Below are 144,179 nucleotides of genomic sequence, written 5' to 3'. Positions count from 1 at the left end.
AAAATTACGCTTTCTAGTTTAACCTCCAGCGCCACTAGATAGGTGGCTTCGTAGTCCAAGTAGACAAAGCTGATGCCCAAGGTTCGCTCTACCATTGGTAAAAGCTAATATTTTATTATGAAATTTGTCTCTTTATCAGAGTATAATTCTACTCCATCTATGATGCGCCAGACTTGGGCGGTTCGGCGAACTTCGTCCGTGGAGATTTTGTATGGCACACCAGCGACACGCATCGACCGAAACTGTCTTTAGTCGTATTTCAAGCGCAAGCAGACGGGGGTCATACGTAAATTACGCCGTATATGGCATTAATGAATTAATTAATACCATGTTGAGTTGCTTAATGACATTTTTAATTAATTAATACCATATTTAATTACTTAATGACATGTTTAATTACTTAATACCATGTTTAATTACTTAATGACATGTTTAATTACTTAATACCATGTTTAATTACTTAATGACATGTTTAATTACTTAATATCATGTTTAATTAATGTCATTATTAATTAATGCCATATTTAATTAATGCCATGTTTAATTAATGTCATTATTACTTAATTAATGCCATGTTTATTTAATGTCATTATTAATTAATTGATGCCATGTTTAATTGATGTCATTATTAATTAATGCCATGTTTAATTAATGTCATTATTAATTAATGCCATGTTTAATTAATGTAATGAATAATTATTGCGATATTTAATTAATTAATGCCATGTTTAATTACTTAATACCATGTTTAATTAATTAATGCCATATTTAATTAATGTCATTATTAATTAATGCCATATTTAATTAATGCCATGTTTAATTAATGTCATTATTACTTAATTAATGCCATGTTTATTTAATGTCATTATTAATTAATTGATGCCATGTTTAATTGATGTCATTATTAATTAATGCCATGTTTAATTAATGTCATTATTAATTAATGCCATGTTTAATTAATGTCATTATTAATTAAAGCCATTTTAAATAAATTAATCCAAGCTGACCACAAAAGGTTTGCTTCATTTTTATTATTTTACGATCAATATATACTTAAATATAAAGTCGATTTGATAAATTTAGAGAACTCCAAGAACGAGTTTAGGCAACGGAGGAAAAACAATTAGTGGGACTAAAATGTATCCACTCCACCAACGCATTCTTTAAGGAACAGCCCAACACTTTTTTGGATTATCTCCGCAACAAACTAAACAGGAAGGGATGGGACAATACGCTACTGGAGCGCCAGAGTCAAGTAAATAAAAAAATCCCATTTTGAAAAAAATAAGTTTTTAGTGTTATATCTATAATAATTACAATAGTAATCCAATAATTAAAAAATACTGAAAAAAGAAGGTCGAAGCAACAATAAAGGGAATATAACCTGCAAAGCAATCTTTATGGAAGACTCCTTCAATCTTTCAAATTTCCCGGTGCAGTGGGGCCAAACATTTGTAAGGGCATAGGCAAGAGCGGCCAGAGCTGCAAACGTTGGTGTTCCACACCAAATACCTGATGTTATATGCCCTTTAAATATAAGTAGAAATACTCGAGTATTCTAATTTATAATTTATTTTCAAAATCACTTATTTCGACTTGCTTGACTTTCGCTCTCAGGTAGGGAATATTGGAACTCTTTTGGTGAAGCAAAAAGTATTATAGGTTATATTCCCTTTAAAAGTCTCAATACCGAATGTTGCAAAAAGTGAGTGGAGGGAATCGGAGCGCGCCAAGTGGACAAATTCAGGAAAAGGTAAACTAGAAGACCGGAATAACTTATTTTAAGTTATTTGTTTTTATTTAAATAAACTTTCCTATAAATTTTTAACTAAACAAACAAGCCAAACACTTTCACAAAGACCAAATGGCGCTTCTTCATTTTCTGAAGCATCACCCGTCAGGTCCATTTTCAAAATATAGCTAAGATAGACTACGTGAAGATAGTATATTTCAAAATATAGTAAGTCCATAACTAATCTATATACAAAATCAACGAGATATAGTTAATTAACTATTTATAATGGTTTTTATAAAACTATAACCGTTTAATGAATAGGATTTTTATCACTAATCGACTATTTATCCAGACAACTAGGTTGGCAGGTTTGCCAGAGATTCCTTTATTGAGCCTCCCTGGTTCATGAAAAATTGGGCCAAGCCTTCTTCCTCTCTAAGACTCTATACACAATAGTAAAGGGTCTATTGTGAACCACAATTTTTATAAATTTTAAATCGTATCTTCAACCTAAAAAACATTCTTACAAATATTTCTTCGTTCTTATTCACGTCTCAAAAAGTCGTCAAGTTGCCCAGAAAGAAAGAAATATTTCTATTCCTGCTAGAAATATTTCTATTTTTTCCAGAAATCTTTCTATTCTTTCCAGAAATTTCTTGTCAGAAATCTTTCTATTCTTTCCAGAAATCTTTCTATTCTTTCCAGAAATTTCTTGTCAGAAATCTTTCTATTCTTTCCAGAAATCTTTCTCTATTCTTGCCAGAAATCTTTCTATTCTTTCCAGAAGTTTTTCTATTATTTCCAGAAACCTTTCTAGACTTAACAGAAATCTTTCTATTCTTGCCAGAAATATTTCTATTCTTGCCAGAAATCTCTCTATTCTTGTCAGAAATCTTTCTATTCTTGCCAGAAATATTTCTATTCTTGCCAGAAATCTCTCTATTCTTGTCAGAAATCTTTCTATTCTTGCCAGAAATCTCTCTATTCTTGCCAGAAATCTCTCTATTCTTGCCAGAAATCTCTCTATTCTTGTCAGAAATCTTTCTATTCTTGCCAGAAATATTTCTATTCTTGCCAGAAATCTTTCTATTCTTTCCAGGAATCTTTCTCTATTCTTGCCAGAAATCTTTCTATTCTTTCCAGAAATAGATCTATTCTTGCCAGAAATCTTTCTATTCTTTCCAGAAATAGATCTATTCTTTCCAGAAATAGATCTATTCTTTCCAGAAATAGATCTATTCTTTCAAGAAATAGATCTATTCTTGCCAGAAATCTTTCTATTCTTTCCAGAAATAGATCTATTCTTGCCAGAAATCTTTCTATTCTTTCCAGAAATAGATCTATTCTTTCCAGAAATAGATCTATTCTTTCCAGAAATAGATCTATTCTTTCCAGAAATAGATCTATTCTTTCCAGAAATAGATCTATTCTTTCCAGAAATAGATCTATTCTTTCCAGAAATAGATCTATTCTTGCCAGAAATAGATCTATTCTTTCAAGAAATAGATCTATTCTTGCCAGAAATCTTTCTATTCTTTCCAGAAATAGATCTATTCTTGCCAGAAATCTTTCTATTCTTTCCAGAAATAGATCTATTCAGAAATCTTTCTATTCTTTCCAGAAATAGATCTATTCTTGCCAGAAATCTTTCTATTATTTCCAGAAATAGATCTATTCTTGCCAGAAATCTTTCTATTCTTTCCAGAAGTTTTTCTATTATTTCCAGAAACCTTTCTAGACTTAACAGAAATCTTTCTATTCTTGCCAGAAATATTTCTATTCTTGCCAGAAATCTCTCTATTCTTGTCAGAAATCTTTCTATTCTTGCCAGAAATATTTCTATTCTTGCCAGAAATCTCTCTATTCTTGTCAGAAATCTTTCTATTCTTGCCAGAAATATTTCTATTCTTGCCAGAAATCTCTCTATTCTTGCCAGAAATCTTTCTATTCTTTCCAGAAATAGATCTATTCTTTCCAGAAATAGATCTATTCTTTCCAGAAATAGATCTATTCTTTCCAGAAATAGATCTATTCTTTCCAGAAATAGATCTATTCTTTCCAGAAATAGATCTATTCTTTCCAGAAATAGATCTATTCTTTCCAGAAATAGTTCTATTCTTTCCAGAAATAGATCTATTCTTTCCAGAAATAGATCTATTCTTTCCAGAAATAGATCTATTCTTTCCAGAAATAGATCTATTCTTTCCAGAAATAGATCTATTCTTTCCAGAAATAGATCTATTCTTTCCAGAAATAGATCTATTCTTTCCAGAAATAGATCTATTCTTTCCAGAAATAGATCTATTATTTCCAGAAATAGATCTATTCTTTCCAGAAATAGATCTATTCTTTCCAGAAATAGATCTATTCTTTCCAGAAATAGATCTATTCTTTCCAGAAATAGATCTATTCTTTCCAGAAATAGATCTATTCTTTCCAGAAATAGATCTATTCTTTCCAGAAATAGATCTATTCTTTCCAGAAATAGATCTATTCTTTCCAGAAATAGATCTATTCTTTCCAGAAATAGATCTATTCTTTCCAGAAATAGATCTATTCTTTCCAGAAATAGATCTATTCTTTCCAGAAATAGATCTATTCTTTCCAGAAATAGATCTATTCTTTCCAGAAATAGATCTATTCTTTCCAGAAATAGATCTATTCTTTCCAGAAATAGATCTATTCTTTCCAGAAATAGATCTATTCTTTCCAGAAATAGATCTATTCTTTCCAGAAATAGATCTATTCTTTCCAGAAATAGATCTATTCTTTCCAGAAATAGATCTATTCTTTCCAGAAATAGATCTATTCTTGCCAGAAATCTTTCTATTCTTGCCAGAAATCTTTCTATTCTTTCCAGAAATAGATCTATTCTTTCCAGAAATAGATCTATTCTTTCCAGAAATAGATCTATTCTTTCCAGAAATAGATCTATTCTTTCCAGAAATAGATCTATTCTTGCCAGAAATCTTTCTATTCTTTCCAGAAATAGATCTATTCTTTCCAGAAATAGATCTATTCTTTCCAGAAATAGATCTATTCTTTCCAGAAATAGATCTATTCTTTCCAGAAATAGATCTATTCTTTCCAGAAATAGATCTATTCTTTCCAGAAATAGATCTATTCTTGCCAGAAATAGATCTATTCTTGCCAGAAATCTTTCTATTCTTTCCAGAAATCTTTCTATTCTTTCCAGAAATAGATCTATTCTTTCCAGAAATAGATCTATTCTTTCCAGAAATAGATCTATTCTTTCCAGAAATAGATCTATTCTTTCCAGAAATAGATCTATTCTTTCCAGAAATAGATCTATTCTTTCCAGAAATAGATCTATTCTTTCCAGAAATAGATCTATTCTTGCCAGAAATAGATCTATTCTTTCCAGAAATAGATCTATTCTTTCCAGAAATAGATCTATTCTTTCCAGAAATAGATCTATTCTTGCCAGAAATCTTTCTATTCTTTCCAGAAATAGATCTATTCTTTCCAGAAATAGATCTATTCTTTCCAGAAATAGATCTATTCTTTCCAGAAATAGATCTATTCTTTCCAGAAATAGATCTATTCTTTCCAGAAATAGATCTATTCTTGCCAGAAATCTTTCTATTCTTTCCAGAAATAGATCTATTCTTTCCAGAAATAGATCTATTCTTTCCAGAAATAGATCTATTCTTTCCAGAAATAGATCTATTCTTTCCAGAAATAGATCTATTCTTGCCAGAAATCTTTCTATTCTTTCCAGAAATAGATCTATTCTTTCCAGAAATAGATCTATTCTTTCCAGAAATAGATCTATTCTTTCCAGAAATAGATCTATTCTTTCCAGAAATAGATCTATTCTTTCCAGAAATAGATCTATTCTTTCCAGAAATAGATCTATTCTTTCCAGAAATAGATCTATTCTTTCCAGAAATAGATCTATTCTTTCCAGAAATAGATCTATTCTTGCCAGAAATCTTTCTATTCTTTCCAGAAATAGATCTATTCTTTCCAGAAATAGATCTATTCTTTCCAGAAATAGATCTATTCTTTCCAGAAATAGATCTATTCTTTCCAGAAATAGATCTATTCTTTCCAGAAATAGATCTATTCTTGCCAGAAATCTTTCTATTCTTTCCAGAAATAGATCTATTCTTTCCAGAAATAGATCTATTCTTTCCAGAAATAGATCTATTCTTTCCAGAAATAGATCTATTCTTTCCAGAAATAGATCTATTCTTTCCAGAAATAGATCTATTCTTTCCAGAAATAGATCTATTCTTTCCAGAAATAGATCTATTCTTGCCAGAAATCTTTCTATTCTTTCCAGAAATAGATCTATTCTTTCCAGAAATAGATCTATTCTTTCCAGAAATAGATCTATTCTTTCCAGAAATAGATCTATTCTTTCCAGAAATAGATCTATTCTTTCCAGAAATAGATCTATTCTTTCCAGAAATAGATCTATTCTTGCCAGAAATCTTTCTATTCTTTCCAGAAATAGATCTATTCTTTCCAGAAATAGATCTATTCTTTCCAGAAATAGATCTATTCTTTCCAGAAATAGATCTATTCTTTCCAGAAATAGATCTATTCTTTCCAGAAATAGATCTATTCTTTCCAGAAATAGATCTATTCTTTCCAGAAATAGATCTATTCTTTCCAGAAATAGATCTATTCTTGCCAGAAATAGATCTATTCTTTCCAGAAATAGATCTATTCTTTCCAGAAATAGATCTATTCTTTCCAGAAATAGATCTATTCTTGCCAGAAATCTTTCTATTCTTTCCAGAAATAGATCTATTCTTTCCAGAAATAGATCTATTCTTTCCAGAAATAGATCTATTCTTTCCAGAAATAGATCTATTCTTGCCAGAAATCTTTCTATTCTTTCCAGAAATAGATCTATTCTTTCCAGAAATAGATCTATTCTTTCCAGAAATAGATCTATTCTTTCCAGAAATAGATCTATTCTTGCCAGAAATCTTTCTATTCTTTCCAGAAATAGATCTATTCTTGCCAGAAATCTTTCTATTCTTTCCACAAATAGATCTATTCTTTCCAGAAATAGATCTATTCTTTCCAGAAATAGATCTATTCTTTCCAGAAATAGATCTATTCTTTCCAGAAATAGATCTATTCTTTCCAGAAATAGATCTATTCTTTCCAGAAATAGATCTATTCTTTCCAGAAATAGATCTATTCTTGCCAGAAATCTTTCTATTCTTTCCAGAAATAGATCTATTCTTTCCAGAAATAGATCTATTCTTTCCAGAAATAGATCTATTCTTTCCAGAAATAGATCTATTCTTTCCAGAAATAGATCTATTCTTTCCAGAAATAGATCTATTCTTTCCAGAAATAGATCTATTCTTTCCAGAAATAGATCTATTCTTTCCAGAAATAGATCTATTCTTGCCAGAAATCTTTCTATTCTTTCCAGAAATAGATCTATTCTTTCCAGAAATAGATCTATTCTTTCCAGAAATAGATCTATTCTTTCCAGAAATAGATCTATTCTTTCCAGAAATAGATCTATTCTTTCCAGAAATAGATCTATTCTTTCCAGAAATAGATCTATTCTTTCCAGAAATAGATCTATTCTTGCCAGAAATAGATCTATTCTTTCCAGAAATAGATCTATTCTTTCCAGAAATAGATCTATTCTTTCCAGAAATAGATCTATTCTTGCCAGAAATCTTTCTATTCTTTCCAGAAATAGATCTATTCTTTCCAGAAATAGATCTATTCTTTCCAGAAATAGATCTATTCTTCCCAGAAATCTTTCTATTCTTTCCAGAAATAGATCTATTCTTTCCAGAAATAGATCTATTCTTTCCAGAAATAGATCTATTCTTTCCAGAAATAGATCTATTCTTTCCAGAAATAGATCTATTCTTGCCAGAAATCTTTCTATTCTTTCCAGAAATAGATCTATTCTTGCCAGAAATCTTTCTATTCTTTCCACAAATAGATCTATTCTTTCCAGAAATAGATCTATTCTTTCCAGAAATAGATCTATTCTTTCCAGAAATAGATCTATTCTTTCCAGAAATAGATCTATTCTTTCCAGAAATAGATCTATTCTTTCCAGAAATAGATCTATTCTTTCCAGAAATAGATCTATTCTTGCCAGAAATCTTTCTATTCTTTCCAGAAATAGATCTATTCTTTCCAGAAATAGATCTATTCTTTCCAGAAATAGATCTATTCTTTCCAGAAATAGATCTATTCTTTCCAGAAATAGATCTATTCTTTCCAGAAATAGATCTATTCTTTCCAGAAATAGATCTATTCTTTCCAGAAATAGATCTATTCTTTCCAGAAATAGATCTATTCTTTCCAGAAATAGATCTATTCTTTCCAGAAATAGATCTATTCTTTCCAGAAATAGATCTATTCTTGCCAGAAATCTTTCTATTCTTTCCAGAAATAGATCTATTCTTGCCAGAAATCTTTCTATTATTTCCAGAAATAGATCTATTCTTGCCAGAAATCTTTCTATTCTTTCCAGAAATAGATCTATTCTTTCCAGAAATCTTTCTATTCTTTCCAGAAATAGATCTATTCTTTCCAGAAATAGATCTATTCTTTCCAGAAATAGATCTATTCTTTCCAGAAATAGATCTATTCTTGCCAGAAATCTTTCTATTCTTTCCAGAAATAGATCTATTCTTTCCAGAAATAGATCTATTCTTTCCAGAAATAGATCTATTCTTTCCAGAAATAGATCTATTCTTTCCAGAAATAGATCTATTCTTTCCAGAAATAGATCTATTCTTGCCAGAAATCTTTCTATTCTTTCCAGAAATCTTTCTATTCTTGCCAGAAATCTTTCTATTCTTACCAGAATTTTTTTTATTCTTGCCAGCAATCTAATCAAATTGGGCTAACCAAGAGGACGGAAAAACGTCATTAATGAAAGTCCCCCAAAACGGAGCTAACGAAGTCTTCATGTTGAATTGTAATTGTGTAGCTAAAGAATGAACTCGGCAGTCTTGTCTTTCTTTGTCTGATACGTTTGGTGGCAGCTGGTTGGGTCGCGATCCCCAGCCAGGATGATAAATCCGGTAATTGGACGGGGTCACTGCCGACTCGACCTCTCGGTCCCGTCACACTCGACTGATGTTTGCCAGAGCAGAAGAGATAGATAATTCGGCGCTCATCACACCAGCGTGTCTGCAGCGGCCGATTACTAGAGTGAAAATACCACCAACGTTTATAATGACCCGTCGACCGCCTCCCCCCTATTCAACCCCCCAAGCTATAAAATTAATCTATGGTCAAAACAAAGGGTTCGATAATACCGTAACCATCGTTTCAGCGTTCATCTCGGCAATCAATTTCCATTTGGCGGGGTTAAGCGAAGGTCACGATCATCTATCGGCTTTATAAATGGCGCCATTGTAATTATACATTTTTTATTTGATGGGTTAATGCGGAGTTTTTTGAACGGTTTACCAGTAGAAATTAAAATAAGAAAATTTCTTATTAAATTATTCTTAACAAAATCAGAATTGGCCTTTAGCAATTTGAAAATGTAACGCTACGTACAGTACTTTGGAAAGTTGTACAATTTCTAAATTTTTAGGAGGTGAATTTTCCAGAACGTATACTTAACGAAGTCTACAATTTTCATTTTTAGAAGGAAAATGTCAGAAAGTAAATTTCAAAATTAAAAGTTTTGGTAGGCAATATTTCCGAAGATAAGTTTTTTAAAATACCTTTTTTTTAAATGGATGCGGCGAAAATTTTAGTTCCCCAAATGTTTATCCTTGTGACACAGGAGTATCATAGTATGGTTAACAATCCCCACTTTCATCTTAGTCAAATGGCCGATAATCTAATAACACTTTCACAAAACGTCTAAATTTGTTTTGATTTCCAATTGCATGAATAATATAGATAATTTGTTTTTATCTTAATATATAATTAATTTACTTCTACAAGCAAAAGTGTATAGGTACTTGTTTATATTTTAGCAAAATCTTATGGAATATTAAAACGCTGTAATAAATAATACTTACTTTGGCATCCTAAAAATTACTATCATAAATAATAATAATTGCGTATTAATTATGACCAAGCCCGGTTTTCGTTAATATATGAGCATCAAACACAAAGAATGAAAGAATCTACACACAGCCTGTTTTAAGAACTTTAAGACACATACATCAAAAGTGTCCCGTATTTGGATATCTTAAATATTTCTATTATAATCATATTTATACTGTATGGTTTTTGCGTACCAACACCTTCCAGGAAATCAAATCACCATTGGTTATTTACAATAAGAAAAATTATCGTAAGCTAAAGTGAATAAAAAATAAATAACCTTTGTTCCCAAAATACTTCTAAGGTGTTGAGTTGATGAAAAAGATATCTTTAATCCTGCTTTTCAAAGGAAATTGACGAAATATCATTGAATCAAATACACGTAAGTTAAGTATAAGAATACACCCAAATAATTTAGAAATAAAATTGCAAAAACCTAGTAAACACCATTCGCTTTGGATATGTTTTCTAAGTTGTAAAATATAAGTATCACACCAGCTACGGTAATTAATAATTAATTAATTATTTCAGACAAACAATATGATTATATTACCTGATTGAAATATATAAATATTAATTTAACCAATATTAGCTGTAGAGTGTTTTGTCAGGGAACTCAATGGATGACTTAGGCCTAAGGTGGTGCCTAGCTGATTATTATTATTATTATTATTATTATTATTATTATTATTATTATTATATTTTCCTCAAGTCAAATCCGCCACCGACCAAAAATGGACGACGTAGACTCGACAAATTAACGCAACAGAAAATGGATTTAATGAACAAAATTTAACTAGTTGATCAATTTTTCACTTATTTATATGGTTACACAAGCAAAATGAGATACCTAAGCTATTGATTTGAGTGAAGGCTTAAAGATATCGGTTTCGAAAGCTGGCTGTATAAGCACCCACAAAAAATTAAAAAGGGTATCCATATGGAAATTAAAAGTAACGTTATGAATTTCTGTTATAATCTAGCACAAATATTTACGCATTCTACTATCCTAAGTAAAAAACCGTAAAGTGAAAAATTTCCAAAATTTCCAGTATTGTCGCTTATAGGGTTTTGTAACGGAACAGGCGAATACAGTCCAGCAACGTATCGTATTTCCTATCAAACGATCATAAATATGGGGCTTAATTCCTATTGAAAGGGGTGAACGACGTGAGTCCTGGCTTACATTGTCTAGGAAGCGACTGGATAACACGACTCTACTTAGAAATATACTTGTGTTTTCTACTTAATAAAGCGGACCACCCAAACCGTCAAAGGATTCTTTCCATCCACAGCCAGCGCCGTAGTCTCGGCCAGCATTTAAAAGAGTAGTACAAAAGCTTAGTTCTTTTATTTCGGGCGTATCCAACGGCTCGCTTCGATCGATTGCACCAAGGATGAAAGCGAAACCAGCGCAATCGCCTTTTCCTTTTTAAGATAGAGTGGGGTCAAAAGGTCATTTTTGTTTAGGGTAGTTAAAATACGATCATAAAATAAAACTTGTAATATTTAAATAGCCCTTTAAAGGTTAAATATACGGAATTACATTTGAGAGCTGGTTCTAGTGATATACGAATCAAAAGAAAGGTAGACCTCTTTTGTTCGTAAAATACTATATTATTTATTAAAGATATTATTTAAATTTTACGGCAATGGTTTTTCAAATAGTTCGCTACTGTATACTCCAATTGAATTCCAATATGAAATTGAATAACAGCTGCTTTTTTAGTAGTTTATGGTTTTGAATATATCATATTGGAAACCAATGCCGAAAAATATTATTAAATCCATACTGCCCTAAGTCTAAAGTTATAAACTTGCGGTACTGATCATATAGAACTTTACCTAAGAATAACAATGTTATCGGAATTTCTTACGATAGATGCTTCTATAAATTAAAAAAATAAAAATAAAAATAAAAAAAATATAATATGTTGCTCTTACGTCACAAAACACGTTTGTTTAGTATATTCTTCGCAATAAATAAAGAAATAAATATATATATATATATATATATATATATATATATATATATGTTTAGGAATATAAAGAATACATTATCGGATCTACATATTGATAAAAACTAAAAGAAAAGTAGAATTTCAAACAAAAATCCAAAGATATTAAATAAAAAAATACAACAGACATTCAACCACTATAACTCGAAACTCAACACGGGTTTCTAGAAATCAAAACATATGTTTAATCGATATCTGATTGAGGCGTTGTACAACTTTACGTACTTACTTCTAAAGGTCAAACGGTGTCAAAGACCCTACCTCCGCGAGGATAATGACAAAGCAGGCGGGTATATTGAGAGCAACTCTTTATCCGTCCGTGTAGAGAGCGTAATATGCTCCATAAACTGAGCTAAAAGGAGTTTTGACCCGAACACAACAATAAATATAAACTGAAGAATGTTGTGAAGGGCGAAAAACAAGAGCAAAGACAAACAGAAGGCAAACGAAGAAGCGTAAGGGCTTCTCTTTATAAACAAAAGAAAATATATTCTGACCAATTTTATAGGTTTGTAAGTAGCGTGTCTAAAAGTGGTGCTACAGCTCAATGCGGATGTAGACAAGCTTCTCCTCGCCTTTTTTTCACCCGAAAATATATCGCTAAAGATGAGTTGTCAATTTTTTAATCGAAGTATAAATAAACTGTAAGGCTCACTTCTAAGTAGCCTCGTTTAAATGCTGTATGGAAATAACAAACTTTATTAAGATTATTTAATTGTTGTAATTGCGGGGATGTTTGGACCTTATTTCACACAAAGTACCCGAAGCCTATCTTAACTATAAATATTTTCTTATTGATCAGAATTAGATGGATTGCGATTTGGTAAATTGGTATTTGTATAACTGAAATTACCTGTATTGCGATTAGGTAAATTGGATTTTGTACAAAAGGATTTAGATGGATTGTGATTCGGTAAATTCTGATTTGTATAAATGAAATTATTTGTATTGCGATTCAATAAACTAGGATTTGTTTAAATGAAATTAGTTGTATTGCGATTAGGTAAATTGGATTATGTACGAAAGGATTTAGATGGATTGGCCTTCGGAAATTGGGATTTGTATAAATTGAATTAATCGTATTGCGATTCCTTAAACTAGTATTTGTATAAATTAAATTAGTTGTGTTGCGGTTCGGTAAATTGGATTTTGTACAAAAGGAATTAGGTGGATTGGTATTCGGAAAGTTGGGATTCTCATAAATGGAATAAATTGTATTCCGATTTAGTAAATTGGGATTCTCATAAATGGAATGGATTGTACTGCGATATAGTAAATTGGGATTCTGATGAATGGAAATAATTGTATTGCGATTCGATAAATTAGGATTCTGATGAATGGAAATAATTGTATTGCAATTCGATAAATTAGGATTCTGATGAATGGAAATAATTGTATTGCAATTCGATAAATTAGGATTCTGATGAATGGAAATAATTGTATTGCGATTCGATAAATTAGGATTCTGATGAATGGAAATAATTGTATTGCGATTCGATAAATTAGGATTCGGCCAAATGAAATTAGGGGGATTGCGATTAAGAAAAATGTAATTCTATTCTTTTGTAGTTCTCATCCGAATTCGACCATTTTGATTATCAACCAAACCGTAAAGTGCCCCAACAATGTTAATTAAAATATTAAGAATCAGGATCAAAATACCGTTTCTAAAATCACGCGTTATTTCGGTCTTAGAGAAGATTGATTATGTTTACTAAAATTTAAGTTAAATAATTTCTACAAAAAATTACGATTAGATAACCTTAAAGGGGTAATAAATGCGGATACCATCTTACTTCGAAAGAGGATTACATAAGCGACTTCCCTGGTTATTTCTAAAACGGTAGAAAAAAATCCAAAAATTTAGAGGTTATTTATTTCCAATTGGATGGTTATGTACGAGTCCAAAGTCTTTGTAGACAAGCACCAACTGTATCTTAAGGGAAAAACTCCTTAACTGGAATATAAAACAAAACCCATTTTAAAAGAAGGGAAAAAAGTTATCTCGTTGCTATAGATACGACATTATTGAAGTAGACAAGGAAAGGGCGTGTATCTTCACGCTTATCTGATTATTTATAAGCGTAATGTAATTCAAGAAATAATGTATTTATTGCGCTTGTTCAACCATGTAGCACCCATTCGCCAAATTCTACCTGTTTTTGGAAAATACAATTGGAACAATACTTTCTGTCCAAACAGAAGAAACTGTGGAAAGGAACAAAGGTGATAATAACTCGTGAAAAACCAAAGAACCCATCGGGTTTTCCCAATGCTCTTCACTTACAGAGTCTGGGCAGTAATGGCCACCCATTACCAACCAACCAACAATCTAGTTTCATAAAGTTAGTGTTGGAAGCCTGTAAGCTATAGGGTAGCGTCTACAGAATGCAGAGGACCACGAAATTTATTCCTCACAAAGGTAAGATACACAGTGTTATCATGACAATGTAAAAATTGTGTTTTATGTACAAAAATTGTTCCAAATCTCCGACAACATTGAGTTTGATCATCAGGCTTCTTAAGGCACTAATAGAAGTAGTTAACATTAAAAACGTTTCCAAAAAAAAACCTAAACAAATATAATTTTTAATTTATTTTGATAACTATTTTTGGAATATCAAAATAGAATAATTTTAAGTAATGGATGTAACTTAGATATGCAACTATATTTAGACAGGAGTTCTTTGGCGCTTTGTTGGTGAAATCTTATTTTCTTGATCTCGCGAAGATAGAAGAATTGAAGGGAGGAGGGAGGAATTTTTAAAACGGCGGGTCGCTATACCGAGCTTTGGTCGAGGCATCAAAGTGAGCTCGGGCTCTCCTCAATTATGGGCGTTGGCCTCACAGCCAGTAAACGATCTCATCTCGAGCTCGAGGCGCAATATGATCGGCCAGATCTTACCTTCGCGGTATCTTAATTAGGATAGAGTGATGAAACAAGATGACTAAAGCCTTTCCGCAATTGCTCAAGTATATATATAATCTTATATACACATTCTTGGGTACCTGAATTGAGGAGCCCTACGTATATTTTTAACACCACCCTCGCATACAAAGAATGTTTTTATTTAAAGGGGAACGGTCAAACTTTAACAAGTTAGATAGCCCTATAGCCCATTAAAAACTAAAATTTATGGCGAAAACCGCGTCAAAAAATATTGAGTGGTTAATTTTTAATAAAATAAAGAAATTTCTGGAAATCGAAAAGCGCGCGTCCGCCGCGACACCTGGTGAGAAGTCGGTGAGACAGAAAAACAAAGTAAAAGCGCGCGCAGCTGAAAACGCAAAAATATGTTTTGCACGCGCGGCGCGTTCCAGTTATAAGAGACCTATGCCTTAATTGCGCGATTTTAAAAGTTAGGATAGTTCGCAAATCTCTCATACGGGGTTAGGGGCGCTGGCGGCAGCCCTAAGATGGAGGCGAAAATTCAAACCCAAACACCTGGCGTTATTTTTCGTTTCAACTTTTTGGGCCAAAAGCTATTTTTTCAAGACAAAAAAAAGGTACGTGTTAGTATATTGAACGTCTTGTTAATTTTTTGATACGGAGATAAGGCCATATTTGGAAAAGCTTGGCCGTTCCCCTTTAAACTCAGGGAGATTAACTATGTTGAGAAGATTCGCCTCAAACGACTAACCGAGCCGCCGACACCCTCGTGGCCCACGTTCCCTCCGGTTTGTATCCACTCTTTCAGTGTATCTGCATTTTTTGTCGCACTTTTGCGAAATGTTAATGTCCCAAATTTATCAGGTGTTTTTGTAGCTAAGGCTTTACTTTTATTTAGAGTAAAATTCCTGTTACTAAAATAAGAGTTAACAACTTATTTTATATTTTGTGCAGTGACGAATTAACCAATTGCTTGAGTAAGCTTAAGCCTAGAGGCCCTGAACTTGCCAAAAGGTAGCGGGCCCGAGACGAGGCTAGATGAAGAAAGGACAGGCCGGATTGACCAATAGGCCGAATAGGCCCGGGCCTAGGGCACCAAGCCTACAAGGGGCACCAAGAGGGTTCGAAAAAAATAAAAGTACAAAACTTTCATCGTTTGCTTTTCACAAAATATTTTCCGGAGTAATTTTAATAAATGCGTCCACCCTTATGAACCAAAAACGTTCTCTGACGGACTGCCGTCTAGCCCCTGACGTCTGACGACATACTAAATCTGGCAGCAAAATGAATTTTCCTTCCATTTCTCAATTATAAATTGAGGAAGCGCCTAGCTCGCTTCGCTCGCTATTGAAAGGGGGGCACCAAAATTAACTTGGGCCTAGGGCCCCGTAAAGTCTTAATCCGGCCCTGAGAAAGGTCAAAGCGTGCCCCTAATAAAGCATAAGGGCCTGGGTGGTAGTTAATCCGTCAGTGATTTTCTGGTTTCTAAATACTACATACTTTTTATTTTTAACAGATTGAAAACGCACTTTTGAAGTGACAAGCCATTGCTTTGAATAATAGCTTCAAATCGGGGAAAACATACAGAACCAGTGTTTTATTTTAATTCTGGCTTTACACTTTGTTCGGATTGTATGTTTACGCGTAACGGCTACTCTTCATTAGTGTTCACGCTGTGAGGAACAAGTATACGTCCAAAACCAACATCCTCCATCCGTCCAAGCAAGCACCAATAAAATAAATAAACGACCACCGAACGTCGACTTAAACGACCAATTTTCCAAGTGCAATTACCAGTATACAACGCTTATGACCAAAAGTATATAATAGACAGGTTTTGTACTTACCATACAAAACATAAATTCCTACACGTCAATTTTACCTACCTCTTAAATATTTTATCATAAGTAACGTAATAACAATAAGTATGACAATTATCGAGATTTACAACCAAACTGATTTTCATAGTTATTGCGTAATCAAGATGTTTTCTCAGCACAGAGCCCTCTAGTGTCTAAAATATGCGAGACTTCCGCTAAGCCGAAGTATCTGGTTTCCGTTAGATAGGCGGAATATTAGGCTAAAATGATAAAAATTAAAAAAGTTTTTCTCTCATGATTCGCACGCGCGCTACTAAACAAAACCAAAGCCCCTCACGACTCCAGAACGTGCTCTCCGATATTAGGCTTAAATTTTTATTAAAACGTAGTCATCCAAAACGGTAAAGGCCTGCGAATTTTCGCGCACGCGCCCATGCGCCATGTCTTCCATTCTATTTAAGTCACGTGACGCGACGCGATTTACCAGCGAAATTTCACGCGCGAAGGCTTTGTGTGCATCCACCTAGTCGCGAGTCCCAGTCACAGCTTGAAGAGAGTATCAGTGCCGAAAAAAGGTTCGGTTAGAAAATTAGCATTAAAGCAATAGGAAGTGTCATACTTATAGTTATTATGTTACTTATGATATTACTAATAACTTTTTTTAATAAATCATTATCCTTAGATAAACGTGTTTTTGTAAAACAACGGGTGCCTGCGATAGCACATTTTTCAATCGAATAATATTAACAAGATAGGTAGATGAATACTTAGACTCTCTAAATGATGCGTTATATTTTTTTTCAAGCTTATGATTCCTCCAATTGGAAACTGTCATGGAACCGGCCGTTTCACTTTTTGGGGTCAATTAAATGTTAAGGCACCTTCTTGAAAACGTGTATGGCAAACTTCTCTCGTGAAAGATAAATGATTTACTTTTGCTATGACTTACGAGATGATCTACATTCTACCCCTTTAGACTGATTTGTACCAATATGATAACTTGGAAAATATAATACCGTATGCTATTAATCAAATACTTAGGACGCATGGCGAGAGTGACGTCGTAATGGGCAGCGTGACCTCGACAGTGCCACGAAATAAAAATAAAAAGCCTAAAATCTCAGTCATGGCGTGATGGAAAATTGCATTAATAAGAACGAAGGACTTTTCTAACCTCGCGTTACGATACAAAGCGAAGAGAGTTGTAAAGTTAACATTGTTTAAACCACCCGTGTGGTCCGCGGTAGACGAATATAGGGGGTCAGGTCACGTAATTGACGATATAACGTAATAATAATATCCCATAGAATTAGAAAGATAGATGAAAAACGAGATTCCGTCACGTGTCAAAATATAGTAGATCCACCAAATATGTAATAACTGACATCTGAACTTACGACCTTTTTTCTTCTTGTTTGATTCCGCTACTGTAATAATGACGAAATTAAGATCTAGAGAATGGAGAGGAACTTCCAAAAATATAATTCGTAGGCACGACGAAGATAAAATATCTTTAAGATGATCGTACAAAAAAATCACAACTAGATGGAGTTGATCATCAATATTGGGTTCATTCGTATAAAATGAATAGAGAAATACTTCGATGTATAATTTGGTGGATGTAGTAATAAGCTACTAAGATGAAAATTTCAGTGCGGCGTTTGTAAAATTTTTGGGATCGAACAAAGAGCCATTGAACTTTGACCTCTTCAATTTAGATTTTTATAATACCTATACACATTTGGCGGGATAAAATAATTTCACTGGTGTAAAGCCATTACAGATCGATTTTCCAAATTTTTCAAGATTTTGAATGATCTAACAGTAGAAATATATTTTTTTTAGATTTGTATTTACATAAAGCATCGTCAGTAAGAAGAATCATTACGTTTAAAAGCATTTTAATTTTCCGAAATCGTTTACTCAAATGTAAACAAGTGGACGGAGGAGACTTCATCGAGTCGTTTCTTGGACTTAACATGCAGTACCACGTTCGTTTGCAGTATATTATACAATGGATAATTAAAAATGTGTAAATTTAAATTCAATGTTGACTTTAAATATACTGAAATTTATAGTTAAATCGCCCTTGATTTAATTGTTACTAAGATTAGAGCTATTTATTAGGTAAGTAATTTTTTTTTAAATAAACAAAATAATAAACAGCACTTTAGGAAAATGAAATTTATAGAAGTAGTTATATCAAAATGCAAAATTACTTAAATCGTAAAAATCTTAAATCTAAAAATCGTTAAAAATTTAGAAATTAGACAAAATCTCATTAACCGCAGAAGAAAAATGAAATAATAAAACCTAGATATCCATTTAAAAATTGTTTATTTTTAAATACCATTACAAAACGATCAACTGATTTATCAAACATTGTTGAAATAAATTAAAATAAAATAAAATAAATGAATACAATATTTTAAATTTATTACATTTTTATTATTGTAAACAGGTGTACTTTAATAGAAGTGAAGAGAAGCACATTGTGAAAAACTAAATGAAAAGAGACTTAAAACGGTTTTAAAATTCACAATTTATTTATTTAAAAAATCCAACGTTTCGGAGAAACTGTTCCTCCTTCTTCAGACTTGTAAAAATCTCTGAAGAAGGAGGAACAGTTCCTCCGAAACGTTGGATTTTTTAAATAAATAAATTGTGAATTTTAAAACCGTTTTAAGTCTCTTTTCATTTATGTGTACTTTGAAATAAGGATATTCTTTGCTCCGAATTCTAGCAGTAAGAAAATGAAATTTAATCATCATTCAGTCGTCTTATAACGCGTTCGACCACACAATTACGCCGCACGTAAAAAAAAAGTTCGCCATCAGGCGCAATCTAGTTTTCTAATAAATCTATCACGTAAGCACAATAGAGGCAATTCTGACGTTTCGGGCGAGAGAACTCTAGCTCGACCTTTCACGATGCTATTAATATTGGTACCTATAGCCCGAACGAGGCAATTTAAGCTAGACATCTTCGAAAAACATATGGTAGACCTTATAACATTCGTTATTTTAATATGGTCGTATATTAACTCGCGTATTTGGGCGAATTTCCAAAAGCCACGTGACGTCGAAGCAAATTAGACTATAGTTTATCGTTCGTTATCTTGGAAGATATGATTTAAGATTCTAGCATGATGGACTAAGTATTTACGAGGAAATGAAGGCATTTAAAAAGTAAACGGCATTTTAAAAGATTATTTACTACGTAGTTGGAAGTAGAAACAACTGTTAAGACAAAGGAATGGCTTAAATGTTTACCTTCCCCCACATCAATAAAGATGTCAAAATTTTAAAAGAGATTTAAAACAAAAATATTATCTTCGGCGTAGTGGGAGAATGTTTACCACTTTAGAAGGATATGTAGTTGCTGTGATCGCCGTGTTTGGTTGACTGAGCGTATTAGTGTTCTTTATAGACCCAGTGGTTAATCCAAAGTGGTTGGCTTTCTTTTTTTTCAAAAAAGGACCACCTTGACCTGGTTTGACCCTGAGCGCGTTATGCAAAATCACGCTCTTGTTTCTTATTTTTGAACAACAACGCGTGATAGGTTCCTATGTTGTAAATATTTGGCCATTAAGAAAACAAGTTCGGGAGAATGATCTCGGTGGTAAGCATTCCTCATGGTCATAGGCGGACTATAGATCTTTAGCGGAATAAAATATTACCATCGCCGGGGAGATTTTTTTGTTTGGTTAATTCAAAATATTCCAAGCACCACCCGCATTACTAATATAATTTATGGCAATTCGTTACGCTATACGAGATAATTCTTCAATCTTGTCCACAAAATTTAATGAAAAGCGTTAAATGATCTTGAAGAGTAAATGGGATTCTTTGATTTATTTTATCTTCATTCAATGACGACCATTACCAGGGCCCGTGCAGCCTGGGGATCTTGTTCTGAGCGCTCCTCTCCAACATGTGTACCCTAAAACGTATAACGTATAACGGCTCACTTAGGGCCCGAAATTATTGTTTCACCGGGGGGCCCTGGTAGAGGTCGGGGACGGTTAATCATTATCCGTGATTAAATTGATTTTTTTCGGGGAAAAATGTAAACAAAGAAATTTACCGGTTAATATTTCGGAAAATGATTAAAAAACATGTATTATTCGGAAAATTTGAGCTTTTTATCGAAAAAACGTCGTTTTTCCGATTAATTTTACAAATTTATCAAAAAATTAATCGAATAATACAGAAATATAAATTACTTGGTCAAAACTTTTTACGAATAATTTTGAGAGCTTTATCTATTGAATAAAAGTTAACCATCCCCGACCTCTAGGCCCTGGCCCGTTATCGAAGGCTCTGTGGACTCATCCACTATATCATGGACTCTTGTTACAATGTTTTATGTATTGCCATTACAATGAATCTTTTGAAATATATTAGAATACCTTTAAAAATTATAAATATTTTATACATATCAGCAGATTTTCTTAATAACATTTTAACTTACTAGATCTTTAAAAATATCTATCTAATACACTATAAGCAGGAAACTATATAGGTATACACTTGGAATGTCTAAGGAAGATTTTTACGGCCGTGATGAAGCTCGTAGAAACGGGCGTGTCTTAAAGCGGGAAAACTCACGAGAAAAACTCTCGCGCCTCGCTACCCTAATTCGACGAAAACTCGTCATTAAGCCTAGTCATGGTTATTATATTATTAGCTTACCTGATTATCTCTTTTATAAACATACAAATACCTGAAATTAGGTATCACTATACTTCTTTCGCGAAGAACGTTATAATTACTTCAAAATATTAAGTACGATAACAAATTGAGGTTTTTAAATCCATTATTTTATAAGCCTTTTTTCGTGGGAAGATCGCCTATTTGTTACCATGACGACGCATTCTTTTCGCGTCAAACCTCCAGCCAATGAATGTTACGTCTTACACTTGACGTATATAGTTAAGCCCCGCCTTTTTCTCGACGCGCTTTCGTGTATCACCGTCCCAATGGAAATTTAGAAATTCCAAGTGTATACCTCTATAGTTTCATGTTATAAGCTATAAAAACCCGTAAAGTTACTATAGAACTCTAGATATTTAGCTAGAAATTAGGTTTTGTACTACAAAATGACCCAGAGTACTCTGCAAGCTATTGAACAACCAAGTTTCTATTGAGGTCTAGAATACTACAAATAAAAGATAACAGTTGCTTTATATGAACCAAGTTAATAATTACGATAGATCAGATATCACATTTTAGGCATTTACGCTCAGATTTTGTTAGATAAGTTGATTCGGGTCAAAGTGTAAACCAGATATTTCAAAACCCGAAACTAATCTGAATAGTTCCATTTATAAAGTAAATGTGGCTCTTACGTCACAGTCTCTTACTTTGACAAATCTACGAGCGCGCGATAAGGTCGCGAAGATTTTTGGATTTTCCAGCACGCGTGCAAATCGCTCGTGCGAAAAATATACTAATAAAGCTGTGTCTTGTGACGTAGGAGCAACATTTTAACAAGTTTCGGCAAGACCACGTTTTATTTTATAAAATCAACTCGGCGGAACAGAAAAATTCACCGCCAAAATTTCGATTATTCATAAAAATTTCGGTTAACTGTTTTTTTTTATGGTTATTACTCGCGGTTATAAAACGATTTAATATGCAACAAAATAACTTTTAATTCGTATAATTTTTGGTTATGGATAAAAACAAATAAAACGGTTATTTCTTATCTGAACCCCGAGCTCTAACCGACAGATTTAAGATGCCACGCAGTTTTCGATTTATACAATACCTCAATTAAATTCTTTAAGAAATTTTTTATTCAGTTTATTTTAATTTTCTTTCTAGGATATTATATGTACACTAAAAAGGAGACTACCCGAGGTGATTATCACGGATTTTGTTGAAACTCGAGGATTCGGTAGACCTTATGGTAGTATGAAAATTACCAAAGGGAAAATTTGAAATGGGCTTTAGTTTTCCCATGGAAATCAAAAATGTTTTTCACCTCGCCATTTAAAAAAGCATGATATTTTCTCGTTTACACAAATTTTGTAAAAATTTAACCAAAATTGATCAATTTTACCCAAAATAGGTCAAATTCATCTTTTTGGGTAAGTTTTGAAAATTTAATTTTTCCATTTTTTTAAGTAAGTACCCTGGGAAACCGAGAAAATCCCATGCTTTTTTAAATGGAGATTTTTTGGTTTTGAGAGATCAAAAACATTTTCGGTTGCCATGGGAAAACTAAAGCCCATTGCAACTTTTCCCTTTGGTAATTTTCATACAACTATAAGGTCCACCTAACCCCCGAGTTTCAACAAAATCCGTGATAATCACCTCGGGTAGTCTCCTTGTAAAGGTAGTTGTAAGTCAGGTAGCTGCAAGGGACTAAGGACTATCAGATGGACTGTACACCAATTACGCGTACTCAACATTGTTAAAGCTAAAAACTTTAAAGGGTGCGCGTACTCTCATAAGTACAGTGTACACTGATTACGCGTACTCAACGCTGTTAAAGCTACAGATTTTAAAGAGTGCGCGTACTCTCATAAGTACAGTGTACACCGATTACGCGTACTCAACATTGTTAAAGCTAAAAACTTTAAAGATTACCCTTTGGAAACACTATCCAAAGTTATACACTTAAGATAAAGTTGGGGAGAAAACAAGGTAATAACAATAAAGAAATAGGTATCGATGTATCGATATAGTTCCGCGGTTTAAAAGACGCGTGTCGTGAAACGGATCATCGAGGAAAAATTCCGTTGAAAAACGATATTAATATATGTGGCCGATATCACGATTTATGATCGAGGAAATAAGCTTCAAAAATAAACTCTCGGTCGACACAGGCAATTAAGAGATTTATGGCGGGAATATACGCCACACAAAAGACCATCGAGCATTACAGTTGACCGCGAAATCACGCCATTTCGTTTTTATGGGCATTAGTATCATCATCGCTGTGGTATCCCAGATAGCAGCCATCAATACTGATAGAGATGCCAGAGGTAAATAGAGCGAACTAAAAAATATAAAGCTTTTGTTGAAAATGCAATCAGCCAACGCTATAAACTTTAATCTTGAAATTTGTTGTAAAAGTGGAGATTAATTGATTTTATAGGTTTTTAACTTAGTGACTGCGACACTCTACGAAACTACTACGATATTTCGTAATCGTATAATTTTCGGTTAGTGGTCTTGGTATTTACACCGAGAACGAATCTAGACAACGGAGAACAGTCAAACGTATCTTTGGTTTATCGTAGCGATATCTACTAGCAAAGATAGTATAGAGCTTGAACCCTAGATTCGAAATAACTGCCTCGCTCGTAGTCAATAGCGTTTACCCACTTCCTGCCGGTTCTCCGAACAAATTAGCTACATAGTTACCATGGTAACCAACTATAGATAAGACTACGGCCAACTTTGATGACGCGCTGTTCACGCAGCATCAAAGTTGGCCGTCATAGGACTATGGCAGCTAAGAGCAACAAACTCACAAGGAGAACGCAACCCGTCCAAAGTCGTGCATTTTCATGTGTACAGTTTTCATTGGTTAGACGCTTTAGCACCTGCTGCCGTCGGAAGGGGAAAATTTGGAAATTGTCTTCCCCCGCCCGTAAAACGTTCAGTGTAAACGTTCGTTCAATGAAATTTGTACTCAACACTGCGTTAGAGGGTTTAAAATCTAGCTGCGTTCTCCTTGTGTTTGTTGCTCCTAGATGGTAGCGACCGATGGAGGCCAATTTTTCAGAGGTCACGTGCCGGAAGTAGGTAAGCGCTTCGTTAAAAACCGTCAACCAGAAAGCTCTCAGAATTAGAATATAGGATACGGATTTCTATATTATCTTTGATCTCAGGCTCCACCTACTTCAAAATTTGTAGCTACATCTATTGAATTACAAAGAAAGCTTATAAACTAGGTTTTTCAAAACAATATGGCTGCCTAAAAATGTATTAGATTTATTACGTCATCGCTCGCCTTTTACCCTAGCGGACACCCGCATTTACGACGGTAGCTTGGACGAAATAGCCTATAATTTTAGAAAAATGTACCATTAATTAGCGAATAACATCGACTCATATCTCCGCTCAAAAATGTACCTCTATAATTTGGTGACATGACGTCACCAATGATTTTACCATGGAGAAAATCCTCAAAAATGCATTCGAAGTTTGAGTACTCTAAAAAGTGTGCAAGTCGATGTTATTCCAACGAAGGAAATTATTACGATAGATCAGATATCAGATTATAAGCACTTACGTTCAGATATTATTGTATCCAGAACTTTTCTGAATTCATTGTAAACCGACAGATTTCAGATTTCGATGTTATACATCCCCCTATTAAATTCTTTTCGAAATTTTAATTACTGTTTATTTTAATTTGCTATCCACAAGGTTATATATATATTTATAGTTAACGAATATGTTAGATAACTGTTGATCTAACCGAATCTGGTCAGATGAAGTATACCAGAAGGTTACTTGGAATAATGAATCAAATTCAATTTGAAATCAGAGGGGAACAAAAGATCTCACTGAATATTTTCAGATATCTGAAAAATACCACATTAATAACCAGATTAATAGGCCTTTCCATAAAACGTGGGGTGGCGGAGTGGTTAGCACTTTCGCCTCGCAGCAAGAGGAGCCGGGTTCGATCCCAGCTTGTGGCACTGGGTGAAAACTCGGAACAACTCCTTCTGCGTTGAGTTTGCAAGTTCTCTCCCCACTGGTTTAAGGGGTTTTCCCCCGAGTTCTTCGGTTTCCCCTTCCATAAAAACTTGTTGAGGTTAACGGTAATAGTTAGTGTAGGGAGCTGTTGGCTCGATCGCGTGGCATGCAGGGCTTGCCACCACCCTCCTACGCATTGTAACCCGGCCACCTGAATTAAAGGCTTCAAAAGTCGCTTGATGACTTAGGCCTAAGGTGGTGCCTTGGGTATTAGCCTAGCTGATTATTATTATTATTATTATTATTATTAAATAAGCTACGCTGGCTGAACTTATTTTTATGTAGCTTATTCGTCACGAAATACGTAGAAGCTCAGTTCGGTTTATACTTAAAAACCTCGTTGAATGTACCCTTATGTCCAGGGCTTTTCATAGTAAAACGTCATCGTTACGTCACCCGTGACGCAGCACCAACATCAAAACAAGAAGGCCAATGTTACTTTATAGAAAGGCCTATTGGCCACTGGAAGCAGTACCCTAAAAAATGCGGCGACTATGAAACTTAAAGGGGAAAGGTCGAGCTTTAACCAGTTAGATAGCCCTATAGTCCATTCAAAACTAAAATTTATGGCGAAAATCGCATCAAAAAATATTCAGTGGTTAATTTTTAATAAAATAAAGAAATTTCGGGAAATCGAAAAGCGCGCGTCCTCCGCGACACCTGGTGAGAAGTCGGTGAGACAGAAAAACAACGTAAAAGCGCGCGCTGCTGAAGACGCGAAAAATTTGTTTCGCACGCGCGGCGCGTTACAGTTATAAGAGACCTAAGCCTAAATGGCGCGATTTTAAAAGTTAGGATAGTTCGCAAATCGCTCATACGGGGTTAGGGGCGCTGGCGGCAGCCCCTAAGATGGCGGAGAAAATTCAAACCCAAACACCTGGCGTTATTTTTCGTTTCAACTTTTTGGGTCAAAAGCTGTTTTTTTAAGACAAGAAAAGGTACGTGTAAGCATATTGAACGTCTTGTTAATCTTTTGATACGGAAATAAGGCCATATTTGGAAAAGCTTGGCAGTTCCCCTTTAAAGCTACGATTGAAGAAAAGTCATTCCTTGGAAGGCTCTATATCTTTTGAAACCCCCTGTACACTATCGCCCGCGAAAGAGAGCTCCGGGACTCGGATGCAGTCGGAGTACCTATAAGACTGAAATTTATTAAGGCCATATAAACCTAAAAGGAATTAAATTAGCCAGGAATTCGAGCAAATCACGCAAACAATAACAGAGACTGTTGGACCGTATCATTCCCTCTCGTAAATTACGGATTTTAAACGCGAGTTTAAATTCGGAATGATTATTTAAGAATCGTTTTTCAAATATTTCAACGGAATGTTTTAAGCGGAAAATTTATCCGGATAAACGTCTCGTAAAAGACATTTCTACACGCTAATTTTTCACTTAAGTTTTATCGTAGAGTGGTATCGATTGGTGTTTTTACGGTAAATTTTAGTAAAATCGCGCGATGTTTAAGACAGACACAAACATCTAAGGCAATAAAATTTAAATCGTTTTTTTTCGTGACAAGCAGAGCGAGTCTGAAGCACTCATTGTTTCGTATCGGGGAAGGCTTTAAATTTAATTTTGATTGGATTTACTAGCCATTCACAAAGTAATATGTTAAATCGATTTTAACGAGTAACGAGTAACAAATACTTACGATCCTTGTCAATTATAACAGCACCATTAACGTGATTAATATTATTAAATTACATTTTAATTCAAGCATTATTCTTTACATTTTGACCTCAAAACTGCGTACTGCGATAATTGTGTTACATAAAAGTTTTTGAAATTTGGTATGAATAGGTGTTTTCCGGTGACCTGATCACATAGGTCAATGTCCTTCGTTTGATTTAAGCTAGTCATGGCTACAGCTGTTTCTTCTCCTTGTCGTCACTTTCCGATATATTGTTTTCCTTCGCTTACCTGTTGGGGTTCATGACATTTCACCCCTTGAATTCAAATTCTCGATATGGTTCAGAACGACTTGAAGAATGTTAACTACACAGACCTAAACAAAATGATTGCATCTTGATTAAATGGTATTTACTTTGAAAGGTTGTCCTGGTGCTAGATTTAATTTCACTTCAAAGTTAAAATTTATGCTTCATATGAAAATTAAAACAAAATAATGGTGGTCCCCGCCAATTGAATTAATTAATTGATTATAGTTAATTATGAACATATTCTGTGAAACACTAACAAATTCAAAGTAATAGTGAAAATGTGTAAAAATACGGTTTATTGGGATCGTGGTTAATTGGGATTAACTAATTCTAGAATAAACTAGATCTTGGTTTACATTTTTTTGGAAAATCAACTTTTTAAAAAAAGATTTAGTTGAGATTCCATTTTTTAAATATTTTGCTTGTTAGGCCAATACGTTGTTTGATTGTAGTATTTATATTATTTCTAAAATCGCAAGCTTCGCGAATATACACTGCTCTAGATAATTTTGAACTTTATATTGGCAGTCAAACTAACAAAACATAGGATAACTACCCGTTGACATGAAAATTCCCACAAACTCAACGTTTTTGAAAACAAAATAACGTTTCTCCCACAGAACAAAAATCTAGCAATGTTGCTCGGTTAAAATGAAATTTGCCCCACAGAGTCTTAAAATTTTCCTTTTTGACACAAATTTTCCCCAGTTTTTCGAAACCCTAAGAACTTGGTTAAAAATTTTCTTTTTGTCCTTCAGAAAGTGATAGCGCCTTCTACGTAACTAATATTGAACTTTACGCCCCCAATTCATCCTGATGTTTCAGTTAGTTTCATTGCTTAATTTTAAGTTATAATTGGAAAACATCTAAATGTTCTTGTCGAAGTGAAGAGAAGTGAAGAGAAGCACATTGTGAAATACTAAATGAAAAGAGACTTAAAACGGTTTTAAAATTCACAATTTATAGCGCCTTCTACGTAACTAATATTGAACTTTACGCCCCCAATTCATCCTGATGTTTCAGTTAGTTTCATTGCTTAATTTTAAGTTATAATGGCACCCGTGGCACCGGGAATATTTAATTCCCATAAATGAAGTAGGCAGTTTTTAAGAAAGCAGTTAAAAACCACAATCAAGGCAGTTTGACTTATCAGAGGCAATATTTTTTGTACATAATCAAGCAATAATGTTACCATTTTGTAAAATTTTACGACAGTAATTGGAAAACATCTAAATGTTCTTGTCGAAGTGAAGAGAAGTGAAGAGAAGCACATTGTGAAATACTAAATGAAAAGAGACTTAAAACGGTTTTAAAATTCACAATTTATTTATTTAAAAATCCAACGTTTCGGAGGAACTGTTCCTCCTTCTTCAGGGATTTTTACAAGTCTGACAGTATAATGGTAAAACTTTCTTGTCCATTTAAAAAAAAATATGTTTGTAAACATATTTATGGAATAGCTGCTACAAGGGAGGTTGAAAAGTTTTCATTTGAGTCGAAACCAATTTTAATCGGTAGAAAACGTAAACGAGGATAACCGAAGCAATTAAAAAATACTTTAATCCTTCAATAAAATTAAATAATAAAATAAAATAACAATAAAAATAAAATTAATAAAAAACTGGTGAATTCCGTTTTTTTAAATTACTGATTAATTTTTTAACTGTGCACGCAACTTCCAATTTCATTTCATTTTCTTTCAGAAATCCTACGGTATATTCCCGTTGGATAGAATCCTATTGGGTCAAATTCCCAATGGATCGAATCAAAAAATATACTTTCCCAATTGATCGAATTCTAATTTTGCAATCCCATTGGGTCGAATCCCATTTATTCGAAAAAGTTTATAGAATATTTTTAGGTTTGATTAGATTTCGTTTCATGCTTTCACTTGTGAGCAAACAAAATGTCGGTCGAATGGAACAGGCGGTTGAATGAGAATAGACCCAATGGGACAAAAGCACAACCTACTACCTATTTTCATTTATGTATGTACTGCCGATTTAATTTTTTTGCCACCTGATTATATATTAGGGATAATAAAAATCGCACTTGTATCAGACGAGTCGCCCAAAAGAAGACTAACAAGATGGCACAGGCCATAATATTAGCCTCATCCACATATATCTTTCCAAGGGAACAATTTAAAAAAAATATAAGTTAAATGTGGCGGGGTTGGTAAAAGATCTTTTTAAAACTAATATAAATTCGAAACCGTTAAGACTGAAACAATATCTTTATTCAAATTAGATATTTTTTTGTTTGAAATTGCCGTTTATCACACCAGACACTTGGTTTTCTATCAGTATATTAATTTACAATGCCATATTTCAAAGAGGAACCAAGTACCACGACAAAATTTTGCCTCGGCTGCACTGTAAATTGCCGTGTATATCACCAGACACTAGGTTTTCTATCAGTATATTAATTTACAATGCCATATCTCAAAGTATATCCAAGTAACTAAGTAATGTTTAGTGGGGTACCTATTACCTATTTGAGGGATGAAAACCCCCCTTCGATCATTTAAACGGCACGGCACTGCAGGGTTCGATAGAGGGAGCTAATACCGATGGAACGACTACCCAATGAAATATCTATCAAGTGACGTTGAAGAGAATTTAATGTTTAACGGGGTAAAATTTGGAGCTAACACTTACACCCCAACCATCACCGCCAACAACAGCATCGAAAACAAGAGCCTCTTTCTCCTCTTTAACTAGAGGAAATAAAACTAAAAAGTCAGGTGAATCGAAATCATTACGCTTAATATTTTCTTCAAATGAAATCAATTATTTTAAATATTGTGATTATTTATAGTAGCTTCATATTAAAATCACCCTACATCAAATCTCTCCAGATTTCGCAAATTTTTGGTATGATTTCCCTTTCTCTTTTTGAATTTTTAGGGGAAAAAGTTTTTATAGATCTGGAAAATTTCCCTAGACTTGGCCCGAAATCTCTCTTTTAGTCCGGTGCCCGTTTTCCTTATTTTTAAGGATTTTATTTAATTATAAGAAAAGGATTTATTGGTACATATGGCTACGGGGCCTTCACACCATAATCATCATCCAAAGATTTGTGCATTTACAAGAAGGAAAAGAATATAACGCGGAAACAAGAACATTGCAGACAATTTAACTAAAAGATAATCACCAAAATAACAAGAGTATACAACAAAATAATATAACCCGGAAACAATAACATTAGGTGGTTTTTTTTGCCTGTTCTGGGTTTTTTGAGCAGGTTAAAAAGTGTAGCCATATGACGTCATTTTACTTCAATTCTGTCTTGATGAAAAAAACGATTTGGAGTAAGAAGGGACTAGTTAAAGGTTAAAGGTTATTTATAAAAAGCTTGCCAGTCATATTTTCGTGAAACGAAATTTAAGCAGACGACAAAGCTAGATTACTCCCTCTACACCTCCTTTTGAGGAGGAGTAAAAAGTGTAGCCTTAGAGCTCTGGAACAAGCGAATAAAATTCGGGACAGGGTAAATCTTACCCCGAGAACAGGCGAAAAAAACGTCTTAGGGTAAAAAGTTTACACATTTTGTCCCCGGACAAGCGAAAAAAACCACCTATTGTGAATAATTTAACAAAACGATACACACCAAAATAACACGAGTATACAACAACATAATATAATAATAATATATATATATATAATGTAACCCGTCAAAAGTCGTGCATTTCCATGTGTACAGTTTTCATTGGTTAGACGCTTTAGCGCCTGCTGCCGTCGGAAGAGGAAAATTCGGAAGTGGTCTTCCCCCTTTCCGTAAAACGCTCAGCATAAAGGCTCGTCCAATGAGATTGATACACAACACTGCGTTAGCGTGTTTAAAGGCTAGCTGCGTTCTTTTTGTGTTTGTTACTCCTAGGTCCCACGAAGGATCGGCTTTAAAAAACTCCGCACGTTCAGCAATAAAAGTACCCCAAGAACAGCGCCAAGAGTCCGTAACAAGGGCGGAACACCGTGCCTTGAGTGAAAGAATGGTGCAATGCAAAAACGCCACCGGCTGAGCGGGAAGAGTAAGATCCACGACATTGGCGCACTGATCCACCATTTCGTTTACAGGGATGCGCACATGGGCCGGACACCGCAGAAGTTTAATACTCCCGGGGTAACCGTAACAAAGGCTCCTAAGAGCGTGATGTCTAGCGAAGGCAAAAGGTTCCACCGTATTAATACTGTGGCCCGAGTCCACAAGGATCTGTTGCGCCACATCTCACTCAGGAATGCAAAAACTGGCTCCAACAGAAGTAGAATCATCTCGAACCGAGCCGTCGGTATAGATGATCACGGCGGCCCACGCGATCTTATGGAGTTTTAAAAAGAAGAGCTGACATCGGACACCTCATGCCTGTTGGAGGGTAGCCAATGGCAACCCACCTCTGCAGCCACAGGAAATCAAGGAAGAGTAGATGGCAGACTGGAAAGCCTTGGTGCTGAATCATGAAGCCAGACGAGGTTGAAATCAACGAGTTAGCACCAGTACTTTAGAACCAAAGGGGCTTTACACACCAGCCAAGACTGGCCAAAGTGACCAAGAATATTAACCGAACAAGATTTTTCGGACCTGTAGTTGTCAAGAGAGTCAGCAGCTGCCAGGTTGACAGCAGGTTCCAACGATGCGAAAAAGGCATTTTTTCCGCTTCAGTTTCCATGACCACCTAGGATAGCACGGAGTTTTCTGCACGGGTCAGACGTTGTAGGTGTGGTAGCCACCGTGGAGTTGTATACTATGCAGGTGTAGTCAATTTGGGAGCGAATGAACGGTAGATAAAGCACTTTCAGTGCGCCGCCAGGAGGTGGATGAGACGGCACGCAGCAAGTTTAGCCTTTGCGTCGAGGAGCGATACAGTACATTGGTTTTGGCGGCCCAATTTCGTTTGTGGTCCACGTAACCCTTAGGTTAACAAAACGGTACACCTTATCCAAAGGGGAATTGTTGAGTGAGAAGTAGAAATTGTCGTAAAAGGCCTCGTCTCGTTTACGAGAGAAGACCAAGTATTTGCAGCAGAAGGATATGTGGCCAAGAGCCGTCTGTAGGTGCTCCTGTAGGGTAAAACTATGGGAGCCTGACGCCCAGAATGCCAAATCATCGGCATGCTCACCGTGTGAGACTTCCACAGGATAGGAAGCTGGGATATTGAACAGGGTGGGTCTGAGGGAGCTACACTGCAAATAAATTGTTCACCTTAAGATCACTATTGTACACATTGGTAGCACATAGATGTGATCTGTATATGTTCTACAAAGTGATCCCATGTGTGCTTTCACGATCTCTGAGCGTTCACTCTTTTGAAAATATCGCTTCTAAGTGATCTCGTTTCTCCTATCAGTGATCTTAAAGTGATCAGGGTGCCCTTAAAGAACGCATAACACATTTAGAACACTTGTATCAATGGTTTGGTACACTAAATTATCACTTTGAGGACACCACGTTGTAAAATTTGCTACACCACATAATCTCTTTTCGAACACTTTAAATTTATAGTGCCAATTGGTACACCAAGCGTAACATCTAATTGTTTATATATATCCTCTTAGCAGACGCTAAAGCTTGAGCGTCGCTGCGCCACCTAGTCTAATTTCGGTAGCGAATTGAAATTTCATACTTTTGTTTTATCCCCATTAGCTACTGAAAACTTTCGTTATGCCCCCTTTCAGCGGCCATCCACGACATGAAGAGGATACAAATACGTAATGAAGTCAAAGCTACGATAACAGGGGGCTTAACAGACATTTGATACACGGTGATCCCACTTAGCAGAAGCTAAGCAAAAGCTTCTGCGTCGCTGGGGCCACCTAGATTCGTTTCAGTATGGCTAACACACTTGTTTTCAAACACGGACAGTAGGCGCCGTCTCTTATTCCTGTTTTTCTACGCACGGCGTCTTTAGGCCCCGTGCATGAAAAGAGAAGATACAAGTAAATTTAAAATCGTCTGCTTAAATTTTAATTTATCCAAGGACTATAGTGTAAACTTATAAAGCAGACGAAAATGAGAGCCACATGTGGTATTTTTCCTCATTGCGGATAGCTTTAATGCTGCCAGATATCTAATCTACGCCAGGGGCCTATTGCCTTACATATTTATTTCCTACCCATATCGGTAAAACCAAGATTTTTAACGCACGGGGTCTAATCTATTTTTTTAGATATATCTGTAGCAGCAGAAAAATATATGCCGTTCAATATTAGAGCACTAAATGATCACCTGCGCAACAAAATTGGCTCATCTGGTCACTTAAAGAAATAAGGAAACACTACTGTTTAAGTGTTCTACTGTGTTTCCGGTGTGTTCTTTAACTGTACAAGTGAGCCAATTTTGTTGCACAGGTGATCTTTTAGTGCTCTATTTTGAACTGTTTTTGAAACACTTTCAGAATGCCAAAAAACACTACAAGATCACCCAGGAACACTAAAAACACACCAAAAAACACTTAAATAGTAGTGTTCTCTTATGTGTTTCCTAAGTGTGCTTTAAGTGAGCAAGTGAGCCAATTTTGTTGCGCTGGTGATCTTTTAGTGATCCACCTGTACACACTTTTGAATTGCTTAAAGAACGTATTATTCACGCTTGTAGATCACTATAGTACACTAGTTACACACACACGAAGTACTATGTTCCAAATGTGATCTCTTGGTGTATAGTGATCCGATTTTGTTGCGCACTTTTAGCGTGCTTTTAGTGATTTACTAGTGAACGTTTTTTTGCAGTGTACCCTTCGGGGCACTCCATGTGACCACAAACTGCGCCGAAAAAGCTGATCCAACACGTACTACCGCCGTCACTCTATTGGCAAGGGTGGCACACAATGCATACCACCACTAGGGGGAACGGGGCTGGACGGCTCGCCCCACGGCCCTTCGTGGAATGTGTTCTCCGGCGACCTGCTGAAGGAGATATGTAACGGAGGCCACTGAGACCGCGAAGGCTGGATAAGCCATCTGGACCCATACTTTCCGACGGAAGCCAACCCAGTTTGCTTGAGGATAGGGGCAGTGGGTCACTGCCCTAGCTTGAACGTCTAATGGTACATCGGTCTCCAAGAGAAAAGGGAAATGGTCTTTAGAGCCAGCACTCAGCTGACGCCAAGACAAAGCAGGCGCCAAATCCGAAGTGACGAACGTCAGATCCAATGCGCTTTCAATGGTAGACCGAGCCTGAAGAGTGATTTCACCCGTATTGAGCAGTACCAACCCGTCCGCATTTTCTAACCAGTTTACGAGAAGCAATCCCTGAGCTTTTTCCTCCTGGCAGCCTCAAAGAGTATGATGGGCATTGAAGTCCCCCAAAACAAGGCAGAAACGACCCGCAACTCGCAGAAGCTGGTCAAGAAACCACCTTTTCGCCAAACGATGAGGATCGTACACATAGACGACAGTCACGCGGCGGTCATTGTGCGAAAAAGAAATCATGCCGACTTTTGGCCCAATGCCCCGGGGATGGACGGTCAGCGTATAGGGTTGAGACGACAGTCCACCAAAGTGGCGATTGCACCACCACTAACAAGCGTTTGGTCAGGGCGGTCGACAAGAAAAACCTCGTAAAACCGAAGTCTATGATGGAGAAGATCGTGGGGCTGATTCCAAGGGAGTTGTAGCGTGATGACCGATGGTTTATGAATCCGGACTAGATTGGTTAATTCTCCAATGTGAGTGGTGATTTCACTGGAGAAGAGAGAAATTACGTACCACCATCAGGGCCTTTAGAGTGGGTGACGGACCGCTTAGCGATGGTGATGGACCAAGGGACCGCTCGAACACGTGGGATAAACATCTAAAGAAGGTGGCGTAAATATTGATATGAGTGAAATTCCTCCCCTTTTTAAGAAATAAAAGTTATACAAACTTCGTGAGGGGTATTATCTTATATAATTAAATTTCATCGAATGAAAATCGCAGTGTTCGATGTTTTTGCCTCTGGGTATATCACCGTTCTTCCTGTACTTGGGGTTGTTGATCAAGTTGACGGTTGACTACATGCTCGATATGTCGTTCTGGCACTGCGTTAGATACCAATGGTGGTTAATGGTATGGCCAATCATCAAAAACGTTGGCGTTCTTCCTGGCATAAAGAGAAGTGCCGTGAAAATGCTTGAAGAAACACTGCCCCTGTAGCACATGAAGTCGTTTTAGGGTCGGCGTAGGGTCGGGGTAGGGTCGGGGTATGGTCGAAAAGTCGCTTAATAGTTGACGACCAAATGCCGACCTAAAAACGTCCGAACGTTTTTCGACACTAAAACCGTAAATCCTTTTTTGGGACTATTTAAGGTCGGTATGCCGACCATTATCCGACTTAAAATAGACTTTACATTTAATTATTACCCCTGTAGCACAAAGAGTTGATTTAAGGTCGCGCTTTGCCAATAATTCTCTCAAAACTGTGAAACTTTGGCGATTTTATAAAACAAATTGAAATATTTTTAAAATAACTTCCTTTCTGTATTATTTTTTTTCGAAAAAGATTATATATTCAATCTGAGAATGTTTCCGTATTAAAAATCTCTCAGCTCAAGTAGGTTACATTCGTATAGCTAAATATGTTAGGCTAAGATATTATTTATTCGTTACTTTTCTAAGCCCCAAGAAACTCTAGAACTCTGTACTCTAGATTCAAGAACTTTCCGATTGACGGAAATAAACTCATTGTTTCACTCCCGTTCATGGGACTTCACCAACTACATACATTGATATAGCTATAATAATAAAACTATATTTACGATTTTATTTGGTCATTTTCAGTCACTTAAAATATCAAAAAGTATGTCGTTTAGACGTAATTATACAGTACATTCTAAGTCGGGATGACGTCGTTTCGGAGTCGGTTCTTTGGTCTATTAAAAGGCGGTAAAGAGTCGACGTTTTATACGCGGCCGACCCTTTTACCCCTAGGACATTTCGACCCGAAATACAAAGTTTGGCCGACCGTCCGCCGACTTTAGTGTTTAGTACCTTTTGCCGACGTCGGCCCGATTCTAATTTGCTACAGGAGTGATCGCGAGTAACGGTGCAATGGTCATTGGCTGCTGTAACCATTGAGCCTTTAGTTTTTGTGACAATGAGAGGATGTGATGCCAAAATGGGAGATAGTTTGCCTTGGTTTTGGTTTTGGCAAGTACGCGATCACTGGTAGAGAATGGTTGGTTGATTGAAGCAGTCTTACCCACATGTTCCTTCATGCGAGCTTTGGATGGCGTGTCATTTACGCGTACTTTCGATAAGGTCGATTCTGCGTTCGATTCCAAACTTAGTTGTGGTAATTTATTCTAGAAGTCGCGACCGAAAGTATAGAGGCGGGTACGACCTAACTCGACAGTTCAGCAAAAATTGGTGAATGTAGTCGGGCCAATCTGATTGTTCGAAGGAAGAGGTCTGATGAGACTGCTTTACAGTTCTGTTGAGTCATTCCACGAGGCCATTTTCCTGTGGCCATAGGGGAGAGAAATGATGGTGTTGAAATCCTAGTTCGGACGCCAAGTCGACAAAGGCAAATCCATTGAATGGTCGATTATTATCACTCCATACTGTATTTTGGTATTCCGAAGGTGCAAAACAGTCGCTTCAAAATTGGAATGGCTTTATCACCAGAGGTAGATAGGACGATTTCGACTATCGGAAATCAAGAAGAATCGTCTACTAGGACTAGAAAGTATTCATTGGTTGGTAGGGGACCAGCGAAATCGACGGATCATTGGTACCATGGAGAAGTGGGCAAAGGAGAAGATGTCAGCGGATTCCGTTCCCTCGAAGGGCCGGTGGTTTGGCCAAGGCTTGATAGCATTTGCGGTAAACCTATGTATTATATAATTTCCATTAAATAATATGAAATTCATATTTACCTAATAACCAATTTGACGATTGCAACCTAATTATTAAGTAAAATTTATCAACTCTCAATGCTTTAGCTTTGTCTTCCAGAGCTGTAATGGTTTATTTTAGGCCTCCAAACGACGCCAACTCCTGCTGCCGGTATATTGAAGGACTGGTAGTATAAAGATAATAGTGCCTGATCAAAGTTGTCTGTTTCAAGAGTAACTACTCCCAACACCCGCTACCTCTGACGACGATGCTTCGAACCCGTTTGAGTTAGTCTGAAGTTCGTCAAAAATATCAATTTTGATGGAAGAGATGGCCAGGGTCGTTTTAGCCCATCAGTAGGTCTTAATCTTAAAAACCTCTCATTTATCGAGTTTTCGGACCTTCGTAAGCCCTAAAATATGGAATCGTAGGCCCAAATGTATCCTAAAATTTTCGTAGACCCTAGGCACTTTGCCTAGTCTGCCTTATGGTTAAGGGGGCCCAGGAGATGGCCATTTTCAAGGTCGAGATGGCCATTTCGAAGGACAAGATGGCCATTTTCAAGGTCGAGATGGACATTTTGAAGGTCGAGATGGCCAATTTGATGAAGAAATAATAATACTTACAAAAAACTCCTTATTTGTAAGTATTTTAATTTCTTCAAATTTCTTTAGGGTTTAGCTTTTTTGTCCCTTTTTACCTCTCCGAGGGGACAAAGTCCCCTAGGAGGGGTTATACAACGACCGTGTCTGTCTGTGGGTGGGTCTGTGGGTGGGTCTGTGGGTGGGTCTGTGGGTGTGTCTGTCTGTCAGGACTGCGAACGCGTTCGCATTTTCGGTGCAAAGTGTAATCACTGCGTACGCAGTTTCTCAAAGGGTTGGCAAAACCACCGTGTGACGGTGAGCGTTAACGGATGCATTTGCGGTTTGGTTTGGATGGTGTTTTTTCGCTCACCGTCGTGACGGTTTGGTGTATTACGTTTTTGTAATGTTTATGCGTAGGTTGTGAGTGTTGAATTTGTTGTGTTTGTGTTCTGATGGATGTGCATGTTGAGTCTGTTGTGTTTATATGGGCGTTTTCTCTCCAACTTCTTCTTAATGACTTTGGGACGGACCGAGTGCTGAGTGTAATGCTACCTCTCAACGTCCAATGGCAGGGTTTCCACCAGTTGTACACGGTATTCGTCTTAGTATCAATTTGCGATCGCATCGGGCGGGATTTGAACCCGAGACCTCCTGATTGACAGGCGGACGTTCTACCACAGAACCACCGACACTTGTTACGCCTTATTGAAAATTAGACCTTCAGCTTTATCGGAAGCGTATTTAATAGAGTACGAAATTTTGGTTTAATTGAAATAGAATTGAAATTGAAATTATTGCATCGAAGAAATTCTAATTTAGCGTTTCTCTATTGATTAAAAACAAATGCGCCACCCAGGTTTCGAACCCAGACCATTCGGCTTGGCAGTCGAGCGCTCTACCACAGAACCACCGATAGCTGCTTAGATTCACTGAAATTAAGACAGGCATCGTAAGCATAATAGGTAATAAAGTCTTTTTTTATTAATGAATTTATGAAGGCCTAATCTGGTATTTTTTAAAGGTTAAATCTTGTTTTAGCGCAGTCAGCCGAGATTAGAGGGTTAAAGGGTAGACCCTGTGGGTGGTCCACTTTCTTAACGACCTATATATAGTTCTGTTAATTCAAAGGAGATAATTTAACGTTAATTGCTTTAAAAGCTGGCGGTTAGTCAAGTGGCTCTCTGTGCTTTGTTGATGGTAAGGTTTTTGCTTCTTGTAAATACATTTGGTGTGGATATTTGGATATCTACGATTTCTAACGCAGTCAATGATTTCTTGGGTGTGCGAGTCATTATATGATATTGGAAATTGGACGGCATTGGTCTTTTTCATGTGGTATGCGTCACAACGTCAACAGGAAGTGAACGAGTCGTCCACTACCAGATATCTACGGTATCTTCATCAAGGGCGAGTGTTGAAATAAAATGAGCGTTAAAGATGCGGCAAGTATTTCGTAAGCGAGTAATTCCAAAAAGCCTCTGTAGATATTTCATTAAAATTTGCTTCGTATTATATTTAACTGATAAACTTGTTCTGTAAAAGGGTTTAATTCAATTGTGCATTGTTATAGTACGTCTAACTTACTGTTGTAACTACTTAACTTATGATATTCTGAATAAATTAAAATTGGTCGTTTCGTCTCAATTATTTTAATTATAATTAAAATTTTATACCGGGCGGGATAGAAATGGGTTAATATTTTTAACAAATAACTCTAAATTGCGGAGATATATCTTTAAGGGTTATCTCGAGAAATTAATACCGCTAGGGACAATTCTTCCGAGGAGAGGTATATTTTGGCTTACCAACTTGTTATTATGGATTTTATCATACATAACGTTACATTACCGCAAATATAAATTAAAACAAAAACGTTTTACCAAAGCATTTTAAAGGCAAATTTAAGGGGAAGGGACTAACGTTAGTTGGGACCTATAATTATTAATGAAATTTTAGAGATATTTTTTTGGGAATAATTTTAAAAAATAATGTATATTTGACTTTATTTCATAAATGTTTTAAAATAATTGTAGTCAATTTTTGTCACCTTTTCGTCAATTGATATACATATTTAACAAAAGGGAAGGTATATATTTTAAAACCCTTTGCTTAAATTTGATCCTTGAAACCATAAGAGTAAATTTTTAAAATATTAAATTGCAAAGAGTTCTTATGCACGTCCAGGTTTTATATTTTGGAGAAACTATTCAAACTCGGTTTGTAGCTAGCGCGTTTGCATACCAAAAACTATCCGTAAGACCACTTTTTGTTGTCTTCAAAAACTAGATAGGTAGCGTATAAGTAATAAATCTTATATTTGTTGTTATTTAGGGAGTTGCTAGCTACTGTAACCCATTTGAAGACTTTCGAGCAATTTTTGTGTAATAACAAAAATTATTATCAATTTAAATTCCATGGAAAATTTAAAGGTAAAATTATTGTATTTCCATGCTTGAACAACAAAACTGATTTCACACTTTATAGATTTAATAACAAACCTAGACTAATGAAATGCCAAGGATTTCGAAATATAATTTAAGCGAACCTGACATACACAATTTTTATAGCACTCACCTGGTGGTTGTGGTGTTATTTAAATATCGAACATTGAACTAGAAGTGGAAACGACAGGTCTGACCACAGAGGTTTCTGGAAAAATTATAATTGAATAAAAACAAAAAGTGTCTGCTTACCAATGTGACCTTCGAGTTTTGATCGTTATGTTTCTTTATATTATATTATCTAAATAGGCTAATTAAAGTAATATGAAAAGGCAATGGGATGAAGCGCATATAGAAACTTTGTCATTTAAATGATCTAAGACAATCTGATAGGCTGCGGAACTTTGAAGATAATATTTGTGGTGGAAGTAGGTTACTTCCAGAACATAATTTTCTTTCTACTCCTCCGAATTATCTATGGCCCCACTACCTTTTACAAATTCACGTGAAAAAATTATCGTTCGATATCAGATTGAAAAAACGCATTACTACGCCTTTGAACTATATCTACTGGATAATCGAGAAAATATTTCTCGTAACCTTTCAAAGAAGAATCTCGATATCAAATAGCGTGGGCTAGAGATATACTTTTAGCTAATTCAACGGCAGGTACTTGCCAGTTAGAAATAGGTGAACAGCCCGAGGGCAGATCTCGACGTAAAAGGTGGAAATTCAAGGTGGCCATCGCCGTCAGCTGTCCATCGAGACGAAAGCAACTTCCAAGAAGATTAATAAAACACGACGTAATGGTATTCATTAGTCAGGTCCGACTAATAAGTGCACTCTATAAATAACTTTAAGCAGTCAGCGAGGTGACCACCCTGATTGGCAGTGTATAAAGGGCCTACACTTTGAGTTCTTAAAAAGCGTGGCATTCGAGCGCCCATCAGCTGACAATCCTGATAAGATCGATTCGGATTTTTCGAGCTCTATCTATTAATCGTTTTAATACCCCATCGACTCGGAAGATTTATGAAATGAGAATGTCGAGGAGGTATTGAACTGATTCTTACGAAGAGACAGACACGCGCGGGTTTGTTGAATGGGGTGAATCGTGAAAGGTAAGAATCGGATATGGTGGTTGCGGTGGACTTGTTCCGAAGATCGGGTGTGGGCCAAAGAGCTTGTCTTTCGGAGTAAGGGGTGAAAATGATTACTTATACTAGATAAAGGGCCTACGTCGATTCTTTTAAATCACTGTGGTTGGCAATCACTCTGGTAACGAATGGTCCCGCTGCACGGAAGACAATGTGCCATCTTGGAGAGGTTCTTCACCTCTTATTTTGGGCACTTAAATCAATTGGTTTCTCTATAAATTATCGTGAATAGCTCATTTTAATAATAATAATTATTATTATCAGCTAGGCTAATAAGGCACCACCATAGGCCTAAGTCATCAAGCGACTTTTAAAGCCATTAATTCAAGTGGCCGGGTTACAATGCGTAGGAGGGTGGTGGCAAGCCCTTCGTGCCACGCGAACCAACAGCTCCCTACACTATAACTATTACCACATTCAATAAATTTCATATTCAATATAAATTAGTAAATGGCGATTTCTACCTTGAACATGGTGATCTCGACTTTCAAAATGCCAATATTTTAAATTCGAAATTTGGGCAGCCGTGATATAAACAACTCTATCAAATCTATTCTACCACCTTAGACAAATAAACTACTGGACCAGAATTTAGTTAGAGCACTTGGTTCTTTTAGAGCACCTCTCGTAGCTCCAGGATTCCAGATATTTAAAAGAATTCCACTCACATAATAAACACACGCGCAATCAGTTAATCTTAAACTTAATTTTGCACGTGAAAAAAACGTTATTTTGAAATCGGTCAATATAAGATGGTTTCTTTTCGATGGTTCCGGGATTTTGGAGTAGGGTAAGAAGAGTAACGCTATGACGTCGTTTTACTCCGATTCTGTGGTGGAGAATAGTTCGAGTCAGAGTAAAAACGTTATTCCAATATGGCTACCTGTGGCCTTTTTAGCAGATAAATTCTGGCAAGCAGACGACAAAATACGATTTACTCTCTTTACACCAATAGTGCGGCTGAGCAGCAGTTCTACCAACCTTGTCTTTGCACCTCCTCTTTAGAAGGAGTAAAAAGAGTAGCCCTAATACTTCGGAACAAGCGAATAGTTTCTGGGCCGGAGTAATTCTCATCCCCAGAACAGGCGAATAAAACGTTTTAGATTAAAAAGAGTACACTTTTAGTCCAAAACCACGTTATGCCTAATATTTCGTCTTACCTTTTTTTACGATTGTGCTTTGTATTTGGGTAGAAACGTTTCAAGATTCTCTCGGTAGGAGCGCTGGTGGACACGGCAAATTTATATTGCATAATGGGGTTTTAGCTTATGATTTCAGTCCAGTAGTTAATTTGTTTAATGTTTCATAAAAGTGTGTAATACAATTAAATTTAAAAGTTAGTTATTGTTGAATAGTTAAAGGTATGTTCCCATTTATCCCAATTTTACCTTCTCCCAAAGTTATCAGTTCTCCCAAAACATGGTGTCCCATTTGTCCCAATTCCATTTCTCCGAACCGGAGTTTATTTAACCCAAAAATATGTATTCCCATTTTTCCCAACGATCAAGTTTCCCAAAAAAAAATTATTCCCATTTCTCCCAACGATCAATATTCCCAAAAATATGGATTCCCCTTTCTCCCAATCATTATTTTCCAAATATATGGTAATTGCGCGGTTTTAGATCTCATCGGTACGAGTCGATATGTCGAAAAAAATACAGCGTAACATTTTGACGGCATTATATTTTTTGACGACATTGTCTAATAAAATAGGAAGGGTCCATATGTTAATTGACTTGGCGTTAGGTTAGGTTAGGTTAGGTTAGGTTTACCATATTCATATGGGCAAAATTTGATGTACTTGCATATTAAAATAAAACTTAGATTCATGTTTATACCAAGTGTAATTTTGGGACAAATGGGATTTGGGATAACTATTTTGGGACAAATGGGATTTGGGATAACTATTTTGGGACAAATGGGATTGGGACGAATAGGATTGGGGGAAATGGGATTGGGAGAAATGGGAATTGGGAGAAATGGGATTGGGATAAATTGGAATTGGGTGAACTATTTTGGGCGAAATGGGGGTAAACCTAGTTAAATAGATAGTTTTAATTTTTCGATTAATTGATATTTATCCATTGTTCTAAGTAAACATACCAAAATAACTTCACGTTATTTGGCGAAGCTGTTTCTCAAGCTATAAAGCCGGGAAAATAGCCAAGTAATTTCCCATTTAAATTCAGCTAAGCTGAGAGTGCAAGCGGGGACTGGGTACTTTAAAGATTATCTTTTTTTGGTTGTTTGAATTCCGGTAGCCGGGAGCGAAAAAAGAAATACTGATCCTACTTAATGGCCCAAAATTTCCCAGATAAAAACAAACAATTTATTTATATTTTTTTTCTCCGCAATCCTCGTTCGTTCGTCTAGCCAGAAAAAAAATATATGAAAGACGAAATATTTCACTTTTCGTTTAGTATTCAACTTAAGGATAGATATATCTATGGTTGAGCGACCAAAACATGGATGACTATCCAATATTACTAAAAAATGGTGGGATTAACTTAAAGTACTAAGGAAAAATAATGATAATCAAATCACCCCAAAAAAAGGAGTAAGAAATCAGCCGCGATCTAAATAAAAACAAAACGCATTTGAACCGAAGTGTTATCCGTGTAAGAAATTTACGAGTCCAGATTTTTTCTTAAGCATTAAAACAAGCTCGGCTCAGTCATAAGACATTTTTGTAATATAATGTAATACAATTTAATGTGATGTATTGTGATGTACTGTGATGTATTGTGATGTATTGTGATGTATTGCGATGTAATGCGATGTAATGTGATGTAATGTGATATAATGTAATTTACTGTGATTTAAGGTGATATAATGGGATGTAATGTGATATAATGTTATGTAATGTGAGCTAATGTGATATATTGTGATGCAATGTGAGGTAATGTTATATATTGTGATGTAATGTGATATATTGTGATGTAATGTGATATATTGTGATGTAATGTGATGTATTGGGATGTAATGTGATGTGAGGAATTGTAAGGTAATGTGAGGTAATGTGATATAATATGATGTAATGTGATGTATTGTTATGTAATGTGATGTGAGGTAATGTGAGGTAATGTGATGTATTGCTAATGTAATGGTAATGTGATGTAATATGATGTTAATTTATGTATTGGTAATGTGAGGTCATGTTATGTATTGGTAATGTGAGGTTATGTTATGTATTGGTAATGTGAGGTAATGTGATGTTATCTTATGTAATGGTAATGTGAGGTAATGTTATGTATTGGTAATGCGAGTTAATGTGATGTATTGGTAATGTGAGGTTATGTGATGTGATGTGATGTAATGTTATGTATTGGTATGTATTGATAATGTGATGTAATCTACGACAAATAAATGAATCGCATTGAATTGAATTGAACCCTGCAACCTGCATTAAAGGCATTAAAAGTCACTAGTCGGCTTGGCCCTATGATGGTGCCTTGAGTATTATTAACTGATTATTATTATTTATCGATTAGCTGCAGTTGTTGATTGATATATAGCCCTTAATGGATCAGCGTGTGCAATAACTGGTGGCTTTACCGGGGAGTCGGGGTCTGGATCTTGTAACCCATAAGGGCGGTGGCACACTGGAGATATTAGCTCTGATCAAATGGTCCTATCTCCACCTCCGACTTCGGTCAGGTAGGGGTTGGAAACTGAGCTTCGTTTCACGCTAACGGAGAGGGTCCGGTCAAACTGGCCACCTCGGAGGATTGGGTAGCCTGCTGTGGGGCGGCGGGCCTCCGTATGAGGGCACGATGGTCCTGTTTCCTGGCCTTTTGGAGCACACCGTGATCTCCGGTGCCAGCTGTGCCGGGTTATGTGGACCACTGTGTGCCCATCGTTCCCCTTTCGGAACTCTTGCTGAAGGGTATGGCTCTCTACTTATGCTGGTAGGGTGTCGGCTGTAGTTGCTATAGCATCCACTCTCTATCCCACAGCTGTGCGAGAAGTGGAAGCTGGTCGAGCCATTGCTGTGTCTTTTGTCGGGATGAGCGGCTTGCGTCGAGGGTGAGACCATCAGTAGTAGGGTACTACTACCCATGCTGGATTTTTCACCTGTCCGAGCTTGTGGATGCTGGCGAAGGGCATTCTAATGAGACCACTGGTTTCGTAGGCTTTTTGATTCGCTTGGAGCACCGGTATATAAATTCTGACCACACGTTGATTGATATATGTGCTCAATTGCAATTTCCAAGGAAGACTATGGTGGTTCTGATAATTCTTATAGAAACGGGATCACGAGCTCCACTAATCGTTAGAATCTGCGCCGATGTCGTGACTGGCAATACCTCATTTTTTCTTTTAAAGCATCTCAATACGTAATTTTTACATTCGACATAATAATAATGTTCATTTTATAATTTTAAATTAGTTACAATAGCCAGGTACAGCTAGTGCTTGGCATTCGATTAATTTTTATCCATGAATAAAATAAGCTCGGCGATATTTAAATAACCAATAGTTGAATAAAAATTGTAAAATGTTTAAATAATCGAAAGTGAATAAGCCTATTATTTAAATAAAACAAACAATTATTTAAATAAATACCACTTTTATTCAAATAAATGCTTGGTTGCGTAAAAAACATAATTAAATAAGTTAAAATGATATTCTTTTTACCAACGTTTTTTAAATAAATCGGAAAATTTGTGGATAATGAATAAACAATTCCGAGCACTAGGTACAGCTTAAGTCTTCATTAGACTTTTAAGACCGTTTAAGGCATGTTTTTAAAGTATGTTAAACTTAGCCAAGTTAAAAAGTAAAAAAACCAAGAACAACAACAAACCCTACTGACAATTAAAACAATATCATTGAAACTTTTCCTTACATTTAACAGAAGCTATTTTTAACGTAATAATTAAGCAAATTATCTAACAATTATTTCAAAACAGTTTGATTTTTTATATTATCTTTTTTTACTCACTTCAATAAATTTACACCTTTATCGAAAAACGAATGCAATCTACGAATGTTTTTAAATAAATAGGTAGACTAATACTGAAGGCACTTTAAATACCATTAATTTAGGTGGCCGGGTTACAACGCGTAGGAGGGTGGTGGCAGGCCCTTCATACCACGTGAGCCATCATCTCACTACACTAACTATTACCGTTAACCTTAACAAGGTTTCAATGGAAGGGGGCTTTAAAAGTGAGGAGAGAACTTGCAGACTCAACGTAGTGGCACAAGCTCGAATCGCAGTATCGAACCCAGCTCTTCTCCAGGTGTATTCACTGCACGGTGTTGATAAGTTACTTTTTTGATACAATAACGACATCAGATGAAACGATTCCATAAAACATAACATGAAATCGGCGAGTCTAAATATGAAAGCGATTGCTTTTATTCGGGAACCATATATTTTGATGAAGAAGAAGTCTTGGAAATTTACGTGCAGCAGATCGGGGCCTTGAATACGACCATGGCGTGCGAGACAGATTTCTATCAGTTTTGTCAGACTTCTTATTTATACACGCTTATTAGGAGAAAGGTTAAATATCTCTTTAGGCTACAATAAAGCGTTTAACGATTGTCTTATCAAGGTAAAAATACAATAAACAAGAAAATATCCAAATCAGTTTATTTACCTCAAAAATTGTTTAGAAATTCTCACAGTCTAGCGAAAAAAAGTTCGATATTTAATTTTTTTCTGCCGAAACTAATTCTATCATATCACAGCTCAAAATCTCGTGTAGCCCCATGAATTTTAAATGGAGCCATATTTTTGAATCACTGGCTTATAACATATCAGAAGAAAAATATGGGTCTATTGCACACATGTGAGCGGGTGTTTGGTAGCGATTCCCGCATTTAAAGTAATATTTAACAGTTGCTAAACCTATTAAATAATCAAAAGTTAAAATAAAGGCGAGATAATGCTAATTAATAAAATACCAGTTATTTATAAAATTGTTTTTTTTCGGAAACTCAAACTGCAGCGATAAACTATTTTTTGCTATGTACACTTTTATGAACTTTTAACCTTTTTTTACCTGATTTCACGAAATATGATTAACTTTTTACTGCTTTTAACCAATTAAAATGTTATTTACTTCGGTATGTGCAATATTCGAAAAACAAAAGTGGTACTTGGTGACGTTTCACAGTTCTAAAATAAAAGGGTAAGCCTCGGTTGCACTGTAAATCGTCATGCAGTACTTTAGAAACATGTCTCTTATCAGTATAGCCGGTTCAAGAATGGCCAGTTTCAATATTATATTTCAAAGGCGATCGAAATTCCATAGGCACAAGAAACATGTTAAGCCTTGAATGTATTGTAAAAATGTCTCGAAGTACATCGTAAATATAATAATTAGTTATTTATAATTTAGTTATACAGGGTGTCCACTAAAATATGGACCAGGGAGAATATCTTCAAAACAGTTTTAGGTACGAATTTGAAATTTTTAGGTCGCATAGAGTGTTTAGGGGGAAAACTACTTTGAAAATTTCGATGACCTTGAACCATGTCTTCAAGGTCATCCAAAAAGTATCCCAAGAACCGTAAGTGTTAGAAAGCTGGTTCAAATTATAAAAATGTTCCCCCGATACGTTTTAGACCTCAATAGCGTGAACCCGATCGGATTCGATCAATAGGAAGTCGAGAAAAATTTTACCAAAATCACAAAGGTCGTAAAAGAGAAAATTGCAATAAAGCGCTTACAAATCCAAAACAAGTCGTGCTACATTATCGAAATTTGTGAGACAATCTCATCATGGTGGGAGATTTTAATATTCGGAAAATTGTATGACATTAAAATTATCGCGAGAGCCATTAGGTTTAGAGCAAAAATTCCAATTATAAAGTTGTTCTTCGTCACATTTTATTTATGAATAACTTGAACAACTTTCTAATTGGAATTTTTGGTCTAAACCTAATGGTTCTCGGGATAATTTTAATATGACCTTGAAGACATGGTTCAAAGTCATGCAATTTTCCTAATATTAAAATCTCCCACGATGATGAGATTGTCTAGCAAAGGGATGATGTTGACCCAAGATAATCTGGCGTATACCATAATACCGCCGTAATATGCGTGAAATGTAGTAGCACTTCATCTATGGGATAATTTGCGCAAATTAATACATGTCGAACGTTTATATATAAACGAATTTATAGGCGTTCAAAGACGCCCAATATGAGAAGTACCTTTCATTACCTGATAAATTTATCGCTCCACTATAAAACGAACAACACCGCAAACCAACCACCCGCCGAGATCCCACCATTATTGCTTTTATTCCGGTCTTATTATTGAAAAGCAGAGATAAAAGTGCACGTAGGAGAGACACTGTACCATCGCCGTTTGGTTTTCCATTTTCCCCTACTAGTTTTGACCTTTCTCTTTAGAAATGGCCTTGCGGGGTCATCGGCGAGCGGCCTCAGAAGCGCCAAATTGTCGATCGCCCCAGGAAGTCCGCCATTGTGTTAGAGGCCAATAAACGGAAGTTGGACATTCACGGCGCGCCGTGGGGGGAATTGTGAGAACGAAATTAGGGGTCAGCAGACTCGGACACCCCAGGTAGATCACCTTTTTATTGACCGAAGCAATTTCACGCTCCCAATATTATTATCTAAATATTAAATTCCCGCTGCGATTTCTGTATTGAAGAGTTATTTTATCAATAGTTCTGGTAATTTCAAAGGAGTCCCACAGAGATGTAAATGTGCGTTTAAAAATCATTCGTAATTATTAGAAAATACGAAATAAAGCAACATAAAATATAGTTCTCGGTAAAAAAAATGTCTTTCTATTATTAAATAATTATGGAAAATATTTAGATTTTCAATCATTATTTTCAGAAATATCAGAAATCTTTAAGAAATTTTATATCTTTGAGGAATATTAGAAATCTGTGAGAAATTTTATATCTTTGAGAAATATTAGAATTCTTTGAGAAGTATTAGTAATCTTTGAGAAGTATTAGTAATCTTTGAGAAGTATTTGTAATCTAAACCTTCTGAAATATCCTTAATATCTAAAACTTCTGAAATATCCTTAATATCTAAACCTTCTGAAATATCCTTAATATCTAAACCTTCTGAAATATCCTTAATATCTAAACCTTCTTAAATATCCTTAATATCTAAACCTTCAGAAAAATTATTAATATCTAAACCTTCTGAAATATCCTTAATATCTAAACCTTCTGAAATATCCTTAATATCTAAACCTTCTGAAATATCCTTAATATCTAAACCTTCTGAAATATCCTTAATATCTAAACCTTCTGAAATATCCTTAATATCTAAACCTTCTGAAATAACCTTAATATCTAAACCTTCAGAAAAATTATTAATATCTAAACCTTCTGAAATATCCTTAATATCTAAACCTTCTGAAATATCCTTAATATATAAACCTTCTGAAATATCCTTAATATCTAAACCTTCTGAAATATCCTTAACATCTAAACATTCTGAAATATATTTAATATCTAAAACTTTTGAAATATCTTTAATATCTAAACCTTTTGAAATATACTTAATATCTAAACATTCTGAAATATATTTAATATCTAAAACTTTTGAAATATCTTTAATATCTAAACCTTCTGAAATATCCTTAACATCTAAACATTCTGAAATATATTTAATATCTAAAACTTTTGAAATATCTTTAATATCTAAACCTTCTGAAATATCCTTAACATCTTAACATTCTGAAATATATTTAATATCTAAAACTTTTGAAATATCTTTAATATCTAAACCTTCTGAAATATCCTTAACATCTAAACATTCTGAAATATATTTAATATCTAAAACTTTTGAAATATCTTTAATATCTAAACCTTCTGAAATATCCTTAATATCTAAACATTCTGAAATATCTTTAATATCTAAACCTTCTGAAATATCCTTAATATCTAAAACTTCTGAAATTTAATTAATTTCCTTAATACCCGAAATGTCCGAAATATGCAAACTATCTATCTATAAAAATCGAAGAAATTTCAGAAAATATTATTAGATCCAAAAATACAGGTAGTCAGGTATACAATGAAAATATTCGAAATATTAGTAAATGAGAAATCTGGTGTAGTGTTTTTTCCGAAGTGGCTGTTCGTTCGTATTCAACGTCGATCGCGCTTTGCCAGGATCGGATTTCGTCTCTGATTACCGCTTCCCTTTTCTCTTGAAACGCGCGCGGGGGGGAAAGCAGAGATTTGGCGCTGCCGTCGCCAGAGGTCACTGCAGTTCGGGAAAGGCGAAAACACGGGACACTCTGGTGGAGTACAACGGGGGGGGGGGGGGGAGGCCAATTAAAAGTCACGCATGGTTGACAAAAAGCGCGCGAAGATGGCTTTTCTAAGAAGAGGGGAATTTTTGCAAAAGAGAAAATGTCACGCTCGGGTTGACAAAACCAGCGAGGAGACTATCTGTGCGACACCACTCCGGAACGTATACGTATTCTCTAGTGTCTATTGAAGATATTGTCACGTGTAATATCTGGAAGTACACGGTAGGGAATATACGGTAAACGGGTGATTTTACGATTATCCTTGCAGTGACTGCTTACCTACAAGACGTAAAATTAGTAAGAAAATTAAGGGTAAATTTTAGAGCGTAAATGTTTATTGAATTGGAGAATTTTGCATAGCTATTTTCGCCATTGACAAATAAATAGTTTTTGATTACCAAATTCATAATTCGGAAATTGATCAGTTCTTCTGGGCCATTTCTCTTAATTAGCCTTTTCAGCGTCTAAAGTAAGGTACCGCTTTATTTAAATTTGCAAACAATATTAGACTAATCATGGAATGAAAACTTTTTAATATTTGTATTCTAAAAATACGGAAAATTTCCGGAAAAAAGGTCTCGGTCATCTTCCGGAAAATATTCCGACTTACAACACTAAGCTAAATCGAAAGTCAGCTAATCCAGTATAGCTTATTTGCTTAGAATATATTACTTTCGTTAACGTATTCGAAATACCTACTAGTAATTATGTTATTTATGATAATACCTATAATTCATGATTTGGATAAAACTCTATTTTAAGCTCCAACTTTCGAGGTCAAGTATTTTTCAATCAACACCTTTATGAAAACATTATAATATATTATCAATGAATTATTATTAATTAATTCATTATGATACAATAATATAATTAAATTACACTAAAATTAAATATTTTCGAATTACGAATAGCAAAGCATTTAGGTTAAGTATTCAATTAAATGAAAAATATTGATTTTATATTGAATTTCAAAATATATCTAATCATTTATTAAATTATATTAACGTCTACACACAAAATTTCACCTTAATAAACATTAATGAAAAAATATTTTTTAAATATAAAAATATATGGAATTTTAAATTAAAATTACTTAATTTTTAATCAGGTACGGTAAAGAAAGGATTTAATATAAAATTAAATTAGAAAAAATAAATTTCTGTAGAACTGCTAAAAATATCTATTTAATTATATTTAAGTGTAGTTAGTAAATTAGTCTCAAAGAGTTACATTTATAAACCTTAATGAAAACTATTAAAAAACCATAAAAATCGAATTAAATCAAAATTTAACTTATTTCATTGCGAACCACGTATGGAAAAATTAAATAAGGAATTTAATGAAACCTTAAAATTTTGTTGAACTACGAAAAAGATATTTTAATCTATTGAAATGTAAAGCGAAAAAATCTTACAATGCCACAGGAAGGTGACACGAATAACACGTCCAAGAGGCGACGTGATTATGTGAAGTCAGATTACGTAAGTAGTGGCAGCTGTTGGCGTGACTCGAACTACGAAGAGAGGTCCTGACCTTCGACACGGGAAGTCCCCGCTTAAATATATATATATAGAGCTATAAGATAATAAGCAACTTCCAGATTAGATTTTTTTCTCTTGGCTCCGTTGAGCGCACGCTCCTGTTCACTCTCAAAACTACTTTTTTTATTTTTTCTGCGACTGGCTGGCTTTCCGGCTGCCTGCCCTCGACATTTCTTATATTAAGGCCTTTTTATATTATTATTCCGTATAAAAAAATTGGAGATCGCTTCTACTTATTTTTCTATAACCTCATAGTTTTACTTGTTCACTTCCGTTTCAAAATTAAGTCGTTTCTGCAAGAAGGAAATTCTCCCGTAAGGGCTCTCGAGTTATATTGCGATTATGAAAGAGGTTAAGTAACTTCTAGGACAACGCCTATGCACAACGTGAAGTGCGGGTTATTTTTATTTCAAGATCGATTTTATTTCAGTTATATTGTAATTATTGTGACCACTCGAAAAATATTTTTGTAAAGATTGGGAAATTTCCAAAAATATTTATAAAAAATTATGGATTTTTTTGGAAAATAAAGGAGCATGTATTTCTGATATAGATGAATTTATTTTAAAATTAAATTAAAATATAGTTTTCAAGTATTTTTGTTTTTAAGGGAAATTATAAAAAATGTAACTAATTTTGCTATTTGAAGAATTTTTAATTGAGCGCATTTTGGAGTATCTAACTTTCATTATTGTTGTTGACCTTGAAAATGTTGAATGTCCAGTCGTCTGCTTAGCATTTTTTTTACTTATTTCGGTTATTTAAAATGTGTACGTTCAAAAAAACTTTACATAAGAAACATTTAGGGTGTTTATTATAAATTTATATTTTAACGATATTTCCCATTATTTAATATTGGCTTGAAATTTTAAGGCCTTTATAGCAAAAATACAAAATAAAATACGTATAAAATAAGGAAAATAATATTGTAAAATTACAGGAAAGTAATAAAACTACTGTTTACATTTCACGCTTTAATAGTCATTAGAAATAAATGAAAATTATTGGAAAGAAATTGGACAGAAAGATGTCCAGAAATTAGACACCGTCTTCACGTTATCCCTACACGTTTTATTGTATCGGGCTTAAAATCTCTTTTTCGCTCTATGTTCCTGCTTTAATAAAATTGCGTTTTTTATAAGGAAAAAAACTCGAATTTGGAGATGATGGGGGAGCTAAAAATAAAGGATATTCCCAATTATTGATACGGGTGGGTGCTTCATTCTCAATGGAATCCAGTTTTGACGTATTTATATTTTTAGGGGAAGAGGACATAATAATTATACTTTTCAAGGATAAATGAAAAATTTTGAAAAGTTATTATTGTAATAGTAGTAAAAATATGAATTAAATTATCTTAATACTACTTAAATTATAAAATAAAAAAATTAAATAAAAAATCTAAAAAAGTATTTATTTGTTTGGAATGCTAATTTTAGATTTCACCAGAGGTATAGTATATGATTTTTACCAGAAAAAGCATTTTCAGCCTAGAAATACTGTGTATACATCCGCTGTTTGAGATAAAATAGTGCAAAGTGTTATATTATATTATATTATATTATTATAAAGAGATATATTATATACTTATAGACTTGTAAAGATTTTTTTACTAATTGATTTTTATCCTTGTACATTTTAATGTTACCTTATTTAATTAAATCGCCACTTAATTTATTATGACTTGTAATTTTGTATTATTTTTTAAATAAAAGTTTTAAAAGGTAGTAAAAATCGTTATGGAAGTAAATTTATTGCTTAATGTTAATCAATAATTTGTAAAAGACACGATAAAAATTTTAATCTTATATATAAAATAATTTTACTCGACAACTAATTTTTCTCGTTGTCGAGTAAATTTATTTTATATATATATTATTTTCATTATTATTATTATATAAGTTATTTGCTAACTCTTAACAAATATGATAATTTCAACTTAATCTTAACCTTAATTAAATTCCCACTTGTGATTTGGTTTGTGTTTATAATTTTATATTACATAATTTGATTTAAAGCCTTACGAAAGTATATGAATTTATGACACGACTTTAATCAAATCAAATTAAACAATTTAATTTCAATCTTAATCTAAATTAAATTTTCCCTTGTTTAGTTTGTTTTGAATTAAAATTTTATTTCATTTTATTTCAGTCAATGTTTAAAAAGTAACCACTACGAAAAAAAATGAATTTCTGACAACTTTAATCAAAACAAATTAAGAAGTTACTTTTAAATAAAATTATCCTAAGACCAAATTGCTAAACACACAACGGAGCCCACTCCCAATAACCAGAGATGGGCACCGCTCCTCTCATTGTGAGCGCTTTTGTTAATATGAGCGAAATTGAGCGGCAAAATGTTTTTTTTTAAAAGAGTGTGAAACGAAATAGAGAGGAGCGCTTATTTTACCGCTCAAAAAAAAGCGGAAAGATAGGAGCGCTTATTTTACCGCTCAAAAAGAGCGGAAAGAGAGGAGCGCTTATTTTACCGCTCAAAAAAAAGCGGAAAGAGAGGAGCGCTTATTTTACCGCTCAAAAAAAAGCGGAAAGAGAGGAGCGCTTATTTTACCGCTCAAAAAGAGCGGAAAGAGAGGAGCGCTTATTTTACCGCTCAAAAAAAAGCGGAAAGAGAGGAGCGCTTATTTTACCGCTCAAAAAAAAGCGGAAAGATAGGAGCGCTTATTTTACCGCTCAAAAAGAGCGGAAAGAGAGGAGCGCTTATTTTACCGCTCAAAAAAAAGCGGAAAGAGAGGAGCGCTTATTTTACCGCTCAAAAAAAGCGGAGAGAGGAGCGCTTATTTTACCACTCAATAAAAGCAGAAAGAGAGGAGCGCTTATTTTACCGCTCAAAAAAAGCGGAAAGAGAGGAGCGCTTATTTAACCGCTCAAAAAAAGGTGGAAAGAGAGGAGGCTTATTTCACCGCTCAAAAATGCGTGAACGTGAGCGGATATTATGCTAGCGAGTGCGAGCGGTGGGTGAGCTGAGCGGCTCTTTGACGAAAATGCCCAACACTGGCAATAATACACGCGTAAGCAACGTCTTATATTAGTATTAGGATTTTGATAATTAACCCTATAATTTAAGAAGGGAATGAGAATCGCCCGGAAAAAGAATGCGCGCGCGGTATTATTTCGTCGAAGCCACGCGAGGGGGGCGATAAAAGGCTGTGTGTGTATTATTGCGGAGATACGGGCGAGGACGCTTAGCGGACGACACGATTTCGCGTTTAGTTTGGAAAACGATTTCATCCAGCCGTTCTTTTACGGTTTACTTATAATATTACGTCACGCCCGTCATTGATTCCGCTCCTGCCGCGAAAGAGCGCTCGTGATTCGCTTCCCCCTTTCCATTCTACCCCCGTCGCGCGCGTACCGCGTTTAATTTCTCTACCCCCCTCCATTTACGAGAAATCCCCCCCTCCTGGCGCTCATTTCGCGTTAGTGCGAGGCGCCACGCGCGGCCGATTTCGGCGTTAAAATACGGCCACTGGTATCCTTTTCTTTCCCGAGCTTCTCCTTCCGAAGATCCCGCAAAAGTCCGTCCGGGATTTTATTCTCCACGGCGGTCCCGCGATACCCCGCGGTACATTTTTCTTACCAAATATAAATTTCCCAATAAGAGATTTCGCCGTTATGATAAAAATCGCGCCAAGTGTACGGGAATTAGTTTAAAAGGGTAGGACATTCGCGCCGATCGTCGGCCTAGGAATTAAATGACTTAGGCCTTGGCTTCAATTTTCTCTCTAATCTCGGCGATCCGTCGCGCCGGAGAAAACCCGGCGTATTTTGGGGAATTCTCTCGTTCTGTCGGAGGCTAGGTCTCCGAGCGCCCTGATCGCGAATAAATCAGTTTTTGATTTTTCACTAAAACCGTGTTTCTTTCTGGACGACCTCGCCCTGAATTTCGTAATCTTGGAATTCGCGTTTCTGTATTGTTGTGTACATCGGCGAAGACTGAAGTGATATCTGGTAGGTGTCTTCGTTGATCTTTTGCTATATTTTAAAATACATCGAATGAGATAAATCAGGATCGGTTGGGCGTTACGTCAAGTGTTAAGTTGCTATATAGGCTAGTTTTTATAGATGGATTAACCTGAATAAATAAATTTATTAATTTAATAAGCGTATATTTTTTAATCAGGCATTTAAACATCGTCAATATTGATATTATTGAAACCTCAAACTCCAACATAAATTACTTCATTACGTACTTGTTATATGAGAGATTGAGCTTGGTTAATTAAACGTACAGGTCGAACGTGTGGACGGTGAAACTTGTTTTTATAATAACTATAATTAAGGCTTAATGAGGCGTTCTCCGTACACGTTTTATGCTACTTAATTTAGTTATCTATTAAGTTAGCAGAGAACATTTAATTCTGCTGATTCTTAATTTTAATTTTTTTAATTTTCACTTATAACCAAGATTAGTAAAAGATGGCTGTTACGGATAGCTCTACCATTTGGAATATGGCCGGAACATCCGGTTTGGTGACGTTTCTCTGGATGTGACTAAATTAGCCTTTTCAGTTTACACAGAGCGACGTAGCTAAATTTTCGTCTGTAAAAACTGTCGATTTGTTATATACGAAACAAATCGTCTTCTTAGCAGACGAAAATCCAGCAGCTTAAGAGCTTCTCGCGTTGGTCGCTACGAGGCTTTATATAAACTAAAAAGGTTAATTTGTTCCGATTACAGAGTTTTTCAGTTACTCAACAATATAAGCTCAATGAGGGTTTAGTGGTAGTTGATTTTAATCTGACCAGCTAGGAGCAACAAACACAGCACTGCCCACACACGGAGAACGCAACCCGTCAAAAGTCTTGCATTATCTCGCGTACAGTTTTCATTGGTTAGACGCTTTAGAGCCTGCTCCCGTCGGAAGGGGAAAATTCGGAAATTGTCTTCCCCCCGCCCGTAAAATGTTCAGCGTAAAGGTTCGTCCAATGAAATTTGTACACAACACTGCCATAGCGTGTTTAAAGGCTAGCTGCGTTCTCCTTGTGTTTGTTGCTCCTAGCTGACCAGGCTCGAGGAACATTGCAATAAACTCGTATACCAAATTAACAGGGCTGATAATATTGCACGTTTATTACTCCGCCTCACGACGTAAAACGTTAATATTAAATTGCCTACTTCTATTTACTTATTTATTATTTCATAATTATTATATATTATGAAATTATTTAATTTAAATAAACACGTTTCAGTGGGAGCTTGCAAAGGTACATGTTTCAAGCGAATAGCATTAACGGTATAAAATACTAAATTCTACAGAAATTTATTTCAGGGAGGCCAGAAATAGTTGATTCTGAAATATAATTACGACAAATACATGTACAAAAGAGTTAATTTTATGGGCGCGCGCTCTTGATATATTAGTAGATTGTGGCTCGCGCGATTGTGCACGCGCGTTGAAAATGAAAAATAAAGCGCGCGCTCAAATACTTTAACCATACAACAGAAAGTAACCAAATCACGTGACCACCGATCTTTTTCGGAATCACCTATTGAAATTTATAGTAGAGTTTGGTGGTAAAGAGTCTAAAAAAATACTTAGTCACTATATTAACCGCCCTATACTTTTGTCATTAGTGATAGGCTGAAATCACATTCGCATTGTTTAAAATTTTCCGAAAAGGTCGCTCTATTTTGAGCAAAGGTGAAACGTTAAGCGATTTCGAAACTGCACTGGGGGAATCAATCGATATTTCGCGACCTTCCAATCATCTTTCGCGACCCGCGAATTCTACTTTCCTCCGCCCATCGAATACCAATGACCGAATAGCTCCATCACATACCATCCCATCATGTCAAATAAAGGTGACCGATAAGGAGGGATTAAGGGGTATAGTGATAATAACTCCCGTTATCTAATCTGAATTTTCGCGAGTGGTTTCTAGAAATAAACAAAAGACTCACGATTCAGTACAAACATTTAAACAATCGAAATAAATGAGATTTAATGAGTGTTATAGGATGTAGTAAAGGTCTGGTTTGATGTCGTATGAGTGGGGCTCTCTCGCGGTGGGTTGCGTTGAAGCCCTCCAGGCTGCAGTTAATTATCTAACCGGAGCCTACCAGTAATTACTGGGCTTGAAATTAAAAAAAAAGTTCAGTAGCTTGTTGACTGTTGAAGTTAAGCTCTTGGAATAAAACGTGTGGCTAGAACGCGAAATATTATTGTCTTAAGTTAAGAAGCTTTCAAGATGTTAGAATTTGTGAGAAAGATGCTAATTCGTGTTGCTGATTTTCTACTCAAAAATGATGCTTCATGGAAAATAATATGTGCGGTATATTCCCGTTGGATAGAATCCTATTGGGTCGAATTCCCAATGGATCGAATAAAAAAAAATACTTTCCCAATTGATCGAATTCTAATTTTGCAATCCCATAGGGTCGAATCCCATTTATACGAAAAAGTTTATAGAATATTTTGACCTATCCAAATCGAAGTAAAAAACAATACCCGAACTGAGAGAAAATAATAATAATAAAAAATATTTTGAACATATAAATTAGGTTAGGTTAGGTTAGGTCCGGTCCGGTCAGGTTAGGTTAGGTCCGGTTAAGTTAGGTAAGATTAGTTTAGGTTAGGTTAGGTAAGGTTAGGTTAGGTTAGGTTAGTTTAGGATTCATACTTTCACTTGTGAGCAAACAAAATGTTTTTCGAATGGGACAGTCGGTCGAATGGGATTCGGCTGAATGAGAATCGACCCAATGGGACAAAAGCATAATATGGACCTTGCATACCACATTTTCTAATTCTGGATGTTTTTTTTTAATAATAATAATGTAATTTTAATATTTCAATATTTTTGGATTTCCCAATATTTCCTGAGATTTCATCTTCCGATCTTTCTCAATACTTCTGAAATTTCTGAATTTTCCTGAAATTTTTCAAAATTTCTGATATTACTCAATATTTTTTATATTTTTTAATATTTCCTGAGATTTATTTTAATATTTCTAATATTTCTCATTATTATCTGAGATTTATTTCGATATATCTGATATTTCTAATTTGTATCTGATATTTCTAATTTGTATCTGATATTTCTTAAGATATTTCTCAATATATCTAATATTTCTCAATATATCTAATATTTCTCAATATATCTAATATTTCTCAATATATCTAATATTTCTCAATATATCTAATATTTCTCAATATATCTAATATTTCTCAATATATCTAATATTTCTCAATATATCTAATATTTCTCAATATATCTAATATTTCTCAATATATCTAATATTTCTCAATATATCTAATATTTCTCAATATATCTAATATTTCTCAATATATCTAATATTTCTCAATATATCTAATATTTCTCAATATATCTAATATTTCTCAATATATCTAATATTTCTCAATATATCTAATATTTCTCAATATATCTAATATTTCTCAATATATCTAATATTTCTCAATATATCTAATATTTCTCAATATATCTAATATTTCTCAATATATCTAATATTTCTCAATATATCTAATATATCTAATATTTCCAATATATTCAATATTTCCAATATATCCAATATATCTCAAATATATCCAATATATCTCAAATATATCCAATATATCTCAAATATATCCAATATATCTCAAATATATCCAATATATCTCAAATATATCCAATATATCTCAAATATATCCAATATATCTCAAATATATCCAATATATCTCAAATATATCCAATATATCTCAAATATATCCAATATATCTCAAATATATCCAATATATCTCAAATATATCCAATATATCTCCAATATATCCAATATATCTCAAATATGTCCAATATACCTCAAATATATCCAATATTTTTCAATTTATCCAATATTTCTGATATTTCTCAAGTTATCCAATATGTCTGATATTTCTCAATTTATCCAATATTTCTGATATTTCTCAATTTATCCAATATTTTTCAATTTATTCAAAATTTCCCAATTTAGCCAATATTTCACAATTTATCCAATATTTCTCAATTCATCCAATATTTCACAATTTATCCAATATTTCTCAATACTTCTCAATCTATCCAATACTTCTGATATTTCTCAATACTTCTCAATTTATCCAATACTTCTGATATTTCTCAATTTAGCCAATATTTATCAATACTTCTGATATTTATCAATTTATCCAATACTTCTCATTACTTCTGATATTTCTCAATTTATCCAATATTTCTTAATACTTCTGATATTTCTCAATTTATCGAATATTTCTCAATATTTCTGATATTTTTCCATGTATCGCATTTAAAATTTTTGGTATTGTTCGTTCTTTGATTTAAAAAAATGGAAAAATCGATTTATTTATCAAATCATTTTTTATTTTATTGATTTTCAAACGAGTTATGTATCTATTTATAAATAAATTTGGGTGCGTGTAAACCAAAATTTAAAATAATCTTAATTAAATATAATTCCTAGTTGTAATTTAAATTTATGTAAATTGTATCGCTACAAAAATTACTTTTGTACATTTAAGTATAATAAGAGATTTAAATCAATAATGTTTTAAACCACAATATAAAAATCGTAACCCAATAGAAAATTGCTATTTAAAGAAAATATAAACATAATTAAAATAATTAAATACGGTCTAAAATAACAAAATTTCTAGTAGCGCAAACTAGTCGTGTTCCACGCTCGCTCAACGTTCCAATCTTTTCGTTAAAATTTGCATATTAAAATTTCAATCATGTTTTATTTTTAATAAAAATAAGTAAATCGATACTAAAATTAATCACCGCGATGGGGCTATATATACTATCTTTTAATAGGAAAAAAATTATCGTTATATAAATCAATTTTAAAAATATATCGATATAACCTCTCAAAATATTGGCCATCGTGACCGACCATAAAAAACCTGAGATAACTCTATTTTATTTTCGGTATTTATCCCTAAATATGATAGGAATTTGCGAAATCAACTGACAGTGCGTAGGAAGGCGGGGAAGGGGTCTAATCTGCGTAGCGTGTTTGCGTTATCAATCTACGGTAAAAATATAAATGAAATTTTTAATAAATTCATAGTGTATAGCGCATCACGATAGGTGTTTGTAACCCCGGCTGATCCCGAAACGTCAGGTCCCCTCGAAGGACTAGTTTGAAAGATGGCTTGTATCACGTAGATATGCCATGGCAAGAACTTATTTAGGTTATTGAGAACGTATACGTATCTTCCATTCGCTTGATCCTCAAACCAACTTAGGGAAATGACTATGTTGAAACGCCGTATACAGTGTTTCTTAAAAGTCATCTTTTTGGAGAAAAGTCCAGGCCAGTGGCAATTAGTGTCTAATAAAGAAAAATTGCATTTCAAAGCTTAAAAAGGTAATTGGAATTAAATGTTTTTAAGAAGTTTATTGCAAAAATGTCTTAGTTTACATAGAAATTACAATGTTAGAATTAATTATTCCAAAAAATTAACAGACAATTCTAGTGTTGTTAATTTTCCGGAAAAAGAAAATGCGAAAATTTTTTCCGCAGATCGGAAAAATTAAAAATTGAAACATAAATTACTTTTTAAGGGTTTTTAATGTTTTTAACTTTTTATCCCTATAAAATGTCTAATATCAATAAACATACTACAAAACATTAATAGTTTTGCATTATTAATCAGTATAAACTAGTCTAGAGGTTTAGTTTTACTTTCAGATTCGAAGAAATGAGGTGAAAATTCCGCTTTATTTAAATTTGCAAACAATATATTAGACTAATCATGGAATGAAAACTTTTTTATTTTTTCGGAAAAATACGGAACATTTTCCGACTTACAACACTAGACAGTTCTAATGCTAATCAGAATCTGACCATTCCTATACATATGTATTTGGCTTAAGTAGCCCAAATATCTGTGTTAAAATATTTTTTATCATTTTTTTATAATTTTCTGTGGTAAAAATATTTACTGGCCACTTTTGGCCACATTGTCCACTAAATTCACTTTTGACGGAATTGTTGTCCACCTGGCATTTTCCACCTCGGAACACTGGCCATATACTTATCTCTTAATTTAACTCGTGCATATTTAATTTAATCTGGATTTAATTTAAATAATCATAAATAACCCTATTCTTAATTACAGTGTCAAGAACGGTTTTAAAACAAGTCCCCGACGTTTCAATTTGAACGCAAATTAGATTTTCCGTCTGGCTTTGGCAATACTCGCATCTGTAAACGGTTCGAAAAGTACGATCTCAGTAACCTAAATAGGTTCTTGACCCAGGGTCAAAACAGCCTTTGAATATCTGATGTCTATAAAGAGGGCATTTTTAATAAGTTTTTCCCGTAATCTGGAACGCGCTTAATCCACACTTGAGAGGTTTATTGGCCTCCCTCGGTGGCCCCTAGATGTCAGCCGCGAACAGAGTCACCGGGTGGGCCAAAGGGTTATCTGACCTCTGAATTTCTTAATTCGACTCGAGACGACTTTATTCAGTACTACCCTTCTCCCAAAAATTCTATATGGTCCACTTTTTCAACCTTTCTTATCTTCTAAAAAACTTTTCTAATTGATCGAATAAAAATTTAATCTATGCCGAAACAGAAATCACCGCGATTTCTAATAGGTGCTTAAATAAATCGTCCTCCAAGGAAATCGCCAAGAAGTAATATTTCCGAGAGCCAGGACCCGCAAGGTATTGTTTATAATGCTTGTTGAAATAATGGAAACTTTTCACCTGTAAACAGAACGTCGTGTTTTGGCCAAGCTTTAAAATATGTCAAAAAAGCTACCTGGTTAAAAGGGAATGCTTGTGGCTGGTAAAACAATTCCATTATTTTAACAAGCACTATATAAACAGTGACTTGCAGGTCCTGGCTCTCGGAAATATTAAGTTCTTCGTTTTAGTTAATTACAATTGGGTTAAAGTTGGTTCGGGTCTTATTCATTTATTTTCCAATCACTTATATTTTATATTGAAATATAATTTTTGATATATTTTAAAATTATTAATTATTCAAATGTGATAATTTATCCATACAGCTAAATTGCATGGTTTTCCGGAAGGATTTCGAATAGCATTTTTTGACATTATGAAATTCTACTTTTTAAAAATTTAAATAATGAGACACAAGGGTTATTCGTTCTAACGAAGTTTATTCGATAGATATGCAATTGTAACCATGGCTTTATCGATAATTTGGACCGTGTTTTAAAAGATTTCGCTTCACGGTTGCAAAGATTTTAGGGTATTTTTTCTCTTTTTTAATATATTTTAAAATTTTAATCCTTGTAAATCCTATAAATGGGTAACTTTTGTCCTTTAATTATCCTAGAATTTGAAAATTATATAAATTGATAAATTACTTCTATAATTTAAAAATCCGAAAAATTGGTAGTGGTTATCATATAATTTAAAAATCGTAAAAATAGGATATTAATTATCTTTGAAGAAAAATCTTATAAATCGGTAATTTGTTACTTAAGATTATCATATATTTTGAAAATTGTAAAAATAGGGTATAATTATCCTATGCTTTATATCTTAAAATTATCATATAATTTAAAAATCTTAAAAATAGGATATAATTATCTTATGATTTATATCTTAAAATTATCATATAATTTAAAAATCCTAAAAATAGGATATAAATATCCTATGATTTATGTCTTAAAATTACCATATCATTTGAAAATCGTAAAAATATAATTTTATTATCCTATTATTTATGTCTTAAGATTATAATACAATTTATAAATAATACAAATAGAAAATTTTTGTCCTTTAACTTTACTATAATTTATAAAAGTGCTATAAATTGGTAATTTACGTCCGTTATTTATCCTATAAATGTCGTATTTTTATCCTATAAATGTCGTATTTTTATCCTATAAATGTCGTATTTTTATCCTATAAATGTCGTATTTTTATCCTATAAATGTCGTATTTTTATCCTATAAATGTCGTATTTTTATCCTATAAATGTCGTATTTTTATCCTATAAATATCGTATTTTTATCCTATAAATCCTATTTATTTTTGGAAACTAATAGCTGGGAATCGTAATCAGGCCTCCTCGATTATCGCTTTAAATTGCCTGGTAAAGTCGAAAGGTCTCCATAAACCATAAAGAAGATATGCGAACTAGACTCGTAATGCTAACGATATCGTGGCTACGGATTCGTAAAAAAAAGTGCGTCGTAGAACGGATCTGGTGGTATGCAGGCCGGGTCATATCCGCTTCGAGAAAGCTCTTCGCTCTCTTTGAACCCTCGGCTGAAGGGTCGTGCCACCAAGCCGCTTATCAAAAGGGAATCCTCCACTGAGACTATCTACGCATAAATTCTGCCAAATGGAAAAGAGCACGCTTATGACATTTTCACAAAATCCTTCCACTCTCTCCTCTAACTTACTGCTTACGAGAAACGTCGAAAAGTCTACGTCGAGAAAAAAAAAACCTAAATTATTATGCAGTGTTGACATTTAAAACCCCAGCCGCTGCTCGCGACTTTCTAACGCGTAGCATAGAATAAAACGTATATTCAATAAATTACATCGTAAATTAAAATATGCCCAATATTTATTTAGCATCGATTTCATAGTTTAGCAGGGTATTGGCATTGCGCTAAAATTATTCTTCAATTTATTTGTTTATGATATAATTATTCAATAAGGATCTGGAAAATATAAAATTAAAAAAAAATATTTTAAGGCTACTTACTTTCGCGCTATTTTCAAGCTGAACTCTTTTAATCTTGTATTTTAACTTATAAAATTAATATTTAAGGGTAGAACAGCCTCTTGTTTAGTGACTAAAATTATTTTGACAAATTTAAAAGTAATTAAGTTATTACGTTTTAATTCGGACACCCGGAGCTAAACAAGTTGGGCAAGCGCCCAAACTACCCATTAGTTAGGACCTTATATCTCGTTAACTATTAATATTATAATTATCAAAATTATTTTAAGCACTAGAGGAAGGTTCAGTCTAATAAGAAAAATATAATTCAATTATGTATTTGTTAAAACAGAAACGTTCAGCTTGAACGAAAAAGAGGCTTTTACTGTATTCTTCCCCCTTAAAAGGTTTCATTCTTTGGTCCATGGTTTAAAGATTTAGAAAATTTATATTTATAATAATGAGAAACTAATAGTTTGTCATTATTGTAAATTTTATTATAAAATATATTTTATAATCCTGTAAAATCGGTAGATTCGTCGCGCAACATGGGGGGCGCAAATTAGGTAAAGTTAATCAAGAATATTTTGGTATTCAAAGAAGAAATTTCACAGAATGGGACATATTTAAAGATTTAAGATTTGAATTCCGTTTTGTAAAGTACCTCAAATGTTAATTTTACAAACTTTGCTAGAACGATGACCTCAGTAGTTCTTTTTTTCCGGTTTGAAAAAACTTTAAGAAATGAATCTGATATTGCCATATGCTCGAAATATTTTAGCAATATTCGTATAAAAGTGAATCTCATCCATTCAATCCTAACAAAAGTGCTAATGGAAATAGACTAATATTAAAACGTCAAGGGATAAGATACTTTTACGCAGACAAAAACTATATTTTTAAAATATGCAAAACAACTACAATTTTTAAATTATTAAAAAATATATTTGGTTTTTCGCGTGTTTAAATAGGCGGTAGCATAAATTGTCTTCTGGGTAAAATTTATTTTGGGTAATATTTGAGCGCCATCAAACTGTAAAAAATAATAGTCACCAGGCTTTAAAATTGCAGGAAAGTTTATTGTTCGCCAACGACTTCCACTATCTTTAAAAATTATATTTTTTAAGATTTTATTAAATACAATTATTAATAAAATTTGGTGGTAATTTAAATTTGTTTTTAATATATTTGTACTGGTTTTAACAGATGAAAACAATGAAATAAAATTAATTATATTATTATATTATATTATAATATAATTTCAAAAGCATCATAGGTTTAGTTATCAAACTTACTTTTATATAATCTCAACGACCTCCCTTGTGAAACTTCATGTAACGACGATTTGGACATAAGTATTATATTCTGATAGTTATGTTAACCCAACTCTAACTAAAAAATTGGAAATAGCGAAAATAGACTAGAAGTTTAAAACACGTTTTTAACCTAGGCTTAGTGAATTGGCCCCTAAGGTTCGTAGGTAACCTTTCCTGTATAACTTATGAATGACCACGGCCAACTTCGATAGCGAAAGTGCCTGGTCTAAGTTGGCCATAGCATGACGTATTTCCTGTAACATTTTAACAAGTTCGTAAAGATCCAAACAATTTATATCAGTGCCAATAAGCTGTGTTTGGTTATAACAAGGGTGTTGGTCCATTTGATCGAAAAATATGTGATCGACAGTCGATCATTATACGTTGCAATTGATCGAAATTACATTTGATCGAATCCCATTTGTCATTTGTTTCATAAGATAGAACCTTCAAATGATCGAATACTATTTGATCGAATTCAAAAGTATTTATAGTACCAGTTGGTATGTTTTTATTTTACCGAATGTCAATATGAAGTGCAGAAGGAATAATGATGGAATAATTCATTGCTTTAACTGTATGAAGCCACAAAGATGAAGAGATTTTTACTTTATGATGGAATTTTTTATGACATCGACGATAACGGCCCGTTGTTTTTTATATATATAAATAGGGTCAGGTTAGGTTAGGTTAGGTTGATGTACGCGCGTCGTAGGGGCGTATGCACCGTTGCCTTTTCGATTTACTCCCAAAAACTAGTAGTTTTACCCTACAGTAGCTTTCGATCAAATTTCGTTCGATCAAATGCCATTCGATCAAATGAAATTCGATCAAATGGAAATTCGATCAAATGGGACCCGTTCGATCATTTGGGAATCGATCAAATAGACTCAAACCATAATAAGTGAGTAAACATTTCTACTCATCCAAACTAAATTCGCGCCATCTAGTGTAAATAAAGACGTTAATATTGGATCTCTGAAGCATGGCCTACGTTATTATAAAGGCCCGTGCATACCTCCCAACGACTTTATTTATTTGCTTCTGAATCAAGAAATATGGCTCTCGAATCCATAGAAATAGAAATGAGACTAGAAGCAGGATTAGATTGTGGCGAGATGTACGAGTTAGAAGGCTGCCATGAGAGTGGAATCGCCAGTAATCTTTGTGGGAGCACGCCATCTATTTAAAAAAAAAATTAAAGTTTAATTTTTGCTAATAGATGACGCACTCCTGAGTGGATTAGTAGTGATTCCACTCTCATAGCAGCCTTCTTGCTTGACGGTTTTCCATGAGATTACAGGATAGCGCAGTGGTTCTAGTCTTATTAGCGTAGCTGATTATTTTTATTTTTTATTTATTTATTTCAATTTTTATTCTCTGATCTGGACCTAATGAGGGTTTTTCAAAATGTTAGGCTTAAGGGGGAATAATATAGTAAAAGCCTCTTTTTCGTTCAAGCTGAACGTTTCAGTTTTAACAATTACATCATTGAATTATATTTTTCTTATTAGGCTGAACCTTCCTCTAGTGCTTAAAATAATTTTGATAATTCTAATATTAATAGTTAACGAGGTATAAGGTCCTAACTAAAGGGTAGTTTGGGCGCTTGCCCATCTTGTTTAGCTCCGGGGTCCGAATTAAAACGTAATAACTTAACTACTTTTAAATTTAGAATTGTAAAAATTATTTTAAGCACTAAACAAGAGGCTGTTCTACACTTAAATATTAATTTTATAAGTTAAAATACAAGATAAAAAAAGTTCAGCTTGAAATAGCGCGAAAGTAGATAATGGCCACTGTAGTCTTCCCCCTTAACCTTTCCCCTTGAGACGAAACAACAATTGAAATAGAAACCCTTTAAATTAATAAATTTAATTAAAGCAACGCCATATTTTTTGTGGGTCTTGAGTTTTGACAGTTGTAAACCTCGCCGTTTCCTAGACAACTCGAATTGTCGAAACTATAAAGTAAATTTGTTCTTAACCAACTTGTTATAATGGGAAAACAAAATCACGTGACTACCATATCACAGCCAACTTCGATTCGGTAACTCGTGTTCATAGTTGGCCGTGCGACGTTAAAGAAAAATTTATTCCTTCCAAATACGGCAGACAGCTAATTAACTTACACTTTTCTATTACTAAGTGTTTTAAGTAATAATAATAAATAGATAATCGATCAAAATTTAAACCACCATTAGCAAAATAAAATGAATAGTTCGTATTTCTTAGGATAGATGGCGCTGCAGTTCTCCACAAAGTCACGTGACTACCATCTTTTCAGCTCCTCTGGACTTTATAGTTTCGCCTTTATTATAACGTAGGCAACGCCTCAATGCTTCCTCGTAACGGTTCGATTTGCGAATCGGTTTATTGGATAAACTGCAGACGTTATCTTTTAAACGATTTTAATACTTTCAATACGTTTACGGAACATTCTCAAGATCCGCTTAAAACGTTTTACAGCCATACGCTTAACTTCGCTTATAAATATTCCCTAACTTTGGCAGAAGGGAAAGTCTAAAATATAAATCGAGCTCGCATTATCTGTTACGAAAGCGCCTGAAAAGGTGATTTCCTTTTTCGCCTTGACATTATTTGCCCTCCCCCTCTGTCTCCCCCCGCAATCTCTTAGTGAGTTAACACTTACTTATAAAAAGCGCAGGAGGGGGAATACTTGACCTTTATTTACTGGAGGTCGAGGTAGAGGTCTCTGATTTCGTTACACTTTGATATTTAGGTTAGAATTAGGGTAGTCGCTTGTTCTATAATCGTATTGTCGACGGGGAGTTCTAGATAATGTCACGTTTCTGGCATACGCTTAGGTCGCGTTCGAAAGGGTCTCCAGCTTTTCCACATTTTTTATTTTTCGGCTACGGAATATAAAATATTTCTATATCATAAGTAACTTATTCACTATAAGTATGACACTATAATATAAATTATTTTCATATGCTGTTGATTTTTTTTAAATTGGAAATATCGGTTTATTTGATATAAATCGAGAGTTTATTGATTTTAATTGGATTTTTTTAGTTATAATTGGATTTTATTTTGATTTTTGTTGGATTTTCATTGAATTTATTTAGTTATAGTTGGATTTTATTTTTATTTTATTGGATTTTATCGATTTAATTCGGATTTTTATTTTTTATTGGAATTTTATTTATTTTATAATTTAATTGGATTTTTTTTAATTATCTTAATTGAATTTTTTGGCTTTAATTTTATTTTTATTTTATTGAGTTGTTATCGTTTTATGTTCTTGAAAAATTGATTTTGAAGACGAGTGCAGTGATAATTTAAAATAAAATTTAAATTGATCTTAATTAAATTTAATTATTTATTAAAAACTAAATTAAATTTAGTTTGCTCTGAATTACAATTCCTAGAGACTTTACCTTTGTACATATTCATAAAAATACACATATATATATATATATATTTATAATTATAATCAAGTTGATTTAAATCATACAACTTTGTTATTTACTACAGACTTTCTTCCCAGTGGCGACCAAAAAATATCGTAGTAGCTCCACCTGGTTGAGTCGTCTTGAAATATGCTGTTGTGTAAAAACTTGTTTCCAGGCTTAGCGAAATTGAATACTTTATCAAAATAACTCTTACTTTTGGCTTAAAATTAATGAGTTATTTGAATTAGAACATTAAAAAGATTATTTTTAACAACCGCTTCGTCTTTATAGACAAGTTTGGTTATCAACATCAACCAAAATTATCGTATTGGCTGAATTTCAATTTGGCAGACTGATAGTAAACAATAAACCCCCCAAAGATCACTAAATTTCTGGATTTTGTATTTGCTACTCCTTCTACTAATTTGTCGGGGGTGAAAAAAGGTATTAGTCATCAAGAAATATTCTTAGATTTCTGTTAAAAATCTGATAATAATTTAGGAATCAGAAAAAAAATTATCATTGTAATCATAGTAATCAGTAGAAGGCATCAGTTGAAAATAAATGTACCTATTTATTATTTAGTAGTTAGGGGCACAAACGTACCCTTGGGGGAAAATCATGTACCAGGCTTGAAGTATCACACTTAGAACTACTACTATATAAAAGTGGATCGGGGAAATCAACTTTCAATTGCTTTAAAATATTGATTTAAATGACGCTCTACTATTCGGTGAATTTATGAAAATATTCAAAAACGAAGGTAGCAATCTCAGCTAATCGCGAACCAAATTACAAACGTTAATTTAATTAAATTTAGTTCTGATTAATTTAAAATGTATTTAATGATAAGAACCTAAAGTGGTTTAATTTAGGGATGCACCGATATATCGGCGTATTTTTCTAATATCGGCTTAAGCGAAGCCGATATTGGCCGATACCGGTATTAGAAAAATATTTTCAGGAAAAACTTTTTAAAATAAGACAATTCGCTATAAACTAACTAAATATGGTAATATTTAATTTAAAATGTATTATTGTCTAACAACTCAGATAAAATAAGTAAAAAAACACTTTAATCCTGGAGTAACAAACACAGCACCCCACACAAAAGACACAAGGAGTACGCAACCTGTCAAAAGTCGTGCATTTTCTCGCGTACAATTTTCATTGGTTAGACGACTTAGCGCCTGCTGCCATCGGAAGGGGAAAATAGGGAAATTGTCTTCCCCCCGCCCGTAAAACGTTCAGCGTAAAGGCTCGTCCAATGAAATTTGTATACAACACAGCGTTAGCGTGTTTAAAGGCTAACTGCGTTCAACTTGTGGCTTGTGTTTGTTGCTCCTAGCTTCAATTTACTTTCGATTATGGTAGGAATGAAAAATAGTCTGAGTAAACAATTCGGCTTGCAGCTGACAGGACAATTATTGAGTTTAAAATGAAATAGATGGGAGAACATATACAAAAGAAAATTTTTGTTTGTAAAAGACCCTTAATACAAACAACCGGGAAAATTGCTTCGGTGTCTTCGTGGCCCGGATGGCCTTTTATCGATGACCCCGGCTTGACCCCTCGAGTCATGGCGCTTAAATTATTGCTTAAAACATTAAATGGAACACCTTTGTACGCGTTTCTGCCCCCTTTACGTGCCCCCCGCATACTCCGAGAATAAGGAATCTTCGTAATACAATCGTAGACTAACACAAAAGGATTCCATTTAGTTACGTTTACAGAAGGTCGTTCGCGAGCTCGCTTCGTGCAACCGGTGGCACCTCGTGACGCCATGATCTGATAAAGTCCGAAACTGATGGGAGAAATGAGCGAGGGGGGAGACGCGACACTGCAGCCCCCCTGTGGCTCGATTACCTAATGGTTAAACGCTGGGAGAGAAAAATACACTCTGAGAGTTTGAAATATGGCCAGTGAATATACGGGAAAAGCGTGAGGTTTCTTCCGCGTAATGGAGGCGAAATTCTGGTAGCAATTGTAGATGGCTCGTTCTATCTCCGGACGAGATAAGAAAGGAATTACCGAGCGGGAACATCTTAAAAATAAGAGCAAGTACGCCGTCGTTTTAATTCGTGTTACGCTTTATCAGACGGCTCGTAAAATTAAAGGTGTCTCTACGATTACTTTTTCAACACCATGGAGACACCTAACACAGGGTTCGTAAATTACCTGGAAAACCGCGAAAAGTCAGAGAATTTAAAAATGTTTACTAAAGGTCGAGGAATTTTAAAAAGATTCCAAAAGGTCAGGGAATTTGAAAATATTTCCAAAACGTCAGGGAATTGGAAAATGTTTCCTAAAGGTCAGGGTAAAGTCAGGGAATTGGAAAATGTTTCCTAAAGGTCAGGGTAAAGTCAGGGAATTTGAAAATGATTCCTAAAGGTCAGGGAAAAGTCAGGAAATTGGAAAATGTTTCCAAAAGGTCAGGGTAAAGTCAGGGAATTTGAAAATGTTTCCAAAAGGTCAGGGAAAAGTCAGGGAATTTCAAAAATGTTTCCAAAAGGTCAGGGAAAAGTCAGGGAATTTGAAAATGATTCCTAAAGGTCAGGGAATTAGAAAATGTTTCCTAAAGGTCAGGGAAAAGTCAGGGAATTTTAAAATGATTCCAAAATTAACGTCAGAGAAAAGTCAAGGAATTTGAAAATGGTCCAAATAAGTAAGGGAATTGTAAGGGAATTTTAAAATGACCCTAAAAAAATCAGTCAAATAAATTTTTGAAAGATGTATTAAAAATACATAATAAATATTTTTTAAAATTTTACCTCAAACCATTCATTTATTCTACAAAAATGGTCAGGGAAAATTTGGCAAATTCGTCAGCGAAAACCTGGAAATGTCAAGGTATTTAATTCTGGAAATTTTGTACGTACCCTGTAACAAATAACTGGTGGGATTTTTATCACCAAATCCCTCTTTCACCCCTCTTTTACCCCAAACGTTTGCATAACCATTTCAAAATCGCAAGAAAAAGTGATTTCAACGCTGGTATGATGGCCAAGAAAGTATTTATTTAAACTTATTTTTATTTTTAGCGTTGCTTCCACTTTATCCCTCGCACTGCCAATATGCTCCTACCCTTAAGAGTCAATCAAATCGAACAGGTATCTCATTGGTTCCCTAAAACTGACGTCTTCCCACGCGATTGAAGGACTCGCTGATGACGTTTTTCGTTTCGCGACGGAGAAAACTAAACCATTGTCAAATAAATAAATATATAAATGGTTTCGCTATAAAACCTATTTGACCGCGGACCAGCCAACAGTAGAAGTCACTTAGCTATTAAATTTGAATACGATTTATCTCTGATTTCGTTCAAACTCGGCTGGTAAGTAGACTTTCGTGTAATTTAAAAATGCCTAAAAGGGTGGACAATAATGAGCTTTTGTTTTGCCATGGCAACCGAAAATGTTTTTGACAACTTAAAACCTGATTTTCTCTACGGAAATTAACCGATATTTAAACAAACTTACAGATATTTAAACAAACTTACCCATATTTAAACAAACTTACCATAATTTAAACAAATTTACCCATATTTAAACAAATTTACCATAATTTAAACAAATTTACCATAATTTAAACAAATTTACCACAATTTAAACAAATTTACCACAATTTAAACAAACTTACCCATATTTACACAGGTTCTGAATTCTGTTTCTAATTAATTAATTACCCCTTTAAATTTTGGAGAAATATTCAAATATAAAAATCTTCGATTTTCCCATGTTAATTTCCGTAGAGAAAATTAGGTTTTAAGTTGTCGAATGCCATGACAAAACGAAAACCAATTCTTGTCCATACTTTTAGGGATTTTCAAGTTAGTCGTAGGTCTACTTACCACGCGAGTTTGAACTAAATCGGAGATAACCACCTCGTGTAGTCTCCTTGTCAGTGCCAACAAACACAGCACCCCACGCAAGGAGAACGCAAACTGTCAAAAGTCGTGCATTTCCTTGCGTACAGTTTCCATTGGTTAGACGCTTTAGCGCCTGCTGCCGTCGGAAATGGAAAATTCGGAAATCATCTTACCCCTTTCCTTAAAACGCTCAGCTTTAAAGGCTCGTCCAATGAAATTTGTACACAACACTGTGTTTATGGCTCCTACCCCACTCCAGAAACTAAATGAACTTCTAGAGTTGGCCTCCAGATGGCTCTACGTTAACTGGATAATTGTAACTCGGTGTCTCCATCTAGCCACTTTCAGTCGTGTTTATTACTTTTTTAGTTCTCATCACAGAATTTATTCGGTAGATTCATTATAAGGTGAGTTTGACCCCGAATTTTCGATTAACCCGACCACCTTCGTTAGGAACGTATCTACCATCCGCCAAAACAATGATTAACTAGCTTAATGAGCCTCTTTCGAAAATATGCAAGCGCGAAGAACCATTACAGGAGGTTTGCGATACGCCAAATGATCCACTTCGGACGCTGTTCAGAATTCCGAGCACATCTCGGTAACCCCTCTTTTGGCCCCGAGCTGCCCCCTGGTGCGCCAATCGTTAAAAAAACTCACACACGACTCGCGTTTTGCTCCAACAGGGTCAAATAAGGTTTTGAGGTTGCTCCAACCATACTCTGCCCATTGCGCCATAGAGGGCGATAGGGGTCAAGTTTTCTCGCTCCCGAATCCATTTTCAATATAATCATACACAGTTTCCGCGGTGACGTCAGCACGCGTCTACGTCAGCGTTGAAGTAAAAAATTACATCGTCAGATAGAAATAAATAAATTTGATGTCTGTAAACATTGTGATCTCGTGGAAATTTTTGACAAATTAATCGTAAGAAAAAATCATACTCCATATTACTATTAAAAAAACGAAAACAATGATATTTACAGTTATTTTTAATTAAATATGTTTCGAAATGCCTAGCATTTCATCACCTAGGCAATTCGAAACTGATTAGACAAATCACTGTAAATATTATTGATTTTAATTTAATATGCAAATTTAACGAAGTTTAACTTTTTTAATAATCATCATTATCATATTGGACTTACCACAAACAATTAAGTCCTTCATATTACATCGGTCCCCAGCACTCCTATTGAGAGAATATCGAAATATTTCCACCCAAACACAGAACACGTTCATTTAATGAATAACGAGCTAAATAATTAGGCCTAGTCGAACGCTTATATATTGCGTGTAATATTTGGGTCGAAATCTTTCCAATATCGGCCACCATGGCGCTGCTGTAAAACAAACGAATCGCGCAATATTAATTCGTTTCCAGCAGTTTATTGGTTCAAGATGAAAACCTTTATTTATTTTTTACCTCGCTAATTACGTAAGGATTTCTATAGAGCCCAAGGCTTAACAATAGTATCAAGTACACCACTTCCGAGGTTTTAATTTCAATAAGCTGGTTCAGTAATCAACGTCAACAAAACTTGGCTGTAGATTGAATATTAGCGTGTGATTAAAATTTGTCTCGAGCAACCTTACGAACCTGGTCAAGGTCACCTGATATGAAATAAAATTTACTCGCTTTTCTTTTTCAAAACTGGCTTATTAATTTTAAATCGAAAATTGTTTTTGGTTGGGGATAGTTTTCAATGTCGACAAAAATGATATTTCTATTGTCTATCAATATTTTAAATTCTGGCTGTTACATTATGAACCGCGTTACTAATATTAATAGAAACACGCTTACTGTCAATAATCGCATTAATAATATATTTTTTCAATACTAAATTACATTTTGTAATTTATATTCATTCAATAAATTCTTTTTTTTTATTGCTTTTATTACTTTTATTAGATTCTGTTAAATTTTTATTCATTCAATAAATTCTTTATTTTTTATTACTTTTATTAGATTTTGTTAAATTTTTATTTCCTATTAATATTTGGTTACTTTCATTAGATTTTATTAAATTTTATTTAAATTGATGTTTTATTTAATTTAAATCTAAATAAATTTATTAACGTTTTATTTAATTTAAATCTAAATTAATTTATTAACGTTTTATTTAATTTAAATCTAAATTATTTTATCAACGTTTTATTTAATTTAAAACTAAATTATTTTATTAACGTTTTATTTAAATTAAATCTAAATACATTTATTAACTTTTTATTTAATTTAAAGATTATAATTATATTTATTAACGTTTTATTTAAACACTTAATTACATTTATTAACGTTTTATTTAAACAATTAATTGCATTTATTACCTTTTTATTTAAATTAAATCTAGTGACATTTATTAACATTCTATTTAATATAAATCTAATTACATTTATTAACTACGTTTAATTTTATTTAAATCTAATTTCATTTATAAACGTTTAAATTTAATACATTTATTGACGTTTAATTTAATTTAAATCTAATTACACGTATTAATGTTTTATTTAATTTAAATCTAATTACACGTATTAATGTTTCATTTTATTTAAATCTAATTGCATGTAGTAATGTTTTATTTTATTTAAATCTAATTGCATGTATTAATGTTTTATTTTATTTAAATCTAATTTAAAATTAAGTTAAAATTAATGTCATTTAATATTTCAAATCGATAGAGAAATTACGTCTAACGTATTGTACACAGCGTTATACAAATATTTACATTTGCAATAAATATTATAATAAACCAAATTTGTATATAAAATCAAAAGTGTATTGGTTAGAAAACACGCTAATCAAACTCATTGACATTAAATATAGAAAGTGATTAATAATAACTGCATTGGTAAAACCTTCTCACGCGTGATTTGAGAAAATGTGTTTTGGCCTGTCTCTGAAGATTGAACAAAGTCGTGACGTAAGGGAAAAATAGTCTGCCCCTAGATGTCACTTTTTATGGCACTTTTTTTATTATCCCAATGGTGGTATTTTTTCTAGCCTTATCAACCCGGATTCGTCGGCTTCGAAGGGATTCGATTTAATGCGTTTGAGACTTTAAAATTCAGAAGTTCGCGAGCCAGGTCTCAGGGGGTCTTGGTGATGATTTGTAACATCATCTAGCGGACAGGACCACCATTATGCAAATCGAACGCTATTTTTTTTAACTGCTCTAGTGGTTAAGCGAGTTATATATCTTTATTCACAAATGATGGATTTTTATTATATTCAAAACACAAGTTATTCAACCAAAGCAAACTTCAAAATCTATCATTTGAAATAACCTACCATTTATCACACATAATTTTTGTTTTATAAATTCTTTATTTGATTTAAATCGGATATTTATCGATTTTAAGCATAATTTCTTAATTATTTCTTATTTATTTTATTTTACCCAATTTATTTTATTTTATTTTATAGTTGTTTCTATAAAATAAAATGGCTAAAAAGTAAAAAATAACAAGTAAACAAATATAATAGGTTGGTCTTACGTCACAAGATACAGCTTTATTAGTATATTCTTCGCACGCGCGATTTGCACGAGTGCTAGACAAACCTATATTCCTCGCGACTGCAGTGCACACTCGTAGAATTGTAAAAGTAACTTTAGTAAAAGACACATTAAAACAAGAAGACCACGATACTATATAAAAATAACAACTGTATTAACAATAAGTATGTAAATTGTATTTCAGAGGTTTAGTTCTCAGCACAGAGCCCCCGAGTGTCTAAAAATGCCAAAGGCTAAATATTCTCTTACCAAAGACGATAACGTGATACTCAGCTCGAGTGCAAGTCCAAGTCGGAGCTTGGCGATAATTTTAGTTTCGAAAAAAGATTCGGTCAGGAAGTTATAATTGAAACAATGCTAACGACGTAAGTGTCATACTTATTGTTATTATGTTACTTGTGGTATTCATATTCAAAATGCTGCAGATATTTATGCGTTTGTTCCTTAACAATTGTATTAATAATTTAAACGCTGCAGTAATTTTAACTAAATTTTAAAATAATCTTTATTATATTTAATTACTGCATGCAATTTCATTGGCATTGAAATGGCATTGCTATAGAGAATCTACTTTTGTTTATTTTAACAAATATATTGAAGTATAATAGGCGATTAACAGCGGCACCATGTGTCTTGGAGCGTTAATTAATATTTGATGAGTTACGCAATAACGTCATTTGAATTTTAACTCGAAACTATGGAAAAATTACCGTAAGATGGGGATTATGGACGTTAGTTAGGAAGACAGTATTGATTAATGAGCTGACGGCGTCCTAGATTTCGAAGGGTCAGCCATTCAATCAACCCCAACTGCCCGATTAGACGCGAGATAGAACAAGCCTTTGAACCGTTTTCTGCAAAATCACTTCGCTCGCCCGCCCCCTTGTGGGTCGCCTTGCCCTCTTTGCCTCCCCCCCCCCCCCGCCCGTGATAAAAATGCCGACACGGAGTGCGTAGGTCGAAGTGGAAGTCGTGAAAACTGCCAAATAATTGGTATTCGAACCAACCATAAATATTCCCCTTCGTGCGCCTCTGAGGACGTATCATTTAATAACTCTATTTTTAATACAATCACGAGATCGTTTATCAAAAACATTTCGGTTAAATAAATCTGAATAGTATTTTTATGCAAGTGTAAAGTTTATTCTATGCCGGTAATAGCCCTTTCTATAAAATAATATATACGCATACATGTATAAAAAGTGATATTTTTTGGAGCGCGCGCTTCCTAATATTTCCGTGTAGAGGGTCTCGTGCGTTTTCGCGCGAGCTCAACAAAAACAAAAATATGCGCGCGCTCTCTAAATGTCACTGCACGATGAATCTAACGTAATCACGTGACCTCTCGTATTTTATATAAAGAGCTATACGTCACTTTTGAAGTCTATCAAAGGCAGGATTGGGCATGTTCGGATTTATAAAAATAAATAAATACACTTTTTTTTATTATAAATCGGATTTTTATGAATTTTTTTGATTTTAATTAAAATTTCAAAGTTTTATATAAACAAATATGTTTTAATTTCTTAAAGACTTAATCCATATATATATGTATAATGATTTTATTCAATTTAAGCTAATAATCATATAGAAGTTTTTTTTTAAACCTATTTGGGTAGGTACTTTACAAAACAAATTCGGCGGAATCCCCAACCACAGGTAGATTCCAATGCAACATTACTGGGGAAGTACAAGAAATATTATATTTAAATCTTAATTATAGCAATTGACGAGGTTTTTTTTTTTAAAAATACTGTATCAAAATTGATTTAAGTCAGCCCTGATTCAAGGCGGGGATATTTCGACCTCCGCCGAAAATATAGTCCGCTAAATAAAGTGATATATGTTAGATATTATTAAATTAGAGATATTAACCAAAATCTTATATACTAAAAAACTATAAATACATTCTTGGTTGATCTAAGGGTTCGGAAAAGAAATAACATTTTTTTTGGTTTTATCCATAACCGAAAATTATCCGAATTAAAACTTATTTTTTGTATATTAAATCGTTTTATAACCGCGAATAATATCCATAAATAAACAGTTAACCGAATATTCTATGAATAATCGAAAATTTGGCGGTTAATTTAAAATTATTGACAATTTAAATACAAGTTTAAATTGTAAAAAATTATACTACTGATTATAAATCGCCGAATGATTATACAATCGTCAAGGAAATTGCATTAATTTTTTTCATTTCTATCTTTACAGAATAGTCTAAAGAATGTTTCACGCTTCGGCTGATTATGAGCGGATGAGTGAACATCCGACGTATTTGCATTTGTCACCCTCAAGTTGCGCAAGTTGTTGAGCATGCAGTTAGGGAACCGGAGAAGATGTTAGAGTCGCCCCTCCTGGCGGATCATCGCCATCCTCGTCCCTTGACCACTGCCCCTATCGTCGCCGGACACCACAGCCGCCGAACTGGATCCGCGAAATACCCATCTCCCGACCGCCTTAGCTTGCAAAATATCTCACTAGGGGGCGCCGTATTCGAGGCTCAAATGGAGAAACTTAAAAAACCCATGGAAAGGTACGAACATTCTGAGGAATTCTTCATATTTACTAGGGATGCACCGATATATCGGCCTATTTTTCTAAAATTGATATCGCCCAATATCGGCTTCGCTTCAGCCGTTATTGGCCGTTACCGGTAATAGAAAAATATTGTCAGACAAGCAATTAAAAATAGGAAAATTCTCGATTAACTAAGGATAATATTTGATTTGATTGGCCGCCAAACGTACGGTAGACTTCAGAAGCTAGATCATTCCTTTTTTATACAGGGGGTAACTAGTGTAAACAAATAAAAAAACAACGATATTCGACTTGATAGAAAATATGTATCACTTAAAATGAAGAGAAACATATTCGGATATGCGCTTGCAAACGTTTTCATGAAAAATTGGAATAAAATGGTATTACAGTGCACTGAACCGTCTTTTACAATGATTTAATCATATACACTACTGTTATGATAGATAACTTTGTTAATATCGGCCGATAGTATCCCTAATAATTACGCTGATTACTAATAAGTCATTTTTATTGAATTACAGTTTCGCGACAAGCAACAACCCCGATTGCAAAAAGGAAAGAAGTCTGACGTCCATAATTGACCAGTTATTGATCAACCGTTCCAAGAACACGGTGGACACTGACCAATCGGATAATATCTCGGTGTCCACTACAGAAAGTAACGGAGACGCTTCCGCTCAACACTCGACGGAATATTGTAAGTTAAATTTTCATATTTATAATTCATTTATTTGCTAAAATTGGCTACCATTGTGGCAGTTGCTTGTTCCGAGAACGTTATAGCATTTATTTGACTGCTCGAGACTAGCTCCGACTTCAATGGAGCACGGCAAATTGTTCAGAGTAGATTTGAGAACGTATGAAACGTGTAATGTGGTTTTGGGGTAACCTTGGAGCCTCCGGGAGCAGTCAAATAGAACACAGGAAAATTGTTCGTGGTAGATCCGAACGCGCTTGCTACATGGAATGTTGATTGGGGTGATCTTGAGTGCTCAAGAGCTGGCAAATGGAACACGGGAGAGCTACTCGAAGTAGATCCGAGCACGCACGAAACATAAAATTTTGTTTTGGTGTAATCTCGGAGCACAGTAGAATTGTTTGGAGAAGATCCGAGCACGCAAGAAACATAAAATATTTTTTTGGTGTAATCTCGGGGTACAGTAGAATTGTTTGGAGTAGATCCGAGCACGCAAGAAACATAAAATTTTGTTTTGGTGTAATCTCGGGGTACAGTAGAATTGTTTGGAGTAGATCCGAGCACGCACGAAACATAAAATTTTGTTTTGGTGTAATCTCGGGGTACAGTAGAATTGTTTGGAGTAGATCCGAGCACGCAAGAAACATAAAATTTTGTTTTGGTGTAATCTCGGGGTACAGTAGAATTGTTTGGAGTAGATCCGAGCACGCACGAAACATAAAATTTTGTTTTGGTGTAATCTCGGGGTACAGTAGAATTGTTTGGAGTAGATCCGAGCACGCAAGAAACATAAAATTTTGTTTTGGTGTAATCTCGGGGTACAGTAGAATTGTTTGGAGTAGATCCGAGCACGCAAGAAACATAAAATTTTGTTTTGGTGTAATCTCGGGGTACAGTAGAATTGTTTGGAGTAGATCCGAGCACGCAAGAAACATAAAATTTTGTTTTGGTGTAATCTCGGAGCACAGTAGAATTGTTTGAAGTAGATCCGAGCACGCATTGAACATAAAATGTTGATTGGAGTTACCTCGAGCGATCGAGAGAAGTCAAATATAGAAAATGCTGAAAGCGTTTCGATTTAAGCCTATTTTGGTTCAAGCAATTGACCGAATTTGAAATGACGTTTTTGCGCGCGACAGTGCCACTACATGTCTTGGGCAAACAGCCTTTTTTACTTGCTTTTTTGACCATAACATGGACATGTATTTTCACGCCCAAAATCAATTTTAAAAGCCATCAATAGGCGATAGCATAAATTGTTTTGGTCTTAGCTAACTTGTTAAAATGTTCCCGGAAATTTTTCATAGTACTGCCCACTTCTATAACGCGCTTCCGCGATCTAGGTTGGCCGTGGTCAAATTTTCGAAACATAGGGGCTGCTTCACTACGCCTAGGTTAAAAACGTGTTCTAGTCTAAGTCTTTAATTTCTTTACAATTTTCTAGTCAGAGACTTAACAATACTATCACAATAATAATACTAATGTCAGAGTCGTCGTTAAATTAAGTTTAACTTATTAATCTGTTTTTCTATTAAAAAAGTAAAAATATTTAAAAACATAACTTATCACCAAATTTTAAGTATGACTTCCTTTAACAGTTAAACTTTAATTGATTAAAGTTTAACGGTAAACTTTAAAGCAAATCTATAACCACTTGACTATTTTTAAAGGTTTCTACCGTTTGAAGGCGCTCAATGTTTCCCGAAAGAATTTTTACCCAGTATACCTTGCAATTTATGCTATCGCCTACTCTACGCATATATCTCGAAGGTTTTCGTCTACAGTCAATAGATGGCGGCAGCTTCTCTATTTTTAGAAGTCAGCCTGATTTATTTTTAAAAGCGAAAAACCGTTCTTATTGTCTTGAAAATCCCTTTGAATCGGCCGGGGGGTCAAAATTTGGAGGAATTAATTTATGGCCATAAACATTTTAAAAAATTTAACAAGAAATTGCCTAAGGAATATAGTATAACTTTAGTGGTTTATATTTCTGGAATTTAACATATTTCGAAGGTAAGAGTCGATAACAAGATGTCACGGACATTTAAGTACACACAATCCCCACGATGTATCAAAATGGTGTTGGTCCATTTGATCGAAAAATATGTGATCGACAGTCGATCATTATACGTTGCAATTGATCGAAATTCCATTTGATCGAATCCCATTTGTCATTTGTTTCATAAGACCGAACCTTCAAATGATCGAATACTATTTGATCGAATTCAAAAGTATTTATAGTACCAGTTGGTATGTTTTTATTTTACCGAATGTCAATATGAAGTGCAGAAGGAATAATGATGGAATAATTCATTGCTTTAACTGTATTAAGCCACAAAGATGAAGAGATTTTTACTTTATGATGGAATTTTTATGACATCGACGATAACGGCCCGTTGTTTTTGATATATATAAATAGGGTCAGATTAGGTTAGGTTAGGGTAGGTTGATTTACGCGCGCCGTAGGCGCGTATGCACCGTTGCCTTTTCGCTTTACTCCCAAAAACTAGTAGTTTTACCCTACAGTAGCTTTCGATCAAATTTCGTTCGATCAAATGCCATTCGATCAAATTTCGTTCGATCAAATGCCATTCGATCAAATGCCATTCGATCAAATGCCATTCGATCAAATGCCATTCGATCAAATGCAATTCGATCAAATGGAAATTCGATCAAATGGGACCCGTTCGATCATTTGGGAATCGATCAAATAGACTCAAACCAACATAACACCCCCGTTTTTATTTTTTATCTTCGGGGTCGGTGGAAAATGTCGGGGGTTTTCGGGGTTGGGGTCCCCGTACGAACACTGGTTGTTTCATTGAATAAATAAATAAAATGTATAAATAATTAATAGAAAAAAATATATTTTAAATTTTTAATTTAAATTTGAACAAATTTGCAATAATCTTGTACATTAACTTAATAAACCCAAGAGCAATTGAATCAAAAATGAATTTTTCGAGTTACCTGGTTTTGGAAATAAGGTAGCGAAACGCGAACAAGTTAATTTAAACTAATTGGCCAGAAATCTCACTTAAAATTAAAATTTGTTAATGCAACCGAAAACCAAGTTCAGAAATGATTAGTACTAACTAAAAATATAATTTTCAACCAAGTCGCTCTTTTAATTTAAAAAAATATATGTAACTTTTAAGGCCCAAAAATCACCAAAAACCACTAAAATGGGAAAATTATTCACTTCTTTTTCTCCGATTCCTTAAATTTATAACGGGCTACCGAGGGCATGCCATAAGCTTTCGATTGACATATAACCGACCATTCTAGACCTAATTGTGGAATAGTTATGTGGAATACGGTAGAATCGGCGGCATCGGCTACACTGTACACACAAATCTCTTAGGATTGTGTGTAAAAAACGTGCCAATAGATTTTATCACTTAAATTTTAAAAATAAAACAAATCTACGTTTTAGCGTACTAAGAAATAAAACTTTTAATGGACGGATTTTGAAATGACGTTTTAGCGCGCGACACTACAGGTACATGTCTTGGGCACACAGCCTTCTTTGCGTGCTTATTTGACCATAACATGGAGAGGTATTTTCACGCGCAAAATGAATTTTAAAAGCCGTCAATTGATTCCAACCGTTATTTAAAGTCATAATTGTCGCTAACCCCCGTCCGTCGGTCCGTATCGCCTTTGGGCAAGTGAGGTATCGCAACAGTCCACCGGAATAATTGGAGGTTACGATTGTAGCAGTGTGGCCAACAGCTATATTTTCGGCTTACACACCCTCTCTCCACTCCTGCTAAACCCGTCTTTTGAACTTTAATATCTGACTTCTCAACGCGGCTTTCGAACGCGTTTCTGATACGTGATATTACGAAATCGGCCCGCGATATTTTTCACGGCTCGTCCCAACCCTAGCCCGGGGCGCGAGTATCCCAAAACAGGAAAATATATCTATCTGGAGGTAAGATCTCGAGTTGCCGTTCTCGAAAAGTCAAGCGAGGTCGTGGTCGGGGGGTCGACGCCAGGGGGACACCGCGTCGATTCTCGCCCCGAAAGAAATGTAATCAAGGTTTCCTATTTTCCGCGGTGGAAAGGGAGGGGTCAGATCGCGACCAGAATATCACGCCGCTGTAACTACGCTTATAAGCGACGACTTTTGCCACGGGGGAATAATATCTAGCAAAGAAAAAGATACTGCTTTATCCTTTAATCTTTTCCATCTTCGTCATTGAACTCTTACTAAACCTTTTTCTTAATGTTTCTTTATTCGACGCTATACTTTCTTAAGTTTCACTTAAAATATTTTTACGAGACTAATCGTTTTTTTTTTGGTATCTTTATTGCGAAACACTGTGTTGATTTCATTTTCGGAGGTTTTCGCCAATTTTTCTCGTTGCTATTTTTCGGAGATTTTGCTATCTTTATTGTTTTTGCCAATTTTTCTCGTTGTTGTTAACATAAGATACGTAATAGCCATAAGTATGACACCCTTTTTTCCCGCACATTTTTTCCTTACTATTACCTTTCTTCGCCATTTACAAATTAGCAGAAGTATTAGTAAATCCATGAACCGGGTATTTAGTAATATTTTAGTCTTTTTGGGGTTTGTTTGCAATTCAGGCAATCTAATCATACTCAGAATAAATTATATTTGATGAACTGCAAAACCAGGGTTGCCACGGTACCTGTAAAACCTGGAATTCCTGGAATAGTCAGGGAATTTGAACATGGGTATAATTGTCAGGGAAAATTCAGGGAATTTGAATATGGGTATAAACGTCAGGGAAAAGTCAGGGACTTTTAAAAATTGTCTAAAAATCAGAGAAATGTCAGGGAATTTAGTTACGGTTGCAAATAGGAAACTTTTACTAAAATAAAGGTTGGAAATTACAAAACCTTGACACAAAATAAGTCAGGGAAAATCTCCAGTCTGGGAATTTGATTGTGAAAAAATGTGGCAACCCTGTAAACTTTAATAATGAATTTTATGTTCAGTAATTTTCCATTATTTTTCCAAAGTAAGCGTTACTTTTTGAAGCCTTTAAATTTCATTCAGCTCTTTTTCCTTCAATCTAATGGATGATATTATATTCACGGAAGTATAGTTCATGAAATCGCTACTGGATGGCGCTTTTTTGATCAAGTGTCATATTTATTTAACTTTTAATGTTATGGAGCTATTCGCTTCGAGCGGGTGTGGAGTGAATTTTCCCTTAAAGGGGGACGGTCAAGCTTTAACCAGTAAGATAGCCCTATAGCCCATTAAAAACTCAAATTTATGGCGAAAACCGCATCAAAAAATATTGAGTGGTTAATTTTTAATAAAATAAAGAAATTTCGGGAAATCGAAAAGCGCGCGTCCACCTCGACACCTGGTGAGAAGTTGGTGAGACAGAAAAACAACGTAAAAGCGCGCGCTGCTGAAGACGCGAAAAATTTGTTTCGCACGCGCGGCGCGTTCCAGTTATAAGAGACTTAAGCCTAAATTGCGCGATTTTAAAAGTTAGGATAGTTCGCAAATCGCTCATACGGGGTTAGGGGCGCTGGCGGCAGCCCCTAAGATGGCGGCGAAAATTCAAACCCAAACACCTGGCTTTATTTTTCGTTTCAACTTTTTGGGCCAAAAGCTATTTTTTCAAGACAAAAAAAGGTACGTGTTAGTATATTGAACGTCTTGTTAATCATAAATAAGGCCATTTTTGGAAAAGCTTGGCCGTTCCCCTTTAATATAATATATATTTTTAATAATTTGTACGGAAGATTTTACGATACTAAGAAAACATTTATTTATTTAATTTATCTAATATTTTCAAAGTGGAATTTCTTGAAACTTTTATTTTTCGAGTTACGATATTCTTCCATATTTTCCATGTTGAAATATATACGTATTATATACCTGGAAGGCTATTCTGTAAAAATCTAAAATTTAAAAAAAACTCTCGATCCGTCAAAAATGGCAATGCGCATGTGCAGAAGGGGCGGATACCGAAATATCAAACTATCGATTTTGGAAGTTCAATTTTAAATAGTGGCAGTATGTTACGCTATATCCGGTATATGAGTCAAATCATAAACTAAATGCTTAAGTTGACGTAAAATACCTGTTTATTTTTGGTACCCAAGACTTAATTTGGCACTATCGACCGTATGTCGAAGCATTTCATTAAAATCACTAACGTCGGCATTACAGACCGCCACGATTTTTAATTTGACCAATACTATCGATACTTTGATATATGTCGATAGCAGCCTCTTCCGCACACGCGCATTGTCATTTTTGACGGATCATTATTTGTTTGTCATTTTTGAAATTTACCGAATAGCCTCCCAGGCGAGGTCATTTAATAATTTCAATCACAGTTTAAAGGTCATATCGTTTATTTTACAGTAAATTACAATTTACTAGTGTTGTAAGTCGTAAAATGACCGAGACCTTTTTTCCGGAAAATTTTCAGAATTTTTCCGAAAAAAATAAAAAAAGTTTTCATTCCATGATTAGTCTAATATATTGTTTGCAAATTTAAATAACGCCGTATTTTCGCCTAATTTTTTCGAATCTAAAAGTAAAACTAAACCTCTAGACTAGTTTAAACTGATTAACAATGAAACACTATTAATATTTTGTAGTATGATTACTGATATCAGATATCAGTAAGCATACTACAAAATTCTCCCCACTGGTTTAAGGGGTTTTCCCTCGAGATCTTCGGTTTCCCCTTCCATAAATACTAGTTAACGTTAATAGTTAGTGTAGGGAGCTGTTGGCTCGCGTGGCATGCAGGGGCTTGCCACCACCCTCCTACGCCTTGTAACCCGGTCACCTGAATAAATGGCTTCAAAAGTCGTTCAAATCAAATCAAATCAAATATTTTAATTCCTTTTAGGTTTGTCTAAGGTGGTGCTTTGGGTATTAGCCTAGCTGATATTTATTATATTAGACATTTTATATCGATTAAAAACCGTTAAAAAGTAATTTATGTTTCAATTTTCCGCAATTCGTAAAATTTTCTGGAAATTTTTCCGCATTTTATTTTTCCGTAAAATTAACAACACTACAATTTACACATTCCCCGCAAAATAGATTGATTTTCAATTCCCAATTTTCTCAAATCAGCCGGGATTGGGTGGTAAAACGACCACTTCGTCATAGAAACAGTTGCCATGGTTACAAAATATTGTTTATAAGAACGATTCCGTTTTCTCAGAAGCCGCTAATGGAAGCCTTCACGCGGGTTCACGTCGAAGCTTCACGAGGAACGAAAATTTCAGGGAGTAGCGTTAAACCCATTAATTGGGATCGTGAGAGGCTGGCGCAGATGGCCCCTAGGAGGCGCTGACGAGGAGTTCTTTAATAATATAATACGCAACACGCAGCCTTTAAATTATCGAGCTCGTAGTAAAATAAGAAAACATTGCCAGGCACGAAGATTATTACAGGCTATCGCGTACGGCGACCCTCACTCGACAACGCGAGGGAAGCCGTCCAGGAGGGTACACTCCGCGATCCATTTAGCTCGTAGCGACTGCCAGACGAGCGGTGTACCGACGGTAGGAATCGGAGGACCATGCAGTCGGGGAAAATGGTTATCTGTTGATTCCGATCTGGCGGATGCTGTATCGTAGTTCAGTAGCCCGTATCACGACCCGACCACAATCTGCTCGCCTTAATTCTCCGTGTTTTTCGTAAAACCCTTCCCTGTGTATTTTATTTTTATTTTATAAGCGTTTATTGGGTATGTTTCGAAAGTATCTGGCGATATTGAGGGGCCGAATTCTAAATCTTTTAATACGATCAGAATGTTCGAGTTTCCGTTTTATATAATGACGAGGAAAAATGAACTTGAATTTAAATTTTCGCCCCCTTTTTTATGGTAAAAACACGTCTTATTTTGGGCGGTTTCACGGCATTTTTATTTCCAATATCCAGGTGCTATTATTATTTGTCTGCCCCTGAGGCGCTGCGTAAACAGCGGGTTTTTATTTTATGGCGTATCCTGCATGTTGAGCTTCGAATTTACCCTTCAGTATCAATTATTACGAAATTATGGGCTCCAAGAGTTCCTATAATTCCTATAAAATCCTATATTTTCAAAAATGTCCTATAACATCCTATATTTTTAACAAAACCCCTCAAAAGTCCTATAAAATCTTATAATTTTGATATTTTGCCCATTTCAAATCCCGCCACTCTGTTAAATTGCTAGATTTAGCTATAGGACAAATTCCTATACCAAGTCGTTCTAGTCTATACTTTTGTAATTGTTAAAATGGTTAGCTACTAGTATATTTTTGTGATAAAATGGTTAAATAGTTTCTATTTTTTAAGTGAAAATCAAAGATTTATTTCTCTAAATATAGATTTTGTTTTTAAATACTTAAAGTTAGTAAATTAAATAGCATATATAGTCCTATAAAATCCTATAATATTGTAAAAATAGTCCTATAAAGTCCTATATTTTTAGAAATATAATCCTATTTTCCCAAAAAAAATTGAAGATTTGAGTGGGTCCCTGTTCCTATAATTCCTATAAATTCCTATAATTTCAATATGCTCCTATAATTTCCTATTTTCTCAAAATTGTTCCTATAAATTCCTATTTTTTCGAAATTTTCTAGTTTTTCTATAGCTATGTCCAGAAATTCCTATAATTTTAAAAATAATGTATTAGAAAACAGCCTTAACGTTTGGGAAAAATTTGCCTTCTAAATAGAGCTTAGCTCTGGCTTAGGTCCGGTGTTCCCGAAAACATCAAAGGTTGGGCTCCCAGAGTTTCTATGAATTCCTGTAATTTCCTATTTTTTCCAAATTGTTCGTATAAATTCCTATTTTTAGCTAAAATGCTCCTATAAATTCCTATTTTTTGGCTAATAATGTTCCTATAAATTCCTATATTTTCTATGAAATTTCCTATATTTCCTATAATATTTAAAAAAAAATCGCTGGGAGCCCTGGAAATAATATTTCCATAATATAATTTCATTAAATTATTACTAGTTCTATACTCGAAATTAATTTACCTGAGACAACTAAAGCGGTCAGCAATTAATATTAACTTAATTATCAATAGATGGCGTTAGTCCTCTTCCGTTTTTTAAAGGCGAAATTTTCAAATAAGAACACCCACAGATAAAACATTATCTCGCAATTTACGGACTTGGCACTTAATTAGTTGTAATATCTTTAAAAACAGGGTTTACATAGTATTTTTAATGACGGTGGTCGAGGTATTTACGAAAATACCATTTTTTTACCAGCCCTTTAAAGTTCTTACTTCATATTAGTGACAGACAATAAATTTAACCTAACTCTAATTTAGTAATACTTATCACAAATCACTTTATTTTTCCGGCGGAAGCTAAAAAATCCCTGCCTTTGGTAGTGCTCGAAGGTAACAGTAATTTCGAGTATAAGTTGTGAAATAACAGTTTGCTATTGCGAAACGGTGAAACCTTTAACTTTAAAGGAAGTATAAAAACTAAATCTAAAAATCGTTGACTAATACTCGCTTGTTTTAAACGTAACCCCTAGCCCCCCAAAACAACCATTCGAAAAAAATCAATAGATTGATTTCGAAAATCCGTGGGTGAAATTTTATTATCCCCCTATCTTGGTAGGAGTCACTTCCCCAACGTCATAAATGTCGTCTGTTGCATCGTCTTACGTTATGACGTAGGGGAAGCGAGTTAATTTTGACACACTGACTGTAGAAATCGTCCTATTAAATTTACATTATTACTTTAAATTTAAAATTTTGGTTAGTTTTCAATACAATTTTCGGTAGTGGAGCACGTAATTGTATTTTTTTTGTCGCTAGGATCGTTGTTTTGACTATTAACGCCACTATTCCTACCTCAATATTCTAAATACAAACGTTTTGCAGTGGGGTGGCGGAGTGGTTAGCACTTTCGCCTCGCAGCAAGAGGAGCCGGGTTCGATCCCAGCTTGTGGCACTGGGTGAAAACTCGCAACAACTCCTTCTACGTTGAGTTTGCAAGTTCTCTTCCCACTGGTTCAAGGGGATTTCCCCTGAGTTTTTCGGTTTCCCCTTCCCATAAAAACTTGTTTAGGTTAATGGTAATAGTTAGCATAGGGTGCTGTGGCATGAGGAACTTGCCACCACCCTCCTACGCATTGTAACCCGGCCACCTGAATTTAAGGCATTAAAAGTCGCGCGAAAGTGGTCAAAATTGGTTCCTAAATATCCAGGGCTTTAGACGACTAAGTTGTGCCCCTTTAGGAGTAAAATCACTGCCCGCTGTAGAAAATGCTGAAATGGTATTGGTCAGTTTTGACCGATCGACGGGTCAGATCATTCCAATGGTTTAAATGATGAATATAATGAAATATGTAGCTTGGTCTATATTAAGATAATTCGCTATTAAAAATGATTAATCAAGATAATTAGGAGACCCCATTAAGTGAGAAGCTACCTGCAATTAAACCAAAATTTTCCAAACGCCGCTGTGGGAGCTTAAAGTTACTTATATAATTTTCTCTTTGGCGCTGCGATTTTGTACAATTACATAACGACGACCCAAAGTGTCACCTCTTAATCACGATAATTATAATAATTATAATAATTATATTTCTGAAACTGGTAAATTAATGCCCCTTATCTCGTAATCAATCGAATACTTGGTAATAAACGAAGGCGTACCAAGTTAGTCGTTAATTATCTTAATAATTAATGGGGATATTTCGACACGTGAAAATGTGAATTAACAAGTTGAGTGACTCCTCCCAGAAACCAGAGTTGAACCAATTTAAATATTTATCTACCGATAACGTGTTTAATAAAATTCGCGTATCCCAGAAATTCACGACACAATACCAGATTTTCTACGTCAGAGTAATTTGATCCGAATTAACCCGTCAAATGTACGGATAGTAACGGCGTCATCTCGCGATGGCATCCTTAAAACGCACTCCGGCCTAACCCGTATCACCAGTTCACCGTGGACCGGTATAGACGCGTACGTCGTCATCAACCCACATATTAGACCCAACCCTAGAAATCGCTAAATTATAATGTTATTGTAAGAATAAAAGTCTTCCTGAAACAATTGAAGGTTGTAGAAAGTTCAATTATAAACGGGCACGTGTGTGGATGGAACAGGGTTAATATCCACCTTTTACGTCGTTCAGGGAGCGGAATGGCTTCTAAATGGTGCAGGTTATGGATCTAAATTAGTACGTTATTCGTTTGTTTATCGAAAGGCCATATATGGTTGGTTGGGTGCCTTAAAGGGTGACTTATGGAAATACAAGGTGATTCAATTTTCTCGTTCCGGAATATTTCATCCAAATCTAGTAATTCCCCAGTTATTTAATCCCATTATTAACTTCGAAATTTCAAATTAGAACTCAATTGTTATTTAATCTCACAATCAACTTAAAAATTTCAAATAGAACTCACTTGTTATTTAATCCCATTATCAATTTCAAATTAGAACTCCTTGTTATTTAATCACATTATCAACTTCAAAATTTCAAATTAAAACTGCCTTGTTATTTAATCCCATTATCAACTTCAAAATTTCAAATTACAACTCCCTTTTTATTAATTCCCATTATCAACTTCAAAATTTCACATAGAACCCACTTGTTATTTAATCCCATTATCAACTTCAAAATTTCAAATTAGAACTCCCTGTTTATTTAATCACATTATCAACTTCAAAATTTCAAATTAGAACTCAATTGTTATTTAATCTCACAATCAACTTAAAAATTTCAAATAGAACTCACTTTTAAATAATCCCATTATCAATTTCAAATTAGAACTCTCTTGTTATTTAATCCCATTATCAACTTCAAAATTTCAAATTAGAACTCCCTGTTTATTTAATCCCATTAATAACTTCAAAATTTCAAATTAGAACTCTCTTGATATTTAATCCCATTATCAACTTCAAAATTTCAAATTAGAACTCCCTGTTTATTTAATCCCATTAATAACTTCAAAATTTCAAATTAGAACTCTCTTGTTATTTAATCTCTTAATCAACTTAAAAATTTCCAATTAAAACTCCCTTGTTATTTCATCCCATTATCAACTTCGAAATTTCAAATTAGAACTCCCTGTTTATTTAATCCCATTATCAACTTCAAAATTTCAAATTAGAACTCCCTGTTTATTTAATCCCTGTTTTTAACCTTATTTTTAGTTAGACGCCTCAATTTCAAAACGTAAATTGATTTCCTTATAATTTGAAATACGGCGGGTTTGGATCGGAATTTTCACTAACATAGATAATCCACAAAGTAATAACAAAAATACCCCGGCAATCTTGAAACCCTGTACACCAAAAATCGCGGGCGTCTATAATGCCTCGGGCTATTTTTATAAACTCGATCCTCTTATATCAAAATTCGCGAAGAATATAACACGCCAGGTATACAAAGGTATTCTTTCATAGTTCCTTAGGTGAAAATGCACGGGTTTTAGCCGTTTCATTACATCGCACGCTTCACACGCGTGCGAGGAAGGCATCCCAGGGCGACTCTCGATCGCGGATGCCCGTTGGATGGGTCACACATCGCCTCCAGTATTCGTTCCAAACGACGGATAAACAAACAGGACCCGCCGTTGTTTTGGCACGCTGCATTCCCCCCCCCCCCGCGTCAAATGATACGAATACACCTTGATATCTGCCCCCCCCCCCCCCTCCAGGCAGCCACAGTTAGATAATGCCGAGATGGCCTGTACCGTATTCTTTTCTTATTTTCTATCTCCTCAAAATAAGAAGCCCTTCTTTTTAACACAATCGACGCTTTTTCATGTACCGGATTTTACAGAAAATGAGCTTTTTTTTGCTTATTGTTCGCGATGCCTTCTTGGGGTCCGTTCGCATCTGGGCTTATACCAAATGCAAATCGATAAGCCTTTTCCGGTTTTCCACATTCTGATCTAATTGAACCTATTCAGTTGGCAAAGAGTCACGTCAGGATTCGTATACGACCTGCAAAACCTGGAAAAGTCAGGGAGTTTTAAAATGGCTGCTAAAAGTCTGGGAGTTTTAAAATGGCTGCTAAAAGTCTGGGAATTTGAAAATTATACCAAATAGTCAAGTAATTTAAAAAAAATTCCAAAAAGTCAAGTAATTTAAAAATTATTCCAAAAATTCATTGAAAATTATTCCAAAAAGGCATTGAAAATTATTCCAAAAAGTCCAGTAATTTAAAAATTATTCCAAAAAGGCATTTAATTATTATTCCAAACATTAATTGAAAATTTTTCTAAAAATTCATTGAAAATGATTAAAAAAGTCTGGGAATTTGAAAATTATTCCAAAAAGTCTGGGAATTTGAAAATTATTCCAAAAAGTCTGGGACTTTGAAAATTATTCCAAAAAGTCTGGGAATTTGAAAATTATTCCTAAAAGCCTGGGAATTTGAAAATTATTCCAAAAAGCCTGGGAATTTGAAAATTATTCCAAAAAGTCATGGAAATTTAATCCCAAAAGTCAAGTAATTTAAAAATTATTCCAAAAATTCATTGAAACTGAATCTCAAAAGTCATTAAAAATTATTCCTAAAAGGCATTGAAAATTATTCCAAAAAGGCATTGAAAATTATTCCAAAAAGGCATTGAAAATTATTCCAAAAAGCCTGGGAATTTGAAAATTATTCCAAAAAGTCATGGAAAATTAATCCCAAAAGTCAAGTAATTTAAAAATTATTCCAAAAATTCATTGAAACTGAATCTCAAAAGTCATTGAAAATTATTCCTAAAAGGCATTGAAAATTATTCCAAAAAGGCATTGAAAATTATTCCAAAAATTCATTGAAAATTAATCCCAAAAGTCATTTAATTATTATTCCAAAAATTAATTAAAATAAAAAAGTCTGGGAATTTGAAAATTATTGCAAAAAGTCATGGAAAAGTCAGGAAATTTTAAAATGACCCCATAAAATCAAGCAAATCAATTTTAAAATATTTATTAATAATACATATTAAATATTTGGCAAGATTTTACCTCAATCCATTCGTTTATTCTACAAAATTGGTCGTGGAAAATTTAGCAAATTGATCGGGGAAAACCTGGAAAAGTTAGGGAAAATAATTTCGGGAATTTTGTACGAACCCTGCACGAGAGAAACTCATAAAATTCCTGATTTTCGACATTTTGATTTTTCACCATTCTTAGCAGACCAAAATTAAGCGGCTTATGAACTTCAAACATTGGCCGCTACGTGGCTCTATGTACACTGAAAAGGCTAATTGCTGGATCTTCGGGAGTATATATATTGAATCTTGTATCTTCGCAGTCTCCATCAAAGAAATTTCAGGATTTGGTTAAAAATCCAAAATCTCGTAGTCCAAAATGCAAATGTCCTTGAAATGAATAACTGGTTAAGATACTTTAACCACTTAGGTAACAAGTTTTTAATTTTAATCTAAAAAATAATAAACATTTTAATTTTAATTTGATAAAATAATAAATCTTTTAACTTTAATTTGATAAAATAACAAAATAATAAATATTTTAATTTTAATTTTATAAAATAACAAAATAATACATATTTTAATTTTAATTTGATAAAATAATATAGATTTTAATTCTAAATTGATAAATTAATAAAGATTTTAATTTTAACTTGATAAAATAATAAAATACAAAAATTTCAATTCTAATTTAATAAAATAATAAATATTTTAACTTTAATTTGATAAAATAATATAGATTTTAATTCTAATTTGATAAAATAATATAGATTTTAATTCTAATTTGATAAAATAATATAGATTTTAATTTTAATTTGATAAAATAATAAAATAATGAAGATTTTAATTTGAAAAACTACTCAAGTTTTTAATTTGAATTTGTACTAAAAATGTATAAAATGAGATAAATAAAATAATCCGCGCATTAAACTCCGAAATGTCGAATATCTATTCGTTCGTGCGATACGAACGCGACCCAATGGAACGCTCCTAGCGGCAGAGTACCATAATACGGATCGAGATAGGGGGGAGGAGAGGAGGGGGTCGAAAACAGAGCGCGTGGCAGGGCACGCTTCCCTCTTTATTTTTTCTAACCTAAAAGACCTAATTTAGCGGAAAAAAATATTTCGTTATCATTAATACAAGTAGGTGCGTTTCAACAGGCGTCCGTAAACAGCCGGGCCAACAAGAGAAAATGGGGTGAGGCCAATAATTGGAACGGGACCCTTAACAGAGCCGCTGGCATTCAATAACAATCCCCCCCTGTTTGGTATCATCTTATCCGCGCCCTGTTCTCATCTTCAACACACGCGCCCAACCCGAATCTCCCTACCTCGATATAAATAGCGTCTTGTATAATTATAATCGTACCGTATAACATTCTGTTCCGTAATTTGAACTCTTAATAGGTTTCGAAGTACTGTTATTAAATTTATAAACGGTATTCGAGGAATTTTCGTAATTTTATTGTATCATATTTATTTTTATAATGGCGCCATAATTTTATTTTATTTGTAATTTCGAATGCTCTCAAATTTACAAAATTATTGTAAAAATTGAAAAAGCGTTAAATATTACCTAGCAGGGAAAACCTAGAAAACCTGGATATATGAGGGAATTCGAGTGTCGACAGAATAGTCTGGGAAATATCAGGGAAATTCCAATATTTTAGAAAAAATTTATGATGGCTCAGAAAGTTTGCCCTAATGAATACAAATTTATTCGAGAAGTTTTTCTTATTTAAGTAAAAATATTTGACTTAATTTCTTCTTCTTAATATTGAACCATTTTAACTTAAATGACAATCATGAAATGAGTTACTGTGTAAATCTTAGTTTTATTTTATCTTGCACCTTGAAAAATCAGGGTAATATTAGTGGGAAAACATAGATTTATCAGGGAATTCAGGTGGCCAATAGCTGTATAGTTCTACCTAGATATAATGACGATTTTTAGCCCATTTTCACTTATTAAATCAACTATAGCGGTTTCTCTTTATATAAATACATTTTTGCAATTACCAAATTGACCACCCAGAAGGCTAAACAATTATGAAATTTTGTCTATAAGCGATTCACGACCAAAATTCTATCTTCTCATAAAAAAAAGTGTTATTTGCGAGGTACAGCGAAAACGTAGACGTTCACGTTCATACCGTTCGGCGCTTAACCTCGCCGTTTCGGGGCCATGATGGTGGGCCCATCAAGTTGGCGACTCTTGATTGATTTATACCATTCTATCCGAGTTGGTACGACCCCGCAACTAAACATATCCAAATAGTCTTCTTTTGCGAATTAAAGGTAGCTTTGGAGGTCCCCTGTGGGCGGGCTTCCACGAAGGCTGTGGAAAATAATAAAAAAAAGTAAATAAAAATCGCCATCCATATATCACTTTGAAAGATCTGTTTTATATTACGTTGGCCCCGAGACAGAAAATATACACGAGGAATAGCAACACGAGTTTTGACACGGAATGAAATATTCAAGTTTAATTGTTAGAAATTTACTTTGGTATTAGCCTACACCTAAAATTATCCAGATATATTTTTTTATGATAAAGATAGCGTCTTGCGCGGGGTATTTCCGGTTACCTGTTTAAAGGAAATAAAAGTCGCTCGATGAAGGGAAAAGTTGCAATGGGCATTAGTTTTGCCATGGCAACCGAAAATGTTTTTAACAACACAGTATGTATATTTTCCCATTGAAAATAACATGGGAATATGAGCACTTCTAAGGGTCCCCCTGTAAAAAATAATGATAATAATTCTAATTAAAATTGTTAATTTTGATCAAATTCAAACGACTTAATTCCATTTTATTAATTTCGATAAAATTTATTTATTATCGTCGATTCGGCGATTAGTTAGCAAATACAACTTTTTTATCTTCACGTTTCGCTTTTCTCCATTTTTACCGATTCTGATCGATTTTTACATATTTTTATCAAATTGACCAAAGTTCATCAAAATATCATAAAATTAATTTAATTTGTCATTTTTGCTCTAATTTTTTTGGTTTTGAAATTTTTCACAGAAGTGCTCAGATTCCCATGTTATTTTCAATGGGAAAATATACATACTGTGTTGTCAAAAACATTTTCGGTTGCCATGGCAAAACTAATGCCCATTGTAACTTTTCCCTTGGTGAAATTTCATGTTAACAAAAGGACTACATACGCACCTATTTTCAACCAAATCGGTGATTATCACCTCGGGTAGTCTCCTCGAAAGTCGCCCACTTTTTCTATATTTTCTAAGTCCGTCAGAGGTGCTTTCTTTTCGCTTGTTCCGGGATTTCGAAGTAGAGTAAGAAGAGTAAGGCTATGACGTCGTTTTACTCCGATTCTGTGGTGGCAAATAGTTCGAGTCGGAGTTAAAACGTTTTTCCAAAATGTCTGCGTGTAGCCTTTTTAGCGGGTAAATTCTGGCTAGCAGACCATAATATTTGAATTTCTCCTTTACACCTCCTTTTCAGAAGGAGTAAAAGGAGTAGCCCTGATACTCCGGAACAAGCGAATAGTTTATGGGCCGGAGTAATTCTCATCCCCGGAACATTCGAATAGAACGTTTTAGGGTAAGAAGAGTACACTTTTAGAAACCACCTTCAAACAGTGTAATTAATGCTTGTAATTCCCCCCCCCCCCCAATGATATTGTAACCGAAAAAAATTATCTCAAAATCCGCTGAAAATTGTTCCTCTTTTACAATGTCGATTCTTAAAATATGTTCTTTGTATTTTTTTATTTATATTATTTTGTTATATTGGTGGCTTCGCAGTTGTTATTTCTAGTGTTCAAAATTAAGTCGGGATTGGGGTTAGGCTATCCCCGAAAAAATAAATTGAGGTCGGGGGAAAATGTCGGGGTTTTTTGGGGTCGGGATTGGGGTTAGGCTATCCCCGAAAAAAAAATAGTTTTTATCAGGTATGGCCTCCCCTAAAAAAAATAATACTGGCTTTTTTATAACTAAAAGAACCAAATAATTTCGTGGAAGAAGGTTTCTAGTAAACAAATGACCAAATAAATAAGCTCGTTTCCAATTCTAAAGCTCAAACGTCAAACATACATTCCCGAAAATTAACCGCGAAACATAACGGCGTTGGTCCATTTGATCGAAAAATATGTGATCGACAGTCGATCATTATACGTTGCAATTGATCGAAATTCCATTTGATCGAATCCCATTTGTCATTTGTTTCATAAGATCGAACCTTCAAATGATCGAATACTATTTGATCGAATTCAAAAGTATTTATAGTACCAGTTGGTATGTTTTTATTTTACCGAATGTCAATATGAAGTGCGGAAGGAATAATGATGGAATAATTCATTGCTTAAGTGCAGAAGGAATAATGATGGAATAATTAATTGCTTTAACTGTATTTCGCCACAAAGATGAAAAGATTTTTACTTTATGATGGAATTTTTTATGACATCGACGATAACGGACCGTTGTTTTTGATATATATAATTAGGGTCAGGTTAGGTTAGGTTAGGTTAGGTTAGCTTGATGTACGCGCGCCGTAGGCGCGTATGCACCGTTGTCTTTTCGATTTACTCCCAAAAACTAGTAGTTTTACCCTACAGTAGCTTTCGATCAAATTTCGTTCGATCAAATGCCATTCGATCAAATGCAATTCGATCAAATGGAAATTCAATCAAATGGGACCCGTTCGATCATTTGGGAATCGATCATATAGACTCAAACCAAAAATTTTTTTTTTTATCTTCGGGGTCGGGGGAAAATGTCGGGGGTTTTCGGGGTTGGGGTCCCCGTACGAACACTGGTTGTTTCATTGAATAAATAAATAAAATATATAAATAATTAATAGAAAAAAAGTTTACGAGTGACAGAAGTAAAGAACACGAAAATAATAAAAATTAGTAATCCCGTTCGCGTTTAATGATATAATATTTCTTTCACTTTATCTTTCGCAGATAAAACGGCGACATCCTCTTACTCCGACAGTAGCCGCAGCGACAACGACTCGGACGACGAAGTTGTCGCGTCGGGGGTCGGGCAGTCGGCGCCCCCCCGGAGCGGCGAGATCGCGGAAGGACTATCGCGGCACCCGGCAGAAGCGGAAGGAGAAGAGATTGGCAAGGTCGAAGAGAGCTCGTCGCCAGCCACGAGGATCGCGTCGGACGGGAAAGCCCGCCACTCAGAAGGGCGGCGACTGCGGCCGAAGAACACGGGCTCGCGGCTCCCTGCCAAGGAGGAGGCGCGAGAGGAGGATTCCTCAGTCGCGGAGGACGGCCCAGCCACCGAAGAGAAGCCCCGCGAAGGCCCCCAACCCGCCGGAAAGAGCACCGCCGCTAGCGGGGGTCACTCACACCCGTCCGCCGCTCTCCCCTCCGAAGAGGCAGTTTCTCTCGGGTTGCCCGCCGAAGAGACACGCGCTCCACCGCCGCGCCACCAGCAGCCCTCCAAAATTAGCAGCGGCGCATCGTCTTCTGGCAATTATCTCGGTCGGTCGGCGGGGAAGAAATCTCCGATCTTGGCGGGAGGCAGCGAGGAGCAGCGGCGTCACCCGGGGTCGTCCTCGGTCGGTCGCGTCGGAGGGTCGACTCCTCCCCCGTCTCGTTCCCCCAGCGGCGCCCTTCGGTCGTCGAGGTCGTCGCGACGGGTAGCTCCCGAGCGGAGCATGCCCACCGACACCCTGTCCGTGGCATCCGCCGCCGCCCTCCACGAACCCCTTCCCGTCGTCAAGTCCGAAAGGTTCTCTCCCGAAATCGACTCTTCGTCTTCGGCGTCCGTGTCGCCCCACTCGCCCAGCCCCGCCCGCGGATTCCCCTCCGTCGCCCTCGGCGCCTTCGGGCTCGCCGTCCGGACCCACTCGGCGCCCGCCAACAGCTCTTCGGCCGGGCTGACGACGGCCATCCCGGCTTTCCCGAATCAGTCGGCGGCCGGCTTGGATCGCTTCTCTCCCGGTTCGCTCAACCCCGCTTCGGCCGCGCCCACCCCGGCTATCAAACAGATGGAAATGATGACTCGAAACTACAGTGATTTTATGCGCAGTTTAGCCGCCAAGTACAACAATCAAAATTCTCAAGACAACAACCATAGGTAAGAGACGTTTTTTTCTTTATACGACTGTTGGTTCGTTATTTTTTGGACGCGTTTTAAGCTATACGGTAGTCATGTTTGTTAGCTATTTTTGGACGCGTTTTAAGCTATACGATCAAGTCATGTTTGATCTTTATTTTCGGGACGCGTTTTAAGTTATACGATAAATAAATACCATAAATGTTCAGTGTTTACTAAATATAAATATATCTCAATTGTTCAATACAAAACCAATTCAAAATTCAAATTTTATTTGATGAAATACTCCCTATATTGATTCGCCTAATCACGTAAGTAACTAAAGAGTAGGTAAATACTTAATAGATTAGTCATTAATTATAGAAAAAAGCCCGATCCGCGAATTATAAGTTTGAAAAATGACCAATGTGAAAATCATTTATTTTTTCTTAGACGATTAAATAGCTAATTTGTTAACATGTTCTTTAACATTTTATTCCTTTTGGAAAAGTCCTTGACATTTATCCTTTTGTGCGTGGCGGCATTTTATTTAAAATTCATCAATCGAACCGTGTAATTTAAAAAAAAGAAACCATTTTTCCCTCAAAAAAGAGGAATTTTCATTTGAAGAAATAAGTTCGAGGTAAACAGTACAATAGCAATGAGCCAATTTAATTTGTCCTTGCGTGTTTCTCCGAGAAATAACTCTTAAAGAGTCCCTTATGAAGATAAAAAAAAATGTACGGAATTACGCTAAATATTTTGATATTTTGCAATAATAATAGCGTTCCTATTAATAGGGGGGCCAGTCATTAGGGACGCTAGATCGCGAAATACGCGCTTTTCTGGCAAAACGGGAAAATAGTCATTTTCTCCGGCATGCATGAAAGCGTGCGTCTTCGCTTTAACGAGTGGAGGAAATCTCAATTGAGGATGTCTCCCAGTAGCGATCGGCCCAGCGTTGCTTTTACCCTACCCCCGCCTTTTCTCTAGATTGCGAGATTACCTATACGTACTTTTTTTAAAACTATATGTCCGTTTTTCTACCCAAAAAGACACTGTATATCTTGGGAAATATAAATACCTACCCGCCACCCTGTGTTCGACCCTGCGTAACTCCGGGTATGGAAGCCTGGTTTTCCTTTAATTCTATCTATCAATTTACGGATCGACATATATTAAATTGTAGGAAAAATTCTTGCCATTTTTCCGAAACAATTTGGAAGTAAATTTATCTAATTTGAAATTGTTTATATATATAGATTTATGCAAATTTTTGTTTAATTTCCTTATATTTAAAATATTTGGATGGTTTGTACGCGATGGTACTGAAAATGAAGCAGAGTTATTGAGATTTGTTTGTAGGTAACTGTCAAGGGTATCCTCAGATTTAAGAAAATTTATGGTTGATGTTATTGCTCTGCACGGTTGATTGCGTTATTTTTATTCCGTTATTCGCTGTACGCGAATGAAGAAGTTTTGGTTCAATACAGGTTTACTAATAGCCGTGTAGTTTATTATTCAAAGTGTATTAACAACATTATAAGAATTTATTTCTACGTAATCAGTCTAATTTTTATCTAAGAGCCAGAATAAATTTCGTTTAATGTTTTCGGACCTGCAGTAGTGAAAAAATTGCACCTACAGTAGTAAAAATTGAATTTTTTTGCTAGCTCCTATGATGGTTTGAAATGGTTTAGAACATGTTGGGAATGGTATGAGGTGGTCAATTAGAAAATGAAGATTTTTTAAAAATCAAACCTCGATCTCTTACGGTACACCACTGAAAATATAGTTGTGAAAAATATCAATTATTTATCAAGCACAATGAAATTGCACTTTTGGTCTAGCATCATTACGCTTTTGAACACTATAATAAGCACTTTTGCTAAATCAGTTAAAGTAGTCACAAATGGCTCTTTTTCGGTCACATAAAATTTCACTTTTTAATTTAGCATCTATGATAGTGAGACCTTACACTTTTGAACACCTACAAAAAGCACTTTTGATGCAGCATTTAAAGTAGTGACAAATGGCTCTTTAAAGTTTTTTTCTAGCACAAAAAAGGGCAGTTTGGATCTAGCATCTATGATATAGTGAAACTAAGCTTTTTAACACCTACAATTTTGATACATCATTTAAAGTAGTGACAAATGGCATTTTTTCTGGCACAAAAAATTACTTTTTGATCTAGCACATATAGTGAAACATTACGGTATTGAACACCTACAATAAGCCCTTTTAATCGAGCATTTATGATAGCTAAACATTAATTTTTCGTGCACCTAAAATACACACTTTTGGTCTATCATTTAAAGCGGTGAAAAATTATACTTTCGATCCAGTACCCGTGTGATGAAAAATATTAATAATATATGTACATGTACTCCTCGCGAAAATATGCCGAAAAAAGTGGTTCCCCATTCTGACAATCCAAGTCCGCCACCGCGAAAAAAAAAATCGGCATTGAAATAGTTTATCCTGTAATCGGACACACTTGCCTGCCTATTATTTCCTTCGCATCCCAAATATATTGTAAAGATAATATTTTTTCCCCATTTTCCATCCCTGTCCGTGTCATCAAATGATAGTATTCGCGAATACACGCGGCGCTGGGGGTTTCACGGTCGAGTCGACCCTTAGAGAACGACACAGTAGGCCAGCGTTTCTCCGTAACCCCGTGAAGCATTGCCTTCCCACTGCGTTATTCGTAGCCCCGTGAAATTGCGCGGAACGGCTAGCCGTAACTGTGCCAAAGCTAGATTTATAAGTACGTCCACAGGCCGCTGATTCCCATTTTTGACCATAAAAGTTACCTTTTCCTGTCGCGGTTGAACCTGATACGGTTCACTAATATTGAAGCGAATTCGTCTGATTTTGTCTATTCAGAATATACAGGATAATTTGGCCCTGGTTTCTGTCCAATATAATGATAGATGGAAGTCATGGCAGCTCCATCTTGATTAAAATTCTTTTATTCATCCAAAAACAAAAAAAGCATTTTATATAGAAATTATTTTATCTTTTTTATTGAATTTTAAACAAATTGTGCCATTTTTAAACACGCTTTTGTATTAATTTTTACTTTTTCTACATACGATATTTAAATTTAATTTAATTGGCGTATTGGCGTATTTTATTGAAAATTTTATTTATCGTTCTAGGAAAATATACCGTGTGCCTATTATTTCTAACAAATAAATTAATTTAATTGCGGAATTTTTGTCCAACAACTTCATTGTTTTAATATTACTCGCAAGGTGGTTTTATGAAATTAACCTATTAAATTGCCTTGAATGTTTCCCCCTTCTAATTAGCCGGCTTGAAGCGATGCGAGCTTCTTGAATTTGAAAGATTAAAATTACTCATAATGAAATTCCTATTCACGCTATTTTATAAAACAAAAATCTGGTATTACCAATTTAACATCTAAATCTGGTATAACTAAATTTAACAGCTGATTCTGGTATAGCTAAATTTAACAGCTAAATCTGGTATAACTAAATTCAACAGCTAATTCTAGTAAAACAAAATTTAGTAGCTAAATCTGGTATAACTAAATTTAGTAGCTAAATCTGGAAAAACTAAATTTAGTAGCTAAATCTGGTATAACTAAATTTAACAGCTAATTCTGGTAAAACCAAATTTAATAGCTCAATCTGACAAACTTAATTAAATAGCTAAATCTGTCATAAATAAATTAAATAGTTAAATTTGGCATAGCTAAATTGAATAGCTAAATGCTGTTTAACTAAATTGAATAAATAAATTCGGTATAATTACCTTGAATAACTAAATCCGGTTTCATTAAATTTAATAACTTATCTGATATAACTAAATTTAACAGCTAAATGTGGCCTAACTAAATTTAATAGCTAAATCTGTCATAAATTAAATATTTAAATTTGGCATAACTAAATTAAATAGCTAAATATGGCATTACTAAATTGAAAAGCTAAATTTTACAAAACTAAATTTAAGAGCTAATTGTGGTTTAACTAAATTGAATAGCTAAATATGTGGTTTAACTAAATTGAATAGCTAAATATGTGGTTTAACTAAATTGAATAAATAAATTCGGTATAATTAACTTGAATAACTAAATTCGGTATAATTAACTTGAATAGCTAAATACGGTTTCATTAAATTTAATAGCTATTCTGATATAACTAAATTTGGCATAAATAAATTGAAAAGCTAAATTTTACAAAACTAAATTGAAAAGCTAAATTTTACAAACTAATTTGAATAGCTAATTGTGGTTTAACTAAATTGAATGGCTAATTGTGGTTTAACTAAATTAAATAGCTAAATGTGGTTTAACTAAATTGAATAACTAAATTCGGTATAATTAATTTGAATAGCTAAATTCGGTATAATTAACTTGAATAGCTTAATCCGCTTTCATTAAATTTAATAGCTATTCTGATATAACTACATTTAACAGCTTAATCTGACATAACTAATTTTAACAGCTAAATGTGGCATAACTAAATTTAATAGCGACTGTGCAACTAAATTAAATAAATAATCTGGTATATTTAAATGGTAATTCAATGTAATTTGCATAGTCCAACCTTCCCTTGGCCACTAGTCTGTATTTGCCAAATAATAATAGGCTTAACAAAAGCGCAGAATCAAGCGAATATTTTACACGTTCGTCAACGTTTAACTTTAGCGTGATACAAAGGTCACTCGCTTTGAAACAGTGACGTCATCCATTTTCGCTTCAAAATGATTAATACTGAAGTTTCCTCCGTGACAATTCTATTTTTAAATCGGGGTTGTATCAGTGGAGAGCTTAAATTGAGCCCGCGAGAGAAAGGGCTAAAAGTGAGAGGGTGTTCGCGTACCTGCCTGCCGTGTCAGTCCGGTGCCAAAGTTGAGACAGACGGAGTCGCGGAAAGAGCTTCACCTCGCTTTCATCAGTGAGCTAACTTAGGTTTTTTGACGCGCTAGAAGCGAGGGAAAACGTCATCGGCGTTTGCTCTGTGGAGAAACCCTCTCTTCCAAAAATAGATCATTTTCTCGCTATTTTTATCATCCATCCCATCCAAAGATAGCTCCTCACCTCCCACCTCAGAGCTCTCTCGGTGTTTCATTACGACATGTTATGAAATGGTAAATTCGATCCGCCAAGACCAATTCTCTATCCGCCTTAGACGAATCATGGACATTACCAGAAGTGTATACATTTCGCTTACGGAAGTATTCGTCTTTCAATATTCCTATTTTTGCCTGAAATAATACGTTGTTGTAGCTAGGAGCAACAAACACAACACCCCACACAAGGAGAACGCAACCCGTCAAAAGTCGTGGATTTTCTTGTGTACGTTTTTCATTGGCTAGACGCTTTAGCGCCTGCTGCCGTCGGAAGGGGAAAATTCGGTAATTGTTTTTCCCCCCCGCCCGTAAAACGTTCAGCGTAAAGGCTCGTGACGCTCGTCCAATGAAATTCGTACACAACCCTTCGTTAGCGTGTTTAAAGGCTAGCTGCGTTCTCCTTGTGTTTGTTGCTCCTAGGTTGTAGTGACTACAACAATTTCATCGTACAAATTATGGTGTATGAATAAGTCAATATCCTTAGGCAATGTAATCCGCCTAATACTCTTCGAGCTTAGGAAATACAGCGCCATCTGCCTTAATATCCGTCAATTAAATATATGAAGATATAGCAGACGACTTTTGAATATCAATGTTATTGGATAAAACTTTCAGCTGTTGCGCAGTGAGAATTTTGAACAAGCAGACAGCTTTCATATATTCGATTTAAAACTCGGCCGGTAGGCGGTGATACTTGTGACCAAAATTTAAAGTACGCACGGAGCCTATAGACCATTTTTTAAAATCGCCGAGTGCTTTTTCCTTTGAAATATCATGATGAGGGGTGTGAAAGTTTGGCCAGACTTTTGACGGAGATAAAATTATTTATCTGTGGTCGGTTTCGAAAATAAATATTTTATGTCTGGCCCACACAAAACCGAAAATAGGCTTAAGTTTTGATGCGTTGTTACGGACCCGAGTACCCATCATTTTGGTAAGCTTATGCCGAAAAATTGCTCAATGTTGAGAAAACATCAAAACTGATCAAATTGTTGCTTTAGCGATAACCGTAATGCGCGTAATGAAGTTGCCTAAAAAGACGATTTTCATATTTTTGTGTCCCGTAAAATTGACTAAAATTCTGGAGTTGGTTTCTAAAATTATTAAAAAGGAAAATCTACCCTGTGTTTTTTGCTTGTTAATTACTTAAAAAACCAAATAACAAGTATATAAAATGACTGTGTGAAAAAACGGAACAACTCCTTCCGCGTTGAGTTTGCAAGTTCTCTCCCCACTGATTTAAGGCGTTTAAAACTTGCTGAGGTTAACGGTAATAGTAAGTGTAGGGAGCTGTTGGCTCGCGTGGCATGAAGGGCTTGTCACCACCCTCAAGCCTATACGTATTGTAACCCGTCCATCCGAATTAATGGCTTTAAAAGCCGCTCGATGACTTGGGTATTAGCCTAGCTGATTATTATTATTTAAATTGAAATAAAGCCTAACGATTTGAAAATGTTTTCAATTTCAGCATTCCTCTGGTACCGACGAATGGGCTCAGCAGGTCTTTGGAGAGTGGTTATCCTTTCAAGACGTCCTCGGCGCGTCAACTCGGTGGTCGCTCAAACGCCGACGACATTCCATCCAGCGGCGGCGGCAGAGTCTCCAAGAGAGAGAACCAGACGTCACCGCCTCTTCTGTCGTCGCAACACCACCCGTCGTCTCCGTTGGATCCGCACGGAGGACTGCAATCGGTGCACCATCGTTTCTCCCCTTACAACCTGTCGGACTTTTCCTCCTCGCAAACCCTGTTGAACTTGGTACGAACGGCCAGCGCCCAGAGTGCCTCCCAACTGGAAAACTACCTTCGCGGGGCGGCCACGGGCAAAAGAGCGCACGACGGCGGCGCGGAAACCAGAGGTGACCCGCTGGACCTTTCCAGCAAACGATGTCGGACTGATTTCCTGGGCGGCGACCCCTTGGCGGCGGCCCTGCACGGGGTCAGTGACCGCCTGCACCCGGCCACGGCGGCCGCCCTCCCCTTCCGCGATCTGCGCGATCTAGTCCACCACGGAGCCTTGAAACTGGACCCGACGGAGTTGCTCAGCGGACCCATCGCCGACTTAAACGCCGCGCTCAGACTGTCCGCTAAAAGAGGAGGTTCCCTCTCCAACTTACTCGACAACAGACTTTTAGCCAACAACAACAACAACAACAACACCGTCAACAGCAAGTCGCACGACCACGCGAGAACCGCGTCGGCTGGTGTCCCTTCCAGCACCGGCAATAAAGTGGCCGCCGCCAAAAACGCGGAAAAGACGACGAACTGCCTGTCCCTGTGCACGGAACAGTCCTGTACCAGCAAGTCGGACGCCTCGGAAGTGTCGCATTGGACGGTGTCGGACGTGGTACAATTCGTCAATACACTCGACTGCTGTTCGGAATATGCCGAGGTAAGAACGCGAGTTCAACCCTTTTTCTCTCAAAAAGTATCGAGTCATCGCCAAAATCGACTAATCGATTTGAATAATAATAATTTAATTTTATTGATGTCTTTGTTGTTACAAAATATAAATAAGGTTTTTTTTGTTTTTTTTTTACATCTTCCCATTCCACATAAGTGAAAAAACACTTGTGCGTGGAAGGGCACGGAAAAAATATTACATTTTGACTTCGAGACAAAATAAGAAAAATGTATACAAAATTAGTAGTTACACTATCACATATTAACAGAAAAAATCATTATACAAAGCCCAAGAAATCATACAATTTATCATAACCATAAGATATTAACCATTTAGTAATTTTCCTCTTAAAAATATTAATATTAGTACAGTTTTTAATTATTCATTATTCGTGAAATGGGACTCCCGTGATTAATAATGACTGAGAAATTTCATTTAACACCATTTGCTCATACATAATTCAATTTCGAATTCTTTAAAGGGAATTCTGATATCGGTTTAACATGTTTTACTTCATTCATACCAGATTTATTTTATTTATACGACTTACGACTTGCGTTGAAAGTCAGAAAATATTACCCTATTCCCGGTATCTTTTAAAGAGTTGCTTTAAAGCCGATGTTAAAAAATATTATACTTTAATCTTAGCCAAATAACGAAGAAGGTTATTATTAAATAATAAATAAATCATCTGTATAATAAAAATTAAAGACAACGAATTGGTCTTGCGCACAACCGTTTTTAAATTTTAAGTAATCATGGTATTATTATTATTTATTATTATAAATTTAAAAACGCTTGTGCGCAAGACCAATTCGTTGTCTTTAATTTTTATTATATTATATGCGCCAGAAAATTTAAGCTAATTTGGAACCATTTTAAATCATTTGTCTTGATATTTTAGTATAAAATGGCTCGAGCTATTTCGCGCGAGATCCCTAAAATAAAAAATAATGCGCGAGACTTTTACGCTAAAATATCAAGGAGCGCGTGGACCTTTTTAACAAGTAGAACCATAAGTCTATAATATTATAGACTTATGGTAGAACTAAACATAATAAATTTATGCTAGCGCCTATTCAGACCATTCAGACCTTTCGATTAAGAGCAAAAAGTGTAACACCAAATATGCCGAATTTACCTATTTCTACTAATTTAGTTAAACTGTCGAAAGGTGCAAACAGCGTAGTATACCCTTGTCGTCTCAGAGTGACTAATATGTTTAATTAACATGCTAAATCTTCCAATTCATCCAATTTGGCAAAGCAACGCAATTTAATTTTTATATCGATTGAAGTGAGGTGGAGGAGTGGTTATTGCTTTCGCCTCGCAACAAGAGGAGCCGAGTTCGATCCCAACTTGTGGCACTTGGTGAAAACTCGGTATTACTACTCCTTCCGAGTTGAGTTTGCAAATTTCCCCTTCCCATAAAAACTTGTAGAGGGTAACGTTAATAGTTAGTGTAGGCTAGGAGTTACAAACACAGTACCCCACACAAGGAGAACGCAACCTGTCAAAAGTAGTGCATTTCCTTGCGTACAGTTTTCATTGGTTAGACGCTTTAGCGCCCGCTGCCGTCGGAAGGGGAAAATTCGGAAATTGTCTTCCCCCTTTCCGTAAAACGTTCAGTGTAAAGGCTCGTCCAATGAAATTTGTACACAACACTGCCTTAGCGTGTTTAAAGGCTAGCTGCGTTCTCCTTGTGTTTGTTGCTCCTAGGTGTAAGGAGCTGTTGGCTCGCGTGGCGTGAAGAGCTTGCCACAACCCTCCAACGCATTGTTACCACCTGTTATGGGCCATTCAAAGTCGCTAGATGACTTAGGCCTAAGGTGGTGCTTTGGGTATTAGCCTAGCTGATTATTATTATTATTATAAAATCATTCGAAAAAATTCTGCCTGAATTTCGGCTAGATCCACCCCTTCCTTACCTCGTGATAGCGGATACGACCAATCGAATTTGGTCAATTTTCAATTCCTATAATTCCGAAATTGCAACGATTTAACTCGAGCGGTGGTACTCGTTTCGAAGCCTCGTCGTTTTTTGAATGAAGTGGCTAAATAATCGTTGAAGAGAAAAAGCGGTGGCCAGAACTTCCGCACTTGACACGCGGGCGTAGACTGGATTTGACCTTAACCAGCGGCACCAGCGCGCTCTCGCTCACGACTTCGATAAATTGAGCGCCTCCCCCTCCTCACTATCTGCCTCTCGTTATGTTTTCTTTGATTCGGCCTCTCCGAAACCCTTGGGGAAAAATGAAAGAAGTTCTGCTCCTTTATATCGAAGATTGAAATACCGCTGTTGCTGGTAGTTTTTTCGACGAGTCCGGATTATATGAAACGTCGCGTCAAGGCTGCTATCTCCTCCGCAACCTCTGCAGTCGTGTAGGGAGTGGGCGGACGACCCGGCTTAACCTTTCTCGAGGGTTGCCTTTATCGGAAATTCGGAATAAAGTCGATTTTTTATATATACTTTTATCTCTATAAAACTCACGCTGCCGCCCGGAAATCTTTTTCAAACAATTCACTCTTTCGCCGTAGTAGACATTAGAGAGGGTAAGGCAAATATAACCTATTTTAGAGGCATTTCGTAAGCCTAACGCGTAACACGTTACGTGTCTTTAGGCTTACGAAATGCCTTTAAAAAAATACGTAGTACTAGACGTATTTCTAGACCAATATTCTTGATTTCTTCAAACTCTAAATTTATTTCTTAGGCGTTTTGTTAATCCTCTTTTGTCGATATTGGCGTACCCAGATTCCAACGCGTCGCTCTAAAACAAACACATTTCCCTCTCATTTTAATCTTCTTCGCTTCTTTAAATTACGTTCGGCATCGGTTAAATATAGTTTTATCGGTAAGTGTGTTCTTAGAAAGTTTTCATTTTTACTATAGTCGCGATAGTAGACGTAATTTTGTTGCACGTAGACTTTTTACGCTACAAGTTCCCCTTACGCGTTTTACAGAGTGAGGTTTCTGCTTAACCTCTCGATCGTATTTGATAGATTTAAGGCAAAAAAATCTTGTAGACTTAGTGTCGACGTCTATAATCATACACTTCGTTCACGTTCCCGTGTATTAGTGTAATATGAATGTAATAATATAGTACTCAATATTTTCTTAAATACTTAAGAAATCGAATCGATTTTGCGAGTTTGGAATCGACTAAAATATTTATAGCCATATACTAAAACAGGGTTCGTACACGACCTGTAAAACCTGGAAATGTCAGGGAATTTCAAAATGTTTCCAAAAGGTTAGGAAATTTGAAAATGTTTCCAAAAGGTTAGGAAATTTGAAAATGTTTCCAAAAGGTTAGGAAATTTGAAAATGTTTCCAAAAGGTCAGGGAAAAGTCAGGGAATTTGAAAATGTTTCCAAAAGGTCAGGGAAAAGTCAGGGAATTTGAAAATGTTTCCAAAAGGTCAGGGTAAAGTCAGGGAATTTGAAAATGTTTCCAAAAGGTCAGGGAAAAGTCAGGGAATTTGAAAATGTTTCCAAAAGGTCAGGGAAAAGTCAGGGAATTTGAAAATGTTTCCAAAAGGTCAGGGTAAAGTCAGGGAATTTGAAAATGTTTCCAAAAGGTCAGGGTAAAGTCAGGGAATTTGAAAATGTTTCCAAAAGGTCAGGGAAAAGTCAGGGAATTTGAAAATGTTTCCAAAAGGTCAGGGAAAAGTCAGGGAATTTGAAAATGTTTCCAAAAGGTCAGGGTAAAGTCAGGGAATTTGAAAATGTTTCCAAAAGGTCAGGGTAAAGTCAGGGAATTTGAAAATGTTTCCAAAAGGTCAGGGAAAAGTCAGGGAATTTGAAAATGTTTCCAAAAGGTCAGGGAAAAGTCAGGGAATTTGAAAATGTTTCCAAAAGGTCAGGGAAAAGTCAGGGAATTTGAAAATGTTTCCAAAAGGTCAGGGAAAAGTCAGGGAATTTGAAAATGTTTCCAAAAGGTCAGGGAAAAGTCAGGGAATTTGAAAATGTTTCCAAAAGGTCAGGGTAAAGTCAGGGAATTTGAAAATGTTTCCAAAAGGTCAGGGTAAAGTCAGGGAATTTGAAAATGTTTCCAAAAGGTCAGGGAAAAGTCAGGGAATTTGAAAATGTTTCCAAAAGGTCAGGGAAAAGTCAAAGAATTTGAAAATGTTTCCAAAGGGTCAGGGTAGAGTCAGGGAATTTGGAAATGTTTCCAAAAGGTCAGGGTAAAGTCAGGGAATTTGAAAATGTTTCCAAAAGGTCAGGGTAAAGTCAGGGAATTTGAAAATGTTTCCAAAAGGCCAGGGTAAAGCCAGGGAATTTGAAAATGTTTCCAAAAGGTCAGGGAAAAGTCAGGGAATTTGAAAATGGTCCACAAAAGTAAGGGAATTTTAAAATGACCCCAAAAAAAATTGGGCAAATAAATTTTTGGAAGATGTACATATAGTAAATATTTTTCAAGATTTGACCTCGAACCACTCATTTATTCTACAAAAATGGTCAAGGAAAATTTGGCAATTTGGTCAGGGAAAACCTGGAAATGTCAGGGAATTTAATTCCGGAAATTTCGTACGAACCCTGTAAAATGTCGGTAAAATTTGCGTGAAATGTTTTCGTCGATTTGGTATTTGTTATCAAACTCGCGAGTCGGGTCGTGTGTAATTTAATGGTGAATTATTGCTCCGCTGATTAAATTTTCAGTTTCTCTTTTTCTCTTCAAAAAGCGAGAAACTAGTCTGAAATAAAAAATAATGCAAGAGACCCACTTGAAATCATTCGGTGTTATTTTTATTTTGTAGTCAGTGATGGCGGGGAGTTGAGAAAGAGATCAGGTTGGTATAACGGATGCGCGAGAAGACTTTAGAAAGGGACACACCTCGCAGCGTTGCCAGACGTACGATAATTATCGCACAGTGCGATAATTTAATCAAAATTTTTAGGGCGTACTATAATTTTCATGGCGTCCGATATCGTACCATTATTTCGATAATTCTGCCTCAACGTACTATAATGTACGATAATCTTTAGATTTTTTTAAAAACCTACGAACGATTTATATTTTATTATTAATTTATATAACTTTTCTACTTAAAAATGAATGATATACATTTTCTGTACGCGTAGTCCAGAGTGTGAGTTTATTACTCCTAGCTATTACCGCATTTTTTAAAACATTTTTAAACATATTAAGTTCAGTTAATAATGATAATATACATTTTGTTTATTTCCCTGAAATAAAACTCCTGTAGTGCTTTAAAAAATCATCTAAATTCAACGCATTTATGTATGAATTAAAATTTATCGCCAAAAAGAAATGTACGATAATTTTCCAGGAAAATCGATAATTTTTCGGCCTGGATACGATATTTTCAGATTTTCGATCTGGCAACGCTGACACCTCGATATTTTCTACAAGATTCTGTGGGACGAGGTCGAAAGAACCGTATTACTTTATAAGAGAGAGGGTCTATCTAATGGTTGCAAGGGCGCTTGCCATCTCGAACTCGAGTGGGCAACTTGATACCGATGACCTTTTCCCGCTTTTCTCGATATCAAAACGCCTCGCTGCTAAAAAATATAAAAGATAGAGAGAGAGCTTGTGTGGGACGCTATCCGACAGCTCACTCCGAATCCCAGCGCCACTCGATAAAATCATTGACGGCTGTACACTACGCAGTATGAACTGTCAAATTCTGCCAAATCAAAACAGGATTGAATTCTATAGTTAATTTCACTTACGACGAAGTGGTATTTTGATCGCCGTCGGACAACCTAAATATGCAACAGTTAATATTAAAAATAGAGAGGTTAAGGGTCGCGGTAGCCCGACACATCCGGTACCTCATCCCCTAACAAGGAGACATCCCGAAGTGTAACCCACCGATTTTGTTCAAACTCGGGGTTTTGGTAGACGTTCATGTAACTTGAAAAATCCTAAAGGGAATTTATTCAATGGGCAACCGTTTTGCCATGGCAACGAAAAATGTTTTTGACAATACAAAATATTAAATTTTCCCATTGAAAATAACATGGGATTTTGACCTCAAATTGATCAAAAGTTGATCAATTTTGATGTTTTTATTGTCAATTTTTATTTATTTTTTCTTTTTTTGGCATTTTCGAAATTTTGAAATTTGTTGAAATTTTTCACAGGAATCGGTCAGAATCCCATGTTATTTTCAATGGGAAAATTTCCATTTGACGTTGTCAAAAACATTTTTCGTTGCCATGGCAAAACGGTTGCCCATTGAATAAATTCCCTTTAGGATTTTTCATTATACATGAAGGTCTACCAATCCCCCGAGTTTGAACAAAATCGGCGAGTTACACTTCGGGATGTCTCCTTGTAAGTACTTATAGATATAATTTAGCCTGGCAGCACTGTTAAATTAAAAAATATGGTTTATTTCGTTAGGTTAGAGGGCCAAATCTTCTTGCAACAATTAATACAATTTAAACCTTATACTTAATGATAAAAACATGGAAGAATTGAAAAAAGTTAGAATTAAAGAATTAACCGAAGAATAAAAACTTATGTTAGAACTCTAATCCGCATTAAAGTTATCTTATTTATTTTCAAACATTGCTTTCTTGAAGATGCGGAAAATGCTTTTATTACGTATATCCGGCCGATAACGATAGCATTCCTCAAGTAATATTTGATGAACCCCGATGTGGGAATATTATTGTTAATTAAATTAATATTAATTTGATATTAATTAAAATACTTCGTGCCACTTGATGAAGTATTCTTACGTAATATCATTTAGAATAGAGTGCTAGCAGTTGATGCGTTTTTAAAAGTTAGTGACGTCACAGCCGTTGCTTCCGTAATGGTTGTCATGAAAACTCGCGTTTTTTCTCAATAGACGTTTAACATTGGTGACGTCGCAGGGTTTCAAGCTGCTGGCACTCTATTACTAAACTAGTTATTTTCTTATTTATTCTAGAGATAAATGATCCTAATTAACTTAAAGGGAATATAACCTCAGGTTTTTTGGTGTGGAACACCAACACTTCGACCATTTCCCGCTCCCTCCTATGGCTTCAGATATTTTTGGCGCTGGTTAGCGATTTCCCGCCTAAATTGTTAACATAAAAAACATAAAAAACCTTAAAAATGACTTGAGGTTATATTCCATTTAAACAGGTGTTTAAATGATAAAACGTAATGATAAAATAAAAAATTGTTTAATGTTAACGACTTGTAGTTGGAAAGTTGGTTTAAAATTCGGTCGCGCGTCGGGTTGCAAACAATCGTTGCACGTGAAAGGGGCTCAAGCGCTTTGGCTCCGCAAGAAACAGCCTCCAGACAAGAATACTTAAATAGCGATTCTCCATTTACTAAACTTTAGAACGACCTCTTTTTCTCAGGCAGCCGCGTTACGTAAAACACCCCGGGAAAATTAACTAATTAATTAACCCTAACAGATTAAATAACGCACAATACACAAAGAAATGTAGTTTACAAATCAAGGCTGTTGAGATAAAAACTAACATTTATAAAATAAAAACGGCAAAAACATTCCGCAAAGGTTGAACCCCTTATTTGAATCATACCCAAAATATTCGACTCGGGTATTAGCCGTATTGGGGCGGGGTTCTGGCAAAAGGGTCAAGGCGAGCGACCCCTATCGGGCTCGGCGCGTAATTTAGGTCAGGATCGAGAATGATCGGAACCTCCGCTTTTGAAATGTCCCCGCGACGAGTTATAATAGACACTATTGTTCTCGGAATGGCTAAATGTTTCTTTAATTGATTTGAAAAATATCTTTCGTCCCGAATTTCGCGTGTATGTTAGCGTCACGCCTGTTTAGATATTACTAGCAGGGGGGGATCGGTGTTAATACAGAAGGTATCGCCTGTAAATTAAAATAAATCGTGACTTTGGGTCTTCGCGTGTTGTAGAGACGTAACTTGGCCTTTGGGCATACTAGCTTCTCGGGTAGATCTTTTTATGGACAATCGGAAGATGGCGAGAGGAGACAACAGCGCGGTGGTACCCCCGCAGTCACGGCGCGGCTTCCGAAGCTCGCTCGCGGCTATAGTTAAGGTGTTGATGCCATTAATATGACGAGCCATTTACGGCCAGCATGGCCCGACTATTTTCCGCCCCGAAGAAAAATATCTCTCTATATCGTCCGCTCTGTGTTTTTGGGAGCACTGACCCCTTTACACCTGCCTCCTCGCCGCTTGAGACTCACCTACCCCTGACTCTACGCTACTTTACTTTGTCTGTTAAAATATTAGTTCACTTCTCGAGCTTTTGTTCGCTCTTCCGTATATATGTGGCTATGCGCCGCGGAGTATATCGCGCCGCTTTAAAGCCACAACGTCACAACTACGAAATTGTTTCTATACTTTCCCAAATTGACCTCGCGAATCAAAATGTTGAAATATTTGAACAATATAAGTTCGTAACTTTCAGTTGGAGAAAAGTCCAGGCCAGTGGCAAATAGTGGAAAATAGTGCCTAATAAAGAAAAAAAAATCTTTTTTATTATTATTTTATAATTTTCTGTTGTAAAAATATTTATTGGCCACTTTTGGTCAGATTGTCCACTAAATTCACTTTTGTCCAGGTCGGAATTGTCCACTAATTTCCATATTATTGCCCACCTGGCATTTCCCACCTCGGAACACTGGTAACTTTGAACGTGGAATTTGTCATATGTTAAAGTTGAAGAGCTAGATTCTTGGGTAGTTCAAAGTATATAAAAAACGCCTAGAGTTTTATATTATTCATCTCCGGCTCTGTTCAGTTCTAATGATGTAATAAACTAAATTCGATTGATAATTTTCGCGAAAGGCTCAACATTCGAAAAATCCCGTAAAATTATTTTAGAAAACTTGAAATCTGGGCGAAAATCAAGTCCAAAATCTCGAAATCAGCCTATCCTAAAATCCACACGAAAATTGCGCTCTGAAATCTCCAAATCAGTTTCTGGTTTCTGAAATAAATTTGGAACTGAAAATCGTACACCAAATTTGCAAATTTTCAAACCACTCGTAATTTCCTCGCAAATTGTTCAAGTAATTACGACATTTATGTAGTTAAGTGAGTGAATCCCGCGAGAAAAGGTCTTTGGTTCAATAATATTCCGAAATGGTGAAAATGCGACTTGGTTCGTTTTGGCTTTAAGCCCGCGAGGTGGTGGCGGGTGGGGATGCTGCGGCCATAGTGGCTGGAGTGGAGATTTCACAAAAGAATTCGCTTATTTAAGCGGGTAACGCGCTGGCTTTTATGTCTTCTCGAGAGGGAGAAAGAGAAGCGTCTCACGCACCAGCTAACTCGTGATGGACGATAGATCTTCCCAATAGTTGCTCCCAATTTACAGCTTTCGCGAGAAAAGGAAAACTCGGTGTGTTTGGAAATACATTATACACGTATATAGCCTCCGAATGAGAGACCAACAATGTGTTTGTGTATATATATATGTTCCGATAAATTTGCCTTCTACGCGTATGTCCTTCTCTAAGCTGGCTTCTTTTCATCATCGCCTTCTGCCAAAAGGTCATCATTTCCCAAGAATACCACTTTTCTTTCTAGTTTAGACTGGCCCCGATATCGCCAAACGAAACTATCGCGATTGCGCCCATCGTAGTGGTGGCTGTATACAGGCAGTAACGGACTGTTACCAAACATATTGGTGGCCTTTAGACCAAGGGATCCACCTAGAAGTATAAGGCTATTATTTACTTTGAATAATGTCTAATATTTACGAGGACCCACTTTCGTAGAAGCCCACATGACCAATTTGCGACAAACATATTGGTGGCCATTAGACCAAGGGGAACACCTAGAAGTATAAGGCTATTATTTACTTTGAATAATGTCTAATATTTACGAGGACCCACTTTCGTAGAAGCCCACATGACCAATTTGCGACAAACATATTGGTGGCCATTAGACCAAGGGGAACACCTAGAAGTATAAGGCTATTATTTACTTTGAATAATGTCTAATATTTACGAGGACCCACTTTCGTAGAAGCCCACATGGCCAATTTGCGACAAACATATTGGTGGCCATTAGACCAAGGGGTCCACCTAGAAGTATAAGGCTATTATTTACTTTGAATAATGTCTAATATTTACGAGGACCCACTTTCGTAGAAGCCCACATGGCCAATTTGCGACAAACATATTGGTGGCCATTAGACCAAGGGGTCCACCTAGAAGTATAAGGCTATTATTTACTTTGAATAATGTCTAATATTTACGAGGACCCACTTTCGTAGAAGCCCACATGGCCAATTTGCGACAAACATATTGGTGGCCATTAGACCAAGGGGAACACTTAGAAGCATAATTCTATTATTTACTTTGAATAATGTCTAATATTTACGAGGACCCACTTCGGTAAACGCACAGAGCCATCAGTTGCCTTATTTTTCGAAATTTCCTTGACTGTTTGGTTCCCTGTGTAATTCGGCATACCCAAATTTTCCTGGATTACAGAACGTTTTTCGTAGTCGTTGCAATGCTCCTTCGCGGATATTTCAAACATCTTAGCGAAACATATTTCCTTTAATATATTTGTATTTTCGTGTACGTAGCTAGTGGGAAATATTTTAATTGTAAAACAATTAACTGCTGTGTGCGAAGTGGGGATTGGTCCACTCATTGCTGCACCTTCTGCTGGGTTGAGTGGCTCGCGTCTAAGGTGCGACCATCAGTAGTAGGGTTCTGCTACCCATGCTGGATTTGTCACCTGTCCAGGCTTGGGGACGCTGGCGTTGGGCACTATGATGATAGGCCTCCGGTGGTATGGTCTTTGTTACTAGGTACACCGGGCTATAAATTCTGACACACTGTAAAACAATTTCTGTTTAATTAATTGAAGAAAACTGAAAACTCATCGAGAGAACGCGATTGAAGTGGACTGTGAAACACCCTTTCTACGCCATATTGTTTCGCGTCGATTCTTTGAGATTTGTTTGAAGGGGTTGAATGTGAGGGACGTTTATCACTCGCGAACCGTGAAATCTGCGGATTATTGTTATTTTTTTCATTCTCACCAAAATCCCAAATATATTTCTAAGTGGCGAATTCTTCAATCACCGCCATCCGTGGCATCCTTAAGAGCCAAAATAGATCAGCTCCGAGCCTCCATCCGTTCTCCGTATTGAAAGATTGAAAAGCTAATGGTCCTTGATAAAGATTCATCATCCATCGGCGCTCTCAACCCAGACCCCGGCTTCCAAAGATTCTTTTACCTTTGCCGCTGCCTCTTTTCGTCTGAGGATCAAAGGTCGCGATGTAAATTCGGAAAGAAAATAGTCGGAAGCTTATTATTTTTCGTATTCCAGTCTCGTTTATTTTACTCTCGTGTAGATGGAGCGATTTTCCTACATCAACAAACCATTACTTTGCCACATTTTTTATTTCAATTTATTTCTTCGCGAATTTCTGTCTAAATGTAATTGTTTCGCGTGCAGTTGTAGACGTAGCTTTGGTCGTATTCCAACTAATGATTTAAGAGTTGTTATTTTATCGCAACCAGGAAGGCTATTCTGTAAAAATCAAAAATGGCATTGCGCATGTAGAGAAGGGTCGGATATCGGAAAATGAAACTATCGATTGTGTTAGTTCAATTTCAAAGTAGTGGCAGTATGTTGCGCTATATTCGGTATTTGAGTCAAATCATTAACTAAATCTTAAGCGAACGTAAAATACTTGTTTATTTTGGGTGCCCAAGCCTTAAATTGGCACCATCGACCGTATGTCGAAGCATTTCATCAAAATCACGTACGTCGGCATTACAGACCGCCACGATTTGGAATTTAACCATTACTATCGATAGTTTGATATTTCGATAGCAGCCTCTTCCGCACACGCGCATTCTCATTTTTGACGGATCATTATTTGTTTGTCATTTTTGATTTTTACAGAATAGCTATGATATTTTTCTTTTGTGTTCGGTTTTATATTATTTGTCGTATAATGTTAATATATCATACAAACACCTTCTTGATATTGCACTCCTGTAGATGTCAGGTTTGAATTACGCTCTGGATCGAGTAAAAGGAATATACAAATATGGTATATTGAACTATGCCAAAATAAATCTCATTTTATCTAGATTTTATTTCATAGGATGTTGATACTATTCGAAAATTAATGGTTTATTTGTAGCGTTTATTGTAAAAGCCATTTCTAAGACTCATAAAATATGCTACATAGAATAGACAGCTGATTGTCCTATAACGATATTCATCAAATACTTACGGTGACGTGCAGTGTAGAAATAAGTACCAAGTAATTAAAAAAAATTAACTTTTAACTCCGGAGTAATTGTTAAATTTATGACAATTAAGAGCAGGGTTGCTATAGCTCAGATGAATCAGAGAAAAGTTTTTAAATTTAAAAATCGGAATAAAAGTTAAGAAAGGCTCAGAAATGTCTTAAATGTTAGGGAAAATTAAAGAAATTTAATTTTAAATCGAAAAAATTATTGAAAGTCAACATTTATTTTAATATAATTTAATTTAAATTGTTTATTTGAAAAAGGTCATCGAAAACCTTTAAAAGGTCGGATAAATTGAATATGAAACAATCGTAGGTGATCACGGGAAATCGTACGTTATCATGGGAAATCGTAGGTGATCATGGGAAATCGTAGGTGATCATGGGAAACCGAAGGTAATCGGGGGAAATCGTAGGTTATCATGGGAAAACGTAGGTGATCATGGGAAATCGTAGGTGATCATGGGAAATCGTAGGTGATCATGGGAAATCGTAGGTAATCGGGGGAAATCGTAGGTTATCATGGGAAAACGTAGGTGATCATGGGAAATCGTAGGTGATCATGGGAAATCGTAGGTGATCATGGGAAATCGTAGGTATTCACGGGAAACCGAAGGTAATCGGGGGAAATCGTAGGTTATCATGGGAAAACGTAGGTGATCATGGGAAATCGTAGGTGATCATGGGAAATCGTAGGTGATCATGGGAAATCGTAGGTGATCATGGGAAATCGTAGGTATTCACGGGAAACCGAAGGTAATCGGGGGAAATCGTAGGTTATCATGGGAAATCGTAGGTTATCATGGGAAAACGTAGGTGATCATGGGAAATCGTAGGTGATCATGGGAAATCGTAGGTGATCATGGGAAATCGTAGGTGATCATGGGAAATCGTAGGTGATCATGGGAAATCGTAGGTAATCACGGGAAACCGAAGGTAATCATGGGAAATCGTATGTGATCACGGGAAATCATAGTTTATCATGGGAAATCGTGGGTAATCACGGGAAATCTGGGATAATCACGGGAAATCGTAGCTAATCATGGGAAATCGTTTAAGTAAGTCACTGAAAATCACCAATAATGTAGTCGAAATAACTGAAAATTGAGAGGAGTCACTGGAAATAATCGAACGTTTTTCGAAAATCAGTAATCAGGTGTGAAGATACCCTCGCTGAAGAGGTACTGAAAAGTTTCGGACTTTTCAGTAGTATTATTCGATACAAATAAATATTCAGCCCCCGTCCAGTGTGTCTACAATTCCCTTTAAGAATATATGTTTATTTTTGAAGAACGTAACGGAGCCGCGCATTAAGTAAATGAGAAAAAGAATGCACTTGGTGTTCTGATGTGGGTTAAACGCTTCTCCTCGCAACCGCAGTCCCGTTCTTGTTGGCGTCCGAATAAACAAGGAGAAAACGCGTTCATTAATATCTTTCACAATGGGCTAAGATCCGAGAAAAGCGGGTTCTGGCGCTCGTAAAAACGGCTGGTTCTTGTGGCGAGCACACGTGAAGGAGGCGATAAAACAGCGGCCGTAAGTGGCTCATGGTTGCGTTGTTGAAGGAGGAGGTGTTAATGAAGAGCAAAAACAACCATCACTTAAGTACTTTTAAACATATACGTACTTCGTGGGTGTACGTGAGCGTTCGTTGCGAGAAAAAAACGAAAAATATCGTTAATTACTTTCTAAATAATGCCTCGTAAATAAACGCTTCATTTTGGCGCTAACTCAAAATTTAGTCAACCGGCGATTTGATTTCATTTTAAATAGTTAGGCATATTTCAAATTATATTTTATTGTACTTTAATATTAATTTGGTTTCAAACCTTTGCTGAGAAAGTTCAAAACGGTTTGTTACAAATATAGCCTTTGCAGTTTAAATAGAACCACCCAGTGGATAACGTGAGAAGCTTATTAACTGTTGCCGATAATTCGTGAAGATTTTTCTTAGCAGACGTAAATCCAGAAGCTTATGAGCTTCTAGCATTTGCCGCTAGGTGGCCCTATGTGAAATAAAAAGGCTAATTTTACTTGCAAATATTCTGTCCGTGCATAAAAAAAATACATTTTCTGGTCTTTCGAATTCGCCTCAAATTCCCGCTAGGTGCGCATATACGTCGAATCTACTACTCCGGCCTTGTCTATAGCATAGGCCATGGTGATTAAATCATGTAGGCTACGGCCGGTAGTGGCTGCGTCACAGCTTCGTAGGGCAGCGTTAAAAGAATAAAACTAATATTTAAGTATTTTTTTATAAATCTCAATATTTATATTACATTATTTTAAAATCGAAATACTAGTTAACGAATATTTATTTGGCAATTTTCACAAATAAAACAATTAACTATATAAAATTGCATTAAAAATAAAAATAAATTTTTAAGCCTTGGCATGGCTAAAAATTTCGAAAAGTTTTACTTGTAAAAATTGCCAAAATATACAACTTTAAACAATAGATATAGGTTAACTAATATTTAGATTTTAAAATATGGTAATATGGATATTGGGATTTATAAAAAAAATACTTTTATTCTTTAAACCCTGTCCTACGAAGCTGCGATGCAACCACTACCAGCCGTAGCCTACGTGATTTATCACCATGGCCTATGCTATAGACAAGGCCTGAACAGTAGATTCGACGTGCATGCGCAACTAGCGGGAATTTCCGGCGAATTTTAAAGACCAAATTTTTTTCAAGCATGCACGGGCCTTGATTAATTGCGTAGGTAGTGGCTAGGGTATTATGAATCAATTATAAAAATTTAATCTTCTATATCATTTCTTATGGTAGCAAAGTTTAGTTATTGTTACGAAAGTTTATTTTGAAAACGTGTTGTACTTTTTTTTTCAAATTCTTAATTTTATTTCTTTATTTTACGCAGAAGTTCCAAGAGCAGTCGATAGACGGCGCTAGCCTGTGCATGTTATCAGAGGAGCATTTGACCTCTTTCCTGGGCATGAAACTGGGCCCCGCCCTTCGTCTGAAAGCGGCCATCGCCAAGAAAATCGGGCATTGCGCCACGTGTATGCACTGTCTGCACTGCCACAGGGACGGAGAGGCACACAGGACCTCTTCGCCGCTCAGCACCGCCAGGCAAACCAGCCCCAGACCTCAGTCCTCCTCTCCCGGAAGCGGAAGTGCCTCAAACGCCACCTCAGCCTCTCAGCCCCACGCCCACCATTCGAACAAAGATTCTCGATCGTCGCCCGTTAGTAAATGAAACAGGTGCTGACATCGAGCGGACTAATATATACATGCAAAAATATTTTCCGAAGACTTTTTTAAAAAAATCGGCGCTACAAAAATCGTGAGTAAACTTCAATAAAGCCGCGAAATCGAAAGTTTCCCATTTTTAAAAAAAAAAATTACAAACCAAGTTATATCGAAATTAAGTTATGAAAATTTGTAAATATAGATTTAGATTTCTTTTTTTTTCTACCACAATTTCGAAAAAAATCGTATTTTTCTCGCAATTTTTTTTAATTCTAAGCGTGTGTGATAAAAAATTGTTGTAATTTCCTATGCAAAACAAAAACAAAAAGTTGCAAAAAGATAAATTAGTTTAACGAAAAACGTGAATATATGTTATTATATATTATATACGAAAAAGAAAACTATTCTTTATATTATTATAAAACAAAACCTTTTTTAAATATTTTGGTTGGTAAAAAAATATATTAAAATATTAACGAAAAACTCGCGTTTTTTTACCATCCATTCAAATACCGGTGATATAGAAAAAAAAGGGAAAATAATTAACAGTATTTTATAGGCTGAGATATGACGTTAATGTATAGGCATAACAAAATCCGGGTTCTTTTACACTTTTTCTGGTGATATCCATGTTTTATAAAAAAAAAAAAGACATTTCCTGTTATATGATTTTCCTTTGAAAAATTTTTCCATACCGTTCCGGTGGTTTTTTTTTAGTTTGAATTTTTAATTATGTTATAAGTCGACTGAAGTTATCGTTAAATAATTTTGTAAAAAAAAACAAAATACAGAAATTATATCTGGGTACAAATAGTACAACCATAAAATTATGAAAAGTTTACTGTAGTGCCTTTATGCCTTATCAATATATAGCGAACACTTGGTAGGCCAAATGGTTCGATTTTGTGATACAATTTGTACAGGCTAGGAATTTACAAAAGACGAAAAAATATGATAAATCTCTCTGATATTGAAAATTAGGGAGCTTTTTTTATGTATTAAAAATATTATAAAGTACGTATTTATCTTCTGAAGAACAGGAAAAAATTCACAATATAACGAAAGATTTTTTTACTTTCTTTCCAATGAAAATGTCTTTAATTTTAAAGAAAATGTCAAAACAAATTTTATTAAAATGGAATGAGGGAATGCAGTATTTTTCACTGACACGTTTTGTTTTATTTTGCCTACTCTGCGATACATTTCCACCCATGGTTGGACATAAGGATATTGTTTTTAGTTATTAGTGAGCCTCCTATCTTAATTTATTTTAGTAGTCACTGACTAGTGGGGGTAAAAGGGGGTATACATCAAGAAGGACAGCCAACATTTGGCTTTACCCGTCAGAATTAAAATAGGAGTTTATTATCACTTAAATTACATGACTTGGGCAATCACAATTTTTTCGCGACTTCTTTGACTAGTTTAAAATATTTTTATTGAATAATTTGAGATCGAGATTCTGAATCAGAACTTGTATGAGGTGCAATGAACACCAGAGTGATGTAGGTACATTTTTCACTGGTCACTTTGACAGATTTCGAATAATTTAAGTAATCAGAGCATTTATTTTAGTAGTCAAATGCCTTACGTCCATCCCTGTTGTCACCCGAGAATGCTCGAGGTCGGAGAGGGTGTCACAATTTTGGTGTTTGAATTTTTCAGGGTTGCCACAAGACGTGGAATTTATATTAATCTTGAAAATTTTTATTATTAATTAATTAATTAAAAGTTATTTTAATTAAGATCTTTGATAAATTTAGTGATTGTTGTTCTTTTTAAGCGTTGTAATATATTACGAAAAACCGAATAGTTACTTAAGTACTAAAATATAAGTAAAAGTAAATTCAATAACTTCTGATGAAAGTAACATTTGAAGTTAAAAATTGTCTAATTATGGTCAAACAAATGACAGGGAAAATTCAGGGAATTAGAACCAGAAAATATTGTGCAGTTTTGCCACACGTCAGGGAAAACAGGGAAATCAGGGAAAAGTCAGGGAATTTCAAAATGGCCTAAAAAGTCAGGGAAATGTCAGGGAATTTTAAGAATTGGTAAAAATTCAGGGAAAAGTCAGGGAATTCAATTTTACCTGGGCACTTTTTGAAGGTAATTTAACTCTAGATGTATGACAAATTCCACGATTATCATTTATTTCTTTGAATGTTTGGCGAATTTTTTCAACATTGCAATAACCTTTTTACTGAAAAATAAGTCTAAATTTATTAACTTCTGATAAAAGTAAAATGTAAAAACGTCAGGGAAAATCTCTTAAAATGGTCAGGGAAAACAGGGAATAGTCAGGGAATTTGAATCTGAAAATTTTGTGGCAACCCTGCTGTGGCAACCTTGTTTTATGTTCCTGTCTGTATCACAATCACTCAAGGTCCGTAGAATTTACAATTAATGGAGAAGAATCGGCTTGGAGTAAGTTTAATTTCGTAAGTATATCCTTTTTTAACAAAATTAAATTTCTGTCAGTTTTTTATGACCGAAAACTCTCGCTACGCCCTTGTAAACTTGTATGACTTGGTAGAAGCAGGACTTAAGGTCGATCAGAATATTCATATGAAGACAGATAAAACCAAAGAGCTTTTGCATCGTAGCGCCATCTAGATTCTATTTGATTTCCAGTAAAAATAGAACAAAATGTCACGAACATTTAAGTACACATAATCCCGCCTATGTATAAAATTATTTTGAACATTAAATTTGAACAAATTTTCAATCATCTTGTACATTAACTTAATAACCGTACAATAATAACCCAAGAGGAATTTTGCTGAAAATGAGCGTTTTCTCAACCACCCTGTTTATCAAAAACAATATCTCAAACACTTTGTCGTTTAACATAAATAACCCACTAAGCCTTAACAACCAATAAGTAATTTTAACTCAATGAAAAACCTCATATGACCACGCTTTATTAATCGCCCTGTCCAATAATAAAAAATATGATCTCAATCACCCTGTATATCAAATTAATAAGCGCACTAAAGCGGCACTATAACAACCTAAGTGTAAACTTTACCAAAATATCAACCAATAACTCTATCACCCTGTCCTTTAACAACCGGAAAGCCACTTTACCACAAAAATTACTTACAACGCTTTATCAATCACCCGTTCAATATTTCAATTACCCTGTATTTTATCTTGATAAGCAAACTTTAACAACCTAAACGGAATTAACAACGATCCTAATCACCTTGTCATTGATCCAGTGAAAAAGGAATATTATCAATAAACGTCATGTTCAGTATCAGAAAATGGGTGCCATTAAAAATAAACTCCGAAAGTACACATATTAAAAACCCTATATATCAATACCCAAGATATCGTAGGATAGCATAGCCAAAACCCTGTTTATCAATACCCAAGAAATTATAAAATATCATAGCCAAAACCCTGTATATCAATACCCAAGAAATTATAAAATATCATAGCCAAAACCCTGTATATCAATACCCAAGAAATTATAAAATATCATAGCCAAAACAATGTATATAAATACAAGATATCTTAAGATATCATAGCCAAAACCCGGTATATCAATACCCAAGATATCGTAGGATAGCATAGCCAAAACCCTGTATATCAATACCCAAGATATCGTAGGATAGCATAGCCAAAACCCTGTTTATCAATACCCAGAATATCGTAATTTACTATAGCCCAAACCCTGTATATCAATACCCAAGAAATTAAAAGATATCATAGCCAAAACCCTGTATATAAATACCCAAGAAATTATAAAATATCATAGCCAAAACCCTGTATATAAGTACCCAAGATATTATAAGATAGCATAGCTAAAACCCTGTATATCAATACCCAAAATATTATAAGATAGCATAGCTAAAACCCTGTATATAAATACCCAAGGTATCGTAAGATATCATAGCCAAACCCTGTATATCAACAGCCAACATATCGTAAGGTAGCGTAGCCAAAACCCTATATATCAATACAAGATATCATAAGATAACATAGCGAAAACCCTGTATATAAATACCCAAGGTATCGTAAGATATCATAGCCAAACCCTGTACATCAATAGCCAACATATCGTAAGGTAGCGTAGCCAAAACCCTATATATCAATACCCAAGATAGCGTAAGATAGTATAGCCAAAACCCTATATATCAATACCCAAGATAGCGTAAGATAGTATAGCCAAAACCCTATATATCAATACCCAAGATATTATAAGATAGAATAGCCAAAACCCTGTATATCAATACCGAAGATATCGTAAGATAGCATAGCCCACACCTTATCTAACAATATCCAAAACGTAGTATAGCCTTTTATTTACAAACAACATATCCAGATATTGTTTGGCGTACAGTGTACTCCTTTTTCATTGATCCAGTTTAAGTTATGCCCCAAAAACGTGTAGGGATAACTTGAAGGAGAATAGTTTGCACACAGTAAAGGTACGTCTACACAACTAAAAGTTTCACTTACACGTGTTCTTTATTTAGTTGGGGAGCCAAATGTTAATTATCTCCGCTATGATTCCACTCTAAATTCGTTTAACTTCTAAAAAGAATATCACAAAATAATACTAAATTAAGTTTTAATTTTCATTGGCTTCCAATCGTAAATAAGCGAGATAAGTAAATAACGTACCTAATTGTAATAATTTTTGTTATTATGATACTTTTATTATCAGACATTAAAGGGTTGTATCGGTATTAGCAATAGTTTGTGATTTTAATCCAAAAAAATTACATTTAGAACCGCATAGATTCAACTTGGTTACATCATCTAAGCTACTTAAAAGATGAAATTTCTTGATTTTCCGGAAAAATTAAATGCGGAAAATTTTCCCCAAATTGAAAAAAAAAAAGAAATTGAAATATTACTTTTAGGGTTTTTTATTCTAGACTAGTCTAGAGGTTTAGTTTTTTTTAGGATTCGACAAAAAATGGTGAAAATGCAACCAAATTTAATTTTGCAAACAATATTAGGCTAATTATGTAATGAAAACCTTATTTCGGAAAAATACGGAAAATTTCGGATGAAAACTAAACAACATTTTTTCCCAAATCACTTATACATTATGGAAAATTATGGTACTTTAACTAGAGAGGTTATACAGAACAAAAATATTTAATTTACCTAAATGTAACCCCAGCCAAAAAATCACCTCAATAATGTATAATGGTATTAAATTGTTTAACTCTATAATTATAAAAATCGATATACACGAATAATGGAACAAAAACTTAGTGGTTAAGAACACTACTACAAATTATTTACTTTTTTCAACTTTTCATTATACTCTATGTTAATTAGTCCGTAATAACGGAGCTGAATCTGTTAATTATTTATTTTTTAATTTTTTTTATTTATGGTACATTTGTTTATTTTTTGTGTTTATATAGCATTGATTTGGGTACATTTGTTCGAATTTCGTTCGTCCGAACGGTGGTACAAATGTCCGAATGATCAATTGATCATTTGTCCGAATGCCGGAAAACAGGATCGTATGTCCGAAAACGTATTTCATTTGCCCGAAAAATTTATCACAATTTGTGTTGGTGATTTAGTCGTTCACTTTATGTTAACTTTACTGGCGAATTTCATTTGTTCGAATAAACGTTTGTCCGTTTTTTCGAACATTAGGAATTGGTTGGTTTTTTTTTATATTGTTAATATAAGAAAATAGTAACATTAACGTGAACCTAACCTAACCTAACCTAAAATATCCACAACATTGTTCGATATTAATACGAATATAAAGTAAAATATGCAATATATAGATATAGCCGCAAGAAAACACAACTTGAACAAACAACGATATTTACAATGTAGTTTTTTATTTTTTATTCTTGCACTAAAAAAAATCCGGACCAAAAAAACAGCAATAATAAATACTAATTTAGCGACAGAATTCGGACAAGTGATGCTACCGATTCGGACGAATGAAACAAACAAGTTGTCCAATTCGAACAATTGAAACATTTGTTATTTCGGCGGTTCGGACGAATGAAATTCGAACATTTGTTCCACCGTTCGGACGATTGAAATTCGAACAAATGTACATACCCCATAGCATTTATTATTTATTTCTTCTTTTTGTTTAGTGGTTTATATTTTTTTAAATTTAAAAAACATTTAAACAGGGCTTACAAGTCATTAATGACTTGTAAGAAAACTCCCAATAAAATTTGAATCTCTGTTATTTTAGAACATAAAATATTTTAACTATTAATAAGTTTATTTACGGCGATGTTTGAACTATCCATGGGTCGCGTCGTACCACTATTGGAAAATTACTATGACACAACGGCCATAAAAGCATTGTTCTAGGGTGTACAGCAATCTTTCATCAAATGAGGATTATTATTGTTACTGTTTTCGAAAAATAGGTCCCCAAAAATGTTCTAAGCTTCCTGTATAACGTATGAAAAATAAATTTTTCCCCATCTGTTATTTTATGGGAAAAAACTTTAGACAGATGCACGTGGGAAACTAAGAACGTTTGTGCCAGAAAAAATGGGGAAAATGAATAACAGCAATTTTCTATTGAAATTTAATTTCTTATTATTTCCAAAAATGGGGAAACTCGCTATTGTCTCATCCTTTGACAAAAATTATTATTAAACTATTATCTTTTTCCAAAAAAATTGAAAAAAAATTTCGCGACCTTTTGCTAGTCCGTAGTTGAAATTATTAATTGCGTTATAAAAAAAAACTAGAAATGTAAAAATATTGAAAATATTCCTTCATTTTATTTAAAACATTTTGGCGATATCCCTAGAAAAACAGGTCTTTCAAAATTTTATTTTTCATTGTTAGCTTTTAATGAAGGGTATCAGTTGTTGGTAGTTTATAAAAAAAAATGATCTTTATGAAAAGGGTGGGCTAGAGTCGAGATCACCGACTGCGTTTTCATTTCCGGTATATCTTTTTTCTCGAAAATAATTACATAAAAACACAGCGATAGCTATATGGTCGATTCAGGTTTCCAAGCTCGCAGGGGGGCCGATTCCATCGTCAATTTCGTGTAGGCTCTCGTTTCGTTTTTACATACGACCTTGAAATTGGTACAAGGTCTTAACACACCCTGATTCCAACCTCGCAGCTCGTCGTTCGCGATTATTAGACGGTAAAATTTTAAAAGTCGCGAATCCCCTTTTCCTCCATTGCCTAACATGATATATGTTACTTAAACGCGCCAACCAGTAATTTACGAAAATGTTGAATTTTATTTTAAAAATATTTCGTCGTTATTCTTGCGTATAAAATTTAATGGGTGTGTGTGTGTGTAGTGGCTGAGGGGGATATTTTGTAAGTTTTATGGATAAATAATTAATTTTTTAGGATGACCTAAGGGGTGGTCCATTAATGACGTATCGCTTCCAGATTTGAGCCTAATTTGTGCCCATTTTCGACGAAACACTATTTTTAAAGATCAAATAAATATAGAGTAACCAAAACTACATTAAACTAAAGTTATATCGGTTATTCCGTTTTGTAGGCTGAACACAAATTATTTCAAATTCGAATTATTTAACTAAACCTTGAATGCTATAATTTTCTATAATTTCCACATAAATTTGTGTAATTTTTAAATAAATACTGTAAATGTTTTACATTGGCCATGACTTTTTCAAAACTTTTCAATTAAATTAAATAATAAGGAAATTGACAAAACAATTTTTACAATTTTGTGTTCACTGTGCGTTTATTTTTGCGTGTTTCAATCATAATTGTATTTAAATTTTACTTCTGAACGCTTTTTCCCTGTACATTTTACTATAAGTTGCTTAATATATCTATTTAAAAATTAGGCTATGTTCGAAAAATACCGTTAATTTTTCTAGCGTCTGAACTTTGGGATCTAGATACTTAAAATTGAAACGGCAGAATGATGGTCAATCCTCTTTTGAAACAACTGGCCAGACTATTATTTATTTTGGTAAAGATGAAAACTTATGAAACAGCGAAGACGGAATTCTCCTTTAGACAGTACCACATCTGAAAATCAGAATAATCTATGGGACACGCTTTTCGTCATCGTGTACCCTACTTTACCTAAATGACACTCGATGTTCTTGCGCAAAGCTGAAAGCTTATTATTGAAAAATTAAATTAATAAAAGAAAATTTTTTACAATTGTTAATGAACTTTTTGAAAGCTTGCATGTACATACTAAACATATTTAGTCATCTTAAAAGTTCGGCTAACTGAATCTGGTAAGATAAATTATAGTAGATCAGTTAAGAACGGTTACTTGTTATAATGAATCGGATAGAATTTGAAATCAGATTGTTGGGTGAGGATAATGTAAAAGACCAAACCTGATCTGACTAACTGATAACCTCCTGATCAGGGCCGTATTTCCGCCTAGGCCTAGGGGCCCATCCTTGGAAGGGACCCTCCAGTGACCTTAAGTACCGTTAACGAAGGCATGAACCTATAATATTAATCTTAATTAATATTTTAGAAATTGCCGCGTTGAAGATTTTGTTCTACAATTACCAAAATTTACTTTATTTCTAAAAAGGGGCCCAAACTCCTTATCTGCCTTGGGGCCCAGGATCTCTAAGTCCGGCACTGCTCCTGAATAACATGATAAGTTAGCCGTTGGAAACACAAATCTGACAACGACTTGTAATAGTGCTCGGGTTGAAAACGTCACGATTTTCATGACGCTATTAAAAATACGCTTAATATGTGGAGATCCTATTTAAATAGTTTATGATAATATCGAAGGTAGATGTCATATTTGATTTCTTTGCTGCAGGTATCGGCGTGACCTGGCTAAATACAGCAGGCAAGCAGTCTCCCCGAGAGAGATTCCAGTCCCGCTAATGGCATGGCGTTCTAACTAGTTTTATCCGGTATTTTTTTGGCAGAGAGACTATTAAGAGCGGCATAATGACAAGGTTTATTAGAATGTATTAAATGTCAGTACGCGCCATGAATAATGGAAGGGTCCTGCAGCGGCGAAAATTGTTGTTCGGAGTCTATTACAGGGCGGGATGACTTGAACACGCGGTGTGGCGCTCCTCCGATTCCAGTCGATCCTTCGACGGGTACTCGCGCGCCGCCGCCACCGCCGCTAGAGGGCCTAATTACTAACCTTGTGTCGCGAGGTACAGCGCTGGAATTTTGCCAGACCAGTTTTATAGCTAGACGCTTGTTGACTAAGAATGGATCGATTCGCGATCGTGATAAGCGAGTTTCAATAACCACCCCGCCATCTATCGGCTTTAAAAATAACTATTAGGATGGTACTGGTTACGATAAAGGAACGCTTAAACTGACGTCATAGGTCACCGAGGTCACGATGATGTCTGCTGCTTTTTGGTCTTAACTGTGTCAGATATTATTGAAATTCCCTTTTTGAAGTCTAGTTTACGGCGAGCGCAAACTTTAAAACCTTCCATTAGACCTAATGCGTTTCTTTTCAGTCCACGGTCGCCGTCGTGGCGTGAAACCAGCCTTCATAAAAGTTTAAAATTCCTCGTCAAAAACGTCGGTGGCGTTACGCGTTGCGACATAATGAATGTCATCAACAAAATATTGACGTTTCTTGAAACTTCGTTTCGTATAGGCAGACGCCTAAAAATCGTAATAATCCTTTTAACCAGTAACGACAATTCCTCTATTATAATAAAGTAATGGTACTGTGACGTCACAAAATGGCGGCCATGACCAAAGTTACTATTCTATTGCTGGTGTTGGCAATAGCTTTTGTCCAGCTAATTTGAGGTCTAGAAGAGTTAATAATTTTTTTTAATGTATTCCTATACTGGTAATAGAGAGGTTAAGCAGAGCGCTCTAGACGTCTGAACGACAACGTCGAGAGTCACGTGATCATACTCCACGGTTTTCTTTTCGCGTTTATACTTCGGAGTCGGAACCTTTTATAATTTGAAGACGACGCCATACTTCTGTGGCACGTGGTATAATATCTACATCGGTTAGATAAAAATTCTGAATATTACAATTTTCTTGCTCAACAAATCGAGGTATAATTATGGTAGGTTGTTAATTTTCTAGCAAATTAAATACTGGTTTAAATTGAAAGGCTCCTAGGCCTTCCATATTATAGGCAAAATCGGAGACACATTTAAAGTAAAGTATAGTACACGAAAACAAATGTTTGTTTTTAGGCAAGGCTCACAGCCATACACAAAGTGCATTTTAGTATTGATTAAACATTTTTTTTAAATTTCGTTATGTACCCGGGCTTAGCAAATATTTATAAAATGTGTTAAAATTAAATTGTAACTGTAAATGTTTTCTTTAGCAGTCAAAGTGAAAGCGCGCTTCACTGATTTTAAAGAAATTATTTTCACGAAGATCTTGATACCTTTGACAATCATATTTAAAGGACCCAACTGGCGTTTGAAAAATTCGGCTTGAACTAATTGAGTACTTGATTAATATTTTCAACGAGTCGGGTTATCGAGTACTTGATTAGGAGCTTGTTTTATTCAAGTAATTATGAAATTCAATTTAAAATGAGCCTAAAGTAACTTTCTGTGCTGAAAAATATTCGTTTACTTTAAAGGAACCACAGTTTCCACAACTTTGTAGGTACCGTTTATTGCCCCCTAAAAAGTTGTAAAAACCCCTTTTTGAACTTCGAAGTTTGAAGCAACGAGGATAGAAAAAAACAAATACTCGGCGATTTAAGAGAGCAGCTCATTCGAGTAATCGGGTACCCGAATACAGGGGCGTAGGAACGTTCTAGAAGTTGGACGGGCAAAGAGAAACTAAAAGGGGTCTGGAGAATGGTTTTAAATTTTTATTGGAGCGTAGCTTCCCCGAATGCACGTGTTCATTTTACTACTATGTAAATTGGCGGGAAAAGACTGAAATTTAAACACAGTTGAGGTTCTATAAGTTTTTTATGCTTTTAAAATGAGAATTTGAACCTTTTGAAACCAAAAAGTTGGAGGGGGCAATAACATTAGTTGCCCCTCCCAGCAAAATTCTAGGGAGGGGCATTGCCCCCCTTGCCCCCTTGCCCCCCCTGCCCGAATATGCAATTTTTTGGTACTCAGTAATCGACGAGTATTCTTCAATTACTTATTCGAGGTCGAGTTCGAGTACTCGACCTCAAAAAAGGCACGGCGCTAAATAAATATTCTTCAAATATTATAAAATAATAAAACATTTGCTTTATCTAATGTTTTTCTTTGGAAATATTTTAAATTTAAATATTATAATCAAAACTAATTAACGTGAACTGAGAAAATTTAGGAGCAACTACTTTTGGTATAAATTTATGGTAAAAGTCGTTGGAAGTGCTCGCTCATTATGTATATGCAAACTGCCGCAGGCGTCGACAGCGGATTTCGTTTACATTGGAAATGAGCGCCAGATCTTGAACGCGACAAAAATCCTCCGAAATAAAAAATCTCAAGGGGAGGTAAAAGGGGAGGGAAGAGAAAAGGTCATTTAGGGGTTAATGAAGGAATGTTCACCCGCAGCGTTACACGTTCTGGTTTTTGGGAATATTTTACCCCTCCTCCATCCTGACATCCATCGTTGTACACCTTCTCTGATTCGGGCTGTGACCACCAAGGTCGCCATTAATTCAACGAAGCCCGTATTAATTCGGCACTAAATAATATTCCTCTCTACGCATCTTTTCCTCTGGCCTCTCCCGAAATGCGTCTCTCTTAAATCATAACAGTCGCCTTTTTCGTAACTAAAAATGTCCGCCTTTTTAGTAAGGGTATCGCGGAGCTTGAATCATTTACAACTATTGCCAAGATTTTATTTCGAACTGTCGACGGATAGGCAATAAATAGGTTAAGCCACCCTTTCGATAACGTGTAGAAACAACTTGTAGGAGTGCAGTTTGTAGAAAATAAAGCTACGTCTATAATCCTACAAGTTTCCCTTACAAACTACACCTACAGTTCTAGGACTGTTGCGTTTGCCAATTAAAATGGAAAATATATGATGATATAGATGGATTTGCAAGGGCTTATTTAAGAGTGGGTTTTGGGGTTCAAGCCCCCCCCCCCCCTAAATGGATCAACGTAACATTACTTTTCAATATTTAGGGGGCGCAAATCGTAAATTACTTTTAGGTCTCAAAGGGGGGGGGCGAAATTTTGAACCCCACCCGAAATAAAATCTTGAATACGCCCTTTGGGGCATAATTATAGAGAGGGGGTATTTTGTAGTTACGCCATTGGTTTATTGTCTGAATTACTATCATTTCATCAAGTATTAGTTGACATAATGGTGATCAAATGATTTAATAGGTCGAGTTTAAAAAATATTTTTAGCCGATCAAAGAACGAAATTAAATGTTAGGACTTATAAACGATAATCTTTTATATACTCGCTGCGGGAAATCTGATATCTGTTCTACCGTAATTATTTCTTCAGTTCTGATAAAACGACTGTTATTCTGAGAATCGGTTTGAAGCACTAGCTATAGCATTTGTAACTTAAATTAATTCTAATAAATTATAATAATTTAATAGTTAATATAATCGTTTTGTTTTAAAATGGCTTTTGCGTATAGAGTGCTTTCGTTTGATACGTTTTTGAAAACGTGTGACGTCACAGCTGGAGTAGTGGTCAGCGTGGCCACAATGACAGTTACCGGTTTTCTCAATTGGCGAATAGCATTGGTGACGTCATGAGTTTCAGATTGAATGCGCTCTATATTCTTTATAACCAAACAAATGGGTCTTTGAATTCGATCTAACTTATTTTTAAAATTCGATCTAACTTATTTTTAAAATTCGATCTAACTTATTTTTAAAATCCGATCTAACTTATTTTTAAAATTCGATCTAACTTATTTTTAAAATTCGATCTAACTTATTTTAAAAATTCGATCTAACTTATTTTGAAAATTCTTTCTAACTTATTTTTAAAATTCGATCTAACTTATTTTTAAAATTAGATCTAACTTATTTTTAAAATTCGATCTAAATTATTTTTAAAATTCGATCTAACTTATTTTTAAAATTCGATCTAACTTATTTTTAAAATTCGATCTAACTTATTTTTAAAATTCGATCTAACTTATTTTTAAAATCCGATCTAACTTATTTTTAAAATTCGATCTAACTTATTTTTAAAATTCGATCTAACTTATTTTTAAAATTCGATCTAACTTATTTTTAAAATTCGATCTAACTTATTTTTAAAATTCGATGAACTGTATTTCGATAATTTCCAATTTGATCGATTGAAATACGAACAAATAATTTACTATTACGAATGTGTTGAAGAACCCGTCGGGTTTCATTTCAGATATCTATAGTCCAATTTTCATTATTCGTATAGACGCTTTTGCATATCAATTTGGAAATGTTATTTTTGGGTTGAAACCCAAGCGTATGCAACATTTAACAAATATGACCCTGTTTTACGATACTACTGCTACCTGTATTTGTGTTCCGAAGGAAGAGAATAGGTTCGCAATGTTACCGCAATTCTTGAAAAAATCAGGGAACTTCGAAATAAGTCTAAAAAGTCTAGAGAAATTCGGTTTTTTAAAAAAAAAGCCTACAAGGCTACGGGAAATTCTGATAATTTAAAAATAGGTCTAAAAAGCTATCGAAAATTCTTATTATTTAAAAATAGGCCTCAAAGGTTAGGAAAAATAATGATGATTTAAAAATAGGCGTCAAAAGATAGGGAAAATTCTGATAATTTAAAAATAGGCCTCAAAAGCTAGGGAAAATTCTGATCAATTAAATATAGGTCTAAAAACCTAGAGAGAATTTTGGTAATTTAAAAATAGGCCTCAAAAACTTGGGAAAATTCTGGTAATTTTAAAAAAGGCCTCAAAAACTTGGAAAAATTCTGATAATTTAAAAATAGGCCTAAAAGTCAAGGTATTAAAATTTATATTTAAAATTTGATGAAGGTGATCTAAACACTAAGGTTTGTAAGCGTTGCAATGTTTTTTAGTAAAAAAATAATCTGAAAAGTCACCTTTACTCTAAAATATAAGTAAATTCTTTAAAATATAAAGTGAATAGTTGTCTAATTTTCGTCAAGGTAAATCTTTAAATTTTAGCGAAGGAATTGGAATCTGAAAATATTGTGTCAAATTTGTTAGGCTTAAGAAAAGATAATAGCAGAAGTGTAAAATATATATCTTAAAAGAGAGTGCTAAATTAATTCGCTTGAAACATGCACCTTTGCTCCCTCTGATTTTTCAAAATGTTTTTTGGAAGAAAACATAGTTCGAAACGAAATTCATTATATAGCGAGATTCTACATCTATTACAGACGGGAAATTGGTTATTAATTAGTACCTTTTAACATTTAACAAGGTTAGATGGATATTTCTCACGTAAGATATATGTTAGTGTTGAAATTTAAAAAAAATTCGGAAAATGACCGAAGCCTTTTTTCCGGGTAAATTTTCCGTATTTTTCCGAAAAAAATTAAAAAAAGTTATAATTCGATGATTGGTCTAATATTGTTTGCAAATTTAAATAGAACGCCATTTTCGCCTAATTTTTTCGAATCTGAAAGTAAAACTAAACCTCTAGACTAGTTTAAACTGATTAACAATGTAACACTATTCATGTTTCGTAGTATGTTTACTGTTATTAGACATTTTATATCGATAAAAGTAAAAAATAAATAAAAACCCTTAAAAAGTAGTTTATGTTTCAATTTTTTATTTTTCCGGAAAATTAACAACACACTAAGATATGTTATAATCTAAAAAGTATTAACAGAAAATGAATCGAGTATTATTTGTGTGAATATACTACCAAAATCGATTTACTATTAAATCTCAGATCTATTTCTCGTGATATACTCAATCTTATTACGATAATCATCTTAGCTAAGCCAACTTGACAAGAAATGTAAATGAAGAAAGGCCAATATTGAAAATTCAAAGTAATGGCGATTGAAGTATCATTTATCAAATCTTTTATTGGAAGATTTGTTTGAAAATTGCTTCAATACGTTTTGAGGAATGGCTTCGCAACGCGACGCGCTACAGGCGGTTGGTAAAGTCTCCGAATCCAGATCTTCTGGGAGAATACAAAAAAATAAGAAGTTTTAAATGGGCAAGCTGTAGGCGTAAGTCAGTGGGATTTAATTCAGCTGAAAGGTCATAATTCCACAGGGCATTATAAACGATAAGACGACATTCTTCGGTAGCCATAATCGTCCTTCTATTTACGCTGAAGGGCATTTCTCTGGCAAATAACAATGTACCCTCGTTCGGAGTCCCTTCTCGGAACCAGATCCTGGATTTGGAATTGCTAATCTTCTTAAGAGATCGGATCCCTTTTTCGATCGAGACAGGTTCCTCCCCTCCCAAACTCACCTTTGAACTTCGCTTTAAAAAGAAACCAACGTTTCATCCAACCGCGTAAAGCCGGGCTTTGTAGTAAGGCTTAGCGTACCTGATACGAATAAATCGTCTGATATTCCAAAAATCCTCCGCTTCTATGAAAATTGCCTTTCGTCAATGGTTTAATTTATGGACTCAATTTAAGATTGGGCAGGAAGAATTTGCGCCCTTATTTTGGGTGTTGATCGAGGCCGGCTGAACTTTGACTCCGTAATTTTTTTTTAAAGGCGACTGCGCGGGTAGGGATTACCGAAACTCTGGTTGAATGCCAAGTAGACGGCCGAGCCCAATTCCTTTTACCATTAATGAAGGTGGGGATATCGAAGTTGGTACGTACGGGCTAGAATCTCTCGGTCCGAGCCTGCGTCCATTCTCGAGTAGGAGGAGCGGCCTGGGTTGATATTCGAAATCCCTCCCACACGATACCCAACCCACGTTGAAGGCTCAAAAACGTCTCTTGAGAAAGACCTACCAATTACGTTTACTCGCGTAAGTCGTTACGTGAAAGTCAAGACGAACATTGTTTTTGGTAATTTTGCTCGCGGCTTCGTGGCTATCCGAAACAACGCCCAGAAGGCTCCGGGTGAAGAGGGCAAAGGTCAAGCCGATGCCTCTCTCTCTCTTTCCCGGGGCTCTATCCGAGTCTATTTGTCGAGAAGAATGGCTGGCCGGGCGTGGTTGCTATATCCTTCAACGTTGCGGAAAAGAAACCTCAGTCTCTCTCGGGTTCTGGTTTTTCGTGCGAGCGCGTGTGGGAAGAGTGGCGTCCTTGCACCCTGTTTGACCCTCGAGTACCTTCGGGCCTGGCGTCCGATTCTCTCCGACGGCCTGCCTATTTGGGCTGGGTGAAGCGGGTACGTGCCTCCGCCAGTCAACCCTCGCCCGGGGTTTTCCCCCTTTCGGTTTGCCGCAATTCGCCGGTGTCTGTCCGCTGGGATGGCCGACTATCCTCCTTTCTTAATAAGCGCGTGTCCTTTCTCGCGCTCTTCCAGCCGCCATTTTTCCCAGAAAGAAAAGTCGAAACTCCAAGGGGAAGGCATCGCGTTAGTTCATGAATAAACATGGTGGCTTTCTGACGCACCGTCCCCGTCTTACCATAAAAGACCGATGACATAATCTTCCCGTCTTTACCAGTGTACCTCTCTCTCTAGACTTTTACTAAATTGCGCGATTGGGGTCTAGTATCTATTAACCTTTGTTGGAAGATTTATAAGCGATCTGACGAGAAATGGAAACGGGTCGGTAGAGGGGAGAGTGCCGTCGGTCTTGTTCGCGCTTCGTAGAGACGTTTGGGAACTTTGCGTATATTCCCGACCAAGCTCGAAATTTATTGATCAAAGGGAGTGATGCTCCTACGTGACCTTCCAAAGGTTTCCTTTTCCGCCATCTTGTAAAATGGCCGCCACTCCGAAAATTCCAATATTTCGAAAACTATTAGACCGATATGATAAAAATTTTAGGTTCAATTGAAGAAATAAAATATTCTATTATTCAATTCTAGAATTGATTAAAGGGTAGAGGAGTGGTTAGCACTTCCGTCTCGCAGCTAGAGTAACGGGGTTCGGTCCCAACTTGTGGCATTCGGTGAAAACTCGGAACAATTCCTTCTGCGTTGATTTTGCAAGTTCTCTCCCAACCGTGTTTCCTGTTCGGTTTCCTCTTCTATAAAACTTGTTGAGGTTAAAGGTGAAAGTTAGTGCAGGGCTCGTGTTCCATGAAGGGCTTGCCACCACCTAAGCAGTGCCGGATCAGGGACTAGGCCTACTAGGCACTGGCATATGGGCCCCCACCAACCGAAGGCCCCCAGCACAGATTAAGTCAATGGATTTTTCTTCGGGACACGCGAGTTTTTCGTTTTTAGACTTTCCTTACATAATCCCCCAACCAAAATCTGCCTAGGACCCCAGTCACCCCACCTTCAGTAAATCCGGTACTGCTCCTAAGCATTGTAACTGGCCACCTGAATTTATGGCTTTAAAAGTCGCTAGATGACTTAGTCCTAAGGTGGTGCCTTGGGTATTAGCCTAGCTGATTATTATTATTATTAATAGCGGATTAAGAGGACAAATAACGAGCGAGATCACCGGGAAAAGTTTCGTTGAATTGGAGATAACGTTTGGTGCGAATGCGGATAACAGGTAGAGAGTGTAATATTGGGTCCTAAGAAGAAAATGGAGGGCGGTGAAAGATATAGTCCGTGGCATTCTAGGCGGGGTACGCCCGCCGCAACCAGAGGATGTAGTTTACGATGGATAGAACTGATGGTGATCATCCTTTACAAAGAGGGGTTACTAGTTTTGGCGAGAAGGGAAGGTGGGACGAGCCAGCAGTTTCATTCGAAGCGTGGCCCGCGGCGTGGGAGAAACCGGCCGCCGAGAGCGAACCGCAGAATGCGCAATCTTTTTAATGGATATTACCTTCTTTATAAACAATCTCCGTTTCTGACTTCTCTTTCATTTATCCGGCGAGCGAGCGGAGGTCATTCGCGGAGTGGAAGGGCGAGGTGCGCTATATGCCAGAGTCCACGCGGGCCCCCTCTCTAAGCGAACACACCCTTTAATCTTAGCCGAGAGATCCACCAAACCGGGCCTCAGCGCTCGCGGGGGAACGAAAACTAAAGAGAGGAGACGATTTCGCGTTTTCCAAAAATTACCCCTGGCTGCAAAATGTGAATTATATTAACGTATTAGAGATGCGCCAGAAGAGATCGAGGGAAGGAGCCGGGGTGAGCGTCGCTTTGAATAACAGCGGCGTAACAGGCCGTTTTCGAGGATGATCCGGCCGGAATAGAAACGTGGGACGAAACTCTAAAGGTCAAACTTTTAAGGGTCAACTCGCCCTTTGTTCCAGACACCGACCGCCAACGCCGCCAACTCATCCAGATCTAGATTGGCGCTTTTAATTCCGAGCGACGCTCCCTAAATATTGATGGAACCTAAACGCCTCGTTCCAGGTGCGGCTCTCTTTCTCTCTTTATCACTGGCAAAGGCGTGTCTTCGCTGTTCCTTTCGCCTTCTGGCCGCGATGTCTTTGCCAATATCGGTGGTTATTTACCAGGAGGGACAATAAGCGATTAGAGTTGACGTAATCGTGCCACCAGCCGCGGTTAGTCATTTTGACAAGCGACCGATACGGCTCAAATTATCGCGATGAAGAAGAGAGAGATTGGTGGTTGTCTTTGTCCGCGCGGGGTTTTCCGTAAATCCCCGGTACTCGAACGCGCTTTGGCGTTGGTGGATGGCTCGCTGGCTCGCTGGCACCTGTCGACCTTCCATCGTGGGTCCGTTTACTTAGGGTGGATCCCGTCCCCGCGTGGGTACTCGAGCGGCGCGTCAGTCGTCGATGAAGGGGCTCCCCGGCGCGGTTCTGACAGTGGCCCTTTCTGGTTGATGACAGCTTCTTCGCGGCCATGAGCTTCTCGAGTAATCTCTCTTTTCTTTCCTCTCCTTCCATCGTGAAAGAACACCCCCGCGAGTTTGTTTTGGGGAGCCGAGACCAGCCACTTGCCGAGTTCTTCCCTCAAATATCACCCTCGAAGTTGTTGGCTTTCTCGTCTGGCTCCTGCCGTTGCGTGTCAGTTTGAACGCTTGACGTTTACAAATTTACAAAACCGTCTTGGCTGATTTACGTTCCAGACTATAAGCGCTATGAATGGCGACTGTCGAGCATGGTTGGCCAATTACTTCGTAACGTAAACTCGAAAGCAGCCCTGAGCGGGTTTGCAAATAAGACTGGTCAACTGCTGCAACCAGTTGATTTGAAATCCCGCGTGAGAGTAATGTTAAGGAACTGGTTGATATTTCAAAACATTTACAGGTCACGATGCGGCTGTAATTGTCTTTTATTTAATTATTAAAAGGTTTCGCTTGAAAGAACAATCCCTAACGCAAACGGAACTTGAGCGTACATCATCATTTACCTTTCTCGGACGCTTTTCCCGGAGCTCCGTAAGAATCCTCGGTCAGGCAAAAGCTATACGTGACTTTTAACTTAGGCTGGCTGCTTTAGGAATTAGCCCCTATTTGCGTAATATGTAAATCGTGCGTTCTGTAGGACGACATCGGATGTTTTCTAATTTTCCCGCCTGTATCGTTCGCCTAGACGCGTAAAGGACACGTCGTCGGAGGGGAATTTTTACACAATAAACAACAATCAAAGAGTAGGCCGAAGAATAATTACTCATTCTCGAAGAGATAAAGCGGGTTAAAGCTATAGGGGCAACAAACACAAGGAGAACGCAGCTAGCCTTTAAACACGCTAACGCAGAGTTGTGTACAAATTTCATTGAACCAGCCTTTATGCTGAGCGTTTTACGGGCAGGGGGGGAAGACAATTTCCGAATTTTTCCCTTCCGACGGCAGCAGGCGCTAAAGCGTCTAACCAATGAAAACTGTACGCAAGATAAATGCACGACTTTTGACGGGTTGCGTTCTCCTTGTGTGGGGTGCTGTGTTTGTTGCTCCTAGCCTCCTAGGTTAAACTAAATTGCGTAATCTGGCGAAATTAAACACATACTCTGTATGGTAGAATTAAGCTTTTTATTCGCCAGAAAATCTGCCGAGGTTTCGTTACTAAATGGGTCAGTTTTATATTTCTACTGGTATTATTTTCGCGATGAGAAGGGCGTCTTTATACCACACCGCCCGGGGGGTGGTCCGTTCGGGGGGGGGGGGGAGGTCTGAATTATCTTTTCGGACACGAAGCCAGGGGCGTCTCTGAGGGCAAGACGGTAGGTGACCCTGGCGTCCTACCTTCCTTTCAGATGGAAACGTTTCCCTGGCTATAGCTAATAGGGAGTTTGGGAAAAACTCTTGTAAGTACACGAATAAAACTTGAATACGTGCTCGTAAGACTTAAGACGAGTGGTATGTGTTCGCCGCTGCTCAAGGCCAAAACGCGACAAGTCCAAATTCGACGTTTAAGAAATGAGTGTAATAATAATTATTGGGTGTAAACAAAAATGTATTTACAAATGTATCCATACATAAACGCTTTCTTCTGATGCAGTTTAAATAAATATTATTATGTATTTGAATCACCAGGTAACGATGGTCTTTGTAACTCGTTTTGTCTTTCAGGAGGCAGCCATTGCCACCCCACAATTTTTTAGAGATGGCTTAAGTAAGTTATATTCCCACTTACTGAGATTAGAATTACCAGACTACTTGAACTTTTGGTTGATAAATAATTGTTATATTTTTCCACCGAAAGGTGTCTCCACTAAGTGATGGCAAACCGTGGAAAACGTCGCGGCAGACTCGCAAAGTTTCCATTCCAGAATATAATTTCCTTCCACCAAGAATAAAGATAAATTAATATTAAAAAAGAGAATATAGATATAAGTAATAAATCTACTTTTTCAGACTATCTTGTATTTTTTAAAGAAAGATTGAATTATATTCGAAAAATAGTCTAGAGTAGTTAGCGTATATTTTCCCGATTAAATCAAAGTTTGTTTCCAATATTACGTAAACGTTGATTCCCTCTGATTTCGTTTAAGCGTAAAAGAGTAAAATGGCATTTAGTGTACTTGTCTCGTTTTCGCTTTAAGGTGATAAAAATATTAATTCTCTGGTTTGGTTGGGTAGTCTTTTGGCAGACGCGTACCACCGAATGAATTAATCCGCTTCTGGAAAAAGCATTCACACCCATCAGCTGCGAGGGAAAAAAGGGGTCAAAGGTCTCGATAAAACACGGGTTCTCTAAACCGGCTGAAACGCGGTTTGCTTTCCCTGCAGTGAGTGACTTTCATTTGGGCGGACGTTTGACGCCATCGCCGCTCGGAAGAGCGTGGGCACAAAACTCGGTCTGCATACGAGCGTACACACACAGAAGCCGAAAGCCTAGAGAGAACGTAATGTTACCTTTTAAACTGGCCGAGATGGCTTGTCGTGGGAAAGAAAGATTCAATAAAAAAACTACTTTTCCATCATAGACCCGCGAGAGGGGTCGGTGGAAAACTACTAGTCACATTTTCGCGACAACCACCAACCACGACGA

The 144,179-nt window shown here is 35.4% G+C and overlaps 1 protein-coding gene across 1 annotated transcript; it reads left to right on the top strand.

The window, feature by feature from the left end:
• Window positions 1–55,486: 55,486 nt before the first annotated feature.
• On the top strand, window positions 55,487–123,128 carry LOC149925007 (uncharacterized). Its single transcript, XM_090161063.1, has 6 exons — window positions 55,487–55,935; window positions 78,950–79,271; window positions 79,798–79,973; window positions 98,834–99,962; window positions 106,492–107,413; window positions 122,520–123,128. The coding sequence occupies exons 2-6, from the start codon at window positions 79,075–79,077 to the stop codon at window positions 122,856–122,858; spliced, it is 2,763 nt and encodes a 920-aa protein (XP_090017189.1). The 5' UTR covers window positions 55,487–55,935; window positions 78,950–79,074; the 3' UTR covers window positions 122,859–123,128.
• The last annotated feature ends 21,051 nt before the right edge of the window (window positions 123,129–144,179 follow it).

Source organism: Leiobunum rupestre, chromosome 10, assembly GCF_980474605.1.
Source record: "Leiobunum rupestre chromosome 10, qqLeiRupe1.1.hap1, whole genome shotgun sequence".
Classification (NCBI taxonomy): domain Eukaryota; kingdom Metazoa; phylum Arthropoda; class Arachnida; order Opiliones; family Sclerosomatidae; genus Leiobunum; species Leiobunum rupestre.
This window is presented reverse-complemented; position numbering and strand designations above follow the sequence as displayed.

Excerpts from the sequence above, each read along its gene's own strand:
- LOC149925007 (XM_090161063.1), top strand. The coding sequence starts at position 79,075 with ATGTTAGAGTCGCCCCTCCTGGCGGATCATCGCCATCCTCGTCCCTTG. Across the intron at positions 79,272-79,797 it reads CTTAAAAAACCCATGGAAAG|TTTCGCGACAAGCAACAACC; the intron begins GTACGAACATTC and ends ATTGAATTACAG. Across the intron at positions 79,974-98,833 it reads TCAACACTCGACGGAATATT|ATAAAACGGCGACATCCTCT; the intron begins GTAAGTTAAATT and ends TATCTTTCGCAG.